Source organism: Saimiri boliviensis, chromosome 4 (genome assembly GCF_048565385.1).
Source record: "Saimiri boliviensis isolate mSaiBol1 chromosome 4, mSaiBol1.pri, whole genome shotgun sequence".
Taxonomy (NCBI): domain Eukaryota; kingdom Metazoa; phylum Chordata; class Mammalia; order Primates; family Cebidae; genus Saimiri; species Saimiri boliviensis.
Genome location: NC_133452.1, coordinates 97,680,199 through 97,821,107, shown reverse-complemented (window position 1 = coordinate 97,821,107; position 140,909 = coordinate 97,680,199). Strand labels below are relative to the sequence as shown.

At 48.4% G+C, this 140,909-nt stretch overlaps 5 protein-coding genes across 21 annotated transcripts; 1 reads left to right on the top strand and 4 right to left on the bottom strand.

Moving 5' to 3' along the window:
• Positions 1-43,704: 43,704 nt before the first annotated feature.
• On the bottom strand, positions 43,705-46,671 carry ZBTB9 (zinc finger and BTB domain containing 9). Of its 2 annotated transcripts, none has more exons than XM_010334036.3 (2): positions 46,395-46,671; positions 43,705-46,216 (listed from the first exon to the last, which is right to left on the bottom strand). In XM_010334036.3, the coding sequence occupies exon 2, from the start codon at positions 46,142-46,144 to the stop codon at positions 44,720-44,722; it is 1,425 nt and encodes a 474-aa protein (XP_010332338.1). In that variant the 5' UTR covers positions 46,145-46,216; positions 46,395-46,671; the 3' UTR covers positions 43,705-44,719. The 2 variants fall into 2 exon arrangements, with proteins under 2 accessions (XP_010332338.1, XP_010332339.1); XM_010334037.2 differs by having other exon boundaries at positions 46,616-46,671.
• Positions 46,672-47,535: 864 nt separating this feature from the next.
• On the bottom strand, positions 47,536-82,498 carry SYNGAP1 (synaptic Ras GTPase activating protein 1). 12 transcript variants are annotated; one of them, XR_005578412.2, is made up of 20 exons: positions 80,670-80,915; positions 77,333-77,454; positions 75,057-75,162; positions 68,689-68,780; positions 68,109-68,230; positions 65,651-65,804; positions 65,319-65,417; positions 62,820-63,443; positions 62,548-62,692; positions 62,172-62,316; positions 60,440-60,676; positions 60,073-60,274; positions 59,688-59,866; positions 58,978-59,019; positions 57,504-58,575; positions 56,843-57,016; positions 54,380-54,591; positions 53,175-53,265; positions 52,238-52,317; positions 49,375-49,459 (listed from the first exon to the last, which is right to left on the bottom strand). XR_005578412.2 is itself a non-coding variant. In XM_039465292.2 (19 exons), exons 1-19 carry the CDS (start codon positions 80,734-80,736, stop codon positions 49,313-49,315), a joined length of 4,032 nt encoding a protein of 1,343 aa, XP_039321226.1. In that variant the 5' UTR covers positions 80,737-80,937; the 3' UTR covers positions 47,536-49,312. The 12 variants fall into 12 exon arrangements, 11 of the variants coding, with proteins under 11 accessions (XP_039321226.1, XP_039321259.1, XP_074254014.1 ...); XM_039465292.2 differs by lacking the exon at positions 52,238-52,317 and having other exon boundaries at positions 47,536-49,459; positions 80,670-80,937; XM_039465325.2 differs by lacking the exon at positions 52,238-52,317 and having other exon boundaries at positions 49,371-49,459; positions 53,175-53,278; positions 80,670-80,916.
• A 303-nt stretch (positions 82,499-82,801) lies between these two features.
• CUTA (cutA divalent cation tolerance homolog) lies at positions 82,802-84,442 on the top strand. 2 transcript variants are annotated; one of them, XM_003923149.4, is made up of 6 exons: positions 82,802-82,913; positions 83,313-83,533; positions 83,692-83,751; positions 83,861-83,906; positions 84,029-84,078; positions 84,218-84,442. In XM_003923149.4, exons 1-6 carry the CDS (start codon positions 82,875-82,877, stop codon positions 84,342-84,344), a joined length of 543 nt encoding a protein of 180 aa, XP_003923198.3. In that variant the 5' UTR covers positions 82,802-82,874; the 3' UTR covers positions 84,345-84,442. The 2 variants fall into 2 exon arrangements, with proteins under 2 accessions (XP_003923198.3, XP_003923197.3); XM_003923148.4 differs by having other exon boundaries at positions 82,881-83,041.
• A 108-nt stretch (positions 84,443-84,550) lies between these two features.
• Positions 84,551-90,323, bottom strand: PHF1 (PHD finger protein 1). 4 transcript variants are annotated; one of them, XR_005578410.2, is made up of 15 exons: positions 89,783-90,322; positions 88,551-88,725; positions 88,387-88,468; positions 88,184-88,279; positions 87,672-87,772; positions 87,411-87,559; positions 87,128-87,223; positions 86,861-86,929; positions 86,606-86,729; positions 86,429-86,496; positions 86,145-86,249; positions 85,832-86,010; positions 85,647-85,741; positions 85,305-85,385; positions 84,551-85,182 (listed from the first exon to the last, which is right to left on the bottom strand). XR_005578410.2 is itself a non-coding variant. In XM_039465276.2 (15 exons), exons 2-15 carry the CDS (start codon positions 88,707-88,709, stop codon positions 84,894-84,896), a joined length of 1,701 nt encoding a protein of 566 aa, XP_039321210.1. In that variant the 5' UTR covers positions 88,710-88,725; positions 89,783-90,323; the 3' UTR covers positions 84,551-84,893. The 4 variants fall into 4 exon arrangements, 2 of the variants coding, with proteins under 2 accessions (XP_039321210.1, XP_010332329.2); XM_039465276.2 differs by having other exon boundaries at positions 85,305-85,382; positions 85,832-86,021; positions 89,783-90,323; XM_010334027.3 differs by having other exon boundaries at positions 85,832-86,021; positions 89,783-90,321.
• Positions 90,324-90,942: 619 nt separating this feature from the next.
• Positions 90,943-108,738, bottom strand: KIFC1 (kinesin family member C1). Its single transcript, XM_010334024.3, has 11 exons — positions 108,554-108,738; positions 102,819-102,956; positions 102,575-102,674; positions 97,439-97,492; positions 97,271-97,321; positions 96,677-97,071; positions 95,033-95,812; positions 94,165-94,455; positions 93,990-94,063; positions 93,778-93,853; positions 90,943-91,355 (listed from the first exon to the last, which is right to left on the bottom strand). Exons 1-11 carry the CDS (start codon positions 108,563-108,565, stop codon positions 91,311-91,313), a joined length of 2,016 nt encoding a protein of 671 aa, XP_010332326.1. The 5' UTR covers positions 108,566-108,738; the 3' UTR covers positions 90,943-91,310.
• Between the last annotated feature and the right edge of the window lie 32,171 nt (positions 108,739-140,909).

The following is a 140,909-nucleotide window of genomic DNA, read 5'->3' as shown; positions in this document are numbered from 1 at the left end:
TGTTGTTTATTGTCCATCACATGGAAGCCCTATCTAGAAAAAAAAAAGAATAGAAATAAACCATTCACCAAGGATACCAGCCTGTAATCCCAGTACTTTGAAAGGCCAAGGCAGAAGGATCACTTGAGCCTGGGAGTTTGAGACCAGTCTGGGCAATGTAGGAAGGCTTTGTTTTCTACACAAAATTTAAAAATTAGCTGGGTGTGTTGGTGTGTGCCTGTAGTTGCAGCTACTGGGAAGGTTGCGGTGGGAGGATCGCTTAAGCATGGGAGGTCAAGGTTGTGATGAGCCATGATTGTGTCACTGCACTGCAGCCCAGGTTACAGAGTGAGACCTTGCCTGTCTCTTAAAAAAGAAAAGAACTGGGCCGGGCGCGGTGGCTCAAGCCTGTAATCCCAGCACTTTGGGAGGCCGAGGCGGGTGGATCACGAGGTCAAGAGATCGAGACCATCCTGGTCAACATGGTGAAACCCCGTCTCCACTAAAGATACAAAACATTAGCTGGGCATGGTGGCACGTGCCTGTAATCCCAGCTACTCAGGAGGCTGAGGCAGGAGAATTGCCTGAACCCAGGAGGCGGAGGTTGCGGTGAGCTGAGATCGCGCCATTGCACTCCAGCCTGGGTAACAAGAGCAAAACTCCGTCTCAAAAAAAAAAAAAAAAAAAAAAAAAAGAAAAGAACTCACTGAGGACAGCGATGGATACTAGAAGATAAATCTGACAAAATTATCTAAAATGTAGCATAGAAAGATACAGAGATGAAAAGTGTGTGAAAGAGATGAAGAGGCATGTTGGATAGCATAAGATATTCCAATATATATCTGAAGAAGTTTGAGCAGGAGAGAATAGAAAGAGGACGAGTGAAGAAAATGCCTATTTACACACTGTTTCAGCTGTTTAGAAGCACCTAATGTGTGTCGCACTATTCTAGGCTCTTAGAAGAGATAAGGAGATAAGAAGAAGAGATCAGGGCTCATCATCTTCCAGAACTGACATTGGACAATAATTCTTAGTTTCAGGAAATGAGTCCCAAGATACACTAGATTCTCACCTGGGCACATAGAGAAACTGAAGGACTCAAAGATGGAGGTTGGGTTAAAAAAATGAGAAAGCAGGCCGGGCGCGGTGGCTCAAGCCTGTAATCCCAGCACTTTGGGAGGCTGAGGCGGGTGGATCACGAGGTCGAGAGATCGAGACCATCGTGGTCAACATGGTGAAACCCCGTCTCTACTAAAAATACAAAAAATTAGCTGGGCGTGGTGGCACGTGCCTGTAATCCCAGCCACTCAGGAGGCTGAGGCAGGAGAATTGCCTGAACCCAGGAGGCGGAGGTTGCGGTGAGCCGAGATCGCGCCATTGCACTCCAGCCTGGGTAACAAGAGCGAAACTCCGTCTCAAAAAAAAAAAAAAAAAAAAAATGAGAAAGCAAACATGTTTCCTAAAAAGCAACAATGCATGGACAGATGGCCACCTTCTCAACAGCTACTATAGAAATTAGAAGACAAGGGAATATGGTCTTCATGGTTCTTAGAGGAAGTATCCGGCCACATAGACCATAACCCCCAACTAATCCATCCTTTGACATGGGAGGTGACTTGAACTCATAACCAGTATACAGTCAGCTCTGGCTTAGATTTACCCAAATCCTTACAAACTTTTTAGACAACTGGAGAAATGTGAATATAGACTGTATTAGATAGTATAAGGAATTACTGTTATTTTTAGTAATATACCATAGTGGTTAAGTAGATGTCTTTAATTTCATAAGATAAGTACTCAAGACTACTAGGTGAAACGTCATGATTTGTATTTTCAGTGGAGATGGGGTTTCACCATGTTGGCCAGGCTGGTCTCAAACGCCTGACCTCAGGCGATCCATTCACCTTGGCCTCCCAAAGTGCTGGGATTACGGGCCAGCAATCCACTCACTTGGCCTCCCAAAGTGCTGGGGCTGGGTGCGGTGGCTCACACCTGTAATCTCAGCACTTTGGGAGGCCAAGGCAGGCAGATCACAAAATCAGGAGTTCGAGACCAGTCTGGCCAATATGGTGAAACACTGTCTCTAAAGAAATGTCATCATGTTACAGCATATTTGTGGTGTCAATTTTCTTCCTGGAAACCTTTGTGGTTGGTGGTGCCTTTGGAGCCTTTGCCTGGGTTCTTGTCCTGCTACCAGGTACACAGACAAGCAAAGGGTGAAGAAGATCAAGAGGAGCTTTATTTAGTGTTAGAACAGCTCAGAGGAGACCCACAGTGGGTAGCTCCTCTCTGTAGATACATTGCTCTGTTGAGTGCTCAGCTCTCAGCAAAGAAGGCCCTGGAGAGGGTAGCTACTTTCTGCCCATGGTCATCTGCTGCCCTCAGCAGAGAGGAGGCCTTGGAGAGAGTGGCTCCTCTCCACAGGCAGGTCTCAGATGTCTCCACAGGCCTCTGAAGGTAGCTTCTCTCTGCAGCTGATCATTCTGTTGTCTCTGTCCTCTGCCCTGCTCTGGCTGAGTCTAGGGCTTTTATGGCCCCTCAGCCTCCTGAGTAGCTGGGACTACAGGCACTTGCCACCATGCCTGGCTAATTTTTGTATTTTTAGTGGAGACGGGTTTCACCATGTTGGCCAGGCTAGTCTCAAACTTCTGACCTCAGGTGATTCACCCACCTTGGCCTCCCAAAGTGCTGAGATTACAGGCATGAGCCACCATTTCTGGCCCATCTGTTGTTTATTGTCCATCACGTGGAAGTCCTATCTAGGGGAAAAAAAAAAAAAAAAAAAAAAAGAAATAAACCATTTACCCAGGATACAATCTTAGCATAGAACTTAGTACAAGAATGCTCATGTACCAGGTGGATCAGCAGGTGTCTTCTGGCCCACCCCAGTGCCTCATGCCTGTAAACCCAGAACTTTAGGAAGCTGAGGGAGAATCACTTGAAGCCAGGAGTTTGAGGCCAGCCTGGGCAATACAGTGAGGCTCCATCTTTAAAAAAAAACCAGCCAGGTATGATGGCAGATGCCTGTAGTTCCAGCTATTAGGGAGGCTGAGGTGGGAGGATCTCTTGAGCCTGGGAGGCAGAGGTTGTAGTGAGCCAAGATGGCTCTGTTGCACTCTAGCCTGGGTAACAGGGCCAGACTCTGTCTCAAAAAAACGTATTTGATGTGAATATTGCATCATCTATGATATGATCAGCCAATAATGTTTGATATGAATCCAATGAAAACTTTGGATCTAATTTATAGTTAATAGAGAATATAGAAGAAAGAGGAATGTGCTAACCAATGCCACAAGGAAGCAGTTGGACCAGGAGGTGGGAAAGTCTCCAGGACAGCCAACCCTCTCTCTTCAGCCAATGAGCGCCATGAAAAAAAAGGACTGTAGAAGACTGAAAGAGACTGAAGGGCACACTAAATAAACTGGTAGTATGTGGTTCTGGACTGGATCTGAGCTGAAAAACCAAACACTATTGGGATAACCAGAACACTTTGAATATGGAATGGATATTAGATGATATTAAGAAATTATGTTGCGCCAGGCGTGGTGGCTCAAGCCTGTAATCCCAGCACTTTGGGAGGCCGAGGCAGGTGGATCACGAGGTCAAGAGATCGAGACCATCCTGGTCAACATAGTGAAACCCCGTCTCTACTAAAAATCCAAAAAAAAAAAAGAAAAGAAAATTAGCTGGGCATGGTGGCATGTGCCTGTAATCCCAGCTACTCAGGAGGCTGAGGCAGGAGAATTGCCTCAACCCAGGAGGCGGAGGTTGCGGTGAGCCGAGATCGCGCCATTGCACTCCAGCCTGGGTAACAAGAGCGAAACTCCGTCTTAAAAAAAAAAAAAAAAAGAAAGAAATTATGTTGCTAGATGTGTTTACTTTTAGTTGACTAAGAAAAAGTTATTTTTTAAATATAGACACAAATTATATTTAAGGTTGGAATATCAAAACGTCTAAAATTTTGGAATTTTTAAAATAAAAGCAAGTTAAAAAAATGTTTTAAATGCAAGTGAAATCAAGTTATTTTTATTCAAAGAAAAACTAAGAGTTTATCACCTACACAGCCTCAATGAAGGGTTTCTAAGAGATCCATTTCAAGATGAAGAAAACTGAACACTAAGATGCAGGAGAGAGGAGTCTATGAACAGATCAGTAAGAACTTGAGTACATTTAAACAGGAGATGACTCTACAAAGCAGTAATAATAATCCCATTAATTTGGGGCATGTAAGATAAGACACAGTAAAATGCTGGACATCAGATGGAAGGGAGGTGGTGGGTGTGGTAGCATTCAGAGGCCTTTGACTCTTCTGAAAGAAGGCACCAAAGTTAATCAACTTACACTCTCTCAAGTGTGCATATTAAATATCAAAGATATTTACTAACAGAATAGAAATAGAAAGTGTAACTTCAAACCAGTAAAGAGAAAAAAATAAAACATAATAATTGCAAAGTATTATCACGAGGTCAAGAGTTTGAGACCAGCCTGGCCAACATGGTGAAACCTTGTCTCTACTAAAAATACAAAAATTAGCTGGGCATGCTGGTGGGTACCTGTAATCCCAGCTACTTAGGAGGCTGAGGCAGGTGAATCGCTTAAACCTGGGCGGCAGAGGTTGCAGTGAGCCGAGATTGCGCTACTGCACTCCAGCCTGGGCAACAGAGTAAGATTCCATCCCAAAAAAGCAAAAAACAAATAAACAAAAAAGGGAAAGCATTATTAGAATGAAGAGGATCTCTACATGATCCTAGAAGATAGACTTCTTGAGGAAAATTTAACAATTCTAAGTTTTATATGTATGTACAAAGTAATAATCAATTACTATAAGAAGAAAAACTGACAGAATTATAGGGAAAAATCTATAATTCCCAATGATAGCAGGATGTTTTAACATATCTCTCAGTAATTTCTAGATCAACAAACAAATTTAATAAGAAATATTGGCATGCCATAAATTAGCAATCTAACATACATTAATTAGTTAATTCATATTCTTTTTTTCTTTCTTTTTTTTTTTTTTTGAGATGGAGTTTCGCTCTTGTTGCCCAGGCTGGAGTGCAATGGTGCGATCTCAGCTCACCACAACCTCCGCCTCCTGGGTTGAGGCAATTCTCCTGCCTCAGCCTCCTGAGTAGCTGGGATTACAGGCACACGCCACCATGCCCAGCTAACTTTTTGTATTTTTAATAGAGATGGGGTTTCACCATGTTGACCAGGATGGTCTCAATCTCTTGACCTCGTGATCCACCTGCCTCGGCCTCCCAAAGTGCTGGGATTACAGGCTTGAGCCACCGCGCCTGGCCGAGTTAATTCATATTCTTGTCAAGTACATATAAGACATTTATAAAAACAGCAAAAACTGATTACATACACAGGACATAAAATAAGTCTCTGTGTGTGTGTGTGTGTGTGTGTGTGTGTGTGTGTGTTTGTGTGTGTCTCTCTTGTTGCCCAAGTTGGCATGCAATGGTACAATCTCAGCTCACTGCAACCTCCGCCTCTCAGGTTCAAGTGATTCCTGCCACCTGGTTAATTTTGTATTTTTAATAGAGACAGAGTCTCGCCATGTTGGCCAGGCTGGTCTGGAACTCCTGACCTCAGGTGATCTACCCATCTCAACCTCCCAAAGTGCTGGGATTACAGGTGTAAACCACCACGCCTGGCTTTTTTTTTTTTTTTTTTTTTTTTGAGATGGAATTTCACTCCTGTTGCCCAGCCTGGAGTGCAATGGTGCTATCTCAGCTCACAGCAATATAATATATGCGTGGGAATATATATGCTAATATATATTAGCAGAATATATATTATGTAAGACTTTGCTAATATATATTAGCAAAGTCTTGCAATCCTTTTGGTGCCTAAGCTGTCTTCTCCTGGGTCATAGAGTACTCCTGTCCTGCTAGAGCATGCTAAGTCTTTGTGGGCCTGGTGGCCACAGGGTATGTCTATGGTGGGTCTAGCGGAGAATGAGCATCCCTTCAAGGTGTCTGCCTCAAGCAAGGCTGCCACATGGATTTCACACAGAAGAAAGGTAACATCCTCAGACACCAGAGGGCAACCTACTTCTGCTGGTCAGGGGACTCAGAATGACCCCCTGGTAATCTTGGATCTCAAGATTATCAGCTTCATTTGGATGTCTCAGTTCATTTGAGTTGTCTTTGTTTGAGGTGTCTTGATTGCAAGGTTCAGGATCCCATTCTTTCCTTATCAATGCCTTCACTTTCTTTTTTCTTTTTCTTTCTTTTTTTTTTTTTTTTTTTTTTTTTTTTTTTGAGACAGAGTTTCGCTCTTGTTACCCAGGCTGGAGTGCAATGGCGCGATCTCGGCTCACCGCAACCTCCGCCTCCTGGGTTCAGGCAATTCTCCTGCCTCAGCCTCCTGAGTAGCTGGGATTACAGGCATGCGCCACCATGCCCAGCTAATGTTTTGTATTTTTAGTAGAGATGGGGTTTCACCATGTTGACCAGGATGGTCTTGATCTCTTGACCTTGTGATCCACCTGCCTCGGCCTCCCAAAGTGCTGGGATTACAGGATTGAGCCACCACGCCCGGCCATCTTTTCTTTTTTTTTTTGAGATGGAGTTTTGCTCTTCTTACCCAGGCTGGAGTGCAATGGCGCAATCTTGGCTCACCACAATCTCCGTCTCCTGGGTTCAAGCAATTCTCCTGCCTCAGCCTCCTGAGTAGCTGGGACTACAGGTGTGCGCCACCATGTCCAGCTAATTTTTGTATTTTTAGTAGAGACGGGGTTTCACCATGTTGACCAGGATGGTCTCGATCTCTTGACCTCGTGATCCACCCGTCTCGGCCTCCCAAAGTGCTGGGATTATAAGCTTGAGCCACCACGCCCGGCCAATGCCTTCACTTTCACATTAAAAACTTGGCAAGACTGTGAACTCAACTGTCATTATAATTCAGCAACCTGCACAATTAAATTTTATTTTTGGTCTTCAGCAATGTCAGCTCTGGATCTACAAGAAATAAAAGGTTCTTTAAGAAAAAAAAGTTTTTTTTTTTTTTTAATAGAGGCAGGGTTTCACTATGTTGGTCAGGCTAGTCTAGAACTCCTGACCTCAGGCGATCCACCCACCTCTGCCTCCCAAAGTGCTGGGATTATAGGTGTGAGCCACAGTGCCAGGCCAAGAAATTTTTTTTTTAGAGACACGGTTTCGCTATGTTGCCCAAGCTGGTCTTAAACTCCTGGCCTCAAGCAATGCTCCTGCCTCGGCCTCCCGATTGCTGGGATTACAGTCATGTGTCACTGTTCCTGGCAAGATTCTTTTGAGGGGCATGATGGAAGCTTTCTGGTTCTCACTCCATGACTTGAACTGAAAGTTAACAGACCTGAGCTTGTCACTTTTTCTCTTATGAGCTCTCAAGTACACCGGAAAGAACTGTCCCACACTTTAGAGCTTATAGTCATTATTACTGTCATCATGGTGCAGGGTGGCAGCCATATGGGCTCCCGAGACATGTGCTTCCATTGGCACTCTATCAAAATCAACACAGATGATGACTTGACTAATTGTGATGCCATTGCATGCCTGTTTCTCATGGACAAGGAGGTTAGCACTGTGCTCAAGTCCAAGGACACAAACCATTGCCCAATTCTCACCTTCATCAGTCTATCTCCTGGGACCACTCCTGGGACTGATATTTTTATCAGTCTGTGTCCAATTAATAGAAACCATCCAGTAACTTAAAGAGAGTGGCTTCATATAAAGAATTATTAAATGATGACAGGATGGTAAGTATAAAGAAGTGGAGAAAGCTCTAAAGGGTACTGTGGAGTGGAGGGAGAACCAAGGCCCTGGTTCGGTTTTTTGGTTTTTTGTTTTTGTTTTTGCTTTGAAATGGAGTCTCAGTCACCCAGGCTGGAATGCAGTGGTGAGATCTCAGCTCACTGCAACCTCCACCTCTCGGGTTCAAGCGATCCTCCTGCCCCAGCCTCTTGAGTAGCTGGGATTACAGGCATGTGCCACCACGCCCGGCTAATTTCTGTATTTTTAATAGAGATGGGGTTTCACCATGTTGGCTGGTCTCAAATACGTGATCTCATGATCCACCAGCTTCGGGGATGATAGGCATGAGCCCCTGTGCCCGGACCCTGGTTGAGATTTTATTGGAGAAGCTGTGGCTACAGTCCACTGGATGGCAGAAAGGTCTGCTACATGCCCAGGCCAGAACTGGTCAAAGATCAGCAGGCAAGCAGGAAACAACCCCCAGGGTGCCACGGGAACGAGGCTGCATGGAGAGCTGGGCTGCTTGGAGCCCGTGGGTGTCCACATCAGGAGGGTTGCGAGGTGAGCTGAGGCCAGTGGACAGGCGTGCAGAGACTGTGAGGGCACCACTCTGACTGTGCGGTCTGGAGTGTGCTAATCTGCATTGGGAGCAGCAGGGTGGTCTCTGGGCCCACACTGGGGCCTCACGGTAGCTTATTTATGGTGTGCAGTTGAGGGGCTGCATTCTCATTCTCGAAGCACACAGCTTGAACAGAGCGGTCACAGATGATCCCCACCATCTACATACACTCGTTGCTGATAGGCCATGGAACAGGAGCAATAAAGCAGAATGCAGCATGCTGGAACTAGGAAGAGAAGCTCCCTTCCTTCTGCAGTGTCCCTCCTGTGCCCTCTGCTAAAAAAGCTCAACATCACGCTCCTTGCAAAGGAGAAATGCTTACATAGTCCAGTCTTTAACAGTGCTTTCGTAGGGCCAGGCAGAGTGGCTCGTACCTGTAGTCCCAGCTACTCAGGAGGCTGAGACAGGAGGATCACTTGCGTCCAGGAAGTAAAGACCAGCCTGGACAACATAGTGAAAACCCATCTCAAAAAAAAAAAAAATCCTGTCAAAGTGGCAGGCATTCGTGGCTGATTAGCTTCAACCTGTCATTTTCTTTGTTCAGCGTATCAATGGTACTTAACAGCAACCTAATAAGGTATAAGATATACAGATTAGAAGAGAAAAAGTAAAACTAACATTATTCATAGATGACACAGAAAATCCAAAAGAGTTCACAGAAACTGTTAGAATTAAGAAGTAATTTTAGCAGAATCTTTTGATCAATATTTTTTTATTTTTATGTTTCTGAGACAGAGTTTTGCTCTTGTCCCTCGGGCTGGAGTTCAGCGGTGTGATTTCAGCTGAGACCTCTGCCTCCCAGGTTCAAGTGATTCTCCTGTCTCAGCCTCCCAAGTGATTACAGGTGCTTACCACAACGTCTAGCTAATTTTTGTATTTTTAGTAGACACCAGGTTTGGGCGTGGTGGCGCACACCTGTAATCCCAGCACTCTGGAAGGCCAAAGCAGATCACCTGAGGTCAGGAGTTTGAGACCAGTATGGCCAACATGATAAAATCTTGTCTCTACTGAAAATACAAAAATTAGCCAGGTGTGGTGGCGGGTATCTGTAATCCCTGCTACTCGAGAGGTTGAGGCATGAGCATCGCTTGAACCCAGGAGGCAGAGGTTGCAGTAAGCAGAGATCGCACCACTGCACTCCAGCCTGGGTGACAGAGCAAGACTCTTAAAAAAAAAAAAAAAAAAAAAAAGACAGAGACAGAGTCTCGCCATGTTGGCCAGGCTGGCCTAAACTCCTGACCTCAGGTGATCCACCTGCCTCAGCCTCCCAAAGTGCTGGGATTACAGGTGTGAGCCACTATGCCTGGCCTCATCGATATTTTTTTAAAGTACATTTTTATATGCCAGTAACTGGTCAATTAGAAAATCAGATTTTTATATAACTCGATCAAGACAGTTGCAGGTGGGCAAAAAAGAAAGAAAAAAAATGAATAATTTTTTTTTTTTTTAATTTTAAAAAAGAAAATGAGACGGGGTTTCATCATGTTGGTCAGGCTGATCTCGAACTCCTGACTGGTCTCGAACTCCTGACCTCGTGATGCACCCACCTCGGCCTCCCGAAGTGCTGGGATTACAGGCCTGAGCCACTGCGCCCGGCCTAAGAAATGAGATTTTTTAAAAAAATACAGTCCAGGCACAGTGGCTCATGCTTGTAATCCCTGTGCTTTGAAAGCTGAAACAGGAGGCTTGCTTGAAGCCAGAAGTTTAAGACCAGCCTGTGCAATATAGTGAGATCTCATCTCTACAAAAAATTAATAAAATTAGCCAGGCATGATGGCACATGCCTGTGGTCCCAGCTACTTAGGAGGCTGGGGCAGGAGAATCACTTGAGCCCGGGAGTTTGAGGCTGCAGTGAGCTATGATTGTGCCTTTTCATTCCTGCCTGGGTGGTAGAGCAAGACGTCTCTTAAAAAGAAAAAGAAGGCCGGGCGCAGTGGCTCACGCCTGTAATCCCAGCACTTTGGGAGGCCGAGGCGGGTGGATCACGAGGTCAAGAGATCGAGACCATCCTGGTCAACATGGTGAAACGCCGTCTCTACTCAAAAAAAAAATACAAAAAATTAGCTGGGCATGTGGCGTGTGCCTGTAATCCCAGCTACTCAGGAGGCTGAGGCAGGAGAATTGCCTCAACCCAGGAGGCGGAGGTTGCGGTGAGCCGAGATCGCGCCATTGCACTCCAGCCTGGGTAACAAGAGCGAAACTCCGTCTCAAAAAAAAAAGAAAAAGAAAAAATTACAATTGCATCAAATATATATATAAAAAAATTTAACATAGTATCTAACCCAGGATGATATCTAACAAATGGTGTGCAAGATCTTCACAAAAAATCATTAACTGTGACACCAGTAAAAATGGTGGAGGGGGAGCCTCTGGAAGCCACCCCTCCCCAGAGACACACAAAAAACTATCAGGAATTGTTGGCATCAACCTTATCAAATTCACAGTCAAACGTTTACCGCAACCAAGCAAATGGGTAACCAGAAAAGCCACTGTAAGGGAAGGAGAGTATTGAGGTGGTTTTTTTGTTTTTTTGTTTTTGAGACAGAGTCTTACTCCGTCACCCAGGTTGGAGTGCAGCAGCACGATCTCAGCCTCCTGAGTAGCTGCGACTACAAGCATGCGCCACCACGCCCAGCTAAGTTTTTGTATTTTTAGTAGAGAGAGGGTTTCACTGTGTTAGCCAGGATGGTCTCGATCTCCTGACCTTGTGATCCGTCCATCTCAGCCTCCCAAAATGCTGGGATTCCAGGCGTAAGCCACCTCTCGGCCCCTTGAGGTGTTTTAACTGAGCCTTTCCCCACGCCCCTCCTTTACATGGAAGATGGCAGCTGGTGTTCCTGATAACTGCTTCCAGAGGGAGCAGAGTGGACTTTGTTCCCAAGAAATTGTGTTTATCTCTTTTCACCTGACTGGTTTCCCTGAAGGATTGATGTAAAAGGCTTCTCTTTGTTTTGCCTAATTCAGAAATCTATCAGGGTGGAGCAGCTGTGCAGAGGACATTCTTTGAAAACTGAAAGACAAATGAACTAGCTGCTGCCACCTGGGGCAAAACATAACACTGGGGCAAACAAGACATGCAGAAAGCCTGGGAGGAAAAGCTGCAGAGTGAGATTCTGGAGGAATAGAAGGTCTGGAAAATCCCCGCTGTATACTGAGGAACCTAGAAATCCACACACATGCCCAAGGCAGGATGCATGCCCAGAGAAGACCTGAGAAGAGCACAGGCATTCAGCTCCAGATGGTCTTTAGGTTCAGAACAAACAGAAAGCAAAGACTGAGAAAGAATTGCAAATGGCCAGGTTAGGCATTGAAAGAGTGCACCCAGCACAGAGCGAATCTTCTGCAAACACTTGGAGAGTATTGCTTTTCCTTTTTTTTTCAGATGGAGTTTCGCTCTGTCACCCAGGCTGGAGTGCAGTGGCGCAATCTTGGCTCACTGCAACCTCCGCCTCCCGGGTTCAAGTGATTCTCCTGCCTCAGCCTCCCAAGTAGCTGGGATTACAGGCGCCTGCCACCATGCCTGGCTACTTTTTTTTTTTTTTTTTTAGTAGAGGCAGGGTTTCACCATGTTGTCCAGGCTGGTCTCAAACTCCTGACATCAGGTGATTTGCACACCTCAGCCTCCCAAAGTGCTAGGATTACAGGTGTGAAAATAATAAAGGTGTTGGCAGGGCACAGTGGTTCATGCCTGTCATCTCAGCACTTTGGGAGGCCAAGGCAGGTGGATCACCTGAGGTCAGGCACTGGAGACCAGCCTGGGCAACGTGGTGAAACCCTGTCTCTACTAAAAACACAAAAATTAGCCAAGCGTTGTGACAAGTGCCTGTAATCCCAGCTATTTGGGAGGCTGAGGCAGGAGAATCACTTGAATCTGGGAGGTGGAGGTTGTAGTCAGCCAAAATTGCACTACTATGCTTTAGCCTGGGTAATACAGTGAGACTGTGTCTCAAATAGTAATTATTATAATAATAATAATTTTAAAAATACGAAATATAAAACATTAAAATACAAAAGTTAGCCAGGCATGGTGGCCGGTGCCTGTAATCTCAGCTACTCAGGAGGCTGAGGCAGGAAAACCACTTGAACCCAGGAGGCAGAGGTTGCAGTGAGCCTAGATCATACCACTGCACTCCAGCCTGGACAACAAGAGCAAAATTCCATCTCAAAAAATATATATATATATACACATACATATGCACACACACATATATATACACATATGTACATGTATGCGTGTGTGTGTGTGTGTGTGTGTGTAGTGTCTAGTTTTCTTTTAATATTTTTTCTGGATAGGGTCTCACTCTTGCCCAGCCTGGAGTGCAGTGATATGATCTCAGCTCACTATAACATCTCCTTCCCCGGCTCAAGCGATCCTCCACCTCAGTCTCCAGAGTAGCTGGGACTACAGGTGCGTGACACCACACCCAGCTAATTTTTGTATTTTTTGTAGAAATGAGAGACTGATGCAGGAGAATGACTTGAGTCTGGGAGTTGAAGGTTGCAGTGAGCCATGAACATGCCACTGCACTGTAACCTGGGTGACAGAGTGAGACCCTGTCTCAAAAAGATAGAAAGAAAGAGAGGAAGAGGGAGGGAGGGAAGGAAGGAAGGAAGGGAGGGAGAGAGAGAGAGGAAGGAAGGAAGAGGGAGGGAGGGAGGGAGGAAGGAAGGAAGGGAAAGAACAAAGCCTGGTGACTCGTGGGACACCATTATGCATATCAATTTGGGTATAATGAGAATGCAAGGAAGAGAAGAGGTTTCTGTCTTCTTTCTAGAAGCAGGCCGGGCGCGGTGGCTCAAGCCTGTAATCCCAGCACTTTGGGAGGCCAAGGCGGGTGGATCACAAGGTCAAGAGATCGAGACCATCCTGGTCAACATGGTGAAACCCTGTCTCTACTAAAAATACAAAAAAGTAGCTGGGCATGGTGGCACATGCCTGTAATCCAAGCTACTCAGGAGGCTGAGGCAGGAGAATTGCCTGAACCCAGGAGGCGGAGGTTGCGGTGAGCCGAGATTGCGCCATTGCACTCCAGCCTGGGTAACAAGAGCGAAACTCCGCCTCAAAAAAAAAAAAAAAAAAAAAAAAAATTTCTAGAAGCATAATGAATATTTGAAGAATTAATACTGAAAACCCCAAATTTTATAAAAGACATGGATCTAAACATCCAAGAGCTCAACAAACTCCTAAACTCAAAGAGATCCTCATTGAGACACATCATCGAACTGTTGAAAGCCGAAGATAAAGAGACAAACTTGAAAGCAGAGAAAGTGAATCATAATGTGCAAGGGATAATCATGAAGTATAACAGCCAGTTTCTCATTAGAAGCCACTAAGGCCAGAAGGCAGTGGGATGACATATTTAAAGAGCTAAAAGAAAAAAAGCTGTCAACCAAAAATTCTATTCCAGCCAAGCTATCCTTGAAGAATGTAGAACAAATTAAGACATTCCCAGAGAGACAAAAGCTGAGAGAGTTTATTGTCATTAGCCTGGCCACATAAAAAAAGTTACGGGGAATTCTTCAGGGCAAAAGGAAAGGACATTAGATAATCTACCTGCACAATTAATGAATTTTAACACTTATTTCACACCATAAATAAAAATTAACTAAAAATGGGTCAAAAACCTAAAAGTAAGAGCTAACACTATACAATTCTTAGAAGAAAACTTAGGAAGAATCTTCACGACCTCGGATTTGGCAATGTTTCTAAAATATGACACCAAAAGCACAAGCAACAAAAGAAAAAATAGATAAGTTGGACCTGATCAAAATTAAAAACTGCATTGAAAGACACTATAAAGAAAATGAAAAGATAAGATTTTCTCTCAGGCAGAGCCTGGGAGGCTTGTGGGACTATTAAGCACACCGACTTATGAGCCTGATGAGAATGCAAGGCAGAGAAGAGGTGGAAAGGGGCAATAGAATGGGAGAAAGTATTTTCATATTAAACATCTGATAAGGGTCTAGTGTTCAGAAGAACTCTCGGCTGGGCCTGGTGGCTCATGCCTGTAATCCCAGCATGCTGAGAGGCTGAGACAGGCGAATCACCTGAGGTTGGGCCTTTGCGACCACTCTGACCAACATGGAGAAACCCCACCTCTACTAAAAAACACAAAAATTGCCAGGCGTGGTGGTGCATACCTGTAATCCCAGCTACTCGGGAGGCTGAGGCTGGAGAATTGCTTGAACTTGGGAGATGGAGTTTGCAGTGAGCTGAGATCACACTGTTGCACTCCAGCCTAGGCAATAAAAGCAAAACTTCATCTCAACAACAGCAAAAAAGATTTCTCACAATTCAACAGCCAAAAGACAAACAACCAACCCAATTAAAACGTGGGCCAAAGTGCGTTGCTGGTGGGAATGGGATGTAAAACGATGCAGCTGCTGTGGATAGTATCATGGCAGTTTCTCAAAAAATTAAATGTAGAGCTGCCATATGGTTCAGTAATTCCACTCCTGGGTATATATCCAAAAGAATTGAAAGCAGGGCCTGGAATAGATATTTGTACACCAATGTTCACAGTGGCGATGTTCACAGAAGCCAAAAGGTGAAAAGAACTCAAATGTCATCTACAGATGAACAGATAAACAAAATGTGGCGTATACATACAATGGAATATTATTCATCCATAAAAACACATTCTACAACGTGTATGAACCTTGAAAACATTATGTTAAGTGAAAGAAGCCAATCACAACAGGCCATTGATTGTGTGATTCCATTTCTATGAAAAGTCCAGAATAGGCAAAGCCATAGAGACAGAAGCAGATTGCAGAAGCTGGATGCATTTGGGGGAAATGAAGGGTGACTGCTTAATGAGTACAGGGCTTCTGTTTGGGGTAATGAAAACATTCCGAAACTAGATAGTAGCGTCGGTTTCATAGCATTCTGAATGTATTTAACAGCAATACATCACTTTAAAATTGTTAAATGGTAAGTTTTGTTATATGATTTTACCGTAATTTATAACTACCCTTTTCTTCTTTTTTTTAGGACACAGGGTCCCGCTCTGTTGCCCAGGCTGTAGGGCAGTGGCACAATGATAGCTCACTGCTGCCTTGACCTCCTGGCCTCCAGCAATACTCCTGCCTCAGCCTCCTGAGTAGCTCGAACCATAGGCACCAGCCACTGTGCCTGGCTAATTTTTAAATTTTTTGTGAAGGCCAGGTGCTCGCATCTGTAATCCCAGCACTTTGGGAGGCCCAAGCGGACGGATCTCTTGAGGCCAGGAGTTCAAGACCAGCCTAGCCAACATGGTCAAACCCCGTCTCTACTAAAAATACAAAAATTAGCCGGGCATGGTGGCAGGCCCCAGTTACTCGGGAGGCTGAGGCAGGATAATCGCTTGAACCTGGGAGGCAGAGGTTATAGTGAGCCAAGATTGTGCCACTGCACTCCAGCCTGGGAGACAGAGCAAGACCTTATCTCAAGGTCTTTTTTTTTTTTTTTTTTTTTTGTAGAGACAGAGTCTATCTATGTTGTCTGGAGTGGTCTTGAACTCCTGGCCTCACGTGATCTTCCTGCCTCAGCCTCCCAAAGTGTTGAGATTACAGGTGTGAGCCACTGTGCCTGGCCACAAACTAATTACTAATGTGAATAATACTGGAGTGAACATGGGAGTGCAGATATTTTACAAGGTGGTGATTTCATCTCTGGGTATGTACCCAGAAGAGGGGGATTGCTAGGTCATAGGGTAGTTCTATTTTTAGCTTCTTTGGGAGGCTCCACGCTGTTCCCCATAATGGCGGTACCAATATGCATTCCCAGCAGCAGTGTGCCAGCTTCCCTTTTCTCCACATCCTCAGCAAGATTTATTATCTCCTGTCTTTCTGGTAATAACCATCCTTATGGGTACAAGGTGATAGATATCCCATAGTGGTTTTAATTTGCATTTCCCTTACGGATGAATGAATAAAGAAAATGTGTGTGTGGAGGGGTGTGATGTGTATGTGTGTATGTGTGACACAAATATATGTAATGAAATATTATTCAGCCTTTAAAAAGGAGATCCTGCCATTTACCACAACATGGATGGACCTGGAGGACATTATGCTAAGTGAAATAAGCCAGACAGAGAAAGAAAATATTGGCTGAGCTCACTTATATGTGGAACATTTTTATTTTATTACTTATTTATTTATTTATTTATTTTTTCTTTCTTTTTTTTTTTTTTTTTGAGAAGGAGTTTCGCTCTTGTTACCCAGGCTGGAGTGCAATGGTGCGATCTCGGCTCACCGCAACCTCCGTCTCCTGGGTTCAGGCAATTCTCCTGCCTCAGCCTCCCGAGTAGCTGGGATTGCAGGCACGCACCACCATGCCCAGTTAATTTTTTGTAATTTTAGTAGAGACGGGGTTTCATCATGTTGACCAGGATGGTCTCGATCTCTTGACCTTGTGATCCACCCGCCTCGGCCTCCCAAAGTGCTGGGATTACAGGCTTGAGCCACCGCGCCCGGCCTATTTATTTATTTTTGAGACAGAGTCTTCCTCTGTCACCCAGGCTGGAGTGCAGTGGTGTGATCTCAGCTCACTGCAAGCTCCGCCTCCCCGGTTCAAGCAATTCTCGTGCCTCAGCCTCCCAAGTAGCTGGGATCATAAGCACCCGCCACCACATCCAGCTAATTTTGTATCTTTAGTAGAGACGGGGTTTCACCATGTTGGTCAGGCTGGTCTCGAACTCCTGACTTCATGATCCACCCACCTTGGCCTCCCAAAGTCTTAGAATTAAAGGCATGAGCCACCGTACCCAGCATATGTGGAATATTTTTTAAAAGGGCTCAATTACACAGAGATAAAGAATGAGAGAGTGGTTTGGGAGAGGGCAGGAAGGTACAAGTCAGAGAAGACATAGCAGATGTGTAGGATAAACAAGTGTAGACATCTAATGTACAGCACGAAGACTAAAGTTCATAAAATTAATTATTACCAAGAATTTATTATTTGTTAAATAAATAGATCTGGGCTGCTCTTGTCACAAGAAAAAGTAACCATGAGAGGACAGATATGTTAACTTACTTCATTACTGTAATCATTTTACTATCCATATGTATCCCACAGCAACATGTTGTAAACCCGAAATACACACAATAAAATTTGTTTTTAAAAATAATTGCCGAGCTCAGTGGCTCACACCTGTAATCCCAGCACTTTGGGAGGCCAAGGCAGACAGATCATGAGGTCAAGAGATCAAGATTATCCTGGCCAACATGGTGAAACCCCGTCTCTACTAAAAATACAAAAATTAGCTGGGCATGGTGGTGCGCGCCTGTAGTCCCAGCTACTAAGGAGCCTGAAGCAGGAAAATCCCTTGAACCCGGGAGGCAGAGGTTGCAGTGAGCCGAGATCGCGCCACTGCACTCCAGCCTGGACGACAGAGCAAGACTCTGTCTCAAAATAATAATAACAATTGCTAAACATAAGTAAAGACTTAAATAAATGAAAGGCTATACCACATGAATGGGAAAATGCAATATTATAAAGATATCACTCCTAACATCTCTAAAAGTAAATGTAAACAAAAAAATAAATAAAATTGATTCCAAAATGTATATGGAATTGCAAAGAGCAAGGAACAGCAAACACAGCCTTGAAGTAAAAGAACAAAGTTGGAGGTCCCACCCCAGTAGATATCATAAAGCTGTAATACTTAAGACAGTGTGGCACGGGTGAAAGGCTAGACGGACTGACAGTGTGCATTTTCTCTCTCTGTTCCCCACTTCACAAAATGAAGCAATTAAAGTAGAACACGGAAGAAAGCAGGGAAACTGAAAACACTGAAGAATCACGATATTGGAAGAGATAAATTATATTAGGAGGTGAAAGCATAAAAGGTTATATGCTTGGCCATGCACATGATCCATCTCCTGTGAATACCTTATTTTCCGCATGAGAGAAAATAAAGACAAATTATTAAAATATTGTGGTTCTGGAGGGCTGCGCAACCATCACCACCGTGTAGCTAACTGTGTTCCTTTCAAAAAATGCATTGACTTAGAAGGAATAATGCTGGAAGGAGCTAAGCTGGAGGAAGTGGAGCGTTATAGATGGAATTTTGTTCCTTGTCCCTCTCAAATTTTTAGGTTAAAGCCCTCACCCTCGCTGGGCGAGGTGGCACGTGCCTGTAGTCCCTGCTATTCAAGAGGCTGAGGTGGGAGGATCGCTTGAGCCCAGGAGTGCTGGGCTGTATGTAGTGCACTATGCCGATTGGGTGTCCGCACTGTTCGACATCAATATGGTGACCTCCTGGGAGCGGGGGAGCACCAGGTTGCTTAAGGAGGGATGAACCAGTCGGCAACAGAGCAGGTCAAAACTCCCATGCTGATCAGTAGTGGGATCATGCCTGTGAATAGCCACTGCACTCCAGCCTGGGCAACATAGTGAGACTCCGTCTCTATAAAAACAAACAAAAAAAAGCCTTCACCCTCAATGTGACTGATTTTAGAGATAGAACCTTTAAAGAGGTGACTTGGGTTAAATGAGGACATAAGGATGAGACCCTAATGCAATAGATCCAGTAGCCTTATAAGAAAGAGTAAAAGATACCAGCGATGCAAATGCACTGAGAATAGGCCATGAGAAGACGCCGCGGAAAGCCAGTCATACAAGCCACAGAGAGAGACCTCAGGAGAAGCCAAACTTGCTGGGACCTCCATCCTGAACGTCCGGCGTCCAGGACTGTGGGAAAGTTAATCTCTGCTGTTTAAGACCCCCAGTCTGGGGCATTTTGTTATGACAGCCCCAGCAAACTATTACAAGGAGACACTAATACCTGACAAATCTTTAAAGGAAATTTTAATCATAAAGACAGAATGATTGCCGTTTGCTTCTAAGAGGTTATGATCATACTGACAGCAGAAAAATCCCATTCAAAAATTCATTCTGGCACAGTCTCGGGTTATCAGAAGCTGCATAACACAAACAAAAGGAATGCGACACTCGTCCATTCTGAGTTTCTTGTGATGCTTTGTCAATACTTTCAGAAGATGATTCACAATCACCCACTTCTGAAGACTCCATTTCCAAGAAAAGCAGACTGCCCCTCAGCTTCTTGGATCTGAAGATGGATGAACCAACCCCAGGCATTGACTGTTTGACTCACTCCTTCCAAAGCTCATTTTGTTCACTTTCATCTTCCACTAACAGCAGCAGGGACCGCAGCCACCATATCCACGTATCCCTTCTCATCTCCACACCTCACTCACTTCACTCTTCAGTAACAAACTTGCTTCATTTTATCATTGCTAATTATTCGCCTTCATTCTGTGTCTTTCACACATTATTTCACTGTTCGTTTACATTACAGTGCACATTTGTTGCAGTTAAAGGAAAACGTAATTTGTATCCTGTAATGTTATCACACAAATAAACTAACGAGTTAATTTAGTGCTAAACAATTAGGCTATTAGTGTTTTAAAGGCTTTAGATTAAGCAGAAAAATCATATATAACTGGTTGGGGTTTTTGGATGCGCTGGGAATACATAATCATTTATTTCCCATTTAAAATAATAACATCCAAACTCTCCAACATGTTTTTAGGAATGGATTAGAATCTCTGAGGGATGTCTGAACTCGGATACAAGGAACTAGAAAGGATGAAGTCATATAGTCACCATATTGATGTGTATTTTAGGTTAAATTCCACTAGAAGACAAATATGGTCAACCATTAGTGACGCTAAGCTTGACCCCGACCTGGATTAGGATGGTGACATTCCAACCACTCCACTTATAGTTAATGTTTTCCTTTTGGGACTAGAAGTAATCTACGTGGTGTTACTTTGGTCCTAAATGAGTATCTACAATAATCAATCATCTGTTGTTTTTGATGCCAAATGATAATCCTTGTCTGAATCACTAATTCATTGGACTTTGTGAAATTATATTTCTTTTATTTCATTCACATTTATTAACTAGATGTGTATACATCACTTAAGTTTGTTTTTTGTTTTTTGTTTTTTTTTTGAGACTGAGTTTCACTCTTATTGCCCAGGCTGGAGTGCAATGGCGCGATCTCGGCTCACCGCAACCTCTGCCTCCCGGGTTCAGGCAATTCTCCTGCCTCAGCCTCCTGAGTAGTTGGGATTACAGGCACGCACCACCATGCCCAGCTAATTTTTTGTATTTTTAGTAGAGACGGGGTTTCATCATGTTGACCAGGTTGGTCTCGATCCCTTGACCTCATGATCCACCCGCCTCGGCCTCCCAAAGTGCTCGGATTACAGGCTTGAGCCACCGTGCCCGGCCACATCACTTAAGTTTTAAAAAATTTTAAAAGGCAAGGCACAATGACTCACACCTGTAATCCCAGCATTTTGGAAGGCCAAGGCGGGTGGATCACTTGAGGCCAGGAGTTCAAGACCAGACTGGTCAACATGGTGAAACTTCATCTCTACTAAAAATACAAAAAAGATTAGCCAGGTGTGGTGGCGTATGTCTGTAATTCCAGCTACTCGGGAGACTGAGGCACAAGAATGACTTGAGCCTGGGAGGTGGAGGTTGCAACGAGCTGAGATCACAACAATGCACTCCAGCCTGGGTGACAGAGCAAGACTGTCTCAGAAAAAAAAAAAAGTAAAAAACATTTGAAAAACAGATATTAACTAGAATTCTGTGAAGGCTTTATTCATCAAGTAGGTCTATTTGATTATCCTAAAATAAACTTTTACTGAAAGAGCAAAATAAATGCTGTTGGGTTTTTTTTTTTGTTTTTTTTTTTCCTCTTTGAGACAGGATCTGGCTCCGTCACCCAGGCTGGAATGCAATGGGGCAATCTTGGCTCACTGCAGCCTCAACCTCCTGGGTTCAAGCAATCCTCCCACCTCAGCCTCCTGAGTAGCTGGGACCACAGGCATGCATTAACATGCCTAGTTAATTTTTGTATTTTTTAAAAAATAGAGATAGGGTTTAGCCATGTTGCCCAGTCTGGTCTCAAATTCCTGAGCTCAAGCAATCTGCCTGCCTTGGGCTCCCAAAGTGCCGTGATTACAGGCATGAGCCATTGCACCCAGTCTAAAATTTTAATATTTTTTTAATTATCAATTTTCAATAAGGAATTGTTTTAATAGTTGCCCCAAATGGTAATAAACGAGACTTCTTGACTTCTTCTCATTTTATAATTACAAACTAATGAATTTTCATCAATTCAGTATATTCAATCCAAAATAATCATTACGCTTTTATTGTCAGATTGCCAGAACTTCATCTAGTAGTGGCACCTTCATATGGACTCCTGAGTTCTTTTGACATGACATATCTTCTAAAGCTTTCGTGCTTCTAATTCCCTTTCTTTCTTTTTTTTTCTTTCTTTCTTTCTTTCTTTCTTTTCTTTTTTTTTTTTTTTTTTTGAGACAGAGTCTAGCTCTGTCATCCAGGCTGGAGTGCAGTGGCACAATCTCAGGTCATTACAACCTCCACTACCCAGGTTCAAGTCATTCTCCTGCCGCAGCCTCCTGAGTAGCTGGGGACTACAGGTGTGCACCACCACACCTGGCTAATTTTTTTGAATTTTTTTGTAGAGACGGGGTCTCAGCATGTTAGCCAGGCTGGTCTCAAACTCCTGACTTAAAGTGATCCGCCTGCCTCGGCTTCCGAGACTGCTGGGATTACAGGCATGAACCAGCGTGCTCGTCCCTGCTTTCATGTTTCTTAACATGAAAAGGAGTCCCAGGCTCACTTTGATAAGTGCCTGCCCTAGACCTGAAATCAGCAGTTTCCCAGTGAGCCGTATCTTGTTTTAATGTGGAATGTTGTTAGAGAACACAGCATGAACACTAGGAATGCTCATTTCTTCTGACCCATTTCAATGGACAGGACGAGAAAAAAAAATCATACACATATGTGTGTGTGTGTGTGTATATATATATATATATATATTTTTTTTTTAATATTTTTTGAGACAAGGTCTCACTCTGTCTCCTAGGCTGGAGTGTGGTGGGTTCACTGCAGGCTCAACCTCCTGGGTTCATTCCTCCTACCTCAGCCTTCCAAGTAGCTGGGGCTACAGGCACATACCACCATGCCTGGCTAATTAAATTTTGTATTTTTTTGTACAGGCAGTGCTTCGCCATGTTGCCCAGGCTGGTCTCAAACTCCTGGGCTCACGCAATCTGCCTTGCTTGGCCTCCAAAAATGCTAGGATTATAGGGGTGAGCCACATTGCCTGGCCAGAAAACATATCTTTTAAAAAAATGAGTTAATATTGATTTTTCAATTCAATTTTAACATTATTGTGTTTTCACTATGTTTCTTTGATTATATAATTGTATGTTTTCTCTTATATTAAAAATACTGGTTCCTGGCCAGGTGTGGTGACTCAGGCCTGTAATCCCAGCACTTTGGGAGGCCAAGGTGGGTGGATCACCTGAGGTCAGGAGTTTGAGACCAGCCTGGCCAATATGGTGAAACCTCGCCTCTACTAAAAATATAAAAATTAGCTAGGCATGGTGGCAGGCACCTGTAATTCCAGCTACTCAAGAGGCTGAGGCAGGAGAATTGCTTGAACCCGGGAGGTGGAGGTTGTAGTGAACTGAGATTGCACCACTGCATTCCATCCTGGGTGATAAGGAGACTCTGTCTCAAAAAAAAAAAAAAAAAAAAAAACGGTTTCTTTTTTTTTTAATTGCATTTTAGGTTTTCAGGTACATATGAAGAACATGCAAGATTGTTGCACAGGTACACACATGGCAGTGTGATTTGCTGCCTTCCTCCCCATCACCTATATCTGGCATTTCTCCCCAAGCTATCTCTCCCCAACTCCTCACCCCCCACTGTCCCTCCCCTATTTCCCCACAACAGACCCCAGTGTGTGATGCTTCCCTCCCTGTGTCCATGTGTTCTCATTGTTCAACACCCACCTATGAGTGAGAACATGCGGTGTTTGATTTTTTGTTCTTGTGTCAGTTTGCTGAGAATGATGATTTCCAGGTTCATCCATGTCCCTATAAAAGACACAAAGTCATCGTTTTTTATGACTGCATAGTATTCCACAGTGTATATGTGCCACATTTTCTCTGTCCAGTCTATCATCGATGGGCATTTGGGTTGGTTCCAGGTCTTTGCTATTATAAACAGTGCTGCAATGAACATTCGTGTGCATGTGTCCTTATAGTAGAACGAATTATGATCCTTTGGATATATACCCAGTAGTGGGATTGCTGGGTCAAATAGAATTTCTATTTCTAGGTCCTTGAGAAATTGCCACACTGTCTTCCACAATGGTCGAACTAATTTACACTCCCACCAACAGTGTGAAAGTGTTCCTATTTCTCCACATCCTCTCCAGCATCTGTTGTCTCCAGATTTTTTTTTTTTTTTTGAGACGGAGTTTCACTCTTGTTACCCAGGCTGGAGTGCAATGGCGCGATCTCGGCTCACTGCAATCTCTGACTCCTGGTTCAGGCAATTCTCCTGCCTCAGCCTCCTGAGTAGCTGGGATTACAGGAACACGCTACCATGCCCAGCTAATTTTTTGTATTTTTAGTAGAGATGGGGTTTCACCATGTCAACCAGGATGGTCTCGATCTCTTGACCTCGTGATCCACCCCCCCACCCGCCGGCCTCCCAAAGTGCTGGGATTACAGGTGTGAGCCACCGCGCCCGACCCGTCTCCAGATTTTTTAATGATTGCCATTCTAACTGGCATGAGGTGGTATCTCAATGTAGTTTTGATTTGCATTTCTCTAATGACCAGTGATGATGAGCATTTTTTCATATGCTTGTTGGCCTCCTGTATGTCTTCTTTTGTAAAGTGTCTGCTCATATCCTTCACCCACTTTTGAATGGGCTTGTTTGTTTTTTTCTTGTAAATCTGTTTTAGTTTTTTGTAGATTCTGGATATCAGACCTTTGTCAGATGGGTAGATTGCAACAAATTTTTTCCATTCTGTTGGTTGCCAATTCACTCTAATGACTGTTTCTTTTGCTGTGCAGAAGCTGTGGAGTTTGATTAGGTCCCACTTGTCTATTTCGGCTTTTGTTGCCAATGCTTTTGGTGTTTTGGTCATGAAGTCCTTGCCTACGCCTATGTCCTGAATGGTTTTGCCTAGATTTTCTTCTAGGGTTTTTATGGTGTTGGGTCTTATGTTTAAGTCTTTAATCCATCTGGAGTTAATTTTAGTGTAAGGTGTCAGGAAGGGGTCCAGTTTCTGCTTTCTGCACGTGGCTAGCCAGTTTTCCCAACACCATTTATTAAACAGGGAATCCTTTCCCCATTGCTTGTTTTTGTCAGGTTTGTCAAAGATCAGATGGTTGTAGATGTGTGGTGTTGCCTCCGAGATCTCTGGTCTGTTCCATTGGTCTATATCTCTGTTTTGGTACCAGTACCATGCTGTTTTAATTACTGTAGCCTTGTAGTATAGTTTGAAGTCTGGTAGTGTGATGCCTCCCTCTTTGTTCTTTTTGCTTAGAATTGACTTCACTCTACGGGCTCTCTTTTGGTTCCTCAGTTTGTTCTTGATTTGGCTCTCTTTAAATCTGTTATTGGTGTATAGGAATGCTTGTGATTTTTACACATTGATTTTGTATCCTGAGACTTTGCTGAAGTTGCTTATCAGTTTCAGGAGATTTTGGGCAGAGACGATGGGGTCTTCTAGATATACAATCATGTCATCTGCAAATAGAGAAAATTTGACTTCCTCCTTTCCTATTTGAATATTCTTTATTTCTTTTCCTTGCCTGATTGCTCTGTCTAGAACTTGCAATACTATATTGAATAGGAGTGGTGAGAGAGGGCATCCTTGTCGAGTGCCAGATTTCAAAGGGAATGCTTCCAGTTTTTGCCCATTCAGTATGGTATTGGCTGTTGGTTTGTCACAAATACCTTTTATTATTTTGAGATTCGTTCCATCAATACCTAGTTTATTGAGGGTTTTTAGCATAAAGGGCTGCTGAATTTTGTCAAAGGCCTTCTCTGCATCAGTTGAGATAATCACGTGGTTTTTGTCTTTGGTTCTGCTTATGTGGTGAGTTACGTTTATAGACTCGTGTATGTTGAACCGGCCGTGCATCCCCAGGATGAGGCCTACTTGATCATGGTGGATAAGCTTTTTGATGTGCTGTTGCTATCGGCTTGCCAGAATTTTATTGAAGATTTTTGCATCTATGTTCATCATGGATATTGGCCTGAGGTTTTCTTTTCTTGCTGAGTCTCTGCCGGATTTTGGTATCAGGATGATGTTGTTCTCATAAAATGATATGGGAAGGATTCCCTCTTTTTGGATTGTTTGGAATAGTTTCAGAAGGAATGGTATCAGCTCCTCTTTGTATATCTGGCAGAATTTGGCTGTGAATCCATCTGGACCTGGGCTTTTTTTGGGTGGTAGGCTATTAACTGCTGCCTCAACTTCTGCCCTTGTTATTGGTCTATTCAGGGTTTGGACTTCTTCCTGGTTTAGGCTTGGGAGGACGCAAGTGTCCAGAAATTTATCAATTTCTTCCAGGTTTACTAGTTTATGTGCGTAGAGTTGTTTGTAAAAATCTCTGATGATGGTTTGTATTTCTGTGGAATCTGTGGTGATATCCCCTTTATCGTTTTTGTTTGTTTGTTTTTTGAGATGGGAGTTTCGCTGTTGTTACCCAGACTGGAGTGCAATGGCACGATCTCGGCTCACCGCAACCTCCGCCTCCTGGGTTCAAGCAATTCTCCTGCCTCAGCCTCCCGAGTACCTGGGACTACAGGCGCACACCACCATGCCAAGCTAATTTTTTGCATTTTTAGTAGAGATAGGGTTTCACCTTGTTGATCAGGATGGTCTCGATCTCTTGACCTCGTGATCCACCTGCCTCGGCCTCCCAAAGTGCTGGGATTATAGGTGTGAGCCACAGCGCCTGGCCCCCTTTATCGTTTTTATTGCATCTATTTGATTATTCTTTTTTTTTTTTTTTTTTTTGAGACGGAGTTTCACTCTTGTTACCCAGGCTGGAGTGCAATGGCGCGATCTCGGCTCACCGCAACCTCCGCCTCCTGGGTTCAGGCAATTCTTCTGCCTCAGCCTCCTGAGTAGCTGGGATTACAGGCATGGGCCACCATGCCCAGCTAATTTTTTTGCACCTTTAGTAGAGACGGGGTTTCACCATGTTGACCAGGATGGTCTCGATCTCTTGACCTCGTGATCCACCCGCCTCGGCCTCCCAAAGTGCTGGGATTACAAGCTTGAGCCACCGCGCCCGGCCCTCTTTTTTTTTTATATATTAATCTGGCTAGTGGTCTCTTTTCTTGATCTTTTTGAAAAACCAGCTCCTGAATTTATTGATGTTTTGGAAGGGTTTTTTTGTGTCTCTATCTCCCTCAGTTCTGCTCTGATCTTAGTTATTTCTTGCCTTCTGCTAGGTTTTGAGTTTTTTTGATCTTGCTCCTCTAGCTCTTTCAATTTTGATGCTAAGGTGTCGATTGTAGATCTTTCCTTGCTTCTCATGTGGGCATTTATTGCTATAAATTTCCCTTTAGACACTGCTTTAAATGTGTCCCAGAGATTCTGGTACGTTGTGTCTTCCTTCTCGTTGGCAAAACCGGTTTCTTACATTATTAATATAACTATTTATGTCTGAGAAAATAATATATTTTAACATATTTTCAAAATTCCAGTACTGATAATACTATAAACATTACTTCTGAGAGTTTAAAATTTAGGAAACAATATATAAAGGTTTAAAGTTTAAAATTTTAGTCACAGCTTTTTTATTCTTAAAATGCATCCTATTAATGATGTAAAATCTCCCTCCCTCCCTCCCTCCCTCTTCTTTTCCTCCCTCCCCTTTATCCCCTCTCCACTTTTCCCCTCTCCCCCTCTGCCTCTCTCTCCCTCCCCCAGCACAAGGTCTTGCCCCATGACCCAGGCTGGAGTTCAGTGGTGCAATCATAGCTCACTGCAGCCTTGACCTCCTGGACTCAAAGCCTGGACTCAAGGGATCCTCTCACCTCCTGAGTAGCTGGGGGCCACAGTGGTGCATCATCATGACCAGCTAGGAGTGTGTGTGTGTGTGTGTGTGTGTGCGTGTGTGTGTGTGTGTGTGTGTGTGTGTGTGTGTGTGTGTGTTGAATTTGTTTGGTAGAGACTGCAGTCTCAGGATGTTGTCCAGGGTGGTCTTGAACTCTTGGCCTCTTTTATTTTGGGATTAGATAATGGCGTTACTACAAGCAGCAGTCTCAAAGCAAATAGAGTTGTTTGTCTTTACCTCCTCAACTCCTCTCCCATTTTTATTGTTTCTTGTTTATTCTAGCAGTGCTTCTTTTTACAAATATAGTATTAGACCTTTCTCATTTCTTCCCCACCTCCACCCTTTCTCATATAAAACATAGCATGCTATATACCCTGTTCTGCATTTTACTTTTTTCACTCAACAATATATATTGGAAATCTACATCAATATGTGGAGCCTCTGATTATTTTAAAGAGCTAAGTGAGCCGGGCGCGGTGGCTCAAGCCTGTAATCCCAGCACTTTGGGAGGCTGAGGCGGGTGGATCATGAGGTCAGGAGATCGAGACCATCCTGGTCAACACGGTGAAACCCCGTCTCTACTAAAAATACTAAAAATTAGCTGGGCATGGTGGCACGTGCCTGTAATCCCAGCTACTCAGGAGGCTGAGGCAGGAGAATTGCCTGAACCCAGGAGGCAGAGGTTGCGGTGAGCTGAGATCGTGCCATTGCACTCCAGCCTGGGTAACAAGAGCGAAACTCCGTCTCAAAAAAAAAAAAAAAAAAAAAAAAAGAGCTAAGTGAATAAGAATAGTTTTATTTATTAACTTGGACCAGAACTATGTGCTCATAATGTACAATTTTTGATGAGACATTCTTAAAGTATATAAATAGCTATTTCCAAATTTATCTGAGTCTTTCTTTACATTGACTATATATACAAATTTTAATTTACACACTTATCTAGAGCATGTATATGTGTGCATTTAACATTTTATTCAACCCATAACTATGATTTTTTATTATCTATAAATAACCAGTGCCATCAAAAGACAAGCCCACCCCCACCCCTTTTTTTAGTGATGGAATCTCACTATGTTGCCCAGTCTGGCTTTGAAATCCTAGACTGCAGGGATCATCCCACTTCAGCCCCCCAGGTAGCTGGGATTTACGGGTTTGCATCACCATGCCCAGGTATAGTCCTCTTTTTAAACTCTAGTACTACAATATCATCGCAACTAAACATTTTAAGAATAACTCCCTAATATCAAATGTTCAGTCAGTGGTTGAGTCTACAGCTGTCTCATAAATGTCATGTTAAAAAAAAATTTTAACACTGTATTCCAAGTGAGGTCCACACATTATGATTGGTTAATGTGTCTTTTATTTTTCTTTAGAGACAGCGTCTTGCTCTGTTACCCAGGCAGAGTGCAGTGGTGCTATCATAACTCACTGAGCCTCAAACTCCTGGGCTCAAGCCATCCTCTTGCTTCACCCTCCTAAAGTATTGGGATTACAGGAGTGAGCCACTGCCCAGGCCTCTTTTAAACTGTAGTTTCCAAACCATCTCTTTTTTTCCTTGCAATTTTTTTTTGGGGGTGTGTATGTGAAGAAACAGGTTGTGTGTCCTTTATAGTTTCTTACAGTCTTAATTTTGTTGATTGTACCACTTTGGTGTAATTTAATGTGTCTCCCTGCCCTCTGCATTATTTTCTGTAAATTGATAATTAGATCTTTTTCTCTTCAGTTTCTACAGAAATTTATTTATTTATTTACCTATTTCCATAGGTTTTTGGGGAACAAGTGGTATTTGGTTACATGAGTAAGTTCTTTAGTGGTGTTTCTGGTTTGTTCCTTTTTTTTTTTTTTTTTTTTTTGTGGCGGAGTTTCACTCTTGCTACCCAGGCTGGAGTGCAATGGCGCGATCTTGGCTCACCGCAACCTCCGCCTCCTGGGTTCAAGCAATTCTCCTGCCTCAGCCTCCTGAGTAGCTGGGATTACAGGCACGCGCTGCCATGCCCAGCTAATTTTTAGTATTTTTAGTAGAGACGGGGTTTCACCGTGTTGACCAGGATGGTCTCGATCTCTTGACCTCATGATCCACCCGCCTCGGCCTCCCAAAGTGCTGGGATTACAGGCTTGAGCCACCGCGCCCGGCTGTTTCTGTTTTTTAAGACAGGTTATTTCTCTGTTCCTCAGGCTGTAGTGCAGTGGCCTGATCACAACTCACTGCAGCCTCCACCTCCCGGGCTCAGGCGACCCTTTCACCCTAGTCTTCCAAGTAGCTGGAACTACAGGTGTGCACCACTATGCATGGCTAATTTTTATATTTTTTACAGAGATGGGTTTCTGCCATGTTGCCCAGCCCCGTCTTGAACTACTGGGCTCAAGCCGTATTCCTACCTCAGTGTCCCAAAATTCTGGGATTACAGGCGTGAGCCACTGTGCCCAACCTGTATTTTGTTTATCAAGAAATGATACTTGGCTGGTGCAGTAGCTCACCCCTGTAATCCCAGCACTTTGGAAGGCTGAGGTGGATGAATCACCTGAAGTCAGGAGTTCAAGACCAGCCTGGCCCATATGGTGAAACTCTGTCTCTACTAAAAATACAAAAATTAGCCAGGTGTGATGGGGGTGCCTATAATCCCAGATACTCGAGAGGCTGAGGCAGGAGAATTGCTTGAACCCAGGAGGCAGAGGTTGCAGTAAGCCAAGATCATACCACTGCACTCCAGCCTGGACAGAGCAAGACTCTGTCTCCAAAAAAAAAAAGGCAAGGCATAATGGTTCATGCCTGTAATCCCAGCACTTTGGGAGGCTGAGGCAGGTAGATCATTTGAGGTCAAGAGTCCGAGACTGGCCAGGTGCGGTGGCTCACACCTATAATCCCAGCTACTCGGGAGGCTGAGGCAGAAGAATTGCCTGAACCCAGGAGACAGAGGTTGCAGTGAGCTGAGATCGCGCCATTGCACTCTAGCCTGGGTAACAAGAGCGAAATTCCGTCTCGGAAAAAAAAAAAAAAAAGAGTTTGAGACCAGCCTGACCAACATGGAGGAACCCCAGTTCTACTACAAAATACAAAATTAGCCAGGCATGGTGGCATGAACCTGTAATCTCAGCTACTGGGGAGGCTGAAGCAAGAGAATTGCTTGAACTCAGGAGGCAGAGGTTGCAGTGAGCCGAGATCACTCCAGACTGAGGAACAAGAGTGAAACTCTGTCTCAAAAAAAAGAAAAAAGATACTATAGTTGTGCTAGCATAATATATATATATATAGACATCACAGGTTTTAGTAGTCATCACAATGTTCCCAATTCATAAGAAAGCAACAGTCAGAAAAATTAGGAAGTTTAAAAAAAAATCTAATCACAGCAGAATTTCTTCGTACACACAAAATTGAAATAAAACTGCAATCAGAGTAAGTTTCCACGTAGCTCATTTGTAGCCAAGCAAGGAAAGCCATTTACCAATAGTGAGTTAATTAAATCATGTGATGCTGAAATGTGTTGAGAGAAAATAAATTTGTTTAAGACTCTTAGTCATTCATCAAGAACAGCTGCTTGAAGAGTTGAGGACACTGGGGTAAACTTCAATAATCAACTAAAAAACAAGGCCAGTGATTAAATGTGATTTTCCTTTGGCTCTTGATTAGTGGACTCAGCTGTTATTTATTCAAGGCGTCAATGTGAAGTTTGGAGTGACGGAAGAATGAGCCACTGTCAGTAGTATGTTTGGAACAATTACATAGGATAACATTTTCAAAGTTGAGAAAACACTAATTCTGTACAACCTGAAGTGGAACCTACTAAGATGTGCTACAACTGATGGTGGTAAAGAAAAAGGTGTAGTGAAGCATATTCACAAAGCATATGAAAATGGAAGGTGTTTAAAGCCTGTTATTATTCACTGCGTTAACCATCAGTAGGTATCTTGTGAAGAATATTTGAATTTATCATGTGTTATTTAACCAGTATGTCAACAGTGAATTCATTTGCATTTTGTGGTCTTAACATTGTCAGTGCTTTGAACTGAATGTTCGTGTACCCCCAAACTTCACATACTAATCCCTAATCCCAATATGATGATATTTGGTGGTACAATCTTTGGGGGGTAATTAGGTCAAGAGGGTGAAGCCTTGTGAATGAGATTAGTATCATTAAAGAAAGGACAGGAGAGAGCTGCTTCTCTCTGCTCTCTGCCATGTGAAAATATGAGAAGATAGCCATCTGCATCTTGGGCTTTCCAGCCTCAGAACTGTGAAAAATGGGTGTTTCTTGTTTAAGCCACCAGTGTGCGAGAATTTGTTGTAGCAGATTGAACTAAAACGGTTTTTGTTAGAAATAGAAGTTGACTATCCTGACTTGTCCTACCATACAGCAGTTCATTGACTTAGTGGCGGTGAAGAGATATTGAGATTTTCTTGAGCCCAGGACTGAGATAGAAAATTTTCTGAACATGCCTTCAAACACATGTAATGGTTAAACTCTCTGTGTCAACTTGGAAAGGCTATGGTGCCCAGTTCTTTGTTCAAACACTAGTCTAGATATTGCTCTAAGGATATCTTGTAGATACAATTAACACTTATAATCAATTGACTTTAAGTAAAGGAGATTCCCCTTGATGATATGGTAGGACTCATCCAATTAGTCAAAAGCCTTAAGAGCAAAGACAGATTTCCTGGAAAAGAAAATATTTTGCCTCAAGACTGTAACATTGAAATCCTGAGTTTCCTTCCTGCTGACCTGCCCTACACATGTCAGACTTGCCAGTCCCCGCAATTGTGTGAGCCAATTCCTTAATATAGATCTTTTTTTTTTTTTTTTTTTTTTTTTTTTTTTGAGACAGTCTCGCTCTGTCACCAGGCTGGAGTGCAGTGGCATGATCTTGGCTCACTGTAAACTCCGCCTCCTGGGTTCCAGCGATTCTCCTGCCTCAGCCTCCTGCAAACTCTCCCTCCCAGGTTCCAGCGATTCTCCTGCCTCAGCCTCCCGAGTAGACAGGACTACAGGCATACACCACCATGCCCAGCTAATTTTTGTATTCTTAGTAGAGATGGGGTTTCACCATATATGGCCAGGATGATCTTGATGTCTTGACCTCATGATCCACCCACCTTGGCCTCCCAAAGTGCTGGGATTACAGGTGTGAGCCACAGCGCCCGTCCAAAATAAATCTTTTTCAAAAACCTTTATTTTAGGTTTAGGGGTACATGTGCAGGTTTGTTATATAGATAAACTGTGTGTCACCAGGGGTTTGGTGTACACATTATTTACTCACCCAGGACATAAGCATAGTACCTGATAGGTCTTTTTTTTTTTTTTTTTTTTTTTTTTGAGACGGAGTTTCGCTCTTGTTACCCAGGCTGGAGTGCAATGGCGCGATCTCGGCTCACCGCAACCTCCGCCTCCTGGGTTCAGGCAATTCTCCTGCCTCAGCCTCCTGAGTAGCTGGGATTACAGGCACGCGCCACCATGCCCAGCTAGTTTTTTGTATTTTTAGTAGAGACGGGGTTTCACCATGTTGACCAGGATGGTCTCGATCTCTCGACCTCGTGATCCACCCGCCTCGGCCTCCCAAAGTGCTGGGATTACAGGCTTGAGCCACCGCGCCCGGCTCTGATAGGTATTTTTTATGATCCTCTCCTTCTTCCCACCCTCCACATTCAAGTAGGCCTCAGTGTCTATTGTTCTCTTGGTGTATGTGTTCTCATTGTTTAGTTCCCACTTATAAGTGAGAACAAGTGGTATTTGGTTTTCTGTTCCTGTGTTACTTTGCTTAGGATAACAGCCTCCAAATCCATCCACGTTGCTGCATAGATCTTTTTTTTTTTTTTTTTCTTTTTTAGATGTCTCAGTCTTTTGCCTAGGCTGGAGTGCAGTGGCGCAATCTCGGCTCACTGCAACCTCCACCTCCCGGATTCAAGCAATTCTCATGCCTCAGCCTCCCAAGTAGCTGAGACTAGAGGCGCGCACAACCACACCCAGCTAAATTTTTGCACTTTAGTAGAGAAGGGGTTTCACTGTGTTGTCCAGGCTGGTTTCAAACTCCTGAGCTCAGACAATCTGCTCACCTCGGCCTCCCAAAGTCCTAGGATTACAAGTGTAAGCCACTGCCCCTGGCCTTGTGAATTTAATCTAAAATTATAAGGCAAAAAGGTGCTTACGGTGAAACTTATATTACAGTAAATTTGGTAAAGTTGTTTGACTCACAGGCAAGGTCAAGCTGCTTCATATATTTCCTGTGTCATCCAAAGCTAAAACAAGAACCAAAATCTCCATTCCCATACAAAATTTGTAGCAGATACATATTCTGAGCTCAAACTACAGTTCTTTTTTTTTTTTTTTTTTTTTTTTTTTTTTTTTTTTTTTTTTTGAGATGGAGTTTCGCTCTTGTTACCCAGGCTGGAGTGCAATGGTGCGATCTCGGCTCACCGCAACCTCTGCCTCCTGGGTTCAGGCAATTCTCCTGCCTCAGCCTCCTGAGTAGCTGGGATTACAGGCACGCGCTGCCATGCCCAGCTAATTTTTAGTATTTTTAGTAGAGATGGGGTTTCACCATGTTGACCAGGATGGTCTCGATCTCTTGACCTTGTGATCCACCCGCCTCGGCCTCCCAAAGTGCTGGGATTACAGGCTTGAGCCACCGCGCCCAGCTGTCAAACTACAGTTCTAACAGGTTTTTTGGTCCTCAGTGCAAATGCAAAGGAAACTTCCATATTTCCAGCAGGACTTGGGGACTCATGCCTATAATCCTAGCACTTTGGGAGGCCCAGGCAGGCAGATCACTTGAGTCCAGGAGCTTGAGACCAGCCTGGCCAATATGGTGAAATCCTGTCTCTACAAAAAATACAAAAATTAGCCAGGGGTGGTGGCACATGCCTGCAGTCCCAGCTACTTGGGAGGCTGAGGCAGGAGGATCACTTGAACCTGGGTGGTCGAGGCTGCAATCAGCCGAGATCACACTACTGCACTCCAGCCTCGATAACAAAGTGAGACCCTGTTTCAAAAGAAAAAATCTATATTTAATTTAACTGTGCAATTGAGGAGCTTCTACCTAACCCTCAATTGGAGGTGATTAAACTACAATGTAATGACATACTAAAAGGCAAGGATCAAGAAAAGCATATTGGCCGGACATGGTGGCTCAAGCCTGTAATCCCAGCACTTTGGGAGGCCGAGGCGGGTGGATCACGAGGTTGAGAGTTCGAGACCATCCTGTTCAATGTGGTGAAACCCCGTCTCTACTAAAAATACAAAAAAAAAAAAAAAAAAAAAAAAATTAGCTGGGCATGGTGGCGCGTGCCTGTAGTCCCAGCTACTCAGGAGGCTGAGGCAGGGGAATTGCTTGAACCCAGGAGGCGGAGGTTGCGGTGAGCCGAGATCGCGCCATTGCACTCCAGCCTGGGTAACAAGAGCGACACTCTGAAAAGAAAAGAAAAGAAAAGCATATGTATTAGTCTGTTTTCATGCTGCTGATAAAGACATCTGAGACTGAGAAGAAAAAAAGGTTTAATTGGACCTACAGCTCCATATGGCTGTGGAGGCCTTAGAATCACGGTAGGAAGTGAAAGGCACTTACTACATGGCAGTGGCAAGAGAAAATGAGGAAGAAGCAAAGAAGCCACAGCCCGAGCTGTACATTGTCCCCTTTCAGCCATGGCTGGAGCTGCTGGGACACAGGGCACCAAGTCCCTAGGCACGGGGGACGCTGGGCCCAGCCCACAAAACCACTTTTTCCTCCTGGGCCTCCAGGCTTGTGTTGGGAGGAGAAGCTGTGAAGGCGTCTGACATGGCCTAGAGACAGTTTCCCCATGGTCTTGGGGATTGACATTAAGCTCCTTGCTACTTTTGCAAATTTCTGCAGCCGGCTTGAATTTCTCCCCAGAAAATGGGTTTTTGTTTTCATCACATTGTCAGGCTGCAGATTTTCCTCACTTTTATGCTCTGCTTCCCTTATAGAACTGAATGCCCTTATTAGTACCCAAGTCACCTTTTGAATGCTTTGCTGCTTAGAAATTTCTTCCACTAGATACCCTAAATCATCTCTCTCAAGTTATTAAAGCTCCACACATCTCTAGGGCAGGGGCAAAATGCCACCAGTCTCTTTGCCAAAACATAACAGGAATCACCTTTGCTCCAGTTCCCAACAAGTTCCTCATCTCCATCTGAGACCCTCAGCCTGGATCCTGCTGTCCATATTGCTATCAGTATTTTGGACAAAGCCATTCATCAAGTCTCTAGGAAGTTTCAAACTTCCCCATATTTTCCTGTCTTCTTCTGAGCCCTCCAAACTGTTCCAACCTCCGCCTGTTACCCAGTTCCAAAGCTGCTTCCACATTTTTGGGTATCTTTTTAGCAGCACCCCACTCTACTGTTACCAATGTACTATATTAGTCTGTTTTCATGCTGCTGATAAAGACATACCCAAGACCAAGAAGAAAAAAAAGGTTTAATTGAACAGTTCCACATGGCTGGGGAGGCTTCAGAATCATGGCAGGAGGTGAAAGGCACTTCTCACATGGCGGTGGCAAGAGAAAATGAGGAAGAAGCAGAAGTGGAAACCCCTGAAACCCATCAGATCTCGTGAGACTGATTCACTGTCATGAGAATAGCATGGGAAAGACTGACCCCCAGGATTTCAATTACCTCCCCCTAGATCCCTCCCATAACACAGGAGAATTCTGGGAGATACAATTCAAGTTGAGATTTGAATGGGGACACAGCCAAACCATGTTGGCATATAATAAAATTACATAAATGCCTTCCAAGTAAAGAATATGCCCAATCAAAACCAGATGGTCTTGGATTGATATCAGTATTTGGCAATACCTACCTTTGTAAAGACATTTTCAAAGACGAAATATGTAAAAATCTCATTATAGATCAGCATTAATAGATCTGGGATTACAGGCGTGAGCCCCTGTGCCTGGCCATATTTTTAGTAGAGACCAGGTTTCACCACGTTGGCCAGGCTGGTCTCAAACTCCTGACCTCAACTTGTCTACCCACCTTGGTCTCCCAAAGTGCTGGGATTATAGGCGTGAGCCACTGCACCTGGCCTATATAAAACTCTTGATCTACTATCAAGTTCTTTTGTTCCCGTCTTCCACTTGTTAAATGACCTCTAATTCAATTGCTCAAGCCAAAATGCTACAGATCAGCCGGGCGCAGTGGCTTACACCTGTAATCCCAGCACTTTGGGAGGCTGAGGTGGGTGGATCACGAGGTCAGGAGTTCGAGACCAGTCTGACCAACATGGTGAACCCTTATCTCTACTAAAAATACAAAAATTAGCCAGGTGTGGTGGCATGCACCTGTAATCCCAGCTACTCAGGAGGATGAGGCAGTAGAATCGCTTGAACCCAGGAGGTAGAGGTTGCAGTGAGCTGAGATCGCATCACTGCACTCCAGCCTGGATGACAGAAAGAGACTTCATCTCAAAAAAATAAAATAAAAAATAATTTAAAAAACCCCAGGCCAGGCTCTCGCCTGTAATCTCAGTACTTTGGGAGGCCGAGGTGGGCAGATGACCTGAGGTCAGGAGTTCAAGACCAGCCTGGCCAACATGGTGAAACCCCGTCTTAAAAAAAAAAAAAAAAACCCAAAACGCTACAGATCTTCCTTGGTTTTATTTTAAATTACCCAAAATCTCTATATTAATCCATCAGAGTATCCTGTCAGTTCTGTCCCCAAATACAGTAGCTTTTTTTTTTTTTTTTTTTTTTTTGAGGCGGAGTTTTCGCTCTTGTTACCCAGGCTGGAGTGCAATGGCGCTATCTCGGCTCACCGCAACCTCCGCCTCCTGGGTTCAGGCAATTCTCCCGCCTCAGCCTCCTGAGTAGCTGGGATTACAGGCACGTGCCACCATGCCCAGCTAATTTTTTTTGTATTTTTAGTAGAGACGGGGTTTCACCATGTTGACCAGGATGGTCTCGATTTCTCGACCTCGTGATCCACCCGCCTCGGCCTCCCAAAGTGCTGGGATTACAGGCTTGAGCCACCGCGCCCGGCAATACAGTAGCTTTAATTCATCTAGTTCTCTGCCTGTCTGCTGCCTTGACCCAACTCTTGTCTGCACTACTGAAATGGTCTGATTGGTCTCCCCGCTTCCACTCTTGCCCCCTAATGATCCAATATTCACTCTAGCCAGAAGGAATCTCTCTAAAATGTTAAAAGATCACTACTCCCCTATTTAAAACTTTTTATTGCCTTCCCATTGCACTTCCAAATCCAAATTTTTCATCATGATGTGAAAGGCTCTATACGATCCAGCTGTATCCTACTTCTTCAACCACATCTTTTCCCTCTTTCCCTGTAGCTCTAGGTCCGCTGGTCTCCTTGTTAAGCACACCAATAGCTTTCTCTTTCGGCCTGTGCATCTGTAAAACACTTTAGTAAAACTTCTTTTCCCTTTTCTTTGCATGTCTGGGTTTTTATTTCCCCTTGGAATATTATATTAATGTATACAGTATGCCCTCCTTTTCTGTTACTCTCCTCCTTATCTAGTTTATTTCCTTTATGGCACCGGAATGTAAGCTTATGAGAACAGGCACTGCCCGGGTATAGTCAATAATCCCAGCACTTTGGGAGGCCAAGACAGGCAGATCGCCTGAGGAGCCCAGGAGTTCGAGACAAGCCTAGGGAGCATGGCAGGACCCTGTCTCAATTAAAAAATAATAAATACAGCTGAGCACAGTGGCTCATGCCTGTAATCCCAGCACTTTGGGAGGCCAAGGTGGGTGGATCACTTTGGGTCAGGAGTTCGAGACCAGCCTGGCCAACATGGTGAAACCCCGTCTCTACGAAAAATACAAAAATTAGCTGGGTGTAGTGGCACATGCCTGTAATCCCAGCTACTTGGGAGGCTGAGGCAGGAGAATCATCTGGGAGGCGGAGGTTGCAGTGAGCTGAGATGGCACCGTTGCATTCCAGCCTGGGCAACAGAGCATGACTCTGTCTCAAAATAATAATAATAATAAATAAATAAAAAGAATGGGGACTGATCATTGTGCCTAGAGCAGTGCCCACGCATAATGAGTAGGTAGCTGGCAAATATGGTTTTTTCTCAACTTTTTTTTTCTTTTTCTTTTTTATTATACTTTAAGTTCTGGGGTACATGTGCAGATCATGCAGGATTGTTACACAGGTATACACATGCCATGGTGGTTTGCTGTATTCATCCTCCTGTCATCTACATTAGGTATTTCTCCTAATGTTATCCCTCCTCAATCCTCCCATCCCCGTATCCCTCCCCTAGCTCCCCAACCCTCCAAGAGGCCCTGGTGTGTCATCTTCCTCTCCCTGTGTCCATGTGCTCTCTTTGTTCAACACCCACTTATGAATGAGAACATGTGTTTGGTTTTCTGTTCTTGGGTCAGTTTGCTGAGAATGATGTTTTCCAGCTTCATCCAAGTCCCTACAAAGGACATGAACTCATCCTTTTTTATGGCTGCATAGTATTCCATGGTGTCTATGTGCCACATTTTCTTTATCCAGTCCATCAGTGATGGGCTTTGGGGTTGGTTCCAAGTCTTTGCTATTGTAAACAGTGCTGCAATGAACATACGTATGTGTCTTTATAATAGAACAATTTATAATACTTTGGATATCAACTTTTCTTTTTTATTTTAATGGCTGCTCCATAGACAGAGCAGGGCTATCACATAGGCAAAACAGCCTCAACATTTATTTTAGATACAGGGGGTGCACGTACAGGTTTGTTACATGGGTATATTGCACTCAGGTAGTGAGTGGAGTACCCAGTAGATAGACTTTCAACTCATGCCCCACCCCTGCAAGTACTTATTGAATACAGGAAATTGAAATATATGGGAAATTAAAAGCATTAGAGCACATAGCAGAGGGCCTACCATGGCCTCACGGTCAAGAAGATTTCCACATGAAGTGATGTTTAAACAAATATCTGAAGAGCAGGAATTATTCCACTGAGAGACAGGGGAAACTATACTAGGTAGAGAGATGAGTGAGAGAAGCAGGAAAAGCAGAGGCCTGGGACCAGAACCTGGGACCAGATCACTTGGGCCTCATGAAAGAGCAAGAGGGTGCCATGAAAGCTTTAAGCTGGAGAGTGGTGAAACATTAATTTTTTGCTTTAGAAAGATTACTCTGGTCACAGTGCATAGGGTGAAATATGGAGGGAAGCAAGGCAGGAGACGAAGTAGTTAGGACGTTGCAGTGGCAGAAGAGAGGATAAGGAGTGCATCAATGTGAAATATTTAGGAGATCGCTTTGGCAGGACAAGTATGGGAAGTGAGCGAACTGCTGGCAAGGAACACTCTCAGGTTTTATGATGGTAGAACCATTACCAAACCTGGAAACAACAGAGGAGAACTGGTTAGAGTGGGTTAGAGTACTTTAGACATGTTGAGCTGGTTTAAATGTCTTGTCTCTTAAAGAGACATATGACTGGTTTAAATGTCTCTCAAAGAGATCATCGAGGGTTCAAGCCCCTATGATGGCTTCTACTCTTTTCTTTAGTGTCTGGTATACAGCAGGTACTAGTTGCTGAAAAAAGAAAGGAAAGAAGGAAGAACTCCAAGCTAGTGTGGGGGCCAGTAAAACTGGAGGTATAAAATTAAAGGTTGGCTGGGCATGGTGATTTGCACCTGTAATCCCAGCACTCTGGGAGGTCAAGGCAGGCGGATCACCTGAGGTAAGGAGTTCAAGACCAGCCTGGCAAATACGGTGAAACCCCATGCCTACTAAAAATACAAAAAATTAGCCGGGTATGGTGGCAGGCGCCTATAATCCCAGCTACTTGGGAGGCTGAGACAGGAGAATTGCTTGTACTCAGGAGGCAGAGGTTGCAGTGAGCCAAGATGGCGCTGCTGCACTCCAGCCTGGGCAACAGAGCAAGACTCTGTCTCAAAAACAAACTAAAAAATATATAAAAAATTAAAGGTCATCACTATTTAAATGGTTCAACTCAGAAGTCACCCAGGAATTTCAGCATGAGTTCTGCATGAGGAAAAGAAAATCACCCCGGGGTGTGTAAATTTGGAAGAGGGCATAAGGAGCCCTGAAGAGCTGTAGCATCTACGAGATAGGTAATGATAATGATAGCATGTAATCCTAAGTACTTGTGCCTCATTACCAATTTTGTTGAAAATATTTTGCCCCTTCACTAGACATTTTCCCATTTTAATCTAGAAATCTCCCTATTGTTAGGTAAGGATAGGACTTCTGCTGTGTGCTCTGATAGCTCTTATTTCCCCATATATTGCAATTTCCTTTATTATGAATGTGATCCCTCCCTGGGAGAACCGATCCCAGTAAAGGTGTGGGGAACTCATGACTAGTGGTTTCACTCATAACAGCGAACACTTACTGAGTGATTACTGTGTGCAAGGCACTATCCTAAGTATTTTACATGTATTAATTAATTCTCACTACCCTATGAGCATGGTTAAATGTAATGAGGAATTACAGAGACAAAGAGGGTAGAGATAAAGGAGACAGGTGATAATTAAAAGAGCAAAAGCTCTGGAAATGGGGCTATCCTTTGACAATAGATGGAACATCTCTACCACTGCATCTTCTGAAGGACAGAAGCAAAGTGGTAACAGGTGTGTTTCGTTTGGGGTTTTTGTTTTTGTTTTTTGAGATGGAACCCAGGCTGGAGCGCAGTGGTGTGATCTCGGCTCACTGCAACCTCTGCCTCCTGGGTCCAAACGGTTCTCTTGTTTCAGCCTCCCGAGTAGCTGGGATTACAGGTGCCCACCACCACACCCAGCTAGTTTTTGGTATCTTTAGTAGAGATGCGGTGTCACTACGCTGGCCATGCTGGTCTCAAACTCCTGACCTCATGATCCACCTCCCTTGGCCTCCCAAAGTGCTGGGGTTATAGGCATGAGCCACCACGCCCTGGCTAAGTGTGTTTGTTTAAACCAAAATCTTTAATTTTGGTACTCGTTTTCTGTATAATACCTAAAAACAAAAAAGAAAAACTCTAAACAAGCTATTCTTTTTTTCTTTTTTGACCTTTCAGTGTTATCCAGAGGATATTTTAATTGGTTTGATACAAGTAATGACAAAGTGTCATGGGATTACAAAGGAAGGAAACAATTCTGCCTCAAGTCCAGCAGGCGGAGGTGGAAGTTGGGCAGCTTCAGCATATCTTGAACACCCACTAAGTAGCAAGTATACCTGATGCTTTGGGATCCCAAAATGTGTAACATATGGAGATTGTCTGGTGTGCCTCACTATCGCTGTGGGCTCGCCAGAACGTGTTCTCCGTTCTTCTGTCCTAGGACTTCAATTGCCTTTGAGGATTCCATGCCAACTTTGTTCCCATCTTAATGGAATATACGATCAAGGCGCTCTGGCCAGAGGGTGGTCATGAGGCTTAGAGTTCTCTCCCTGGGAAATTTTATCTTGAAATGAGCGACACAAGAAACAAGAATGGGTCATCATTCCAAACTGTATGCCTTGGAGTTCCTGCTCCATGGACCCCCGATGCTGACCCTGGTCTTATCCTTCTGATGGCTGGTCCTTTGGCCCTTCTTTCCATTCCAGGAGCCATCCCACATCCTTCCATAAATTCCTATTCTGGTAAGGTTAGCCAGAGCCAGCTTCCAGTGCTTGCAACTAAAGGATCCTGGCCAATGGATATAGCCACCCATAGAATGTGTGTATGGATGGGATTCTAGCATATCAAAGATGGGTTGACCCCTCCTCATCCCCTTTCCCAGTATGTTCACTGTCTTTTTTTTTTTCTTTTTGTTCATTGTCTTTATCATGGGGATGGGATCATAGCATGGCTCTTTTGAGACACTGACAAATCCCAGCTAGAATTTACCTTCTCAGCCACAAAATCACATTTTTCAGTCCCTTCTGAGTGCCAGACCTAATAACTTTCAGAAACAAACTTTGGGGAAAGCTATCACCCCTAGCCCTCTACTTCTCACTTCCACTCACTACCATCTCCACGTCAATTCAGCCACCCATACCCATGAGCACACTGTGGCACATCGAAATTGTTTGTGAAACCTCTCCTGACCTAGAAAAGGAAGTCTTTAATTAGCTTTCTTTGTGCCACTCAAGTGGTTTGTACTGCCCACTATCATTATCGTATCACATTGTAACGGCTTGTCTATCTTTGGTAATAGCTGTGAATCTTTTAAGGGCAGTGTATTAATCAGAGTCTAGCACAGTGCTTTGCACTTAATGTTTGTAGACCAACCAATCAAACATACAGTATACAGGAAGTTGGGAGATACTATAAAAATCACGTGAACCAGCCAGGCACAGTGGCTCATACCTGTAATCCCAGCACTTTGGGTGGCTGAGGCAGAAGCATCACTTGAGCTCACGAGTTTGAGACCAGCCTGGGCAACACAGTGAGACCTTGTCTCTAAATAGTAATGAGCCAGGTGCAGTGGCTCACGCCTGTAGTCACAGCACTTTGGGCCAACGCGGGTGGATCACCTAAGGTCAGGAGTTTGAGACCATCCTGGCCAATGTGGTAAAACCCTGTCTCTATTAAAGACCTGGAACCAACCCAAATGCCCAACGATGATAGACTGGATAGGGAAAATGTGATACATATACACCATGGAATATTACGCAGCCATCAAAAACGATGAGTTCACGTCCTTTGTAGGGACATGGATGAACCTGGAAACCATCATTCTCAGCAAACTGACACAAGAGCAGAAAATCAAACACCACATATTCTCACTCATAGGTGGGTGTTGAACAATGAGAACACATGGACACAGGGAGGGGAGCACTACACATTGGGGTCCGTTGGGGGGAAATGGGGGAGGGATGGGGGGGTGGGGAGGTGTGAAGAGATAGCATGGGGAGAAATGACAGATACAGGTGATGGAACGGAAGGCAGCAAACCACACTGCCATGTGTATACCTATGCAACAATCTTGCATGTTCTTCACATGTACCCCAAAACCTAAAACGCAATTAAAAAAAAAAACAACAACACACACACACACACAAAGACTAGCTGGGCAGGATGGTGAGTGCCTGTAATCCCAGCTACTTGGGAGGCTGAGGCAGGAGAACTGCTTGAACCTGGGAGGCAGAGGTTGCAGTGAGCCAAGATCGTACCACTGGACTCCAGCCTGGGTGACAGAGCAAGACTCCATCTCAAAAAAATAAACCAAACAAAGTAATAATAAAAAGATAATGTGAACCAACCTATTTTAAAAAGGCAAACAGAACCAGTTAGGTGGTCCACACCATCCTACCAAAAAAAAGTACTAGTTCGGATTTTAAAAGGTAAGGCAACTTACACAAGGTTATTCAGCAGCAGGTCAGGGCCTAATTCCAGGACAGTGTTCTTGGCACCAGTGTGAAACCATCCCACTCTTCCTCCATCAACATAACCTAGCCACGTAAGGAACACACGCAAGACTCTGCAGCTCCATTCTCACATTCTGTCCCATACAAATTACTCAATCCAGTCCACGGTCAGTTTAGGTTTCGGGGCGCAGTTTATTCAAAAGCTTTAACTGCAAGTTCCACCCCCCATTCCAATATCTAACCCCTCCAACTCTCAATGAAGGGGCTGTCTATCATATGCGGGTGAGATGGGAAAGGAAGGGGTATGGTCTTACTATACAAGTTACTCTCCAGCCTTCAGCTTGTGCTGTCTGAAACCTGAGTCCCTCTGACCAAGGTAACTTGTTCAGAAAGCAGTGGTGCCACCCTGAGAGCACTTTAGGACCGTGCCATCTCCTGAGTTCACTAGTCACATTTCAGTCACTGTGACAAATACGAGTTATCAGTGGTGGTCAAAGGTAGACCAGAGGCACAGGCTGAGGGAATACCCTCTATTAAAGAAGGTTCTAGGAATGAAACATGGAATGCTCAACTTGTTGAAGTGCTCAACTACTACATTAAAAAAGTGGTGGGAAGGTGTCTACTGTTAAGAAAGCACAGTACAATGTGAGGGGCTCCTCGAAAGTTACAATTTTAAAAGTACACAAAAGGAACTCTGCTTAAATCATTCCAGCAATAAGGGGAAAAAAGCTTAGAGCTTAGCCTCTGAATTACTCAAGCTCTGAATCAAATGTATCTCTAGGTGAAGACCAACTCCTTTAATTCCTCATGGAGACTGAATAAAACACTTACCATTGTCTTTTGCCCTAACTCTTCTTTCACTAAATAATTGAAAATCTGGTTTCCTTAATGGACATCACCACTACAAAAAGGTCCACTAAGGGCAAGTGATCGACTTAAGTATGAATGGCCTATAAACCAATTTCCTGCAGGGTTCCCTAACCAAAACCCAGGGCGAGATGGGAAATTTGAGTTTCCACATCTGCCGGGCTGAAAGGCCCATATCTAAGAACAACAAGGGCCATAATATATCTGTTCTCTTGGCTTGATTACAAGATCCATGACTGGTGTGCCATGGTAGTGAGGGATACGTATCCATCGGCAGCAGTGGTTATCTTGTCCTAGAAGCTAGTGTATAGCCTCGGCAGTCACTTGTAAGTCCAGTGGGCAGTGGCCCAACCCTGGCCCTTGCACAGGTCTCGGTGGCGGAGAAAACAGGCATGGACTCGGAACCGACGGCCACAGTGGGGACACGCATGCAAGGCTCCAGCATGGGTCTTCATGTGCTCTGTCAGATGGTGCTTCAGCTTGAAGCGCTTGTTGCAGATGCCACAGCCAAAAGGCCGAAGGCTGAAGGTCAGCATGATGTGCCGGTCACGCTTTGGCTTCACCGCAAACCGCTTCCCACACAGGCAACCAAAGCGTTTTCCATCGGCAGGGGGTGTCCCCCCTAGCTTCACAGGCCCATGCACGGCCTGGCCTGCTCCCCCAGGTCCTCCGCCCCCTGATAGGATTTCATTCCCATGAAGATCCACTGGTTTCCAGGATGGCCCCCCTCCCCCAGATGTTGGCCCTGCCCCCGAAGGCAACAAGAACCCTAGCTCCCCATTCCCTTCAGTGTCCCCTCCAGAAAACACTTTGGTCTCTTCCTTTGCTCCTCCAGGCTGAGTTCCACCTCCTGATACCTCCTCCTTAGGCTCGAAGGGTTCCTGCTTAATGTAGCAGATTTTGGGGGGTAGTGCAGGAGGAGGGGCAGGAAGCTCAAGTGATGCGCTCTCACCCTCTGGAAGCTTGCGAGGAGTCGCAGTCATGGGCAGTGGGTGGGGTCCATGAGGACGGGGAAAAACCCCTGATACTCTCTGGGGCTGAGGAGTCTGAGTGAGCGTGGCTGACCCCTGGTCCTCCTCCTCATCTTCTTCCTCCTCCTCCTCTTCTTCTTCCACCTGAATTTGCAGCACTTCTCCCAGTTCACTTCCCTCCCCTCCCACAGGGCTCTCAGTGGAAGCAGGGCTTTCAGTGGAAGCAGAGGACTGCACTGGGGTCTGGAAAGGGGAAGAGCGAATGCACCAGCCTCCTGTAGAGGACGTAGTGGAAAGAAGTGCGTGGTAGGAGGTTGCTCCACGGGCTGAAATTCCACCACCTGAAGTTTCTAATTCTCTAAGAATCTCTGAGCACTGATCTACTACTTGCCACATTTGAAGGCCACTGGCCACAAGGAGATGAGCAGGGAGAGCATCCAGTGGCAGGCGGAGACGCCCTGAATAAATGAGCTGGAGTAGCCCCTCGAAGGCATCGGCTTCAATGACACTCGGCAGAGTGAGACGAGGCGCATCCCCCAGAAGCAGCTTGTCATGGAAGTAAGGAGAAGCAGCAGCCAACACTGCTTTGTGAGCTCTAAGTTCCCGGCCCTGCACCAGGAGGGACACATCACAGAACTTTCCCTCTAGCCTGTGGCGGTTCAGAGATTCGAGCAGCGAAGAGCTATGCTGTGGGAACTCGATCTGGATTGTCCGTGGGGCTGGGTTGCAGATCGGGGAGGTGGGTACGGGGGGCAAGGGCGTCGGGGTTTCCATGGCCTCCTGGAAGGCGAGAAGGATTGGGAAGAGGAGAGGGGGCCTGGGGGTGGACTCCACGCGGGATGAAGGCTGTAGAGGAAAGAGTCAGAGGTCACAGAAGCCCTTGATAGGGGGAGCCGCATCTCCTCAAACAACCCCCTCCCCCCACCAGCAATCATTGGAAACTTCTCAGTCAGTGGCGGTTTCTGCAAATCAGTCCCGCACACCAAGAAAGCAAAACCAACCACAACAGCAACAAAACACCAACCGGGGTTTTAACTTCCAGCCCCTGGGAAAGATGAGAAGGAGGTCCTTCAGCCACGAGCCTGCCCACCCAGAACAGCTCCGGCCCTGCCGCTCCGTTCCGCCTCACAGTGCTCACAGAGGCTGGCTCCCGGGAAGCCGCGGTCACCGGACACCGCGAGTCTCGGCCCTGGTGCCCTTCCCGCCGACACGCCCCCGCCGTTACACACGCGGCGCTGCACTCACAGGTACCGTGCGGCTACAGCGCCATCCCAGGCCGGAAGCCACGGCCTCCCTGCCGGACGCCGACGCCGAGTGCGGCAGGCGGAGCTAGGGCCGTAGCCAATCGGGGAATAGCAGCCTAGAAGCCCCGTGTCAATTGGCTTCCGCAGGCGAGGAGGGCGGTGCTGGGAGGAGGCCGCTGGCCCAGAGCGCCGGCGCGACGGCTGTCCGGTGTAGCTGCGGAAGTCCTCGCAGCGGCGGAGGACCGAGAGCCGGGGCCCGGGGGAGGACATCCCGGTTGGAGGGGGCGGGCCGCCAGCCGCCTCCGGAAAGCTGCGTTTCCCGGCGATAAGTGTAACGCCCGCCCCCGGTAGGTCCTGAGAGGAGCGAGATTAGTTGAGCACTTAACCGTGTGGGCCCGGCAACTGCCCACATCACCTTGGTCCTCCCACCGGCCCTGAGAGGCTGGGGGTTGCCGTCCTCAGTTTCCAGGCGAGAGAAACCGACTGAAAACGTCACTCACCTAATAGTAGTGGACTGGGACTGGAACCCGGATTTGCTGAGGAACCAGGTTCTTTATTCCGCACTGGAGCATTTTAACCAGCTATTAAAGAAACCTAATTTCTAGGTAATTTTTGAAAGAGATAAATGTGGATATATACATGAACTCTTTTATAAGATAACGCCGCCGTTCTTGGCCTCGGACTAAGTGAAGCAGTGGCGAGGGGAGAGTTAGACTGGAGAAGTTTGGCCAGTGCAAAACTCCTGCTCTAAAATATAAAAAACTTCGTTGGGAGGGGGGAGTGACATTCTATGAGGAGAGTGTGGCATCAGGTGGGGATATACAGTTTTTCTCCCAGGCTGTCCGCTTCCTTTCAGAAAGCAGATCTTACCACCCTAAAGGTCTGTCTCGAAAGCCCTGCCTCAGAAAGTCAGCACAGCGATAAAAGAACAATCTCCGTTTATTAAACATGTTTTTTCTGTTTCACCACACACTCCAGAAAAAAAGGAAATGGGGCTGGGAGTGGAGAAAAGGGGACAGTGAGGGAGGATAGATAAGGCTGGGAAGGGGGATGGGGAGGGAGAACGAGAAAACAAAATAAAACAGGTAGGAAGAGCATCTCCCTACCCTTAAGGTGGTGGGTGGGGAGGGAAGCAGAGGGGCGGGGGGGGAGGGGGCCAGGAAGCTCTGTACAGAAGGGTTGCCCCCAGCCCACACACACACACCCCGGATATGTACAGTACAAACCCCAGATAATTACAACAGCCAAAGAAGAGAGAAGGAAGGTTGGGGAGGGTCCAGGGGTAGGGCCTGAGATGGGGAAAGGGCACAGGGATAAAATTTCACATATTTACAAGTTTTATATAAGTATAAATTTGGCCCCGGCTGGGTGTATGTGTAGGAGGATGGGACTGAAGGGGAACTGTCCATACAAAAGAAAGAGGGGTAGAGTCTAGGAGAGTCTCAATACCAAACGCAAAAAGGGATGAAGGGGGCAAGGCTGGGTAGGGGACAGCAGTCAGGGAAGAGGGGGTGCCAAGGAGGGGCCTCTCCCCTCCCATGGCCTACCCACCCCAAACCCCATCCATCCTACCTCCCCTATCCCGCCAGAGAACTATGTACAGAGAAACACCGAAAAATTGTGGAGCTGGCGGGAGGGAGGGAGGTGGAAGGAGATTGGGAGGGGGAGGATGAGAGGGAAGCCCAGCCCTGTCCTACCTCCCCCAGGGGACAGAGTCATGGAAGGGGGCCCCCCAACACCCCTCCTCCAACACAGGTCCCCCCACCCCGGGGGAGAGAGACATGGCTTTTCCTAGAGTAAGTTCCCCCCTCCCCCTGGGAGTAGAGACCAAGAAGAGAGAAGGGAGGGGCAGGGGGGACTGTGTGTCAGAGTAGGGCAGATCAACTAGCCTGTCCTCCCAACATACACGCCCTCCTAAACCCTGACCCCTCACCCTAACCTCAATTCCACCCCACCCAACACACTGGGGGAGGGGGGGGCATAAGCCCCCTCACCCCGCTCTGGGACCAGCCAAGAGCAGATCAGGTGTGGGGAGAAGGGGAGACAACTCCCATTCTCCCCTTGCCGCCCCCTCCCTGCCCCGGTGGCCCCCTCCACCCCATCTGGGTTCTGGGTGGGGAGGGAGTAAATTTGAGTGGTAGGAGGAGAAGGAGTTTGTGCGTGCTGAGCCCCCCCAGACGCTCCTGAGAAATCAAGGGGTAATAGGGCCCCCTCACCTGGGGTCCCCTCCCCATAACAAGGGGGGCAGGGGAGGCCAAAATGGGGCGGTGGAGGGGAGTTAGATTGTCAGCTCTGGTTACTGCTAAAAAAATCACCCTGAAGTTGAAAGTTTGGAGGTGCCACACCCCCAGGGTGGGGGTGAGGGTCTGTCCCCCAGTGCTCAGGGGAACGATGAGGCAGAGGATGGGGATAGCACCCCGGAGTGAAGGGGTCTTTGTGGGGTAGGCGGTGTCCTGGGGCAAGGGTCCCTGGGGGTCAGGGCAGCACCCCAATGGGAAGGAAAAGGGGGGCAGCTGAGGGTCCCCGCTCTCCCTCCTGGAAATGGTGCAGTAGGGGGGTGGGCGATCAGTGTGCCTCCCAAAGAGGCATTCAGGGAGGCAATCCCGCTGTTCCTCGGTGATGTCCAGTCCTGGTGGTTGGTGCTGTTACAGGGTGGGGTGCACAGGAAAGGAAGAGAAGGTCTGTGATGCTGGGTGGGCTAGTGGTCTGCGGTGTTTCGGAACTCGCCGTTCTCCGTAATCTGCAGCCGGGGTGGGGGGGGCGGGGCTGGGGGGGCCAGGCCGTTCCACGGTGGGGCCAGCGTCACACGCGGGTTTGTTGGACCCAAGGGGGGAAGCTGCCTCTCCTGCAAGACACCAAAGAGGAGAGCGCGGACTTATTGAGACGCTTCAAGGGGGCCTGAATGCCAGTCCCCTAGCAGTGGCCTCCCCTATAGCCAGCCCACTCCACAAGCCATGGAACACCCCTTCCTCCCAGGACAGTCCCCACCATCCTCCTATTTTGTTTCTCACCTGCAGTAGAAGTTAACGTCGTCTGGGATCAGAGAGAAGAGAATCTCACTCCTAGACTCCTAACAGAGGCCTTTAAGCCTTTAACCCAGAATGTCACACCAGGAAACCAGATGAAAGCAGCAAGTTCCAACCGCACCCCCAGCCTAACCCTTCTCTGGCTTCACCTATGTATATTCCCTGCCCAACCCACCCTCCCCGTCTTGAAACCCCCTCCCACCCACCCCCAATCCGAGGTGGGAACTTTGTGTTGACGAATAAGGGGAGGCAGTACAGCAAAACCTCATTAATCCAAACCCCTGTGGATTTGGAATTTCTTCATAATTTGAATAAAAACTGGGCTTGAGTTTTCCTTTATCTGTGAAGAAAGGGTGTGCTAAGCAAATTAGTGGTGGAAATGTGTCTGTAGGAGGGGATATTTAACCTATACCAGAAAACAGACTTTTGAATCCTATCTATTCATTAATACATGCTCCCTAAGGAGTGGAAAAAGCCTTGTTCATCGAGTTCTACTTCCTGTATATAGTGTGAAGACATGCATTTCACTCAGTAGACACTGTCACTCAGTTTTGTCACTTATTCAGAGTGGCCATCTTCTCAAAAATAACATTCCAAATTAGAGAGAGATTTAACCGTACTGGGGGGAAAGAAGGGATTCAGGGAAGTGATTTGTAAAGGGCAAAATCTTGTGGGAGGGCTGCACTTGTCACAATTATGGCGAAAATGACTAGGAGCTTCTGCAGAGACACAGCATGCCCCAATCTCTGCATCCCTGGGAAGCAGAAACCGGCTTTATTCTTTTCCACCCCCATCCTCCTTTCAGTCCTTCTCCTTGGGCTCCCAATTAGAGGGTGAAGGGTACCAGACCCAACTCCTACCCCTGGTCCTACTCTAATCACCTCCTATAGCTCCTGGACCAACTCCTGGTTCCTGCCCTTAGCTCTACCTTCTATTCCTCTGCTGGGAGAAAAGAAAGCCATCTACACTTCTGGTTGCTCACTTGGCTTTTTAAAATTCGGGCTCAAAAGTAATTTTTAATTAATGGCTGAGTTGCAGAGGGACCAATACCTAATACAAGTGGTTTAGAACAAATGTCCAAATTACTTCCGAGGCCACACAGCATTTAGGCTTGGCAGTATAGCTATGTCTGATCTTATCTCCAAAGGATAAAAACACCTTCCAAGTAACAGCTTCCAGATAAGCTCTCCCTTCCATCCCAAGATCAAGTTGCTAACTTCTCGGGTCACCCAAACCCCAGCCTTGGGTATGAGATATCCAGCGAAACTGCCTTCTTAGCTTGCTGGGTATCTCACGTACTTTCTGCAAGTCAGTGAGAGGAAATCTGAGTAGGGCAGGGGAGCAGGGAAGGAACCCCCAGATTCCATTCCCTCTGTCTGTCTCCTAGGGACAGCACATAGGCATGCCCCAGACACCCCCATGGACCCAAATTTAGAAAGTGGATAAATTAGGGTGCCATTATTCATTACTAAAGAATTCACTGCAGGAGTCCTTTAAATGGCAAAGTCCCCTGGTGTCTTTCAGCATCTGTTTACAGATCACCAGCTACTTTGACAGAGAGGCTGGGCAGGCAGAGAGTTAAAATTACAGTGTAAGGAGCCACTGCCCACTGCAGCTCAATCCCAAAGAAAATCACATCTCAGAAATGATGTCTAGAGCTGACAGGTTCTCATTTACTGGCTTTTTAGGTAGGGTTATGTGTCCGGCAACGCTACTTGGTGGCAGGAAAGGGGGAGTGAGTGGCATCAGCAACCTGGGGATGTGAGCTCTGAGAGTAGGTTCTTTACCTTGCTGTTCCTGGCACCTCTGCCTGGGAAACAAAAGGCTTTCTGAGCCCACGATCTGATCTAGGAGGATGTCTCTCCCCACTTCTAAACTCCCAGGCCACATGGGCAAGTCCATGTCCTAACATCTGCCTGAGGTTCCTTTCTTGCTCCTTCTTGTTCCACCCACCCTGCCTAATGTCAGGACATCTCAACAGCATTTCTTCCAGGGTATCCCCAGTCTCCCTACGTTCACTACCCACTCCTAATTCTCACCCAAGGGGGGCTAATGTGAGCTCCAGATGCCTTCTGCCTCACAGATATAAGGAGGGAGAGAGAGAATCAGGTGAGGAGTGGAAAGGAGGGCAGAGAACCAAGGTTAGGGAAGGAACCGGGAAACCCAACCTACCTGTTGCAGTCAGCACGGTGCCTATAGCCAGGGTCCTCCAACCCATCGTCACCTCCACCCCCTTAAGAGACCCACCCCTAGCCCCTAAGCACGCTCTGGTGAAATGGGGGGTGACAGACATACACTGGAGAGGCAGAGGAAGAGGAGGGCTTAGAGTCAGGAGGGGGTGGGTTTTGCAGGGAAGTGGGTGTGATCTGTGAATGTGCTGGGCCCATCTAGGATAAAACTCTTGGTGTTGCTAAGGTACTGTTGGGCAGTGCTGGGAAGCAGCAGCGAGTGCTCTCTTTGGGTGGTGTCTTGGGAGATGGATCTGTGCAGGAGGTGTCGGAGGGCTGGAGTCTGTGGAGGTTCTCTGGGTGTGGAGGGCAGCAGTGAGAGGGGAACAGCTCCGGAGGTGTTGGAGGGGAGCGGGCTTCACGACCAACCTGCAGTGGTCCGGAGTCACCTCCCCCTGTGTCCTCCGCCCGTGGCCAAAGCGGAACCAGGAGAGTTACCTGATGAGGAGCTGCAGGGGGAGAGAGTGGGGTCATGGGGTCAGGAGCCTTGGTGGGGGATGGCAGGTAGGGGGAGCCTAGCAGTCAGAGCAGAGGAAAGAGGAGTATGGGTAGGAAAATGAGCAGAATTTTGGGAAGCAAGGGGTAAGGGTGCAGAAGGGAGGTCCTAGAAGCTGGCCTGTGAGAAGAGAGGCTGGGCAGCGGGCAGCTGGGAAAAGTGTGAGGTCGAGTGGGAGGGAGGCTAAAGGGAGGCTGGACTTAAATACTGAGGGAAAAGGGTGGTTGCAGGATGGGAGGCCTGCAAGATCTGAAGAGTCAGTAAGAGGAAGCTATGCAGGAGCTGCCAGGAGTCAGGAAAATTGGGGAACCAAGAGAACAGAGGTGATGGGGTCCCCAGATTTTCAGGGTAACTGCCAGGGCCTGGGGAAACTACAGATCATACTGTCCTGTGCTCTATTCTAGAAAATGGCAGCTTCTAGCCCTCTGGCCCAAAAGCTCAGAGGAAGCTCAACAACGTGCCTTGAACAGGAGTGGGCAAAGAAGGGGCAGGGATTCCCCGAACTAGGTGGAGTCTAGGGGCAGAAAGACCAAGGTTCTGGTAGAGAAGGTCCTGAGACACAGACAGGAGTGGGAAGACTGGATGGGAAGGGACAGGAGTTGGGCTGACGCTGCTAGGAGTGACAAAGGCACAGACGATGGGATGAAGATGTGGTCACTGGGGGGCTGCCAGGAGCAGCCAGTGGACAAACAGTAGACTAGGAGAGACAGATGGTGATGGGGCTGGGTGGCTGGTGTAGTGAGTGCACGAAAGACAGTGGGATGGATGGGGATGGGACACGGAGAAGATAAATGACATTGTAATTTCCACCTGAGCGTCGAGCAGCCTCTTCTTGGGTTCCGGCAGCGGCTCAGCCATGGCGGGGTGGTCCCGGCGCAGCTCCTCCTCCACCAGCATCAGCCTGAAGGGACGGGCTTCAGTGGGGTTAGTGGCGGGCACAGGCTCGGAGCCTGCCCACAGAACCGCATAGCTCTCTGGAAAAGCCTCAGGCATCCTTATCCCTTAGAATCAGAGTCTCTCTATTGCCGTGACACAAGACTTCCTGTTGCACAGGATCATGCTCTCCACCTTCCTCTCAGGGACTCTTACACCTCTCTGCTAAGACAGCTTTCTGTGCCTCAAAGACTTCTACCATCCAGATACCTCCAGGGTTCCATCATCCCAATCAGGACAGTGATTGTGGCTATGGACCTGGCGTCTGCATCCCCCATGTCACCTCTGTGGCTATGGACCTGGCGTCTGCATCCCCCATGTCACCTCTGTGGCTATGGACCTGGCATCTGCATCCCCCATGTCACCTCACTGTGAAGATCCTCAAGGTGATTTATCATAAAGGTTATCAATTAGAGCAGTGGTTTTCAAAAAATATTTCAAGAAGCCCTTTTCTTCTAATTAAATCTTACATAAAATACATTTAGAATGGATCAGAATGGAGATGGCTCTGGTTGGACTGGGGTCCAGGGTCCCACCCCTCCACCACTCTGAAGATAATTGACCTCTTTGCTGAGGATACCCTCTTTGGAGCCCAGGGCTTGTTGGAGCCGCTGAAACATATACAGACTAAAAGACCCGTTCTAATAGAACACCTTTTCAAGGCTAGAGAGGGTCTGCCCAGGAAGGGGGTGGTGAGGGGCTACTCTAGCTAGGGAGCCCTGTTTAGGTTTGGGGTGAACGTCATAGGTTAGGTTGAGAATAACTAGTGAGGAGTCCTGGCCTAGGCTGAATGCAGATGCAGTGATGGTTGGACAGGAACAGGTACATTTTCCAAGGGCCTTTGAAGCTACTCTATCAGAAGAGAGGTCAGGATTTAGTAAAGGGATATTTAATGCACTAAGCAGGTTGGGGTTTCTCTCCATCTGGTGATGAGTGAGTGGGTGGCATCCTGGGGAGGAGAGTAGTGGGCTCTCCTGGTGGGCTCCTGAGTTTGGGGGTGGGAGTCAGAGAAGTAGTTTGCCCACTTGCTCTCTCCAGCCTCGGGCTCTCCCTCACAACCCCCTCCCCAGGCCGCCCCTCACCTGCCAATGATGCTCTTGATCTGCGAATCCTTCTCTGCCTGCTGCTGCCTAAGCCTCTTCTCACTCTGCTCCAGTCGGGCCTGATACTGCATCAGGATTTTGCTGGTCTGTTCTTCCTGGGACAGCAGCCTCCGCTCATACTCTTCCAGCTTCCGGTTGGACATGTGCAGCCGCTCCTTCAGTGAGTGAATCTCCTCCTCGTACTCCTTCACCTGCCCGCCGGGCACAGGACCCCGCACTGTGAGGGGCGCCCCACCTCAAGCCCATCACCCAGCCTCCATCCCTGCCTGCCAAGCACAGCCACTGCATGGGGAGGGACATCCAGCTGCCTTCCCCAACCCCTTCCCTGCCTGTGGACCATACCCACACACCTGCTTTTAAGACCCTTCCATGGTGCTGAGGCTCCCTCAAAACGGAACAAGGTCATAGATTCCCACACCCTGAGGTCTATGTATGGCCCCTAATGAAGACCCACACATAAACCTAGACAGACTTACAAGCACACCTTGAGTAACTGTGCTCAGAAATTAAAAATAGGGTGATTCTTCAGCCCTAAGCCAGGCCCTAGAACACATGCTGGAGACATAGGGAGAAAAGGCATTTGATGGGGGAAGGCGGGTGCTGTTTTCCATGTGACCCTCTCCTTGGCTCTGTAGGGGGTTTACAAGTGAATTCCAGGCTGAGAATCTAGGAATTCCAGAGCTGGAATTGCTCAGAAGAGTCATTTTATCTGCCCTATTGGCTCTAGACTCTACAGCTGTGCTGCCTAATATGGGAGCCACCAGCCCACATGTAGCTATTTAAAATTTAGGCTAGGCATGGTGGCTCAACACCTGTAATCCCAGCACTTTGGGAGGCTGAGGCAGGTGGATCACTTGAGTTCACAAGTTCTAGACCAGCTTGGGCAACATGGCAAAACCCCGTCTCTACAAAAAAAAAAAAAAAAAAAAAAAAAAAAAGAAAAGAAAAGAAAAGAAAAATTAGTCGGGCATGGTAGCACGAGCCTGTAGTCCTAGTTACTCAGGGGGCTGAGGTGGGAGCATGGCTTGAGCCCGGGAGGTGGCGGTTTCAGTGAGCCAAGTTTGCACCACTGCACTCCAGCCTGGGTGACAGAGCAAGACCCTGTCTCAAAAAGAAAAATTTAATAGAGCTAAAAATTCAGTTTCTGGGCCAGGCGCACTGGCTCACACCTGTAATCCTAGCACTTTGGGAGGCCGAGGCGGGCAGGTCACCTGAGGTCAAGAGTTTAGGACCAACCTGACCAACATGGAGAAACCCTGTCTTTACTAAAAAAAATTGGCCGGGCATGATGGCTCATGCCTATAATTCCAGCTACTCAGGAGGCTGAGTCAGGAGGATCACTTGAACTGGGGAGGTTGCTGTGAGCCAAGATCACGCCATTGCACGCCGGCCTGGGCAACAAGAGCGAAACTGTCTCAAAAATAAAAATAAATTCAGTTCCTGAATCACAACTAGCCACATGTGAACAGTGTAAATTATAGAACATTTCATCACTGCAGAAAGTTATACTGGATAGTGCTAGTCTACAGCCTTTCTCAATAAGGTTTCCTCATCTGCAGCACAGAACAGAAAAATATTCAAAAGACTATTTCCTCATTCTCTGAAGAGGATACATACACATATCACCAACTGTTCTATATGCAGAGGAGAGAGATGAATTCACTGCCTACGACAGCTGCCTTGGGGCTAATATTAGGGTTTAATGCTCATTAAATGTGTTGGTCAAGCCCATCTGAGTCACTCCCAACATTTCCTATGCTCAAAGACCACTTCTCTGTGTTAGTGTCATAGGTTCTTTATATGTGACCTAATCCTGCAGCCACCCTCTTCCTCGGGCCCTAGGAGCAGCAGCTTCCCCAAGTAACTTTCTGCTAAGTTATCTGTGTGTGCCCCAAAGCTCTCACTGCCCTTTGCCCTCAGCTTCCACCAAGCGAGAGTCTGGATGGCCTTTTCACACATAACCAATATATACCGCTTTACCACATGCATCCCCTGCCTACTGACTCTCTGTCACCTGAGCCCATGGGACAGCGACTGGGTAGGCCAGACATCACTTGTATAACTGCAACCTCCTCCACCCCCACCCAATTTATTAGCTCCTACTGCCAGTAAAGTAACATTTCCTTTCCTAAGCAGTCACAGGAGCCAGGGCTTATGTTCCTCCTGGGGAAGAACATGGAGGTAAGCCTAAAATAGATGATCCCCAGATAGTCTGTGATATATATAACCTACAAAATAGAGTTGAAAGTGACTTTTAGCAACTGACTATGTGTACCTGGTCTCCCCAGATGGATTGAAGGCTACTCAAGAGGTGATCCTGTCTTTGCCTTTTCTTTCCACCATAACCACCTAACCCTGGAGGTTTCCCTTAAAAGCAACTAGAGATGTCCCCTGAAAGTAAAAGGAAAAACTGGGGCTTGGAGCTGGTAGAGCCCACCGTACCCTATCCAGCCGGCTCTCGTCCATCGATTTTGAGTATTCCTTGAGCTTGTACTCTTCCCGCTCGATGTGGGCACTCTCGATGTCAGCTGACAGGTGAGGCATATTAGAGACCCAGGCCACTGTCCGCTCAGAGGCTGGCATTGTGGGGTTCAATGTGGATGGTGTCTGAGAATGCTGGGACAAGGCATGGTGAGGGCGAACAGAGAAAGGAAAGGTGGGGAAAAGCAGGGTGCATTTAGAGGGCAATGACACAGCCAAAGGAGATGACAGTCCCAGTCCTATTGCCCTGCTGTAGCCTTCATCACCTCTGAATGCCAGAGATGTGAGTTGAACGCCAGAGAACTTCTCCTGTCAACTGTTGATTCAGGATCTGATTTTCATGCCTCCAAGTCCCCAACTGGCCCTATTCCAGTCATCCCCACTCTACTTATGGATTAATCCCCTCTGGAATGAGAGTGCTAAGAGGGTTCAGTGCCATATCCTTAGTGCCTGGCACAGCACATGGCACCTAGCAGGTCTTCTATACACATTTGCTAAATAGCCAAAAGGAGGCATGAAGATTGTAATTTCAGGCCACAGACTCTGTTCCACACCCACCCTTCCCATCTCCTTCTTCCCTCCCTGTTGTGACCCAGCCCGCCTTCCTCCTGACTTCACCTACCTGCTTGGTGATGGAGGGCTTAAGCCCCCCACCCCCTCCGCCACCGCTGCCCCCGCTGCCCCCAATGCTGCCCTCCTTGCTGAGGCTCTGTTGCCGTGGACGGGCGGGGCCATAACTTGGCTCTGGGGACTGCAATAGATTCCCGCTGGATGGCCGGGGTTTCTGGGCTGCGCTGACTGTCAACTGCTGAGACTTGCCCCTCTGCAATGGAGGTGGCTGGCCCCCGCCACCCCCACTGCTGCCCCCACCACTCCCACCTCCGGGCCCTGAGGGAGCTGGCCTCTGGGGACCGATGGTGATCTGGGGAGGGGACAGCATGTGCTGCAGGTTGTCCTGGAGTGAAAGCTGCCGACGGGTGAAGTCAGTGCCAGAGGGTCCAAACTCATCACTGTAGCTGTGGCTATGAAGGATGGAGGCAGCAGGGGGCTTGGGGACCCCGGAAGAGAGGTCCTCACTCTTGCTATAGCCATGGAATGGGGCAAAGGTGTCCCCAGGGGGCTCTCCACCTCGGTGGTGGTGATGGTGGTGGTGGTGGTGATGGGAGGAAGGTGGGCCATGGCCACCGCCCCCTCCATGGCCGCCCGGGGGCCCTGGCCCATCAGCAGCCATGTGGAAGAGAGGGTTCTGGAAGGAGAGGGGGATTCGCAGTTGCTGGGCAGGGACACCGTCCGTGGTGACACCCATCTGGCTGAGGCGCATGCCGGCTGCCGTGATGGATGAGCCACTCCCCTGGGAGAGGCGTCCGGCAGGCGCAGGCCGTAGCCCCAAGGCTGCTGTCAGCGAGGCCTGGCTTGAATGCAGCAGGTCCCCTACGGCTGCCAGGTTCGAAACACTGCTGCTGTTGAGGCGGCCACCAGGCCCATCGCCCTGTAAGTCCAGCATGGACACACTCTTGTTTACACTCAGCATCTTCTGCTCTGGCTCTGTGATGTCCGAGCTGCTCGTGCAGTATGCTGGTGAGGAACGGGCCAGGGGTGGACGGCTTACATAGAACAGGTCTTTACCCCCACCAGGCGGTGGTGGGGGTGGCTTTTCCTTGGTTGGGGAGGGGAGGCGAGCCATGTCCATAGAGCTGTCAGAAGGGAAAGGGGCACACAAACAGAAGGTAAGGTCGGGGCTCCTAGCAGTTGAGCCTTGCTGTGGTCTGGCACAGGCCTGGGGGTGAAAAGTGGGACCCACAGGGAAGGGCTGAGAGCTAGTGGTGGCAGCCCTGAAAAAGGCAAGCAGGGAGGATGGGAGGGGACAGGTGGGAAAAGGGAAAGGACAGGGCCCCTCCAGGAAGGGGGTAAGTCCTAGAGGAGGGGAGATGGGGGCAGTAAGAGAAGGGACGGGGCAAGGCGGGGCAGATATGGAGGAGATGAGGTCCATGGAGGAGGAGAGGAGGGGAGAGGAGTAGGGTGAAGGCCAGTGGATCGGGAGAGGGAGCAGACAGGAGAGGAGAAGAGGGCGGGGCGGGGGGGAGAGAGCCCCTCACCTGTTGAGGCCTCGAGCCATGAAGGACTGAAGGTCGATGGAGCTGGAGAGAGATGGAAAGAGGGGCGAGCACAGACAGAGAAGGAGAGAGATGTGGACAAATGGCAGGAGGGGCGGGAATAGTGGGATGGGTATGGTGTCATGGAGGAAGACACAGGCAGAGGAACAAGCAGGGCCCGCATCAAAATAATGAGCAGCAGCTGAGGCACGGGCACCACCCATCGGAATGGAGACTGGGACTCTGGAGCAGGCTGCAGGCCCTGCTAGGCTTCCACTGCCACTGCTCTAAGTGCTGGATCATGGGGAGGTCTGTGGAGTTCTGGTTGGGGGCTGGGGGAAGTGCTTATTCACTAGCTATTATTGAGATAGTTGAATATTTTGACACATGGCTGACATGACGTCCTGGGGACAAGCATGGGCAGGCAGAGGGACAGCAAATCAGAGCTTGCAGCAGCAATGCTCTAGGCTTACAACTAAGACTTGAGTTGGTGGAGCCTCAGCCCTGTTCCTAGAGCTCCACATCTCTCGCTCCCTCAGGCTGTAAAGGGCTCTCAGCCTATCACTGACTGTACCTGTATCCTTACCAGTCTTCCCTGAGAGCTTGGTGCTTTCTTTCAAGCCCTAAAGAGATGCATGTGGGGCCCAATGAGGAGTATCCAGGACAGGAAAGGGGGTCTCAGGGCATGGGCCTGGGGGTCCCAGGGTGCTCACCTATTAAGGTCCCGCATCATGTAGCCCTGCATCTCAGCCGATGGCCCCCGAAGTACCACAGGCTGAGGCCGGGGCCGCTCACTCTGGCGGCTTGGCTGCCTTTGGATGTTGGGGTTCCTCAGAGCTGTGCTGATGTCATTGAGGAGCCGGGGCAGTGGACCCAGCTTCAGGAGGGCTTCCTGGAAAGGCGAGGCTGTTACATGGGGGCTCAGTGTCCAGCTCTTAAGAGAGCCTCTCAGGGTGCAAGTGGAGGGGGTCTGAGTTGGGGTAGTAGTGGTGGCACCTCGGGGAACAAGGGGAGAAAAAAATCTTCAAGGGGTAGTTTCTCAGGCTCTAGGAACCTCTGAAGCCATCTTGGGATAGGGCAAAGAGGGGATCTGCTGACCTTGCTGAGCTGGGGCAGCACCTCCCAGAGCAGGGCATGCAGTGTGGAGAGCTCTCGGCCCAAGTCGATATAACCCTCAAAGCTACTGCTGTTGGTCAACGTGTCCAGGTTGGAGATCTCATACAAGAACTGCTGCATGGAACCCCATTCCAGCTCTAGAAACTCATTCATGAAGCCCAGAAAGTCCTCCTTTGAGGTAAACCTAGCCAATAATCCAGACGATTAAGGTCACACACACACACCCCCACACGCACAGACAGGTTTCATGCATCCACATCCCAGGATCTCTGGGGACTCAGGAGAACCTTCCTGCCCACCCCCCAGCCCTGCCACACCCTGCCTTGCCCCCTCCTGAAGCTTCCCTCACTTGGAAAAGTTGGCCAGGTTCTGGATGACCTTGGCAATGAGGGTGAGGGTTCGTGAGGTCTGCTCATCTGGGTACTCCTGCATGAGCCCAAAGAGACTGGGCGACATAATCGCTGGGCAGAGGAAGCGCAGGAAGAGTGAGGCGCTGATGAGCCTGTCTGCGATGTCCTCCCGGCCTCGCTCTGCGCAGCGCAGCCGCCATGAAGCAAACACCTCCTTCAGCTCCCTCGGGAACACGCTGGGGGGAAGGGGCAGGGAGACAGAGAGAGAGAGAGAGAAAGAGAGAGACCGGGACTGAGCCCCAGAGACCCTCAGCTTCCAGGGAACATGCTGAGGGGGGTGGTAGGAGGTGAGGGTGTGGAAACAGAGGTGAGAGAGACAGGGAGGGAGGGACCACAGGAGCAAGATGGGAGGCTGCTTGAAGAAAGGGGCCATGGCAGAGGGAACAGACAGATTAGGGAGAGAGAAATGGAGGGGGAGAGAAGGTGAGGGGAGAGACACGTGGGAGAGAGATGGAGGGGTGTGGGAGAGAGACAAGGAGAGGAGGAGAAGAAAAACAGACACCAGGAAGAGACAGAGATGGGAGAGAGATGGAGGGTCACTTGAGGTACAGGGAGCTCGGACCCCCCAACTCTTCTGGATTCCAGGGAAATGGGGATGGAAGTGCCCCAGGCATGATCCCCAGTCCCTGGAATGGCTCAGAGCTCACTCCCCCCACCTCCCAGTTCCACTTCAATGTCCCACTGACACCTTAAACTTGACTGGTGTAAAGCAGAGCTCACCATCGCCCCCACACCTCCAACTGGCTCCTCCTCCTGACTTCCCTGGTTGTCAATGAGGCCACCGGTCTCCCCACCACCAGCCTCATGGCCTCGAGTCATCCGTGACTCCCTGCAGACATGCTCCCTCCTTTCCATAAGCTGACAATTCCTACTGATCCTTTCCTCAGAGGGTCCTTCCAGCAGTTCCTTCCTAACTTCTCTTGTCACTCTTCTGTTTCAGGATCTGATTTTCATGCCTCTGAGCCCCCAGCTGACCCTACTTCAGTCACCGCCACCACATATACCCAACTCTACTTATGGATTAATCTTCTAAATCGCAATACTTCCTGAAACCTTTAATGGCATCCAGTGGCCTACCAATGACCTCAGACTCCTTAACTTGAGGCCTTCCAGTTTCTAAAATTAATCTTCCTGCCCAGACACCTCTCCCACCACTCCCCATCACGAGCCACATGCTTCACTAAACCTGATGTAATTGCGACTAACCTACCGTAATGTCCCCTGAAAGCTCCTGGACCTTTTCACCATCACACATGTGCCTTTCTCACAGCCTTCTGAAATGTCTTTCTTGCCAACCATGTCCATATATCAAAACATAAGCCAGTCTTCAAAGCCTATCCGAGGGGGCACCTCTTCCCTGCTTATCTCAATTAAAGCTCTGCCTTCTCTCTGACCTTATATCGCATAGAGGTGGGGGAACCCTCACTCAGCACTTACACACCATTATGGCTCTATGGCTTTTATTTCTCTAGTTTGTCCCCACTCATTCTTGTGGAGGCCCTCTGAGGGCAGAGACCAGGCCTCTCTCACCTCTGTTTGCTCTATAGCATCTAGAACAATGCTTTGCCCATAAATGGTGCTCAGTCCTCTTTAAGGATGGACAGATAGATGAACAGATGAACACATAATTCCCCCGACCCTGGCCCCCCAGCCCAGCGTTCCCAGTCTCACCAGTGGGAGTTGACCACCTTGCACAGGGCCAACTCACAGCACATCCGCAGGTTGGCCTGGTGCTCTGCCAGACTGGACGCTGTGCACTTGATGGGGTCCACCTCGCAGTTTTCCTCGGACTCATACAGAGCACGAATGAACTCTCCTGGGGGTGGGGGCACAAGAGGATGTGGTCACACTTTCCAAGGGCAGGGAAGGGGGTGGCCAGGATTGGGGAAATTTCAGTATCAGGTGTTAGAGGCTGGAGTCTTAGGACTCTGGGTTAGAAAGTATCAAGCTGTGGAAGGGTGGACTTGGGGTCTGGGGTACCCAGGTTCGGGGCTGGGGTGAACATCTGGTAGGTTTGGGAAGAAGAGGGCCTGACTGTGGGCCATACCAATGGCATCCTTGAGGTATTTCTGACCAATCAGTCTCATATACTCTTCTATGGCTTTAGTGGCGAGCGTGTTCTCGCGGAATATGAGGTGCTCCCGTTCCATGAACCGGTCTACCTCAGACATGGCCATGTCTGAAAGGAAGTCCTGAGGCGCAGGAAAATCCAAGTGTCAGCCTCTGTGCAAGCCAATCTCGGGAATCTGCCATATCCTCGCCAACCCCCATGCAAGTGCCCATTCCCAGGTCACCTTTCCCTGAAAGTACAACACTCACCTTGGCCTTGCCTGTACTCTGCAGGATGTGAACCAGTGCACTGGCAACCTCCTCCTTGCCTTTGACATTCAGGGCGGGCTCCAAGACTGCACATAGCATCCGATAATGGTTGGTGACATACTCTGCAAACTCTTTATATAGCTCCATGGGCAGGATGCTCATTGTCTGATAACGTGCTTTCAGCCGAACAGCCGGGCAACCTCCTTTGCCCTTGCCCCCTGAGCCACCCCCCGAGCCCCCTCCCCCTCCCGAGCCCATACCCCCAGATCCCCCACTGCCTGTTGGCAGGGTTACAGGGTACCACTGCTCTGTGAAGTGGCGCCCAGCCAGGGTGGCCACCGGCACAGTCACCAGGCCGACATAGCCCGCCTTGTCCTTCTTGCGCTTTTTGTCTGAGTCACGGTACAGATGCAGCCGCAGGGCACGGACAGCCGGCAGGTTGTTAAACTCGAAGTGCTCTCCCCAGAAGACGGTGTCCCCTGAGGCAGAGCGGGGCTTGGAGGTGGTTCGTGCATACAGCATGTCATCCAGGCAGAGCTCGCAGTAGTACCGCTTCTTGGGGGGCAGCTCCCGGGCCTCTATGATCCACAGCTTTAGCACATTGTCTACCCGGCGGCTGTTGTCCTGGCATAGTGGGGTAGGCACGATGGTAAAGAGTAAAGGGACAGAGAGACACCAAAAGAGGAGAGACAGTAAGAAAGTGGGACAGCAATCATAAGGTGAGACAGTGTACTGGGTTGAATGGTATCCCACCAAAACTCATGCCTACCCTGAACCTGTGAGTGAATGTGACCTTATTTGAAAACAGGATCCCTACAAATATAATGAAATTAAGAAGAGGCCGGGCACGGTGGCTCACGCCTGTAGTACCAACACTCTGGGAGGCCAAGGCAGGTGGATCACTTGACGTCAGGAGTTCAAGACCAGGCTGGCCAACATAGTGAAACCCTGTCTCTACTAAAAACACAAAAAATTAGCTGGGCATGGTGGTGGGCATGTGTAATCCCAGCTACTCGGGAGGCTGAGGCAGGAGAATCACTTGAACCTGGAAGGTGGAGGCTGCAGTGAGCTGAGCTCACACCATTGCAGTCCAGCCTGGGCAAGCCCAGGAATGCCAAAGAATGCTGGCAACCTCCAGAAGCTAGGAAGGGGCAAAGAAGGATTCCCCACTATCGCATCAAAGGGAGCATGGCCCTGCTGATACCTTGCTTTTGGACTTCCAGCCTCCTGAACTCTGAGAGAATAAATTTCTGTTGTTTTACATGACACAGTTTGTAGCATTTGTTATAGCAGCCCCAGGAAACTACTCTAGAAGCTAGTTCATACACTAGACAACAGAATCAGTATTGGAAAAATTTTAAAAGCTGGAATAACAAGCCAAAATTATTAATGTAGAATTTAAGAGAGCTGAAAAGTCCTGAAGAGACTATCAGAAATTGTGAAAAGAGAACTGCATATAGAATGGATAAAGCTTGGCTGGGTGTGATGGCTCACGCCTGTAATCCCAGCACTTTGGGAAGCCGAGGCAGGCAGATAACCTGAGGTCGAGAGACTGAGACCAGCCTGGCCAACATGGTGAAATCCCATCTCTACTGAAAATACAAAAATTAGTTGGGTATGATGGTGCATGCCTGTAATCCCAGCTACTAGGAAGGCTGAGGCACAAGGATTGCTTGAACCTGGGATGCAGAGGTTGCAGTGAGCCAAGATCACATCACTGCACTCCAGCTTGGGTGACAAAGGGAAACTCTGTCTCAAAAAAAAAGAATGGGCAAGGCTTGACAGTTGATATAAGGACCTGGAGCGATACAATTGACCCCAATGGTAAGGCTCAGGTGATATTGCAGTGTGTTGAAAAGGAACATGATGTTTGTATTCTGCATGGGTGAGATCACGTCAGCATCTTGAGTTGAGTTCTTTAAGGACATCGAGACACAAGAGTTCACCCAGAGGAGGGTGACTAGGACTGTAAGCTTGCTAGAAACTGGGATACAGAAAATTGCCAACAGAACTGGGAGCATGAAGTTTTGGGAAGAAGACAGACTCATAGAATTTATGTGCCAAAGGGACCTTAGAGATCACTTAATCCAACCCATTGCCACCAGTTCCCTCTGTCTTAGAGAGGAAACCAAGGTACAGAGACTTGGCTAAGTATATTTTATGTGTCCTGCAGAAATGTGCAAGTGGGGTGTTGGTGAAGCATTCCTGCCTGCAGGGAAGCTAGACTAAAGGATTTCCAGAGCCCCATCAACTCTGTGAGTCTACAACTTCTATGGCAGGGAAAGGGATTGTAAGGTAGGGCAGCAGTAAGAAAGAGACAAGAAATGGGGGACTCAGAATAATGGGGGTCTCCCCCTCTTTGTCCAGGTCCCCTATATCTCAATCCTCTCCTTCCCCAAGCCTCTCCTCCTTTAACTCACTTTCCTCCCTAGGCCCCAGCTTCCCGTGTTAGCTCAACCTGTGCCCTGCACAGGCCGTGTCCCCTTTACTTCCGGATACCTTGTTGGGCTTTACTGCCCGCTGCAGATTCTCAATCCATTTGTCTCTTTCGGCTGCAGATCGACAGGCAAAGCATTTTGTTCCTGATGAAGTTGTTACCTAGAAAGGAGTGTGGAGCTGAGGGAGGGCTACCGAGTGGAGGAGACTCTACTACCTTCTCTTCCACCCTGGCCTATCCTCCTTTCTTGCAACCCCAGAAGTTTCTGTTTCCTTGATGTCCTCGTCTGTGCCACTTTCTCTAGACCTCTGTGCCCCCACCTTCCATCACCCCTGTGCCCCCACCTTCCATCACCCCTGTGCCTTGGCCCTTCCCAGCCCACTAGACCCAGTACCTCAAAACAGAACTCCTGGCCCAGGATGGAGCTGTGCACTGGCTTGATAATGGAATCTTCATCCAAGTTGAGCTCCAACGCCTCAGCTGCACTGCTAGGACTCAGCAAGGACTCATGAGAGTGCGACTCCTTAAAGCTTTGCATCAGCCGGGCCCTAGCAGGCGGGAGGTTTTGGGGGAGAGGATCAGGGCCCCCCACTCTTCTTTTTTTTTTTTTGAGACACAGTCTTGCTCTGTCACTCAGGCTGGAGCGCAGTCTCGGCTCACTACAACTTCTGCCTCCTGGACTCAAGCGATTCTCCTGCCTCAGCACACCCAGCTAATTTTATATTTTATTTAATTTTATTTATTTTATTATTTTATTTTATTTTTAGTTGAGATGGGATTTCACCACGTTGGCCAGGCCAGTCTCAAACTCCTGACCTTAAGTGATTCAGCCTCCCAAAGTGCTGGGATTACAGGCATGAGCCACTGCACAAGGCCATCCTACTCTTAGACACACAGGGACCCTGCATCGTTAGTCTATTGTCTGTTCTAGGACGGAGACCTGGAGAGAAGGCCCCCTGAACACCCTTTCCAAACACACAGAAAGAAACCCCGCCTATCTCAGCAAGGTCCTGAGGGATATGAGAGAAATCGGAATCCTTGAAGGAACTCCCCTGCTCCAGCTGGGCCTGGTGGCTCCTGTCTGTAATTCCAACACTTTCAAAGGCAAGGTGGGAGGATCACTTGAGCCCAGGAGTTCGAGACCAGTCTGGGCAATATAGTGAGACCCTATCTATTTTTAAAAAGGAAAAAAAGAAACTCCCACCATCTCACACCTAAGAGGTTTCGAGGACAGGGGACGCCTAGAAATATCTCAACCCAGAAATGGACCACGGCAGAAAAGGGAAAAAAAGGAGAGAACAAAGTGGGCCTGGGACACTTCTAGGTAGTAACTCAGGGTAACCCCAGAAAGCAGAGCCTCAGTATAAAAGAAAAAATGGAAGCAAAGAAGTGAAGGCACAGAGAAGAGATTTGTTTAGCCTGGGGCTGGCACACAGCTAGTGCCTAATAAACATTTAATGATTTAAAGAATGAACGAACACAGCATAAGAGGACAAGTTTTAGCAGAACCGGGGGAAAGAGTGAGGGGAAAAGCGTAAGAAATAGGAGAAAGCCGTGGGCACAAAAGAGCTGAATGAGGGTAAAACAGAATACAGGGACTAGGAGGAAGAGGAGGTAGGGGGAGACAAAGGTATGTGCGGCAAGACGGAGGACAGGAGAAGAGGAGAGCCAACTGAGAGATGACCAGGGGAACAGGGTGGGGGCAAAGAGGAGATGGAATGCCAAAACATCACCGCAGGAGGGCAGAAAATAAAGGGGGCTAGGGGCACAGAATAATGAGGGGTAGGATAGCAAGCGGTATGGAGATGGGCAGGGGATGAAGAGTAGAGAGCAGTGGGAAAGCGGGAGGGGAGTTCGGGTGTGGGAGCCTCCAAGAAGTTATTTATAGCAGCCCCGTCATCGCAGGCTCTGGCTGCCGTCAGCGCGACGCTCCCCCGGCCCCCGGCCCCCCACCCCCGCGGCCAGGAATACCATGCCCTCACCCCCTGCCGGCCCCAAATCCAGCTCTGGCAACATGGGAAGGGGGCAGGGAAAGGTGTGACTCACTTTATCCCAACCTCCCTACCTGCCCAATCCTGGGGGTGGCCAGACATGGGGGAAAGGGAGGGCATGGTTCTCCCTGGGGAGTAAATGGGTAAGGGGGAAACCCCGAGAGGAACCCCAAATGGCAGGCAACAAAGGCAAACAGTGGAGGTCTCTCCTTCAGCCTGGCCTCAGGGACAGTGCCCTCTGGACTTATCTGAGTGCTGCTTCTTCATGCCTCAGTCCATGGATTGCTCCCCATTCTGTCACCCTGCACACCTGTCCCAGCCTCCTCTTCTCTGCCATGCTCTATACTGTCCCTTCCCTCACCCACTGATGAGGTCCTTGAGCCCTAACCATCATCCGTTCATTCAGCCACCTCCAGCCCCACTCCAACCTGCTGCCCCTGTATTTCCTGCCCTTCCCTCACACCCTTCCACCTAGAGCCTATGGCTCACTCTCCTACCAATCCCTTCCCTGCATTCCTTAAACGTTCCTCCAGGGTCAGCCTCCTCCTGTACAGTTCCTTTGATCCTGGGCTAGAGCCCATCCTTCTTGGCCTGAGGAGTCCCTGTGGAGTCCCTCCTTGGCTTCACCTTCATTCGCTTTCCAGCCTCTCTTTGTATCTTCTCTCTGCCACCCTACCCCTCTCCTGCTGCTCACAGATCCCTATTCTCATTCTTCTCTGTTCTGTCCCCTGCCCCATGACATCCCCTAACCAACTTGAGTTGAATCCTTCAAGCTTGGCACACAGATAAGCCCTCCCTCCCCATCTCACAAAGAGACGCTGTATTACATCGATCTCATCCCACATGCTCCCGCCCCTGTACCGGTCATGGTCAGCACTTCGGAAGCGAGGCAGGATCTGGCGAAAGCTGCTGGTCCGGTCAAGTTTGGGTTGTGACTTCGTTCGTTTGATGGAGCTTTTTAATCGTCGGCTCAGGAAGCCTTGCTGGGGGGGAAATGGGGATGGGGTAGGTTGGGCAGGGTCAGTTCTACCTACTCATCCCTCAGCTGGTAGAGAGCCCCTGGATGAAAGTGGGATGAGGAAAAGGAAAGTCTCCAGAGGCGAGGAAAAGGGGATAGGAGCCCTAATACTAGTTTGTCTTCCTTGCTCCCACGGGTACAGTGCAAGCACACACAAACACACACACATTCACACACAGCTTGGAGAAGGTAGGAGGGCTGGTCTGAGAAGCAGCGGGGCAGAGCCAAGAAGGGGAAACCAAAGAGGTGGGGAGACACACACACACACACACACTCACACACACACACACACTCACTCACTCTCTTTTTCTCACTCTGACTCCCTCTCTCCCCCTCCTGCCCTCTTTCTCAGACTCCTAGGGCCCCAGTTGGGGCTGGAGGGGAGGGGGCCCAGCTGAGCCACATGTGGCAGGTACCACTCACCGAGGGCCGGAAGGGCGCAGCGGGGGCGCCCTCCATGCTGTACTGCTTCCCCCCTGGGACACTCTTCCTCCTCGAGCGACCCAAGTGGTATTCTGGAGGGGAGGAAAGGTCCAGAAGGGAAGTTAGGGAAGAGGCCAGGAGGGAAGCTGTTAACCCAGGTTCCCACCCCTGACCCCAGTGCATGCCCCCACCTCCCTCTGCCCCTCAGCTCCGGCCTCACCTACCCCCCGGAAAGCAGCAGGAAGAGCAGCGACGGCGGAGAGGCTGGCAGCGGGAAGGAGGGGGCAAGGAACCTGAGCAGGAGCCCCTTGAGGGGGATGGGGTGGGAGGCCTTAGGCCCATGACTGGGGCTAGCAGTTCAGCAGGGGGGCATAGCTGAGAGGGTCAATACAACCCCAGTAATGAAGGACACCAAAGATCCAAAGAGGCTAGGTCCCTGGGGCCCACCCACTCCAGAAGGGGCTAGCTGGGGACACAGATGGGTTAAAGGTCATTGCCCATAGACAGGCTTTCCTCTTTCCCCGGCTGGGCACATCTTCCACTTGCCCCCCACCTCCTGGAACCCCTGTCTGTCTGGAGGGCCAGGGCTGCCTCCCATGACCCCCTCCCTGGACTGGAGGGGGAGGTCTTGGAAGAGATCTGTGAGGAGTAGCAGGGGAAGAAGCCGGGGGGTGGGGGGGGACAGAAAATCCAAGGAAGGGGCAGGTTGGGGGGAGGGGAGAAAGAGCTGGTTCCACGTGCACTGCAGTGGCAGGGGCTCAGAAGGGAGGGGGGAGGGGAAAAGCAAAGAATGCAGGGGAGTGGGCAGGGAGCAGGAAGGATGGGCAGTGAGGGGTTCTGGGGACTCCCAAGTAAGGATAGGGAGAGGAGGAGGAGGGGAGGTGAATGCGGATGCAGCTCAGCCTGCCAAGAGCCTAGAGGGATGGCAAGCTCTGAAAAAGGAAGCTGAGGCTCGGCTGCAAGGGAATTTAGAGGGGCCGAGGGGCTGGAAGAGAATGTAAGTGGGGGGATGCCAAGCTCCGGCTCCAGCTCCAGAATGGCTGCCCAGGCCTGGGCTCCCCCCTCAGCCCCACAGTCACCACTGCAGCCAATGGGGGGGCAGGTGCTGCATCAGGGGCGGGGCCACCATCTCCACGGCAACAAGAAGCTACAGGCTGGAAGGAGGGGGGTGGACCGGAAGAGCTGCCTGTTAACCCTCTAGGTTCCAGAACAGAACAAGGGAGGGCCACAATTAATTTTCACTGTCTGCTTCCGGAATTGCAAATTCCCTGCAAACTGCCCTAGAATCAGTCCCCAGCTTCCCTTTACCTGTAAAACCCAGGTGTTAGGAGGTTTGTATACAAAAATGTGGACCCCATGACAAGAGAACCCTATCACTCCCTCGGGAATAGGTGTATAGTACAGAAACATACACTGAGCTGTGGAAGTATGTGTATATGAGACCCACAATACAAAAAACAAGTGGGGATCTATGTGCTTTTGAGACATAGAGACCATTGTGAGCATGGGCATAGCACGGATCCACATTCTGAGACCCCGAGGCCCACACACCCCACAGGATACAAGCTTCGACATATGTGAGCACTGCAACAAGGGAGTACATACTTGAACCCAGTTGCCCACATGAGGGCTGTTGGTGTGGATTTTGTGGCCCAAGTCTCTTGGGCAATCATGTGGACAGCACACTACAGAAATGGACCTATAACCCTAAGACACACATGGCCCCATGCAGGGGAATTCCGGTTTAACCCCTGAAATACATGCTTGAGTACACCATGATCCCGACCACAGAAAGGTATCCTCATATCTCAGAAGCACAAACATCATCCTTTCATTCATGTGAAAAGTACAACCATATCCACTCTGTTTCGGGACAACCCCCTTTCCTCCCCCAGCCCTCCTCCCTCTAACACAGGCATCTGAGATTGCCACCAGAGTAAAGAAAAACCAGGAGCAAATGTGTTAATTATCCTTCTGTTACACACTAAGCAATGCATCCAACGGTTCAAGATATCTCTTCCCTAGTAACGTTTTTCTGCATTTCTCAGGTATGGCTGCCTCACTCTCATTTCAGGGAACCGAGCTCAGCCATGATTTTTACGTGCAAGCTCATCTAATAAAGGCATAAAGTCTAACTTTAAATGCATTGAAATTCTGCTTTGGAACTAAAGCATTAACAGAAGAACAAATTTGCTCATTGGCTTGCTTGGTTCTTGGAAGTAATGTAACCTTACACATATTACCAAGAACTAAGATCCATGAACTCACTCATAAGTCACAGGTACACAGAGGCCACTTACACATATGCTTATTAAAGACTTTTGTTGCCGCAGGAAAAGAATAGCAGAAGCACACAGAAAAGGGGGGCAGAGTGACAGAAACCCAGAACATCCTGTTATTAGTGCTGCATGCAGTGACATGTACAGAGAAAACAACACATACCTGTGTACACACACACAGCAACCCTGAAAAGCATACACTGTGATTCTGGGTCTCCATGTCCCATGCCTGCATGATGTATACACGCATGCACACACATAACAGCCACCTACACAAACCCGTAACACAGGCATTGTGCATACACCCACACATGTACACACCCTGTGTACACACACAATGGCACTCACACACACGCAGCAAGGGTTTGGTCTTCTGCCCCTCCAACATCTCTAATCTTGCCATCACCCACAGAATCTCCCCCTGCCCGCCAATTCCCCAAATCCCTAACCTTCCCTTTGGCCTTTCTTCCTCTACACACCCAGCTGGCAGCTCTCAAGGGAAACCAGGGGAGGGAGGTTGCCAGAGAAGGGTGAAGAACAGGTTTGGACACAGAGCAGAGAAATGGGAGACGGAGCTCTGTGCTGGGAATAGGAACCTCTCATGACGGTCCCTGCCATGACAGGCCTCACTGTGAGCCAGGTTGTATGCCTGAGTGGCCTCCCTGCCAAGCCTGCTCCTACAGGGCCTACAAGAATCCAGTGCCTTCTCCCATCTTTCTCCCTTTCTTCTTTCAGAGATCACTTTATCAGAAGGCCTGACTCTCTCCTCCCCACTGCCTCCCCAGTTCCCAGGCCCCTTCTTCTCCCACCATTTCCATCCAGTTCCCCATCTTACGCTCTTATCACCCTGTTCTCTCTTCTAAGTCTGGCTCGGCTCTCTCCCACATTCCCATTCTCCAGCTATTCTTCCTGGCCTGCTTTCTGCTCTCTTCTTCAAGCCTCTCTCATTCCTTCTTTCCAATCTCCTCCCTACTTTTCCTCTTTACCCCATTTCTTCCCTTTCTGAGCTTTTCTGTCCCTACTTCCTGACCAAGCAGGGCTCACACCTGCCCAGCCCATAGGTGTTTCATACACAGTAGGATTCCAAGGAACACATTCACACACTTACTCCCCCCAACACACTACCCACATCCAGACACGCCCTGGACACCCAGGCTGGGATTGGCACAGATACTCAGGCCAGTGCTGGAACACACATGCAAAGACACACACCTGCCACCAGGAACACAGAAAATCCTGCTCATAGTGCCACACATTGCCACACACAGAAGGCGGACAGGAGGTGAGCCCCAGCCAGGGATATGCATGCTCAGGGTCAGAGGTGACATGGACCAGCATGGCCGCAAACTGCCCCACAAGCCCGTGGCTGGCCCAACAGCCCCCTAGGCAGGAAGCAGGCAGAGTCAGGATAAGACAGGACACACCTGCACAAGGCTGGCTGCACATGTGTGCACGAGGAACCGGGCCCCCGTGTGCACATGGCACCGACACACAGGAGACACGAGCATGAGCACGAACACACACGCGGGCACACGGGCTGCCCCTTCCACCAGTGGCTCCAAGATCCCACATACATCGGCCGCCCCCGCGTGCCCGAGACCCTGCCCGCACGAGGCCAGTCCCCGACCCCCCCCCCCCGACCTCCGCTGCCCCCCTCCAGTTACCATAACTCCCCCCACTCGGAAGATGCAGCGAGAACATGCGGAGGGAGCAGCTGCCGCCGCCGCCGCCGCCACCGCGGCTTCCCCACCCCCCTCCCCGCGCCCACGCACACGCGCGCCCCCGCCCCATGCGCGCGGCGGCCCCCCCACCACGCGCGCTCCTAGTCCACCCGGCCCCGCCCTTACCTCGCACCGCCCCCCCGGGGGGGGGGTCGGGGGTGTCCCCGGTGGGGGAGGGGCCCCGCCCCTGCGCGGGGGAAGGGCGGGGTGCGGAGGGAGAGGGGGCGGTACGGCCCGGCTCGCGCCGCCCGGCGCGGTGGGGGCGGCGGCGGGGCCCGGGACGGCCGGGACGGCCGCGCGGTGACAGCCGCGGGAACGGCTCCCTCCGCCGCCGCTCCCGCCGCTGCCGCCGTTGCCCGGGCCCCGCCGCCGTTGCTAGGCGACCGCTGCTGCCGTGGCCGCCTCTGTCACGAGCCCCGTCGCCCGGAGACAGCGCGAGAGAGACGGGGGAGGGGGGCAAGGGGACCCCCAAAACAAACCAGGCCACCTACCATCCCCTCCTGAGCAGGGCCCCCCCCCCACACACACACAAAACCGCGGAGAGAACGAGGGTTCGCGGCTCCACCCAGCAGAGGAGGAGCCCTGGATTCCAATGCCCCTCAAAGGTCCGGCGACCTCTCCCGGGCTGGAGAGTCCACAGCCTCAGCAAACATCTTTGCAGAGCCAAGTCCTCAAGGTCCCAACGACCCCTATGTCCACTGCACATCCTCCATGCCCTTTACACATTCCATGTCTCCCTGAAGACCCTAAACGTTCACCATCTATCAACTTTCACTAAGCCCTTCCCCCAAATACATGTGCCCCTAGACCCCCTCCCAGCCCGTACGGAACCCCAATACAGCAACTTCCACATGCCACCTCAACTCCAAACACACTTGACGTCCCCACTCAAAACACACGGGAGACCCCCGCCAAAGACCCCTAGACCCTGAGGACTCAGGATAAGGAGAAAGATGGGGAGTAAGTGGGCAGATCTGCCAACCACAGGACATGAGAAACATGCTCTGTGAGCATGTGACCATTCTGGCCTGGAAACGCAGGTATACACACGTGCACACAAACACACACATCTTCCCCAGACATGAACATGACATACACACATACACATAATACACACAGATGTGACAGACATCACACACATTCTCTGTATACACTCCACCACCACCTGGCTTTGCCTCACAGAGATGTGCTACCCACACACCCCCATGGTATGGGGTTTCCATGACAATGACACACATCCCTGGCCACCCACCCACCCCCACCCAAGGTCCCCAAACCTGCCCACAAGGCTAGTATGGCCTGGACCTATCAGAAGGCTGGAAGGAGCCAAAGGATGGGGACAGGTCACTGGCTCTCTAAGGGAAAGAAACTGGTAGCCTGAATTCTTAAGGGAGGGGGGCTGGTGGAGAAAAGGGGTCACCTGGGGGATTGGAGGAATGGGGAACCTGGATCGCTGGGTCCTGGAAGGGAAATGTAGTGGAAAGGGGCAGTGACGAGGGGGTTTCCGGGGGCTGAGGGCGTCTCTCTGCACCTTGGCTGCAGATCTCTGTTCTCTGCCTTCATCTCCCCTCACTGTTCCCATGGAAACCTTTTAAGCGAACTTCTCAGGAAGACAAAAATCTTTTTTTAAATGACTAAAGAGGGGGTTGGGGGGGCAGAAAGGGAGAGGGAGGGGAAGAGACAGATGGAGAGAGGGAGAGAGTTGGAGAGACAGACCGAGCAGATAGCTCTACAGACAGAAAGGAGATGAGATGGGAGTCTGATGGACTTTCACCAGGAGCAGAGGGGAGGGACGGGGTAATTAAGAGGCGTACAGAAAGTAAGAGAAATCAGGGAGGAAAGAAAAAGGGGGTGATACAAGTGCAGAAAACAGAAGCAGTTGATAAGAAGAGAAAAAAGGGGGCAAGAAAAGGGGACCTCAAAGCCTGAAGGTCCGGAGGAAGCATCAGGAGCGGAGGGGTGGGGCAGAGGTCTGTGGGGAGGGCAGGAACTAGGTCACTCTCTCCGACATCCCGGACCACGGGCAGGGAGGGGCAGGGGCAGGAACACGCGGACTGGAAGCGAAAGATCTAAGGAGACTATTTTTACAAGCACCAGGAAAATAGTCAAACTTCGCTGCTGGAGAGGAGAAAGGGAGCGAATCCGAGCGAGGACCCACAGGGCTTCTCACCCACAGCCCCAGTCGCGCTCCACCTTCCAAAGGAGGGCGCCGTCTCCCCTCGGGAAACGAGAGTTTGTCTCCGCCTCCTCCCGCCTCCGGCCAGCTCCCGCAGCTCCCCGACGCCCCCGCCCCACCCCCCGGTCCGGTCCACCTTCAGCCCTCTCCCCGCTCCTGTCCGGGGCACGAGAGCCTGTTCGGCCGCCGTACCATGCTCGCCGTGGGGCCGCCCCTCCACTGGCACGGAGACTGTGCGTCTCAGCAGTTTGTTGCGACTGGACTCGCTCCTCCGGTCCCGGATCAGTAGGGGGTGTATCTAGGGGAGGTGGGGGTGTGTCAGACCTCCCTGGCCCACGCCGCCCCTCCCCTCCCTCTACCCCCTCTCCGCCCCCTCCCAGGAAGGGCGGACCTCCCTTCCCCAAGCCTGCCTACCTTCTGCCCCGGCCCACCACTCTTGGTGAGTGGATCTCTCCCTTCTGTGCCCCAGCCTCTCTCTCTCTCTCATTCCTTCCCGTCCCACCCTCTTTTCTCCCTCCATATATCTTGAAACACCTTCCCGAGAATTCTCCCAAGCCCTACGCAGCTCTCCTGCAACTCCTCAGAAGTTAGCTACTTCCTGAATCCAGGTTTCCCTTGACCTTCAGTTCCTCCATTCTCCCTGCTTTCCTCCCAACCTCCCACCTCCCTTACCCCCTTCTCTCCCTCCGAGCCTGTCACGGGGGTAGCAGAAGCTGCATTTATAATCAGGATCCACAGCTTGTCTCCCTCCCACGGCCCGGCTTGCGGCCAGACTGGGACCCAACCTCCCCTCCCCCCAGAGGGCCTGGTCACCTTCCCCCACCTTTCATCTCCTTCCATCACCCGGTCCAACATCTCTCAGTTCCCTTCTTCCCCTTCAAAGCCATCACCTTTCCCTAAGCTTCACACCCCACTCCCCCGTCCACCTCCATCCCTACCAACATACATCTCCACCCCTCCGGTCTCTTCCATCTCTACCAGGAGCCACAGGAACAGACCCCTCACTATCCCCAGCCGCAGTTCCACAACCCATCCAATTCCAACTCCCTGTGTCTGTTCAGGCTGCTCCTTTTCCCAATTCTGTCTACTCCCCTCCCACACACATGCCCTTCCTACTCCAGACTGGCCATTCCTGTTGCCCCTCAGCTTGCTGGCCACTGGTCCCTTCAATCTGTCCGTAACTCAGTCATTCCTTCATTACCCCATCCACTGTCTTCCCTCTTCATCCCTGTAATTTCCCACTCTTGGTTCCAGTTTCCCCTATTTCTCCTACAGACTCCAAACCCCTCAAATGTCTCCCAGTGGTGTCCAAAACTTAGACTCCCCAAGCCACCTCTCCTTTCAAAGTCACCATATCCTCTCCTTAACACCTCTGCTTTACTCTGTGGCTTGGAAGCTGTCTACCCAGCCGTCTCTCCACACTCTCACTGCCTCGACAGGTCCCTTGACACTCTAGTTAGCCCTCACTCAAATTCTAACCCTTCCTCACCACACCATTCCCAACAGCTTTCAGGGCCCATCTCTCACCACATTTGGCTTCCCAGGCTACCCTACCATTTTGTAAAACTTGTCCCCCAAATCACGGCCATTCCCTGACTCACACCTGTGGGCCACCCTTCCAGTTTGCATCCTTTATTTCCTCTGACGGACATTTCTGCTGACCCAGCTCCCAAATGAGAACCCACGCTCCTCTGGCTCTCAGATCTCCATACCTGGCCACCACCTCCCATAAGAGGCCTCTGTCCATTTCATCTCCTTTACTCTGGCTAGTTAGTCCCTGCCCCTACTCCACTCCTACTCCTTTAGATAACTCCACATACTCCCAGTTCTGCTCCCTTATATTCCTTCCTGATATCTAACCAGTGCCTTGCAGAAGCCCTCTCAGTGTCTCTTGAAACCTTGATCTGAGTCACCCTCCCAGTCTTCACCCCCATCATGCCAAGATCCGCTGTCCTCTGTCTTCTCTCCCAGTACCCTCCAGCTACCTAAAACCTCCTCTATCTCCTGCCTTTTCTCTGGGTCCTGCAATTTCTCCTCCCTGCACTTTGCCCCCAGATGGAGAAAGAACTGAGAGACTTGCTTAGTGGGCAAAGTGGAGAGGGGTCCTGAGGATTGCTTTGGTGGGGAGGGCTTTCCCTTTCTTCACCCCTTCTCCAAACCCTTCAGTTCCCCTTCCCCATTCTAACCTATCCTATAATATGAACAGTGTGGAAACAGGAGCTCTCCACCCCCCAAATCTTCAGAACCACATCTCCTCCCCAACACAGCTCATGACACTCAAAGACCCCCTGGCCACGGTGAGAGAATGACTACCCCTCTTGTCACATTCCAACCCAAGTCTCAATGGCTACCCTCCTGTCATTTGCAAATGATTCTCGTCTGCCTTCCTTGTGTCTCTCTCCCCTTCACTAATGAGGACTCTCCCCATTCTCCCACATGCCCTTTCCCAACCTTCCCACCCCACTCACCTCGTCCTCATCCAGCATGAGCAGCTGGTTCCCCGAGATGATGCAGAACCGAGGGTTCCAACCAGGACGATCATACGGAGAATGTACGTATTGGGTTCGGTGCATAGAGGGTCCCCGTACATCTGGGGGACAGAGACACACAGAAACAGTAAGGGAGACTGCATTTGGAAGCAGAGGCCTAAAATGGCAAGAAGAGAGTCTACAAAGCGAGAAGGGGACCCCACCGGCCTTGAGGAGATCACAGTTGAAAGTGAAGCACCTGGCAACTCTAAAGGAACACAAGACAAGTGTTTATACATGGGGGAAAAGAGAGGATCACATCACACAAGGCTCTGGAGACTTGGGGAAAGAAATGCATAGGTTCAGGGATGGGAATTATATGACAGAGAAGGTACATGTTTTGGAGCAGAGAAAGATGAAAGCTCTCCATCTACTTCAGAAAAATAACGTGGAGGTGCTGCAGAATTGGCAGGAGAAAAACAGAGAGGTTGGTGTCAGATGTCTGGGTAAAGGAAAGCATCCAAATAGCTGCAGAAGACAAGGACTTGGAGGTGGCACCAACCCTCTGTAAAAGAGTATGAGGAAAGCCACACAGCTGTGGGAAAGAAGGATGCGTGTGTGTGTGTGTGTGTGTGTGTGTAGGAACATTGGGATCATGAGATTCTGAGGGCTAAATATCTAGAAAAGAGAAGAAGTGGGGGAGCTTACCTGTTTACAGAGTCAGAGACTTGAGAGGGCCTCCCCTCCCACCACTCCTTCCTTCTCTGTGCCCTCCTCCCCTAGTTCAACCCTGTCCATCCTTTGGGGAAAGTTCTGGTTCTTCTGGTGGTAAAGAGAAGATGGCTTTTGGCGGCATCTGGCTGTGAAGGGGCCAGGGCAGAAGGTGGGAAATATGCCTTTGTTTGGACAAGTAGAGACCAAATTGATCTCTTCCCCCGATTCAGCGCCCAGAGAGTCAACACTGCCCCCACCACTGCATCCCACCTAGTCTCAACGGACAGGATGGAAGCCCCTCCACAGGTTAGGGGCCTTCCCAAGGCACAGTGAGGAGCCTGAGGAAGAAAGGGGTCAGGGAAAAGAATGGAATATCCAGGCCTGGTGGCACAGAGGGGCCTCCAAAGATGACAGGTGGAGATGGGAACAAAACTTTCAGAAGAGAGAATAGTAGACCAAGTGTCACCCATGGTTGAGATGACCCCAGGGTCCTCCTTCCCCAGCCTTGCTGTTCTTTACCATGCCCCTCTCCCTGCAAACTGCCTCTCCTTTAAACCCCAATGCCACACAGGCCCTATTGAAGTAAGACAGATGTCACATTGGTAACATCAAAGAGACAGAAATTAGGCTTAAGGTATCAGAGAGATTTTAGAGGGAAAAAAAATCAAACTCTCACCTTTATGGGATAACTAACCATGATTATATTGCAGGAGAACTGGTCTTTGAGCTTTATTCCAACAGAATGCCCTAAGTAGGAGAGTTTCGAAAATTCAGCCCTTTTCTGTCTATAAATATGTCTCTCAAATTTACGCAACCTCCTGATCACAGTGAGCAATGAACCCTCAGAATGTCCACCATCTAGAAATCACAATACTTTGAAACTCTGTCTCATCTCAGAGACTAACTAATGTTCAGAGATCACCGATACCTAGCCTCAGACTGCAGACATTGTAGACAACATGCCCACCACACTTAGACACTTGGTACACCCAGAGGAGAAATCTGTCAATACACATCAGCAATTTGGGAAAGGACTGGTTCAGGCTGCAGCCAAAGGAGGCAGGCAGGTTAGACTTCAGAGGACATCTTTCTCCTGGGAGTGGGGAACTTAGCTTAGGAACAACTCTAGAAACACACACACACACACACACACACACACACACACACACACACACATCCACACACACAAATACTGTCTGGACTTGGTAAACAATGATTCTGGGAGGCAGATATAAGAGGCTGAGGAACATGGCTAAGAGGGAAATTTTACTAGGATGAGAAATCCCGCAAGGGCTGAGATGGGGAACCCTTATTCTAACCATCAAAACCTGTGTATTTGTACCCCAAATCTCCAACACTCCAATAAATAGAGGTGACAAGAAAAGAATGGTAATAAGAGTTGAGATATTAAGGGAAAGTGGGTAGGCACAGACTTGTGTTGACAAGGAGTGGGGAAGGAATGCAGAATGGCCTGGGGGACATATAATAGGAATAGATATAAAAGAAAAAAAGGCAGAAATGATGGTAAATGCCTAGGGGCAAGGGAACACACCTGAAGGGCTCCATCGGACATGTGTCAGAGCAAATAAGGCAGACCTAATGGGGGGCTATGACAAGGGGTCAAGACAGACTAGTAGAGAAGCGACAGAGATATAAGGGCACTACCACATAGAAAAGAGAGAGAGAAAGGCAATGGACACCAGAGAGGGGACTGATATAGGGGAAGGACAGAAGGGGGACTCATATAAGGAACGGACACCATATGGGGGGAAAGATATAGGTGATGGACAGCAGAGGAGGGAGGGGGAATGGAAATAAGGATTGGAGGGGTGGGGGAAGGGGGTAAAAGTGATGAAGTGAAGACAGCATTAAGACCCCAGAGGTTACATTTCACTGGTCAAGAGGCTTTATGAGGGCCAGAGTGTGGGGCAGATTCCTAACCTGTCCCCTACTCCCATCACTTAATCTTACCTGTATTGCCTCCCCCAACAAGCACACATAATTTGGCCCTCCCCCTGCCCTGGTCTCCCCTCCCCCATCCCATTCCATCTCTCTCCTCTCTTCCCTCCATCTGGACCCTCCATCCCCCCCCCCCACCACTGCCTCCCTCTCTCTCCATCTGGCCCCTTCTCTCCCTCCATCCTCCTTTTTCCACCCCTTACCATACTCTGAGTCCCCCACCAAATTCTCCCCCATCTTCTTGGCTTCTCTTTTCACCCCTGTGTTTTCATTTCTCCCTCCTAGCCCCTCTCCCAAGACTCTGTCCCTCTATTTCCTGGATGTTTTCCTCATCACTCAGCTCCCACCCCCAAATTATTTCTGCAGCTTCTTCCCCAACCCAATCCTTCTACCTTCCCACCCCTTTCTGGCGCTTTCTTTCCCCTTCATCATTTTCCCTTCAGCCCCCTTTCAAGGCCCATTTCCTGGCCCCTCCGTCTCTTATCTACCCCTATCCCTCTGGCCTCCAATCCCTCCTTCCCGGTTGCTCCCACCCCTGCCTTCCCGGTCCTCCCCTCTCCCTCCATTTCAGCCGCTCCCCTCCCTTGGCCCCGACTCTCCCCCGCCCCCTGCCCCTCCCCCTGTTGCCCCCCATATGGCCCTCCCCCTCCCCCCGCCACCGTACCTCTGAAGGGGGCATAGGACATCGCGGGGATGCTCCCCCGATGGATGGAGGCGCGAGACCTGCTCATCAGGCCTGGGGGGAGGGGGCGGGGGGACGGGGGAGAAAGAAGAGAGAAAGAGGGGGAGAAAGAGGGGGAGAAGGAGGAGGAGGTGGAGGAGGAGGAGGAGGAGAGAGGAGGAGAGAGGAGCAGAGAGAAGCAGAGAGGAGGAGAGAGGAGGAGGAGGAGGAGAATAAGAGCCAACGGCAGCAGCGGCAGCCGAGAGAGAGGGGGGGCGGGGGAGCGAGCGAGAGCGAAGAGAGCAGGAGGAGGAGGAGGAGGGAGAGACTCTGCAGCCCCCACCCCTACTCGAGGAGGCCCAGATTGTGAGAGAGAGAGACCCTTAACTCAAAAACACACCAGAGAGAGCCGGAGGTCCTAAAGATACAGACCCCAGACCCTGAGAAGGAGCGACCCTAGACCCACAGAGAAAGATACTTCACCACCCCCCACCGTGGGTTAATTTGAGACACAGGCCCAAAATCTAGAGGAAAAGAGGCTCCTGATTTGAAGAAAAAAACGACCCCAGATCCCCCAGAGAGAGGAGCCAAATATCAAAATCTCAGAATCCAGTCTCAAAAGGGTTCTCCATATCCACAGACATCTTAGACTCCAGACCCTGAGATGATGATTTCAGGGACCAAGACCTGCGACCTCATCAGAAAAAGATGAAGCCCAGATTCAGAAAGAGCCACATCTAAAATTAGAGCTTAGAGAACTCAGACCTAGAGAGAGACCCCAGACTCAGATCTCGGAGACTGAGAACTCAGAGACAGAGACACTCCAGACTTAAGGGGGAGACAGAGAGAGACACTCAGCTGGTCAGGAGCTGGACAATTCAGAGACCCAAAATCCATGGAGAAGACTCAGAGAGTGCGACCATAGACCCTGAAACATAGAAACCCCCAAAACAAAAAAAGGAAACTCAGTCCTAAGAAATATCTCCGCACGAACACTGAAAGACTCCACTGAAGAAGAATCCAACTCAGAGACAAACTCCAAACTCAAAGACAGAGATCTCAGGGATCCTCCCCTCCCCTCTTCCCTGCCCTGGAACCTCGGAGAGGTAGAACCCTGACGTCAGCCTGGGAAACACCGAGGCATCCCCACCACCAGACCAATGACCTCAGACCTTGAAGGGAGGGGGAATACTGGGTAGGGGCAGTGGCCAGAGCTTTTTTCTCTGCTGCCTCCTCCCACCTCTCTGCCTCTCATTGGCCCCTCTCTCCATTTTTGGGTCACAGGATGCGCTTGGGCCCCAGGGAAGTTATGTAGGGCAGGTCCTGGCTCCTTGGGGGATGGGTTGGGGAAAGGAGACCCAAGGCTGTGAGGTGGACCAATCCTGGGGAGTGGAATAAGCAGGGAAGAGGGGACAGAAGGACCATCATCACTATCCCCATCCTGCAGCCCTCGTTCTCCTCCCCTCGATTCAGCAGTCTGTCTCAAGCTTTGGGTTTTCAATTAAGATGGCTAGGCCCCATTTTCACCATCCTCTACCCCACGCACAGGGTGTCGCTCTGTTCTTTTCAAATGCATCTTTCCTCACCTAGCCATTGTCTTGCTCTGCCCGTGCCTCCCTAATCACGCCCCCTACCCAGGGACAGCGGGCTTCTCAGATCACCGTGGTTCATTCCCAAACCCAAGCATATCTCTGTCCCAAACTAAAAGGGCAGGGGGCGCTCTCTTCACCCCAGAGGTTGGGATGAAGGGTCCTTCTCAGACCCTCCCACTCCTTGAGGCCTGGGACACAGCGCAGGGGAGGTCACTAGGCACATTGTCGGGTTTAAGGATCATTCCCCACTCCACAGCTTGACGCATCGACTCTGCGGGGTCTCCGGCCCCCCTTTCCTGGGCCAGCTCTCGCTTCACGTGACCTGCGGGGCTGGCCTGCGACTGGCCGCTTCGCGTCACTCACTGAGTGCCGCCGCCAGAGAGGCCCGGCCCCCTCACGTGACAGTGGAACGCCGCAGCGGCTCTCCTCCGCCAGCAAGTGGCAATTTCGGGTTCACACGGAAACGGGCGTGCCATTTCCGCGCACGTCCGCAGATCCGGCGGTCGATTGGTCAAGTCTCGCATCGCTCCTCCCTCGCCAGGAGGCGGGCAAACCGCGCCACGTGAGGGCCGGGATTGGCTGGCTCTGGAGGCGCGGGTGGTCCGGCTCCTGTCACATGGGCGCGCTGTTTTCTTATCACGTGGCTGCCACCCAGGTAAGAAGAGGCCGCTCTTCCTGGGGTTGTTTCTCCATGTGACGTGTGGCCTTTGAGATCGACTCTCCTCCACCAGCGTAGGCCGCATGAGTGGGGGGCGGGCTCCCGCGGTCCTGCTCGGCGGAGTGGTGAGTGACCGGCCCGGCCCCGCCCCGCCCCTTCCGGCCCTCGAGGCCTCGACCCTACCTGCACCCCAAATCCCAGAGGTTGGCTCCCTGAGGTGTGAATGAGAACTGAGCCTTTGCCTTACTTTTCCAAGTTTCTATCTCACCTTCAGGGGCATTCTTCGGGGTGCATTAGAGGGAATGCAGAGAGCCTGAGTATCTAAGCGAAGGCTTCCCCGGGTGTAATTTCCTGGGCTGTTAGTGAGGAGAGACCGAATTCGCCCCTTGCTCTCAGGCCTCTCTGCTCCTGTCTTTGGTTTGGATGCCGGTGCTGCTGCCTGTGGCCTCCCGCCTTCTTTTATTACCCCGAGCCCTGCTGACCATGGCCTCTGGAAACCCTCCAACCCAGCCCTCGCCGGCCTCGGGCTCCGGCTCCGGCTCCGGCTACGTTCCGGGATCGGTCTCTGCAGCCTTTGTCACTTGCCCCAACGAGAAGGTCGCCAAGGAGATCGCCAGGTAGGGACCTCGATGTGCAGCGAGAAACGATGATTACGAAGGGAGAGTTGGGGGTGGGGCAGAAGAGTACCTCTTTCTGCTCTCTCCAGCTCTGGAAGCCTGTCTCTGGGCTTTGGGGTCGTGGGGGCACACTGAATGGGACTGTCTCTTCACCCTAGGGCCGTGGTGGAGAAGCACCTAGCAGCCTGCGTCAACCTCATCCCTCAGATTACATCCATGTGAGTCATAGAAGTTGGGGGAATTAACCTAACCATAGGAGCTGACTGGGAACCTCTTTTCTGGGAAAAATTCTTTGCTCCCCACAACTCTCCCTCTCGGACCTTTCAGCTATGAGTGGAAAGGGAAGATCGAGGAAGACAGTGAGGTGCTGATGGTGAGAAACATTTCCCCTACCCAACAAAACTTGCCCAATCCCTGACCCCTTAGGCCCTTATCCCTCTTCTGAGAAACTCAATCCCACTCCTTGATTCACCCATGTTTATCTTTGTACCTTAGATGATTAAAACCCAAAGTTCTTTGGTCCCGGCTTTGACAGAGTTTGTTCGGTAAGAACTTTCGAGATGGATGGGGTGAGGGTGTGTACTGTGAGGTGTGACTTGCTGGGCAGTGGCTTGTGCCTGAGGGGGTGGTTTCCTTTGGGTAAATCTTTGAGTAATCCCCTACCCCCACCCATCTATCTTGCAGTTCTGTGCACCCTTACGAAGTGGCTGAGGTGATTGCATTGCCTGTGGAACAGGGGAACTTTCCGTACCTGCAGTGGGTGCACCAGGTCACAGAGTCAGTTTCTGACTCTAGCACAGTCCTGCCATGATGAACCCTGTTCTGCCATGATCCCCCATGATACTTCAATGTCTTCTGACTTCCAGGTGATGACTCGGCCCCCAATAAATCCTGTCTTGGTTCTCTCTGCCTTTTGCCTGTTTTTTCCTTGTCATGTATGCAAATTTGTTGGGAGAGAGTAAGTGCTTTTAGTCCCTGTATTCTCTACATCTTTCAGAATGACTCAGAGCTGCTAGATTTGTTTATTTCTCTTTATTTCAATCATACAGAGTCCGGGTTCCCTTATCATCCTCCCTCCTCAGTCTCTGCCCCCAGGGGTTAAATAATTTTAAAAAATATTTAAAAAGCTGTAACAAAATAACATCAAAGGAAATGGGAAGAAAGATGGGGGGGTCAGGAATCATGAAGGAGGGTAGAGAAGAGAGCCTCTTCCCCACCCCCCACTCTTGGATTCCAGCCTGGGCAGCAGGGAGAACTACCCCCTGTCTCTCCAGGTACATCCCAGCTGTAGGTGAGGTCAGAGGTCAGGGTATGAAAGTGCCGGTGTATGTGAATGGGGAGGTGGGCAGAGGCAGGCTGTTCAGAAGATGCCGCCTCCCCCCCACTCAACCAGGTACTGCACAGAGCCATCAGGTCGTACTCTCCGAGCAAGGACCCGAACAGGGTCCCCTCGGGACAGGTAGCCAACCCCACCTCGGACTCCTCCCCCAGTCCCAGGAGACAAACTACGGCACAGAGGAGAAGAGGGTGCTGAGCGTCTAGGAAGACCTGGGGATGGGGATGAGACTGAGGACGATGAGGCAGTCATCGAGTGGGGGGCACTTTTAGGGATGTCTGTGGGGAAACCAATGTGAAGTTCCAGGGGTGACCTAAGGAGAGAAGGCAATTGTAAGAAAATGTGAAATCAGAGAAACAAAGAGTTAGAGACTAAGGGCCTTGAGCACATAGAGGGGAAGAGGAGCATCACTGGTAATAGAGGACAGCATCTCACCTGTCTGGGGGTTCACCGTCCCCAGAGGTCCCGGCGGTGCTGGCAGAGGGGTGGAAGGAAGCAAACATCCGGATGGGGCTGCTGGGGTTGGAGGGGGGAAAGTCAGGACCTGACGCAGGGGAACAGGACCTTCTCCCTCTGGGAAGTACAGAGCTCAAACACTACCCTCAAGGGACTCCCTTCCCCAGAATACTGGCTACCAGACACTAGTTCTAGAAGTTGGTCTAGGACAAGAAGTGGGTACCCAAGGGGGAAGAGGGAAAAGAATTTTGGGTGAGAAAGTCCAGAAGGTGTGAATAATTGGGAGTGTATTTTCAGGGGCAGGGGCAGAGGAACACTGACCTGGGCAGGCAGCGGGCATCTGTGGGCCGGAAGTTGTAGCCGCTGCTGCCCTGGTAACTCTGGTTAGGGCTGGGGGGTGGCGGAGACACTGAGGCCTAGAAGAGGGGGCAAAGGACTGAGAGATAATCCTTGACTCCTTCCCACACCCCACCGTTTGCTCCACAGGGTTCCCCCTTCCCCTGTACCTGCAGTGCCCTCTGCAGATGAGCCCGCTCCCTCTGCTCCCGGGGTTCGGGCTGATTGCGCACTGCTGAGGGTGGCCCCAGCTCCTCCACTTTCCCCTTCTGCCTCCTCCTCAGGGGCTCTGGCTCCGGCCTCCGGCGCTTCCCCAGGGGACGTGAGACCCCTCCCCCAGGGCCCTGCCCTGAAGGGAAGCTGTAAGAGGCCTCCTTATCCCCCCAGCCCCCTCCCGGACACCCCAAAGACCTCCCCATCTCTATACATATATCCCCAGACTAACACCCTGAGAATTTCCCCCATCCCCCCTGGACCAGTGACCTGGTGAGTGCTCCATCTCCAGTAGGGGGCTCCACAGGGGGAGGCATCCGAGCATGGAGACCAAACAAACATTTCCTCTTCTTAATCTCTCTCCCTGAAATGAAACTGAGGCAAGAAGATAAATGATATAGAGTCATTGCTGTAAAAAAGGTTCCCCCTTACACCATTCCTTAATCTTTCTCAGTCACAGTCTTCCAGATGGGTTACAAGCCCCTCCCCATCCAGGCTTCCAATCTCCCTCTCTTTCCAAGCCTCACCCTTGCCTCCTCTTCCCTCCAACTCACCGGTCCTTGTGGCTGTTGAGAGCAGAGAGGAGCTTGGAAGAACGTTCTCCTTTGGGGGTGTCTGAAAGCTGGCAGAAAGGAAAGAAAATGGGGCCAAGGGAGCAGTGATTTCTTCTCTTCCCCTTTCCAATACATCTTCCTGTCCCATCCCAACTCCCAAAAGTCACTACCCCTTACCTCCCCCAGGAGCAAACTGTCCCAATTTTCAGAAGTGAAAGGGAGGATCTCACGGTCAAAATCAAAGTATTTCTTCTTACAGCAAACGCTGAGGTGATAGAGGACAAGATGGGCCACATCCACCCTGGAGAAACAAGTTTTCAAGACCACAGAGGCATTTTAAGAGCCAGAGGAGTCCTGAGGTGGGAGGTTGGGCCACATAGAGTGAAATACTGGGGGTGCAGTTACACTGAGGTCACGACCAATCCAGCTCACCAGCGAAGCTGTAGTCTCCGGACTTTCTCAGGGCCCCCACGACACACACAGCATTCAAATTCATAGAACCTGGACGTGGGCAAGAGGGAGCACACACACCTTACACAGAAAAACTAGGCCATCTCCTGAAGGACTCACAAGCAAGGATGGGGTGAACAGGTGAGGTAACCCTGCAGAGGCTGGGAAGAGACTGGAGTGGAGAAGGGCGTGGGGGAACTGAGGGTGGAGCACAAAGACAGGGCATCACTGCCTCCTGCAGAGTCTCACCTGTCCCCATAGAGGAGGGGCTTGCTCAGACACTGGGTGCAGGCCTCATGGAACCACTGCAAGCAGCTCCGGCACTGCAGCATTTTCAGGTTCCACCTAAGGGGCAACAGAAGACTTCGGGCCTCTCAACTCACTGCAGCCATCCCTATATCTGCCCCAAACCCTGCTTATCACTTACCTCCCATCCCCCAGAGTGCTACCCTCACTCTGTTCTTTCTCCTTCATTTCCTGGGGTCCACCACCACATCATTCATTGCACAGTCCACACCCCCTCATTACTCACTCCCCAGGGCCACCACAGTAACAGTAGCTCTGCTGTCGGTTGCTCAGATGTCCAGCATCCCAGTCCAGCCCCTTCAGTCCATATGGCAGAGAGAGCTTCATACCCAGCATGGCCCGAGCATAGGGGCCCTTCTTCAGGGCACCACCCCTCTGCAGAGACAGAGTAGGTGGGTGGCCTCAGGGGGGTGGCGAGAGGAAAGGCTTGTGAAAGGCTGTGGATGGGAGGCTCCCACAGGAAGGGGTAACAGGGAGGTGACTTTACCTTGGTGGCGATTGCAAAGACACATTGGCGGCACACCCAGGATGTGCCCTCCCCTTCTCCAGGGGCTGGAGCCCTGGGAACATGGCAGTCCTGGTGATAAGCTGAAGAATGATAATAATAGACCACTTATTGCATACCTGTGTGTGCTTGGTATTGGGACTGGAATAATCTTTACCCATCTCATTTAATCCTTGACTATGGTCTGGATGAGGAAATGGATTTTCCTTATTTTACAAGTCAGGGAACTGAGGCTCCTAGAGATTTAGGGACTTGCTCAATCAAGGTCATATGGTTAGAAAAGGGTGCACTTAAAACATCCTCTACCTGCAAAGATTACACCACCCCTTTCCATGGCTGCTTCTCCCTGGGCTTAAAGGGGATGAGAACTAAGACAGGGCTAAGCAGCCTGGCCAGAACAGTGGCTTGGGGACTAAGGCCAGGACAGGTGACAACATAGGGACTGTGCTGGAGGGAAGAGCAAGCTGGACCATTCAGGTGACCTGCCCTCTTACCATGGCGACACTTCTCACAGCTGACCAGCCGGTTCCCAGGGACCACAGTCTCAGAGCGACAGACACAACAGAGGAGCTCCTCCCCAGGGAGGGCAGCTGTGAGAGAACATAGTGTCAGGGGCCTGCCCTTAAGTCTCTTTCTTCTACCGTAAGCCAGGTTTCTTTTCTATGGGATGTGCAATCTCAGGTCTCTAGAGTCTTACCAGGGCTAATGTCTTTCCATAGAACCAGAAACTGTGAATCATCCTCAAACTGGACCAGACACACCTCCCTAGCACTGTCCACCTGGAATGAGTGAGCATAGAGGATGAAATGGGAACCAGATTTAGATAAGGGGAATAGGCAGGTCAGAGGTAGAAGATCTTACCTTTTTGATGGTGCCCAAGTATAGCAGCCCATCAGTCCATCTGGCCAACACATCTTGACCCTCCCAAAGTCGAGGTCTGGGGCCAGAGGTGGGAGCAGGGGAAGCTGGGTCCCAAAGTGAGGAGGCACCAGAACGGCTCAGCCGGGGGGGCTGCGCCATTGCATCCTGGGGGGGGCTAGCCGGAAAAGAAATGGGGAAGAGGTTATGAATGCTGAGAAAACTTCCCCATTTTCTTTCTTTTTTTCCCCCCCGCCGAGATGGAGTCTTGCTCCGTTGCCAGGCGTGCAGTGGCGTGAGATGGAGTCTTCCTCTGTCGCCCAGGAGTGCAGTAGTGTGATCTCGACTCACTGCAACCTCTACCTCAGTTCAAGCAATTCTCCTGCCTCAGCCTCCCGAGTAGGTGGGATTACAAGCTCACACTACCATGCCTGGCTAATTTTTGTATTTTTAGTAGACATGGGGTTTCACCATGTTGGCCAGGCTGGTCTCGAACTCCTGACCTCGTGATCCACCCACCTCGGCCTTCCAAAGTGCTGGGATTAAAGGCATGAGCCCCCGCACCCAGCCAGCTTCCCCATTTTCTTTGCCTATTTTGCCGTCAAGAATGAAGGATCTGTGCCCCCAACTCCAAATCCTGAGACGCCTGGATAGGAAACCACTGGGCACCCATCACCAGCTTCTTGAGTACTCTTCCAACTCTAGTGACTGGCTCTACTCTCCATAACTACCCTCCCCCGCGACCCAAACCTGGTTCTCTAGTTTCCCAGCTTCCAGAGCTCTCCTGGGATATTATATCCTGGCCTTGAAATTTTAGGAGAAATTACGGTTGCAGAAGCAAATGCTACCACTCAGTTTAGAGGTATCATAATTAGGGTGCCCTGTTGCCCAGAAATGTGTTTTGGGACCTTTTCTGGAGATGTTTTCCAGGGCAGAAACGGCAGTGTCCCCAGGCCTGCGTGTCTCATTAAGAACAATCATCTTGGTGCCAGGTTATGTCAGGTCACCCTCAAATTCGGGGCTCCCTGCCCTCGGGTTAGACAACTTCTCGGAGTGCCCCGGGAGGGGGGCGTGTCCGAGTCCCGGTCTCTACTCCCCAGGACTGCAAGTCCGAGAAGGGACTTGCGTCGGCCCAACCCGGACCCCGCGGCCAAGGCGACGAGGCTCTCCCGCCCGCGCCCCGCGCCGACCCCCGGCTCCCTGCCCCCCACCGGCGCCTCCTGCCGCCTCCTTACCGGTGACAGCTGGGGCCGCCGGGAGCCGGGCAGGGGCAGACGTAGGAGACCTAGGCGAGTCCCCCGCGCGGAGAGGGCACGTCCGGGCGTCGGGGGGCGTGCAGGCGGAGGCCGGGGGGTCCCCAGGCCCAGCCCCTCCGTCCCGGCGGCTCTGGGGCGTATGACGCAGCAGCCAAAGCAGCGGCAGCGGCAGGAGGAGGAGGCGGCGGGGGGGAAGGAGGGGAGGGACGGACCGGTTGGGGGGGAGGGTGGTGGGAGGGGAGGACTGAGGGGAAGGAGGAGCCGGAGGGGGGGGCGGGCACCACCTCACCCCACCTCCCTCACCTCCAACAGGCCTGGAGGGCGCCGAGCAAGAGGCTGGCCCTCCGCGGTTTGGGGAGCGAAGAGTCGGACCCGGTAGAAGAGGGAATCCCCTCAGCCCCTTCCTCAGACCTGAGATTCGCCCTTGGGGCAGGAGGGAATCCCCCCTCCCGGCAGCCCGCCTCCGGACTGGTCCCCCGCCCCATGCCACATCCGTTAGCTGCCCCACCCCCCATGGTCACTCCGAGTCCCGCCCCCCGGCCCCAGTTCACGGCCCCGCCCTCCATTCACCCCTCGCGTCGCCCCCACCACGCCCTCCTCCCTCGCGCGCCCCGCCCTCCACTCGCCGTTAGCCCCAGCCCCGCCCTCCCCGTGGCTAGTCGCGCCCCACCCGCCGCCCTTTTGCGCACGCGTGTCCCCTCCTGCGCGCGGCACCTGGGAGGACTGAGCCCCTCCTTCACGGGCGGCGGCCGTCGACCGTTGGCGCGAGGAAGTCGGCGGTCGTGCGCGCCGCTTCCCGGGCACGTCCCGCCCCGTACTTCCAGGGCGGGCGCAAAGACTAAGGGAGCTAGGACCCGAGGCGGTGACGCCACCGAGAGCCAGCCAATGGGCAGCGGGCGGGCAGAGCACCAGCGGTTCGAACGGAAAGGCAGGGAAAGGGCGGGAGGAAAGAGCCAGCAGTTTGGGAGCGCGCGCCGGCCCCGCCTCGGGACTCCGGGGTCCGGTCCCCAATCTGCGGACACCCACCAAAGGCCCGTTCCCTCCCTGGGGCTGGGGTGGCCAACGGAAGGGTGAAACTTAATCTATATTAACTAGTTACGATGGAAGGGGCGTGGTAACTAGAGGGCACACCTCCCTGATGTGAGGGACAGGGGCGGGGGCATTAGCAGAGGGGAAGATGATCTAGACCAGGGTCCAGAACCGGTGACAGGTGAAGGGAGAAAAGCCCAAGCCTTCAGCCCCCGCTCCCGCCTCCCACACAATCTTGGCAGAAGGGACAGATCACAGGTCTCACCCTTATAGATATGAAAGTATCTGCCTTCTTGGGCAAATGCTAATTAAAACCTTTATTTTAAAAAAAGGTATTATTCTTTATTTGATAGCCCTGGGACATGGCGCCCTCCACCCAATAAAGCACCCTTCAGCAACCCTCCCACCCCTCACCCAACACACACACACACACACACACACACACACACACCCCAACACACAAGATCTGGATCCGTCTTCACTTCCTGTTGGCTTGGGCAGTACCAATAACACACTGGTTCACCTGGGTGTAGGGGGTGAGACAGGATTAAAAAGTTTGCAAAATAACCAAAAGAACAGTTTTCTCAAGATCTCCTCCCATCCTCCAATGCTAGGGCTGCCCTCAGGAATACTGAAATAAGGCCTCCAAAGGCTGGTTCAGACTGGTTCCAGTTAGGGTTGCTTCTCCTTTCCACACTAGGTTTGGAGGAGGTGAGAAGGCCTGAGAGAGGTGGAAGCCCCACAATAAAATACAGGAGCAGAGAGGAGGCTTTCATTTCCAGCAATACTCTGTACTAGAGACCTCCAATCTCTCCCACTGTAAAACACTGAAACTGAGATAAAATAGTAATAGCAACTAGCACCCATTTAGGAACTAGCACTCCTTAGAAAATGGATCAGTTGAAGTCTGGGGGGAGGAAATGTACAAGTTCCTGCAAAAAGACTACTAGGATTGTGTCTAAAGGGCACTGGCGCCAACCTGGAGGAGGTTCCTAATGGCCAAATATGGGGCAATTTGAACATCAGAAAGAATGGCTGTGGCCGGGCTCAGTGGCTAACACCTGTAATCCCAACACTTCTGGAGGCTACAGTGAGCTTTGACTGAGCCACTGAATTCCAGCCTGGGAAACACAGCAAGACCCTGTCTCAAAAAAAAAAGGTAACGCTCAGATAGACATTCATTGGCCACCTTTGGAAGCTGTTAGGGTATCAACTCAATACTGAAAATCAATAAATAATCCAGCATTTATCTGTTTTTCCTCTATGAACTCAGTTTCAGAGAAACCAAGTAGATGGCAAGGCAAATTTCTTCATAAAAGAATCGTGACTAACCAACGCAGAACCGAGAAGACTGAAAATCATCATTTAAAAACTCCTTAATGAAATAATGGATCTAGGTATGGTTACTCCTGGATAAAATCACTAGGTAAAAAAGTCAATAGGGAGGTTTTGAGTGGATGGATCAGGCTGGCAACACCCAAATATGATAAATAAGTCAAAGTATGGGGGAAAGAGGAAGCAACCAGCCACGTCCAGACAAGCATATTCTACAGGACAAATGACCTTCAACAAACAAATGACATAATAATGGCAGCATGGGATAGGGTTGCTACAGATTAAAAGGAACTTGAGACATTTGAACCAAGTGGGTGGCCCTTGCCTGGACCCTGATTTGAACAAATCTATTATGTATAAAAGACACTTGAGACAGTTGGGTGAAATTTAACATGAACTGGTTATTAGAGGATATTAACGTTCATGTGGGATGTTACATTGGTATAACATTACTAAAAAGAACATCACCATCCTCTAAAACTGAACTTACAAGATAAGGAAGCCTTCATCAAAGTAGAATACCAGATCAGGGTACAGGTGCTGGCTACTCCATGGCAACAATCAATGCTGATTGGGAGGAAGCCCAAGCACTGCAGAAGGACAGACCTGATCAGACCTCAAAGCCAGAGCCTATCAAAGGGCTAAATGCTCAGGAGGAGGGTGAGCCAGAGAAAAAAATTACCCATAGGGGCAGACAATAAGGAAACTTTCTGACTTGCTTAGCAATAGCAGAAGGGCCACTGGCTGACCCTCATGGGGTTTGGAGTCTGGATTCACACTATTTGAAACAGTCTGAAAAAATTCTAAGTCTTTGATCCAGTTATCTCATTTCAAGGTCTATTTCCCTAAATGGTTACATGTAACTGAAAAAATACAAAATGATGTATATACAGAGTCAGTTAATACGGCCTTGTTTGTAACTAAAAAAGGGTGGAAACAATCCAAGTGTCCAGTAGAGGGAACTGGTGGACAAATTTTGGTGCAACTACATAGTGGAGTCCTAGGCAGACCTAAAAATAATGATCACTGTGTGGTGATGGGGAGGAATCTTGGGGATTTTTGTGTTGTTTTTTTGAGACAAGGTTTTGCTCTGTCACCCAGGCTGAAGTGCAGTGGTAGGATCACAGCTCACTGCAGCCTCCACCTCCCAGGCTCAGGTGATCCTCCCATCTCAGCCTCCTGAGTAGCTGGATCTACAGGTGTGAGCCACTACACCCAGCTAATTTTCATATTTTTTGTAGAAACAAGAGTCTCACTATATTGCCCAGGCTGATCTGAAACTCCTGGGCTCAAGCAATCCTCCTGCCTCAGCCTCCCAAAGTGTTGGGATTACAGGCATGAGCTACTGCACCCAACCAGTTTAGACCTTTTAGTTGCCTTTTTTTTTCAATCGGCTTTCTTAGGTTAGTTTAGTCCTCTGTTTTTTTAAAAACTTAAAAAGCTAATAATTAAAAATGGAACCAGGTGAACAGTGCCCTAGATGCCTGCGAATCTAAAACCTTTCTGGACAATGTGCTCCCTGGCCTAGAAGACAGATGGGTTTGAATGGAGAAGCCCACAACCACCCACAGGTACTGACAAGGCCTGGGAATGACTGGTGGTAGTCGCACCTTGGAGGCAAAGCGTAGAGAGTTGAGGGACTCGGAGACGTTCTCTTCCAGTGGAGAAATGTTCACAAACATGAGCCTATGAAAAAAAGAGTATGCCCAACCCCAGCATTAGGGGCCAGCAGAGCCTGGACAGGTCCCCACTGTTCCCTCTTTCTACCCCTCACCCCCATACAGGTCCTACCTGACCCCTTCCATCTGTCCCTTTCACTCACATCTTAGCACTGCCACCCAGAGAGTTCTGCAGCAGGTAGGTCAGTTTGCTGTTCCGGTAAGGCACGTGGGACTCCTAGATGGTTGAGGTGGGGGCAGATGTTTAGGAAGGAGCAGGCTTCTACATAGCCAACCCAACTGGCCCCCAAGTCCCGTATCTCCAATTCCCATTCCCACCTTGTTGCTCAGGGCCATGATAACCAGCCCCAGCGTGGACAGGCTGCTGTTAATAGCCTGTGTTTCCCGAAGGCGTTCCCGCTCCCCGGGGCCGAAGGCTAACCCGGGGTCAAGTCGCTCACTCCCGGCCAGATCCACAAGACTGAGTGGGGCCCCACACTGCAGGCCTCGGCTGGAATGCTCTCCAGTTATCTGTAGCTGGAATACGCTGTGGCTGCGTGATGACCGTTCATTCTGGGCTGTGCGGGCCACAGCCCGATTCTGGCGCGCCAGATGGAGCAGAGCCTCCACCTGGGGATGGGAACGGAAGGGACAAAAAGGCAGGCAGAAGTCAGTACATAGTAATGTATATGGCAGTGAGTAAGAGCCCATCCCCACTCTCTTGAAGCTTTCTAGCCTGTCAAGAAACAAAGATGCATAGTATGTCTAAAAATGGCAAGGAGTAAAATCATGGAAGAGGGAGCATATAAAGGCAGGAGGGGGAGCCAGGTTTTGACAGGATAGCCAAGGATGGCCTCACTGTCATATCTCCAGGAAAGGAGCATCCAGGCAAAGACCCTGAGATGGGGAGCATGACTAGCTGGCTGAGGAACAGCCAGGAACAGCATGGCTAGGATGAACTGAGCAAGCAGACGAGACCCAAGGTGCAGTGACCCTCTCCGCTTCGGCAGATGCATCACTTCCTCTCCACTGCCCAGTTACGGCAGATCTGCCTACAGCCCACAAGCCAAAACTGGATGTGGTAACCCAGCCTCAACTTGAACTTCATCCTTCAATTCTCTCCTGCTCCTTTCTCCCTCTACCTCTATCTCGTGGCGCCCTGCCCACTCCTCCCCATTCCCCAGTTCCTGTGCCCATGGGTCCTTACTTCTTTCTCACAGGAGACAGGGACATATCGAGCATTAGTGACAGTGAGGTCCTCGCTCCCTGGCCTTGCATGGCGAATCTCACACTCGCCCCCTTGACCCTTCCGGGTCCCAGTGGCCAGCAGGTCCCGGACAGTCTCATTGTAGATCTCTACGTAGCTTGCTACAAAGCTGTAGGTCCAGCCCTGGCCACTCAGCTCCTGGGCCACAGAGAAGAGGTGCCGCAGGGCCCGAGGGATCAGCCCCTCCAACTGGGGGTCTCCCCCAGGCCCACCCTCCATTGTGAAGGTCTTGCCACTGCCTGTCTGGCCATAGGCAAAGATGCATACTGGATAGCCATCCAGGGCTGACTGGACAAGCATGGCAATCTCTTCAAATACTTCATCCTGTCGACTTCCTGGGGGGAATACCCGGTCAAAGGAAAAATCATGGCGGGTCGGGGGGACTGGTGCCCCACTCAGGGTGCCACGCCGCTCGTCAGACCGGGAGAGGCTAAGGCGGGTTGGAGGATCAGAGGGCCCACCAGGGCCAGAGGGGAACAGGAGGAGCCCAGGGGGTGGAGTGGGCTCCCCAGGAAGGACAGGGCGGACCCGGCAGAATACACGGATGTTGCCCTTGAGTTCCTGAAGCTGGTTGTGCAGTCGCCGGCGCTCCATTTCTAGCCCATGAAGACGTTCTTCCCGCTCAGTCAGTAAGGCTGCCTGGGCTGCAGTCTCCTGCCGCAGAGATGTCACCTCTGCTTGGCTGCTTGACAGAGCTGCTTCTGATGTCCGCAGCCTCCTCTGCCCAGAACAGAACACAACATACACAAGAGGGTGAGATGCAAGCAAGAATAAGAACAAACTGTGGCTAAGACGGGGTGTATCAAGGGGTGGAGGTGAGAGGCCTGCTCACAAGGACCTCAAAGTCTGGTAAAGAAAGAAAAATGAGAAAATAAGGAATCACGGTACTAAGATAGGGAGTGCTATGGGTGTGCCCAAGCCCAAAGAGAAGCACAAGGAAGGTGATATCTGGGCTGATACCCAGAAGTACAGGAGTGAACCAAGGAAGGATGCAGTATACAAAGAACATTCCAGAAAGAGGGACGCACATATGCAGAATGCCCGGAATGAAAGTTAAGTCATTTAAGAGACTGTAAATCTAGTTGGTACTCACCAGGAAGGAATCAAATTGGACATGAGAGACGGGAGAGTACCACAGGAATTTGCAATCAGAATGGGGACCCAAAGAAAGAGGGATGGAGGATTAAGGAAAACACAGATCATGGCCAGGCACGGTGGCTCACGCCTGTAATCCCAGCACTTTGGGAAGCCGAGGCGGGTGGATTGCTTGAGGTCAGGAGATTGAGACCAGCCTGGCCAACATGATGAAACCCCGTCTCTTTAAAAAAAAAAAAGAAAACACAGATCTAAGTGGAAGCTTTGCAAACAGTCAAGGGTAGGAAGAAGCATAGCAGAAAGACAGTCAGGAGTGGGCTGGCGTGGAGACAGGTGGAAGACAGGTATCTTCAGCAGCACCTATACTGCTAAATATAGGTGCTTAGGAGTTCTGAGCCCAAACAGACTTGAGGGGTACCCGGAAGGGAGGGAAGGCATGACCCCTGCCAGGAAAAAGGGGCCGGCATTTGGTGAAAATCTGGCCCTTACCTCCTTCTCCTCTAGTTGGGATGTCAGTTCCCTCCGTTCCTCCTGCAATTCCAGCTGTTTTTTCTGAAGCTCTCGCACCAAGCCATCCTGCGTGCTTAGCTGCTCTTCCAGTTCCACGATACGAGCACGCAGCTTCTTCAGCTCCTGTTGGCCCTGCTCAGCCTGGGCCTGCACCGTGGCTAAATGCCCCTCCAGCGTCCTGCGCTCTGTCCCCAGGGCCTTGGTCTGCTCTTGGGCATCTCTGAGCTGTTCCTGAAGCTGCTGGTTCTCTTGATTCAATGTCTGAGTCCTCTCACGGTAGCATTTTAGTTCTGCATTTACGTCACATAACTGACCCTTTAAGTCCCAGGCTGGACGTTTCCTGGGTTTCTTCCCTCCTACCATGGGAGGAACAGCTGATGGTAAGATAAGCACAGAAAGGACAAAGGTCAGTGAAGTCTAGGCTCTCTATCCCTCCTCCCTTCTAGCCTTTATGGGAGCCACACCTGATGCTACATCTCCTTCCCTAAGAGACCAAATGGATTTTTCTGGACACTTACCACTTTCTCTTCCCTATCCCAAGCCTCTCACCCAATGGTTATGTTTGTCACCTACTGCCAGGCTTCTCGACAGGAACAGCAGGAACTGGCTTCTGGTTCTTCAACACTAGAGAATTGAGAAGGTGACTTAGGAATTACAGGACCAGTGTCTCTCTGCCTCCATCATTCTCCCTTTAGACATATCCCAAATCCCTTCCCAGACCCAGCTCTTGAGCACAATTACCTGTGGCAATAGTTGTGGAACACCGGGGTCCTATCTTCTTGGAAACTTTTTGAGCTGCCCAGGAGATGGGAGAGAACAAAGGCACAATGATCATTTTCAAGATGGCTTGTAAATGGCTAGGATGGGGGCAGGAGAAGTGCTTTTCTCAGAATTAGAAATAAGATCACTTCCTTCCCTTATCCCTTAAGTCTGGCCGGCTCCTAGTACCTCCTGTAGGACCAGAAGTTATAGTCACCCCCTTAGTATCCCTCTAAGGATACCAAAATCCAAGGATGCCCAATTCCCTTACATAAAATGGCATATGGTAATATATATATAGTTTATGCACACCTTCCCATATACTTTATTATTGATTGATTGAGACAGAGTTTCACTTGTTGCCCAGGCTGGAGTGCAATGGCAAGATCTCAGCTCATGGCAACCTCCGCCTCCTGAATTCAAGCTATTCTCCTGCCTCAGCCTCCTGAGTAGCTGGGATTACAGGCACGCACCACCATGTCCAACTAATTTTATATTTTTAGTAGAGACAGGGTTTCACCATGTTCATCAGGCTGATCTCAAACTTCTGACCTCAGGTGATCTGCCTGCCTTGGCCTCCATATTCTTTTTTATTTTTTATTTTAAATTACTGTTATTTTTAACTAACGATCTCATTACTGGTGCCTTCCATATTCTATTCTATTCTTTTTTTTTTTTTTAGAGACAGGGTTTCACCGTGTTGGACAGGCTGGTCTCAAACTCCTGACCTCTGGTGAGCCACCTGCCTCAGCCTCCCAAGTGCTGGGGCTACAGGCGTGAACCACCATGCCTGGTTTTGTTTTTTTTTTTTTGAGATGGAGTTTTGCTCTTGTTGCCCAGGCTGGAGTGCAATGGTGTGATCTCGGCTCACTGCAACCCCTGTCTCCAGGTTTCAAGCGACTCTTCTGCCTCAGCCTCCTGAGTAGCTGGGATTACAGGCATGTGCCACCATGCCCGGCTAAATTTTTTTTGTATTTTTAGTAGAGAGGTTTTCAGCATGTTGGCCAGGCTGATCTCGAACTCCTGACCTCAGGTGATCCCCCCACCTAGACTCCCAAAGTGCTGGAATTACAGGTGTGAGCCACTGCACCCAGCCACATATACTTTAAATCATCTTTAGATTACTTGTAATGTATAATACAATGTAAATGCTATGTTAATACATTCATGTGCCCATAATGACAGTTCGGTCTATAACAGACTCCATATACAACAGTAGTCCTGTAACATTATAATGGACCTAAAAATTCCTATTGCCTAGTGACATTATAGCCATGTAATGTCATAGCATTCCTCACCTGTTTGTGGTGATTCTGGTATAAACAAACCTAACACCCTACCAGTTGTATAAAAGTATAGCACAAGCTGGGCACGGTGGTGCACACTGGTAATCCCAGCATTTTGGGAGCCCAAGGTAGGCGGATCACGAGAACAGGAGTTAGATACCAGCCTGTCCAATATGATGAACCCCATTTCTACTAAAAAATACAAAATATAGCCGGGTGTGGTGGCACATGCCTGTTGTCCCACCTACTTGGGAGGCCGAAGCAGAAGAATCGCTTGAACCTGGGAGGCGGAGGTTGCAGTGAGCTGAGACTGTGCCACTGCATTTCAGCCTGGGCGACAGAGTGAGACTGTCTCAAAAAATATATACACACACACACACACAATTACATATAGTACATAATACTTGATAATAATAAATGACTGTTATTAGTTTATATATTTACTGTATTGTACTTTTTTTTTGAGAGAGATCCACTGTGTCTCCCAGGCTGGAATGCAATAGCATGATCTCGGCTCACTGCAATCTCTGACTCCCGGGTTCAAGCGATTCTCCTGCCTCAGTTTCCTAAGTAGGTGCGACTACAGGCGCCCATCACCATGCCTAGCCAATTTTTGTATTTTAGTAGAGACAGGGTTACATTATGTTGGCCAGGCTGGTCTTAAACTCCTGACCTCATGATCTGCCTGCCTCAGCCTCCCAAAGTGCTGGGATTATAGGCGTGAGCTACCGTGCCCAGCTGAATTGTACTTTTTATTGTTATTTTAGCGTATACTCCTTCTATTTACAAAAGCAGTTAACTATAAAACAGCCTCAGGCACGTCATTCAAAACATTCCAAAAGAAGGCATTGTTATCACAGGAATTCACAGCTCCATGTGTGTTACTGCCCCTGAAGATCTTCCAGTGAGACAAGATGTGGATGTGAAAGCCAGTGCTGTTGATGATCCTGAACCTGTATTGGCCTAGGCTAACGTGTGTATTTCTTTGTTTCTAACAAAAAGTTTAAAAAGCAAGATAATATAAAGAAATTTTGAAATTCAAGCTTATTTCTTGGAAAAAGTACAAATAAATACAATTTTAAATTAAAAAAAAATTATTTTCAACCCAGGAGTCACAGATTCATATTGCCCTGAATATATGCTCCCCACCTAAAAAAAAAAAATTTTTTAATAGAAAAAAAGCTTGAGGAACGAGGATATAAAGAAACAAAATACTTTTGTACAGCTATACAATGTGTTTTAAGCTGTTATTACAAGAGCCAAAAAGTTAAAAAAGATTAAAATGTTGTTATCAGCCTTGGCAAACAGGAAAAACAATGTAAGTTTATAAAATAAAAAAGTTATAGTAAACTAAGGTTAATGTATTATAAAAGAAATATTTTTTATAAATTTGGTGTAGCCTAGGCCGGATGCGGTGGCTCAAGCCTGTAATCCCAGCACTTTGGGAGGCCGAGGCGGGTGGATCACAAGGTCAAGAGATCGAGACCGGCCGGGCGCGGTGGCTCAAGCCTGTAATCCCAGCACTTTGGGAGGCCGAGGCGGGTGGATCACGAGGTCAAGAGATCGAGACCATCCTGGTCAACATGGTGAAACCCCGTCTCTACTAAAAATACTAAAAATTAGCTGGGCATGGTGGCGTGTGCCTGTAATCCCAGCTACTCAGGAGGCTGAGGCAGGAGAATTGCCTGAACCCAGGAGGCGGAGGTTGCGGTGAGCCGAGATCGCGCCATTGCACTCCAGCCTGGGCAACAAGAGCGAAACTCCGTCTCAAAAAAAAAAAAAAAAAAAAAAAAAAAGGCCGGGCGCAGTGGCTCACGCCTGTAATCCCAGCACTTTGGGAGGCCAAGGCGGGTGGATCACGAGGTCAAGAGATCGAGACCATCCCGGTCAACATGGTGAAACCCCGTCTCTACTAAAAATAGAAAAATTAGCTGGGCATGGTAGCACGTGCCTGTAGTCCCAGCTACTAGGGAGGCTGAGGCAGGAGAATTGCCTGAACCCAGGAGGCGGAGGTTGCGGTGAGCCGAGATTGCGCCATTGCACTCCAGCCTGGGTAACAAGAGCGAAACTCCGTCTCAAAAAAAAAAAAAAAATAATAATAATAATAATAATAAGAGATCGAGACCATCCTGGTCAACTTGGTGAAACCCCGTCTCTACTAAAAATACAAAAAATTAGCTGGGCATGGTGGCACGTGCCTGTAATCCCAGCTACTCAGGAGGCTGAGGCAGGAGAATTGCCTGAACCCAGGAGGCGGAGGTTGCAGTGAGCCGAGATCGCGCCATTGCACTCCAGCCTGGGTAACAAGAGCGAAACTCCGTCTCAAAAAAAAAAAAATTTGGTGTAGCCTAAGTGTACCGTGTTGATAAAGTCTACAGCAGTGTGCAGTGATGTCCTAGGCCTTCACATTCACTCACCACTCACTCACTGACTCACCCAGGGCAACTTCTATCTTGGCATGCTCCATTTAATGGTTAGTACCCTGTATAGGTATGTCATTTTTTTTAATCATTTATATTGTATTTTAACTGTACCTTTTCTATTTATATACACAAATGGTTACCACTGTTATAGTTATCTACTGCACACCGACATGCCACACAGGCTTTTAGCCCAGGAGCAATAGGCTATACCAGATAGCCTAGGTGCACAGCAGGCTAGATCATCTAGGTTTCAGTAAGTAAACTCTATGTTTGTACAATGATGCATTTCTGATCATGTATCCCTAACGCTAAGTAACACATGACTGTAATTGTTATACTTTATTTTTTGGCTTTTTTCTTTTCATTGAATATTTTCTCTTTACTTTTTTTTTTTTTTTTTTGAGACAAAGTCACGCTCTGCCACCAGAGCTGGCACAATGTTGGTTCACTGCAACCTCCACTTGCCAAATTCTAAGCAATTCTCCTGTCTCAGCCTCCCCAGTAGCCGGGATTACAGGCATGGGCCACTACACCTGACTAATTTTGTATTTTTAGTAGAGACAGGGTTTCACCATGTTGGCCAAGCTAGTCTGGAATTCTGGACCTCAGGCAATCCACCCACCTCGGCCTCCCAAAGTGCTGAGATTACAGGCATGAGCCACTGCGCCCACTCTCCTTGCGTATTTTCAACCCATGGCTGGTTGAATCTGCAGAATCAGAGCCCACAGATACAGAGGGCCAACTGTACTCCATATGCCAAAAGGCAAGCTGGACCAAGACAAGTAAAAGCAGATCCATGTCTAAAGTATGCCACCATTTGTGTAAAAAAGGTGAGGGAGCATATCCTTATTTGCTTGAATACCAATAGAATTTCCCTGGAAGGACATTTAGTTGTCCTGGGTAGCAGAATTGGGTGGCTGAAGGACAAAAATAAAAAGCAAACTTCACTATACAACAACCTTTGTGCCTTTGGAATTTTGAACCAAGTGAAATGTTATTACCTACTCAAAATAGGCTGGGCATGGTAGCTCACGCCTGTAATCCCAGCACTTTGGGAGGCTGAGGCGGGCAGATCACCTGAGGTCAGGAGTTTGAGACCAGCCTGGCCAACATGGTGAAACCCCATCTCTACCAAAAATACAAAAATTAGCCGGGTGGGATGGCAGGCGCCTGTAATCCCAGCTACTCAGGAGGCTGAGGTAGGAGAATCCCTTGAACCTGGGAGACGGAGGTTGCAGTGAGCCGAGATTGTGCCACTGCACTCCTGCCTGGGTGACACAGCGAGACTGTGTCTCAATTTTTCCCAGAAAAAAACACAAAATAGACTAAAATTGAAAGAAAAACAATTAAGTGAGTTGAAGAGCACTGGACTTCTATGCCCTTGGAGTCTATCCATCCCGAAAACCCACCTGTGGTCTGGCCTTGTGTCTGTGGCACTGCAGTGAGGGGTGGTACTCTTGGGCGGGATGTGGTAATTTTGGTCGTTGCACCCAGGACTCGTGTCCGTTTCTGGGGAAAGATAAAGACAAGATCTATAATCACCCTTGCTAATGGTTTATACTCTCTCTCTCCTTTCTCTCTCTCTCTCTCTCTCACACACACACACACACACACATACACACACGCACGCACAGCTCTCCACGATCAGCTCACCTTCTCAGGCTCCAGGCCATCTTCCATCTGGTCAGGCCTCCTCTTGAGTCGGCTTCCTGAGAGAGGCAGCCGGGAAGGGGCCTTAATCAGGGGTCTCTTCAGTTCTGTGTTCCCCTTTAGTTCCAACAGGGGGGACCTCTGTTGGGAAAAGAGACACTTAAGACAATACCCAGGAGCCCAAATGTCCCAAGAACTTCCCATCTTGGCCCCTGAGCTTCGATTATCAAAATTACCAACATCAAGCAGTAAGTACCACTTGTGCCAAAAGCTGAATTATGTGCCAGACAGACAACATGAGCAGAAGTGGGGCCATAACCTAAAAGTGGGAACACCCTCTAGGGGAAAAGCTGGACTTGACTAACTTTAAAGGTAGGACTCAAACAAGCAGAGAGGAATGGACACTTTTTTTAGAAGGCGAAAACTCAAACATGTACGTAGTATGGCTAGGAAACCAATTGGCCCTTTTGGCTGAAGCTGAGAATTACAAATAAGGGAAGAGAGTGGAAGATATGTGAGGGCCAAAGACTGCTTGGGAGAAGCAGAAAACATTTACTGGGCACTGTTTGAAGTGTTTTACCTGGGCTGGGTGCAGTGGCTCACACCTGTAATCCCAGCACTCTGAAAGGCCGAGGAAGGCGGATCACAAGGTCAGGAGTTCGAGACCAGCCTGGCCAACATGGTGACACCCGTTTCTACTAAAAATACAAAAATTAGCCCGGCATGGTGGCGCACGCCTGTAATCCCAGCTACTCAGGAGGCTGAGGCAGGAGAATCGCTTGAACCCAGGAGGTAGAGGTTGCGGTGAGCCGAGACGGCGTCACTGCACTCTAGCCTGGGTGACAGAGCGAGACTCCATCTCAAAAAAAAAACAAAACAAAAAACAAAAAAACTCATCTGTTTTGTTAATAACTATATAACCAGAGGGCCTAGTACAATGTCTGTTTCATTAGTTTTTGAAGGAATGAAATTAAATGTCCATCCGTAGGGCAATACTTAAACTGTGATATATCCATACCATTGGCTTCTATACAAATAAAAAGGGGAAAAAAAGAAGTGGTATTTTTCCTGCCACCTATAGACATGTGCACAAAGAATGCTTATTTTAATTTAGCGTAATCAAATATAGTATAGAAACCAAATCTTTCTGTAAATATTGCAAAGTCAAACACTAATTTTTAAAAATAACCTGTGCCCTTTCTCCTCTCTACACTACCATAGTGGATCTGCTACATACCTACCTCCTTGGAATTTATGTCAGTTCAGAAAATGTGTTTAAAGGTTTGTTTATTCAGGACAACTCCAAAGATCACACTATATATATTTTTTCCCGTCTATTCATATAAAGTGAGACATGCTGCCCTACAACTTTTCACAATGAGAAACATAAGCACTTAACCTTCTATAAGAACAGATATTCGGCCGGGCCCGGTTGCTCACGCCTATAATCCCAACACTCTGGGACGCCAAGGTGGGCGGGTCATGATGTCAGGAGTTTGAGACCAATCTGGACAACATGGTGAAACCCCAACACTACCAAAAATACAAAAGTTAGCCAGGCATGGTGGCGTGTGCCTGTAATCCCAGCTACTCAGGAGGCTGAGGCAGGAGAATCGCTTGAACTCGGGAGGTGGAGGTTGCGGCGAGCTGAGATCACGCCATTGCACTCCAGCCTGGGAGACAGAGCAAGACTCCATCTCATAAAGAAAAAAAACAATAACAGATATTCATGCGACCCTTCCTACATCCACCTCACCGCAAGATCAGAGATGGATATCCCTGCTCCTAAGGCAACCATTTCGCACATGCATCACATCCTAGCCGGTCTCACCTAATCCTCCCAATTGCAGGAACGTCCCCCCAGCGATCCTCCCTTCTCACCTCTTTGTACTCTACCGCATCACTCCAACTGGCATACAACGAACTCTATTATTTCTTCAAACCTAAAAGAATCTGAACTCTGCTTTTCCTAACAGGTATTATCCTTTTTCCTTGCTGCCCATAGCAGCAAAACTCTAAAGTATTATCTACAGTGTATTCCCTGTGGCCAATTTCTCTCCTAAACCCATTGCAATCAGGGTTTCATTCCTACCATTCCATCGAAATTGCTATCCTCAAGATCACCAGTAACTCCATGTTGCTAAGTCACTTCTTCATCTTCATGTTTCTTGACCCATCAAACAACATTTGATACAAATGATGACTCCCTCTTCCTTAACAGGCTTTCTTCATTTAGCTTCCAGTAGTCCACCCTTTCTTACATCACTAATAGGTCCTCCTCATCTCTCCAGACTTTAACAGCATTCTCTGTCTATACTTGCTATCCACTCCCATGGCTTTAAATACCACTGATATGCTGACAGTTTCCAAATTATATGTCCAGCTCAGACCTCGATCCTGCACCTATACTGAACTGCATCCTCAATATCTCTATTTAAGGCTGGGCATGGCCGGGCGCGGTGGCTCAAGCCTGTAATCCCAGGACTTTGGGAGGCCGAGGTGGGTGGATCACGAGGTCAAGAGATCGAGACCATCCTGGTCAACATGGTGAAACCCCGTCTCTACTAAAAATACAAAAAATTAGCTGGGCATGGTGGCGTGTGCCTGTAATCCCAGCTACTCAGGAGGCTGAGGCAGGAGAATTGCCTGAACCCAGGAGGCGGAGGTTGCGGTGAGCCGAGATCGCGCCATTGCACTCCAGCCTGGGTAACAAGAGTGAAACTCCATCTAAAAAAAAAAAAAAAAAAAAAAAAATGGCTGGGCATGGAGGCTCATGCCTGTAATCCCAGCACTTTGGGAGGCCGAGGTGGGCAGATCACTTGAGGTCAGGAATTCAAGACCAGCCTGGTCGACATGGCAAAATCTTGTCTCTACTAAAAATACAAAAAATAGCTGGGCGTGGTGGCTCATGCCTATAATCCCAGCTACTTGGGAGACTGGGGCGGGAGAACCACCTGAACCTGGGAGGTAGAATCGCAGTGAGCCAAGATGGCACCACTGCACTCCAGGCTGGGCAACAGAGTGAGAGACTCCATCTCAAAAAACCATCTCCATTTGGAAGTCTAATAACTGACCTCTGATGCCCAATCCTGCTTTGAACTTGCTCCTCTTGCAGATTTCTCTATCTCAGTTGATATAACTCCATCTTTCAGTTGTTCAAGCCAAAAACCAAGAGTCTTCTCTTTCTCCTACATACTACATCTAATCTGTCAGCAAAGCATGGCTGATTATACCTTCAAAATATATCCAGAATGCAACCACTTTTTACTATTTCTTCCACTGCGACCACCCTGACCTAAGAAACCATCCTGTGGCACATAGATTATCATAAACCAATGGTTCTCAACTGGGGATGATTTTATTCCCCAGGTGACATTTGACAATGTCTAAAAACTTTTTTTTTCTTTTTTTCTGGAGACAGGGTCTCGCTTTGTCACCCAGGCTGGAATTCAGTCCTGTACACTGTCAGATGCCTAGAAGCATCCCTACCCTATACCCACTCGATGCCAGTAGCAAACCCTACCTCCCTAGTCATCACAATAAAAAATGTTGGCCGGGCACGGTGGCTCACGCCTGTAATCCCAACACTTTGGAAGGCTGAGGCGGGTGGATCACAAGGTCAGGAGTTCAAGACCATCCTGGCTAACATAGTGAAACCCTGTCTCTACTAAAAGTACACAAAATTAGCCAGGCATGGTGGCACATGCTTGTGGTCCCAGCTACTTGGGAGGCTGAGGCAAGAGAATCTCTAGAATTCAAGATGCAGAGATTGCAGTGAGCAAAACTGCACCACTGCACTCCAGCATGGATGACAGAGCAAGACTCCATCTCAAAAAAAAAAAAAAAAAAAAAAAAAAAAAAAAAAAAAGTCAACATGGTGGCACACACCCACAGTCCAGTTACTCAGGAAGCTGAGGCAGGAGAATCACTTGAACCCAGGAGGTGGAGCTTGCAATGAGCCGAGTTTGTGCCACTGCATTCCAGCCTGGGTGATGGAGCAAGACTCCAAGTCAAACAAACAAAAAATGTTGCAGGGCACAGTGACTCATGCCTGTAATCCCAGCACTTTGGGAGACCAAGGCAGGCAAACTGCTTGAGCCCAGGAGTTCCAAACCAGCCTGAGCAACGTGGCAAAACTCTGTCTCTACAAAAAATTAGCCAGGCATAGTGGCAGGTGCCTGCAGTCCTAGCTACTTGGGAGGCTGAGATGGGAGGATCACTTGAGCCCAGCAAGTTAAGACTGCAGCAAGCCATGACCATGCCACTACACTCAAGCCTGGGCAACAGAGCAAGAGAACCCATCTCAAAAAAAAAAAAGAAAAAAAAAAAAAAAGGAAGAGTGCTATGACTGCAAAAATCTGTTGGACCTGACAAATCTTACCTCTCTTTGCTTAAAATCATCCAATGATTCCCCATCTCAAATGGATTAAAAGTCCTCACAATGACCCCCTACAAGGACAAACTGTGATCAGCAACCCCACTACCTGTCTTCCCTTCCCACAACTTTTCCCCTTGCTCACTTCATTCCAGCCACACTTCCCTCCTTACAACTCTTTAGGTACTCTTTGCTGCAGCAGATTCCCTCTGATGAAATGTTCTTCCCTCACCATCTACTTGTCTATCTCCCTCACTTCCTTCAAGTCTTTATTCAACTCATCTTTTCAATGGGGCTTACTGAGACCACCCTATTTAATACTCTATCCTGGTCAGTGGGCCTCTCCCCCTCCCTTAACCTTGAATTTCTCCTTTTCTCCAGAGCACTTATTGCCTTCTAACAGTTACATAATTCATTCATTTATTGTCTGTATCCCCATAGAATGGTAGCTCCATGATGGCAGCAATTTGTCCCTTGTTCACTGCTGTATCCTAAGTGCCTACAACAGCCTGGCGTGTAATAGGTGCTCAGTAAATACTTGATGAATAGATTTGTGAAGGCTTTTACTACTTCTCACTGTCACATCATACTACTCTGCTCTCTGCCAGAAAGAATCTCTCTTAAGGTTGAATCCTAACTTTAGGGAAACCTGAACATGAAATATAAATAAACAAAGGATCCAGGCAGGAGATCTTTCCTGGCACCAGGGGTCAGTACACTCCAGCTGTCACACACATTCATCTTCCTTCACTAGAGAGAGGAAGCTGCAGATGGTTGTGGGGTGCAGCAGGGCACCATTTAAGAGAAAAAAACTGAATCAATCAGTTTCATTGGGCAGGAATCCACAAAATTTGGGAAAGGAGAGGGAGAATGAGGAGTCTTTTGGCCCAGATTACCCTACTCTTCTCCCTTCCCTACACTCCAAAGCAGCAGTGACGAGGAGAGGCGATAACACAAAAAGACATCAGCAGGGATGTGCCCTCAGACACCATGTCCCCAAAGGAAGATGTCATATCAGAACTCTTCCTTCTTACACACTGCAATCACATCCTGAGTAGGAATATAAAGAGGTGGAAACGTGTCAGCCTGATAATTCGAAATGGGAAATTTTGGAGACATGAAAGGGAGGGGCTCCCGAGACTTGAAGCTGGGGGAGGACAGACAGATGTCCCTTCCAACCTCCCCGGGTGCTCGCTGCAGTCTCCTGCCTCCGCCCCGTTCCACTTGTGCAGGGGCGCACGGACCTTCGCTCTCCCGGCAGGCAGGACAAAGGCCGGCCGGGAACCGGGGGCGCAACAGCATTGGAGCGCCCAGCCGTCGTCCCTATCCCCAGGGCGGGACACCTAAGCCTGCCCCTGCTTACCTGAGGATCCATGTCCACCTCCGTCCCACACACGCCGGGGGAACGCAATGGAAGAAGGCTGAATACTGGGGACCCTGGGACTCGCGTTCTCTCGCCCGCTCGCGAATACGGTAAAGAACTCGCGTGGCCTCGCGGGCGACTAGTCCCGCGCCACACCCGCCACTTTTGAATTCCAACGGCCGCCACCCACTCTCACCGCGCTCTGCACGCAGGGACCAATCGTCGCTGTCACCAAGGCCGAGGGCCAATCGCAGCGCCCTCCGCCTCCCGAGGCCACACCCTGCACGACAGATGCCTTCGGGTTTCTGTTTCGCAGGCGCCGTAGAGATACGCGGATTAATTCCACTTCCGGTTCCACTGAAGCCTCTCACCCCTCCCCTACTTTAGCAACAACAGTGCTGGACTTCCGCTCGGCTCCTCGCCGCGGCTCGCTACGTCAGAAAATGCGTGGACGTCGCTGCTCGAACGCAGCGGGCCGGACGTAACTGGTGGCAGCCAGAGGAGGAGGGGCGGAGACGCTGGAGGAAAGAAATCACGCCTGCGCAAACAAGGACCCGTGCCGGGAGAGAGGCGGGACGAACGCCACCTGGTGACGCCAGTGGGGAGCGCACTCGTTTTGCTCGACTGCGTCGACGTGATTGCGGCTCCAGCGCGGCCTCTCCTGGTCCGGGCTGACTCTGACCGGAAGTGGCTCCTGGCGCCCTCACGTGGTCGTGAGTGGCCTGGTCTGTTCACTCCGTGGTAATGTTGCCATTTGTCATTAAATTTAGGGACTTTGAGTCCAGTTTAGCGCTCCATTGAAGGCTGACAGTGGGGATTCAAAACTCAGGAAAGGATTTTTCTTTACAGTCGTCTTCTCTCACTGGACCTACTTACCTGGTGCTGTAACTGGTGCTGGGTTTAGGGCCTTTGGAGTCTCCAGCCCAGGGAAGGTTTACTGTTTCCATTTTGGAGTGTTTTACGTTTTTCCGATGATGCATGTTAGGTTCCCCCAAAGATGACAGCACTGTTGTCAAGCCATTGTGAACTCTGTAACCCGCACGTACGCCTCCAGATGGCTACCTGGAGCCTGAAAGTCTGAAACAATAAGACAACAAAGAAGGACAACAGGTTCCTGTTCCAGCCGACGGATCAACCCACTGAGTCAACAACAACCAACCCTGACCTGTAACTTTCTGCTCATTGCCCTGGCCTATAAAGCCTGTTCTATCCTCACCTCCACGCTGAGTCCTTTTTCAGACTCAGCCCATCACATTCAGGTGAATAAACAGACTTGGTCACACAAAGTCTGTTTGCGTTGCTTCTTCAATGGGGTGCACGCTTAACAATACACCCCTGTATTATCTCATCGCAAAAATTCACTGAGCTCTTAACATTGTGCCGCATTCTTTGCACAGATGGATAGAGACAGGTTCAGAACGGTTAAATAATAATTAAAAGGTCACACTGCTGGTTGGAATGGATCTAGATTCCATTGGCTTCAAAATCCAAGCTATTTCTGTTAACATATATTGCCTCTAACAATCTCAGTGACAAGAACTGTAGGGCTGAGGGCCCCACAGGGTCGTGGGGTGTCCCTTATGCTGTGCTGAGGTGCAGGATCTGAAAAATAGATAGGACACGGAAGTACAAGGAAAATGCAGCTGGGCTGGGGGGCCACGCCACCTATGAGTGGAGTCAGGTGAGGTCCCGAATGTCCAGAAGCTGAGTATTTATTGTGTATAGGTTAGGGGGCAGGGCAGTGAGTGAAGTCATCTTTAAGGATAGTGATAGGGAGGGTCCTGAGCAGTAAAACAAGGGGTCTACCCCCATTAGGTCATCGAGGCATGGAGGTGGGTGTCATACCTCTATCTATCTAAGAAGATTTATGGGGGGATGCTTTAAGTGACACAGTAGTGACAGAGCTGTCAGGGTCTACCGCCACCCACTGGCAGCTTCCAATGAGTTCTATAGGAAGATGCTTTTCAAGCAGCACAGTAACAAGAGCTGATAAAGTTCACAGTCACCAAGGTGGATGGCCGTTCTGAGGGCAGCCTTCCACAAGAACTGGAGCAAGGTCCTACAACTCCTTTATCAGGAGGAGCGGCTCTCGCCCCAAGCCTGCCACACAGCGGGTATCTTTACGATACTGAACGCTGCCGCCTGGGCCATGGATCCTTGTCCTGATATAACTGTTTTCCCTTAAATCATGCTCTGCACTGTGTCTGCTCTAGGCATTCCTGATTATAAGCTGCTTATTCCCTAATTCATGCTCTGTACTTTGTCTACTTAGGCACTCCTCCAATTATGAACTAAGATATTATTTTATATATATATATGTAGGGAAATATTCTTTAGGCATTCATACTATGAACTCATATATGATTATATATAGAGGATTATATAAAGGGAAATAACTGAGGAGTAACACTATAAACTGAGGTATTCTTCAGGCCTTAATCGTGCCAGGGTTCTGCTTAGCTCTTTCTTTGGTGCCTATATGGGGAGTTACCCACAAAGAGCAGCAACCCCTTACGTGTGAAAAAGGTGCTAGTTTGCAAAGTCGTTCTACCACTCATCTGCGAGTCCATCCAGTCCTGGAGGTAGTCAGGACAGGGTTTTATTTATGAAACTGAAAAGCAGAGGCCTAAAGTGTCTGTTCAGGGGGTTTGGTGTACAGTTGGAAATTGGCAGGTCTGGCACCCACGCTATCATCTTCTATCCGTTGCTTTAACTTGGCTTCAAACAAGCTTGTAGAGAGGAGCAGATTGTGAGGAGACACTGTCTGAAACCCATGTTGCCACCCCCCCACCCTTTGATATCCTGAGAAAACTCCAAAAATCAGGTGCTTGAAGAGAACACAGTAAAAAGAAAAGTAAAGAAAGAAAGTGGGGAAAACCAACAATGGAAGGGAAAAGGGGAGAACTGAGAAGAGACACCTGAGAAGAAACACATAGCAAAGATATTTATCAATTTTTTTTTTTTGAGGCGGAGTTTCGCTCTTGTTACCCAGGCTGCAGTGCAATGGTGCGATCTCGGCTCACCACAACCTCCGCCTCCTGGGTTCAAGCAATTCTCCTGCCTCAGCCTCCTGAGTAGCTGGGATTACAGGCACGTGCTACCATGCCCAGCTAATTTTTTGTATTTTTAGTAGAGACGGGGTTTCACCATGTTGACCAGGATGGTCTCGATCTCTCGACCTCGTGATCCACCCGCCTCAGCCTCCCAAAGTGCTGGGATTACAGGCTTGAGCCACCGCGCCCGGTCTCAATTTTTTTTTTTAAATGTTACACTAAGCAAAATATAGACCCATTAGCAGATTAAAGAGGGGAAATTGATTCGTCTTAATTGATGCAGTAAGTCTACTCAAAATATTCAATACCCATTGATTTTTTTAAAACTCCATAAGCTGATAAAGGACATCTTCAAAAATTTCACAAAACACATCACCATAATGGTAAAATGTTGAAAGCCTTCCTTTCAGGATGGAGAACAAGGCAAGGATGCCTGCCCTCAATAATCCTCCTCAATACAATAATGGAAGTCATAGCCAGTCCAATAAGCAACAAATATGTAAGGATTACAAAGAAATAATAATGTTAATATTTGCAGATGAAATTATTGCATGCGTAGCAATGCTAAGATAAAATTCAGATAGAATTGATAAATGAGTTTAGCAAGGTCGATGGGTAAAAATATCAATAGAGGGAAAAAATCAATTTACAAGATCAATTGCATTTCCATCTTCAGCAATACCAATTAGAAAGTGTAACTTTTAATGGTTACCTGAATATTTACATGTGTAAAAATTAAGCTCAGGCGGGTGCAGTGGCTCACGCTCGTAATCCCAGCACTTTAGGAGGCTGAGACGAGTGGATCACCTGAGGTCAGGAGTTGGAGACCAGCCTGGCCAACATGGTGAAACCTGGACTCTACTATAAATACAAAAAATTAGCCAGGCATGGGAGCAGGCACCTGTAATCCCAGCTACTTGGGAGGCTGAGGCAGGAGAATTGAGCCTGGGAGGCAGGGGTTGCAGTGAGCCAAGATCCTGCCTGCACTCCAGTCTTGGCAACAAGAAACTCCCTCTGAAAAAACAAAAACAACAACAACAAAAAACCACCTCTTCCCGCCATCTTGGCTCCGGTGACTGGGAACAGGACTTCTAAAAGGAACTGTGTCTGCAGCTATGTCTGTGGTTCAAGGCCATTTTTCCAGCTGTAAGTGGGGGTCTCTGGAACCAAAGGGAGCACACAGCTCTTCTTAAAATTAAAGGTGTTTATAGATGAAACAGTTCTATTTGGGCAAGAGATACGGTTATGTATACAAAGCAAAGAACAACACAGTGACTCCTGGCGGCAAGCGGAGCAAAACCAGAGTAATCTGAGGAAAGACAACTCGGGCCCACGGAGACAGTGGCATGGTTGTGCCAAATTCCGAAGCAATCTTCCTGCTAAGGCTATTGAACAGAGAATCCGAGTGATACGCTACCCCTCAAGGATTTAAACTAATGAAAATAAATGTGGATTTGGGCTCTTAAAAAAAAATTTAGCTTGATTTGTGTACTTCATCTTATATCTCAGTAAAAATGTTAAGGAAAATATACATTTGCAATAGCAACAAAAACATAAACTACTTAGGAATATATTTAACGTACTGTGAGAGACACTTAAAGAAAAAAATGAATAAATTTAACAGTAGATGTACATGCTTCACCACGCCCGGCTACTGGAAGATATTAAAGAAAATCTAGGCCAGGTTTGACGGCTCACGCCTGTAATCCCAGCACTTTGGGAGGCCAAGGTGGGCAGATCACGAGGTCAAGAGATCGAGACCATTCTGATGAACATGGTGAAACCCTGTCTCTACTAAAAATACAAAAATTAGCTGGGCGTGGTGGCGTCCCTGTAGTCCCAGCTACTGGGGAGGCTGAGACAGGAGAATTGCTTAAATTCAGGAGGTAGAGGTTGCAGTGAGTGGAGATCGAGCCACTGCACTCTGTACTCCAGCCTGGCCACAGACCAAGACTCCGTCTAAAAAATAAAAAATTTAAAAAAATTTTTTAAAGGCTGGGCACAGTGGCTCATGCCTGTAATCCCAGCACTTTGGGAGGTTGAGGCAGGCAGATCACAAGGTCAGAATTTTGAAACTAGTCTGGCCAATATGGTGGAACCCTGTCTCTTTTTTGTAAAAATACAAAAAGTAGCCGGGCGTGGTGGCACACGCCTGTAATCCCAGCTTCTCAGGAGGCTGAGGCAGGAGAATCGCTTGAACCCAGGAGGTGGAGGTGGTAGTGAGCCAAGATCACGCCACTACACTCCAGCCTGGGAGACAGAGCGAGACTCCGTCTAAAAAAAAAAAAAAAAAAAAAAAAAAAAAAAAAAAAAAATTTAAATAAGTGGAAATATATACGATATACTTGGAGAGAAAGTCTTGATGTTATAAAGGTGTCAGTTCTCTCCAAGGCCTTGATGTTGCGCTAAGGGAGGGAGTCATTAGAGTCCCCAATGCCTGATCCTGCCAAAGTCTCTCCCATTTCCTCATCTCAGGAGATGGTTAAGCGGCATCACCTTTGACAGTTCCTTCCCAACCCTCCTAGAGATCTCTTTGCATGCTGCGGAGGATTTCTCATGCTGGAAATCATGTTCTTGGACCCCACGTCCCCTTCCTCCTCCTGCTTCTCTTCTTGGCTTCTCTGATAACTCCTTCTCTTCTACCCAGCTCTTTGCAGGCCTATCCACAGATGGCAAGGTGGACCATGAAGTGACCTTGATTACATCTGAAAGATGTCAACCTTTGTATCTCCATCCTACCCCAAGTATTTCCGGTGTCCACTCTCCCAGGTGTATGGCTTGGGCCCTGACCCTTGCAGGTATTTTTCTGCATCTGCTACCTCCTCCCAGAAGGTTGATTCCCCACTGCCTTGACCCCTGGACCACTTGGTTTTAGAGTAGGAAAGCCCTATCCCGTTTGGCCATAGGAGTCACAAGGACTTGCACACTTCTGCTCCCAGCTTGACTTACTCTTCCTTAATGGGCCAGATTATCCCTCCGTGAGTCCCTTTTATGGCCCCATCCTAAAATTCACAAGAAAAACCATTTGCACACTGAAGCCTTTCTTAGCTTGTAGACCTTTTTTTTTTTTAAATTATTTTAAAGGAAATTCCATAATTTCACTGGAAAATACACACATATGTTCATATATTCACAGTATCATTTTGTTTAGAGATCTCCCTCACTCACATTGGAGTACAGTGGTTATTCACAGGTGTCATCGTAGCTCACTGTAGCCTCAAATTCCTGTGCTCAAGTGATCCTCCTACCTCAGCCTCCACTACAGGCACATGCCACCATGTTAGGCTCACAATATTATTATTATACCAGCAAAATGGACAATAATTGGCCAGGCCCAGTGGCTCACGCCTGTAATCCCAGCACTTTGGGAGACTGAGATGGGAGGATCACCTGAGATCAGAAGTTCGAGACTAGCCTTGCCAACGTGGTGAAACCCTATCTCTGCTAAAAACACAAAAAAATTAACCGAGCATGGTGGTGTGCATCTATAATCTCAGCTACTCAGGCTGAGGCAAAAGAATAGCTTGAACCCGGGAGGTGGAGGTTTAAGTGAGCCAAGAGCCTGCCATTGTACTCCAGCCTGGGTGAAAGAGTGAAACTCCAGCTCTTTTTCTAAATTTTTTTTTTTTTTTTTTTTTTTTTTGAGACGGAGTGTTTCACTCTTGTTGCCCAGGCTGGAGTGCAATGGCGCGATCTCGGCTCACCGCAACCTCCGCCTCCTGGGTTCAGGCAATTCTCCTGCCTCAGCCTCCTGAGTAGCTGGGATTACAGGCACGTGCCACCATGCCCAGCTAATGTTTTGTATTTTTAGTAGAGACGGGGTTTCACCATGTTGACCAGGATGGTCTCGATCTCTTGACCTCGTGATCCACCCGCCTCGGCCTCCCAAAGTGCTGGGATTACAGGCTTGAGCCACCGCGCCCGGCCCTAAATTTTTTTATTATTATTGTTTTATATTCACCTGGTGCAAGTGGGCTAAGGCCAAAAAGGGTGTTAGCCAAAACTCCGTCTCAAAGAAAAAAAGGCAATAATTCCTTGATATCACCTAATAATCAGTCTGTGTTCAATTTTCTCTAATTATCTCTAAACTGTCTTTGTGGTTAATTTTATTTTATTATTTTATTTTTTGAGATGGAGTCTCTGTCACCCAGACTGAAGTGCAGTGGTGTGATCTTGGCTGACTGCAACCTCTGTCTTCTGGGTTCAAGCAATTCTCCTGCCTCAGCCTCCCACGTAGCTGGGATTATAGGCGTGCACAACCGTGCCTGGCAACTTTTTGGCTTTTTTTTAGTGGAGAGGGGGGGTTCCCCATGTTGGCCAGGCTGGTCTCAAACTCCTGACCTCAAGTGATCCACCTACCTCGGCCTCCCAAAGAGCTGGGATTACAGGCATGAGCCAATGAACCTGGCCTGCAGTTGATTTTATAATCAGGATCTGAACAAGATGCACAGATTACATTTAGTTAGTTGGTCTTTTCCATCTCTCTGTGCCAGTGCCAGCTCTTCAACTTTTCTTTTAATGAAGGGATGGGGTCTAACTGTATTGGCCAGGCTCGTCTCGAATTCCTGGCCTCAAGCGACCCTCCTGCCTCAGCCTCCCTAAGTGCTAGGTTTACAGGTGTGAGTCACTGTGCCTAACTTTTGTATTTTTTATTTCGAGAGATAGGGACCAGCTCTGTTGCCCAGGCTGGAGTGCTGTGGCACAGTCAAGGCTCACTGTTACCTCAAACTCCTGGGCTCAAGGGATCCTTCCACTACAGCCTCCTGAGTAGCCCAGATTACAGGCAGATGTCACTATACTTGGCAATTTTAAAAATTGTTTTTGGCTGGGCGCGGTGGCTCAAGCCTGTAATCCCAGCACTTTGGGAGGCCGAGGCGGGTGGATCACGAGGTCAAGAGATCGAGACCATCCTGGTCAACAAGGTGAAACCCCGTCTCTACTAAAAATACAAAAAATTAGCTGGGCATGGTGACGTGTGCCTATAATCCCAGCTACTCGGGAGGCTGAGGCAGGAGAATTGCCTGAACCCAGGAGGCGGAGGTTGCGGTGAGCCGAGATCGCGCCATTGCACTCCAGCCTGGGTAACAAGAGCGAAACTCCGTCTCGGGAAAAAAAAAAAAAAAAAAAAAAATTGTTTTTGTAGAGACGAGGTCTCACTATATTGCCCAGGATGGTCTCAAACTACCGGGCTTAAGGGATCCTCCCTCCTCACTCTCCCAAAGTGCTCAGATTACAGCAATAAGCCACCTCGCTCAGGCCCCTGCTCCCCACTTTGAAAATCCCCTCTGTTCGTTTAAAAAATAAAGTTTATTGTGTCACATTCTGGATTCGATTTATTGTGATTTTGCAGTGTCATTTAATGCAGTCCCCTCTCTTTTGGACTTTGAAACGCATCTTCTCGGGAGGTACATGTGGTTGTCCCACACTTTGTTGCCCAGGCTGCAGGGCAGTGGTGTGATTTTGGCTCACTGCAACTTCCACCTCCCTGGTTCAGACAAGTCTTCTGCCTCAGCCTCCCAAGTAGCTGGGATTGCAGGTGTGTGGCACCACACTTGGCTAATTTTTGTATTTTTAGTAGAGACAGGTTTCACCATATTGGCCAGGCTGGTCTTGAACTCCTGACCTCAAGATCTACCTGCCTCGGCCTCCCAAAGTCCTGGGATTACAGGTCTGAACCACTGCACCTGGCTTTTTTTTTTTTTTCTTTTTTTGAGTCCACTCTAAATTATTTTCCTTCCTTAAATTAGTACCTTTTTGGCTGTGCACAGTGGCTCACGACTGTAATCCCAGCACTTTGGGAGGCCGAGGCAGGTGGATCGCCTGAGGTCAGAAGTTTGATACTAGCCTGGCAAAACCCCATCTCTGCCAAAAATACCAAAATTCGCCAGGTGAGGTGGTGTATGCTTGTAGTTCCAGCTATTGAGACACGAGAATTGCTTGAACCCAGGAGGCAGAGGGGTTGCAGTAAGCCAAGACCATGTCACTGCCCTCCAGCCTCAGCAACAGAATGAGACTCAGTCTCAAAAAATAAATAAATAAATAAGCAACAACAATCAATCAATTGGTACCTTTTTACTATAGAAAATTTATTTATATTTAAACTTTTATTTTATTTATTCTTTTTTTTTTTTTTGAGAGGGAGTTTTGCTCTTGTTGCCCAGGCTGGAGTGCAATGGCGCGATCTCGGCTCACCACAACCTCCGCCTCCTGGTTCAAGCAATTCTCCTGCTTCAGCCTCCCGAGCAGCTGGGATTACAGGCATATGCCACCACGCCCAGCTAATTGTGTATTTTTAGTAGAGACAGGGTTTCTCCATGTTGGTCAGGCTGGTCTCAAACTCCCAAACTCAGGTGATCCACCCGCCTCAGCTTCCCAAAGTGCTGGGATTACAATTGTAAGTCACTGCACCCGGCCTGTTCATGTATTTTCTTTTGCTTTTTTTTTTTTTTTTGGAGACAGAGTCTTGCTCAGTTGCCCAGGCTGGAGTGCAGTAACACTATCTTGGCTCACTACAACCTCTGCCTCCCCAGCTCAAGTGATTCTCCTATCTCAGTCTCCCAAATAGCTGGGATTACAGGCATGAGCCACTGTGCCTGGCTAAATTTTGTAGTTTTAGTAGAGATGGGGTTTTACCATGCCTGTAATCCCATGTTGGCCAGGCTGGTCTCAAACTCCTGACCTCAGGTAATTCGCCCCCCTCAGCTTCCCAAAGTGCTGGGATTACAGGTGCAAGCCTCTGAACCTGGCTTAAGTTTTATTTTAGAATCGAGGGCTACATGTGCAGGTTTGTTATCCGGGTTCATTGCATGATGCTGAGGTTTGGGGTACAAAGGATTCCCTTACCCAGGTGCTGAGCATGGCTTTTCAACTCTTTCCCCCACCCCCATTCACCCTCTAGTAGTCCCCAGTGTCTGTTGTTGCCATCTTTATGTCCCTGAGTGCCCAGTGTTTAGCTCCACTTATAAGTGAGAACATGCAGTATTTGGCTTTCTATCCCTGAGTTAATTCACTTTTCTGTTTATGTTAATTTGCTTAGGATAATGGCCTCCAGCTGCATGTACAAAATTTAGAGGAAAAGCACTCCTCATTCTGCTGGGCAGAGATACCCTTGTTAGTATTTTGGTGTATTACCTTCCAGCTTTTCTTCTATCCATACACTGCAGAGTTGAAATCCCAAAGACAGAGCTGGGCTTGGTAGTTCATACCTATAATCCCAGAGCTTTGGGAGCCTGAGACAGGAGGATCACTTGAGGCCAGGAGTTTGAGACCAGACTGAGCAACATAGGGAGACACTGTTTCTACAATATTTTTTTCTTTTAATTAGACGGGTGTGGTGGCATGCGCCTGTAGTCGTAGGTGCTCAGGATGCTGAGGCAGGAAGATCCCTTGAGCTTGGCAGTTAGAGATTAAGTGAGCTCTTTTCTTTTCTTTTCTTTTCTTTTTAAAGATGGGGTTTCACCATGATGACCAGGCTGGTCTTGAACTCTGGACCTCAGGTGATCCACCCACCTCGGCCTCCCAAAGTGCTAGGATTACAGGCATAAACCACTGCGCCCAGCCACAGTGAGCTACTATCACACCACTGTACTCCAGCGTAGGCAACAGAGTGAGACCCTGTCTCCAAAAAAAGAAAAAAATAATAATAAAAGAGAAATTCCAAAGACAGAAACAAACATACAGAGAAACAAACATACAGAGAAACAAACAAAAAAATCTATGAAAACACATCTAAAAGGCCAGGCAGTCCAGGCGAGGTGGCTCACGCCTGTAATCCCAGCACTTTGGGAGACTGAGGCAGGTGGATCACTTGAGGTCAGGAGCTTAAGACCAGCCTGGTCAATATGGTGGAACCTTGTCTCTACTAAAAATACAAAAAAGTAGCCAGGCATGGTGACATGCACCTGTAATCTCAGCTACCAGGAGGCTGAGGAAGGAGAATTACTTGAACCAGGGAGGCAGAGGTTGCAATGAGCCAAGATTGTGCTACTGCGCTCCAGCCTGGGAGACAGAATGAAAGCCTGTCTCAAAAAAAAAAAAAAAAAAAAAAAGCCAGACATTGTGGCTCACACCTATAATCCCAGCACTTTGGGGAGGCCGAAGCAGGCAGATCACCTGAGGTCAGGAGTCAGAGACCGGCCTGGGCAACATGGAGAAACCCCACCTCTACTAAGAATACAAAATTAGCCAGGCACAGTGGCTCATGCCTGTAATCCCAGCTACTTGGGAGACTGAGGCAGGAGAATTGCTTGAACCCGGGAGGCGGAGGTTGTGGTGAGCCAAGATAACGCCATTGCACTCCAGCCTGGGCAACAAGAGTGAAACTCCATCTCAAAAAACAAACAAACAAATAAACAAAACAAACTGCATTATACACTTTAAAAGGGTAATTTTTATTTCTCAATGAAATTATTAAAAATCACTTTAATAGGACATTCTGTTATCAAGTTCCATTGTTAAACATTTCTGAAGTGCTCACTCTGTGCTGCTGTGCACTGTGCAAGGCTTTTGGGCTACGCTAATGAAGGAGACCATCTCTTTCCTCCTAGATCTTCCAGTTTCAGAGTGGCAGAGAAACAGACAATAAAATACTATTATGTCATATAATAGAAGGCAGACAGATGCTGTTAGTACATCGTTCTCAACAGTGAGGAACTGAAGAAAGATTTCCTTAGGAAGTTCTCATCTCACTGTAAACACCAAGATAATTAAGAGTGAAGGGCTGGGCACAGCAGCTTAAGCCTGTAATCCCAGCACTTTGGGAGGCCAAGGCAGGTGGATCACGAAGTCAGGAGTTCGAGACCAGCCTGGCCAACACGGTGAAACTTCATCTCTCCTAAAAATACAAAAATTAGCCGGACATGGTGGTGGGCGCCTGTAATGCTAGCTACTCGGGAGGCTGAGACAGGAGAATTGCTTGAGCCGGGGAGGCAGAGATTGTAGTGAGCCAAGATCGTGCTACTACACTTCAGCCTGGGTAACAGAATGAGACTCCTGGGAAAAAAAAAATGGTGAAGAGCAAAAGCAGCTTCTATCTTGACAGGCAACATGGGTGCAGGCCAGGAGCAGAGATCCCCAAAGGGTGGTCGAGCTCTGTGAGTTTAAAAGGAGCTGCCACCCAGAGATGGCTGATTTGCCTCAGGTTGTTCTCCCTTTATCTCAGAGCTTGGTTTGATGATACAGCCAAGGCATAGAGAGAGACCAGTCCTGTGAGTAGAGAGACCCCCCTCTTCTCCGACAGACAGTTACTGGAAAGAGGAAGAGTAGGCTTTGTGATTTATTCTGGCAAAGAAGGCCTCCAGTTCTTCCAGAGTGTTCCCTACCCTGCAGTGACTCCCTGGTACTTGTTTACAGACTAGAGAAAGGGACACAGAGGAGTCTTTAGGGCCCCCACACGCCCAACTTCTAGAAGCATAGCAGAGGAGGAGTCCTGCTCCAGGCCACTTGTCCCAAGTCCACAAGTGACAATAATGGGGGTCTCTCCAGGCACCAGAATTTGAGCAGCCCATGGCAGAAGAACATCACCACTACTAGGCTGACAGGCATCATAACGCTTTTGTCTCTCAAGGAAAGAAGTATTTAGGGTGGGGGAAATCCCCCACATTTCCTCACCTGAGTAGGCAGTGGAGACCAAGATGGCATGATGACCAGGAAATTCAAGTGTGCTGGGGCAGGAGGGACTACTTTGACATTTTGAATCGCATGAATATAATACATAATAAATTAAATAAAATTCAAAGACAATGAGAAGGATGAAATATGTTTCCCCTATCAAACTGGTACTCCCATACATTACTGCTGAGAGTATAAACTGGTACTTCCTTCCTGGAAGTTCAGGTACCAACAACTTTTTTTTTTTTGAGATGTAGTTTTGCTCTGTCACCCAGGCTAGCGTACAATGGTGTGATCTCGGCTCACCACAACCTTCACCTCTGGTTTCAAGGGATTCTTCTGCCTCAGCCTCCCAAGAAGCTGGGATTACAGGCACGTGTCACCATGCCTGGTTAATTTTTTTGTGTTTTTAGTAGAGATAGAGTCTCACCATGTTGGTCAGGCTGGTCTTGAACTCCTGACCTCAAGTAATCCACCGGCCTCGACCTCCCAAAGTGCTGCAATTACGGGTGTGAGCCACCACGCCTGGCTGAGTACCAACAACTTTTAATGTAGCATTCCGTATTAGTCAGGATAGTCCAGAAAAAACCAATAGGATATATATATAGTGATGTGTTGCTTAGTGATGGGGATACAGTCTGAGAAATTCATTGTTAGGGGATTTCACCATAGTGGGAACATCATAGAGTGTACTTACACAAACCTAGGTGGTACGGCCTAGTACACACAGAGACTATATGGTACAGCCTGTTGCTGCTGGGCTGCACACATGTACAGCATGTTACTATCCTGAAACTGTAGGCAATTCTAACACAATGCTAAGTATCTGTGAATCTAAACACAGAAAAGATACAGCAAAAATATGATATTATTGGTCAGGCGTGGTGGCTCACGCCTGTAATCCAAGCACTTTGGAGGCCAAGGCGGGCGAATCAACTGAGGTCAGGAGTTCAAGACCAGCCTGACCAACATGGTGAAAGCCCGTCTTTTAAAAAATATATATATATATGGTATTATTTGGCTAGGCACGGTGGCTCACACCTGTAATCCCAGCATTTTGAGAGGCCGTGGCAGGCAGATCACCTGAGGTCAGATGTTCCAGACCAGCCTTGCCAATATGGTGAAACCCTGTCTCTACTAAAAATACAAAAATTGCCAAGTGTGGTGGCTAATGCCTGTAATCCCAGCTCTTTGGGAAGCTGAGGCAAGAGAATCACCTGAGGTTAGGAGTTCAAGGCCAGCCTGGCCAGCATGGTGAAACCCCGTCTCTTCTAAAAATAAAAAAATTAGCTGGGCATGGTGGCATGCAACTGTAATATCAGCTACTCCAGCTACCGGAGGCCGAGGCAGGAGAATTGCTTGAGCCTGGGAGGTGGAGGTGCAGTGAGCCCAGATCATGTCATTGCACTCCAGCCTGGGTGACGGGAGCAAGGCTCCATCTCAAAATAAATAAATAAATAAATAGGAAAATTAGCCGGGTGTGGTGACATGCACCTGTAATCCCAGCTACTCGGGAGGCTGAGGCAGGAGAATTGCTTGAATCCAGGAGGCAGAGGTTGTAGTGAGCCAAGATCATACCACTGCACTACTCCATCCAGGGTAATGGAGTAAGACTCCACTTCAAAAAAAAAAAAAAGATATAATCTTATGGAACAACCATGGTTTACATGGTCCATCATTAACCAAAATGTCATTTTGTGGCACATGACTATACGGCTTTACTGATATATAGATATATGAGACAGGACTTAGTAGGGGAATTGGCTCACACAATTATGGAAGCTGAAAAGTCCCACTTTCTGCCAGATGGAGACCCTGGGATGCCAGTAATCTGGCTTAGTTCAAGTCTAAAAGCCTCAGAATTGGGGAGCATGGGAGCTCATGCCTGTAATCTCAGCACTTTGGGAGGCTGAGGCAGGAGGATTGCTTGAGTCTAGGAGTTTGAGACCCACCTGGGCAACATGTCAAAACCCTGTCTCTATAAAATAAAGTTAAAAAATGAAATCCTCAGAACCAAGGAAGCCAATGCTATAATTCTCAGTCCAAGGCCAAAGGCCTGAGAACAGAGGGATGGGAGGGGAACTGGTGTAATTTCTGGAGTCTCAAGGCCAGAGAGCCTGGAGTCCTGATGTCCAAGGGCAGAGGAGAAGACTATGTCCCAGCTCCAAGAGATAAAAATTTTAAAAAAACCTTTCCTCTGTCTCTTTGTTCTATCCAGGCCTTCAGCTGATTGGATTATACATGCCAACACTTAGAGTAGATCTCCCCCACTCAATCCACCCACTCACACACCAATTTCCTCTGGAAGCACCCTCACAGACATACCCAGAACTAATGCTTAACCAGTTCTGTAGGTATTCCTTAATCCAGTCAAGGTGACACCTAAAATGAACCACCACACATTCCAAGTTAAGAATTTAATCAGCCAAAGAGAAAAGAGAAAAAGAAAAAAGAAAAAAGAAAAAAAAAAAAGAATTTAATCAGCCAGACATGGTGGCTCATGCCTGTAATCCTATGGGAGGGTGAGGGGGGAGGATGTTTGAACCTAGGAATTCAAGACCAGCATGGGCAACATAGTGAGACCCCATCTGTACAAAAAAATTAATAAATAAGGAATTTAATCTAAGGAAGTAAGCAGAAGTGTGCATTAAATTAATAAAAGTAAAATGTCAAAAACAATGAAATTTCCACCAGTGAATGACTGTGATTGTTAAATGGAAGATGACAAAGCTGTATTACACACGAAAATTATATATACACACATATATACATATATAATACATTCATATATATATCAGCGTATCTGCTGTTGATTCAACCATGAGCCATAACTGACATGGCTCTGGTCCTGCCCTCAGGGAGCTTACAGTCAAATCAACAGACAGACATTAGGCTGGGTGCAGTGGCTCCCACCTCTAATCCCAGCACTTTGGGGGGCCGAACCCGGTGGATTACTTAAGGTCAGGAGTTTGAGACCAGATTGACCAACAACATGGTGAAACCCCATCTCTACTAAAATAACAAAAAAAAAAGTTAGCCAGGCATGGTGGTGGGTTCCTATAATCCCAGCTACTTGGGAGGCTAAGGCAGGAGAATAGCTTAAACTCAGGGGAGGCCGGGCGCGGTGGCTCAAGCCTGTAATCCCAGCACTTTGGGAGGCCGAGGCGGGTGGATCACAAGGTCAAGAGATCGAGACCATCCTGGTCAACATGGTGAAACCCCGTCTCTACTAACAATACAAAAAAATTAGCTGGGCATGGTGGCGCGTGCCTGTAATCCCAGCTACTCAGGAGGCTGAGGCGGGAGAATTGCCTGAACCCAGGAGGCGGAGGTTGCGGTGAGCCGAGATCGCGCCGTTGCACTCCAGCCTGGGTAACAAGAGTGAAACTCTGTCTCAAAAAAAAAAAAAAAAAAAAAAAAAACTCAAGGGAGGCAGAGGTTGCAGTGAACTGAGATTGCACCACTGCACCCCAGCCTGGCAACAAGAGCAAAACTCCATCTAAAAAAAAAAAAAAAAAAACAGGCCGGTGGCTCACGCCTGTAATCCCAGCACTTTGGGAGGCCCAAGCAGCGGATCACCTGAGGTTGGGAGTTCGAGACCAGCTTGACCAACAGGCTGGAGAAACGCTGTCTTTACTAAAAATACAAAATTAGCCGGACATGGTGACCCATGCCTGTAATCCCAGCTACTTGGGAGGCTGAGGCAGGAATTGCTTGAACCTGGGAGCCTGCAGTGAGCCGAGATTGCGCCATTGCACTCCAGCCTGAGCAACAGAGCAAAACTTTGTCTCAAAAAAAAAAGAGCGAGAGAGAGAGAGAGAGAGACAGAGAGAGAGAAAGAAAAAAGAAAGAAAGAAAGAAAGAAAAAGAAGGAAAGAAGGAAAGAAAGAAAGGAAGGAAGGAAAGAAGGAAGAAAGCGAGCTTTGAAGCCTCTACAGTAATAGAAGTGGCATAAAAATTATTTAAAAATGTAAAAGAGTGTAATTAAGCCAGCCCGGGCCCAGTGGCTCACGCCTGTAATCCCAGCACTTTGGGAGGCCGAGGTGGGCAGATCACCTGAGGTCAGCCTGACCAACATGGAGAAACTCCATCTCTACTAAAAACACAAAATTAGCCAGGCGTGTTGGCACATGCCTGTAATCCCAGCTGCTTGGGAGGCTGATGCAGGAGAATCACTTGAATTTGGGAGGCAGAGGTTTCAGTGAGCTGAGATCGTACCATTGAACTCCAACCTGGGCAACAAGAGAGAAACTCCGTTTAAAAAAAAAAGAGAGAGTGTAACTAAGCCTTGATTCAAATACGTTACAAGTAGTTGCAATGACACTTAGCAGGAAACATTACAGGATGAGAACTTTGTTGGCATGAGGCCTTTCAGGGAAGGATAGATGAGATGGTACGGGCATAGGTAAAAGTACATATGTACATAGGTATGGGTACATAGGTACTAATACAGATATTGGTACAGGTACAGATACAGATACAGTTATAGTCGTGGTAGACTCCAAATCACAATGAACCAACATTGGGCCAAAGGCAAAAAAGCTCTTTAAGATTACTTTTACGTACGTTCAGTCTCTAGTAAAGGTAACTACCACTCCATTATTATTTTTATTTTTCTTATTTATTAATTTTTTTTTGAGACAGAGTCTTGCTTTGTCACCCAGGCTGGAGTGCAATGGTACGATCCTGGCTCACTGCAACCTCCGCCTCCTGGGTTCAAGAGATTCTCCTGCCTCAGCCTCCAGAGTAGCTGGGATTACAGGCATCTGCCACCACGCTTGGCTAATTTTGGTATATTTAGTGCAAACGGGGTTTCTCCATGTTGGCCAGGCTGTTCTCGAACTCCTGACCTTGTGATCTGCCCACCTTGGCCTCCCAAAGTGCTGGGATTACAGGTGTGAACCACCACACCCAGCCTACCATTCCATTTTTAAAACTGAGATAAAGTCAGGTAGCCTTTGTGGTAAGCTACTTCTTTTTTAAAATAATATTTTTTTGGCTGTGAACCGAATAATAATAATAATAATAATATTTTAATTTAAAAATTTTTTTTATTTATTTTTTTAAAGATGGGGTTTCACCATGTTGGTCAGGCTGGTCTTGAACTCCCAACCTCAGGTGATCCACCCGCCTTGGCTTCCAAAGTGCTTGGATTACAGGCGTGAGCCACCACGCCCAGCAATTTTTTTTTGCTTTTAAGACAGGGTCTCACTCTATCACCCAGGCTGGAGTGCAGTGCCGTGATCTGGGCTACTGCATCCTCCACCTTCAAGGTTCAAATGACTCTCTGACTCAGTTTCCCAAGTAGCTGGGATTACAAGCATGCACCACCATGCCGGCTAATTTTTGTATCTTAGTAGAGACGGGGTTTTGCCATGTTGGCTAAGCTGGTTTTGAACTCCTGTTCTCAAGTGACCTGCCTGCTTCAGCCTCCCAAAGTGCTGAGACTCCTATATTCCCATGCAGGTGTGAGCCAGCACGCCAGGCCAATATTTTAAAACTTTTAATAAAATAGGCCAGGCGCGGTGGCTCACACCTGTAATCCCAGCACTTTGGGAGGCTGAGGCGGGTGGATCACGAGGTCAAGAGATCGAGACCATCCTGGTCAACATGGTGAAACCCTGTCTCTACTAAAAATACAAAAATTAGCTGGGCATGGTGGCGCACGCCTGTAGTCCCAGCTACTAGGGAGGCTGAGGCAGGAGAATTGCTTGAACCCAGGAGGCGGAGGTTGCGGTGAGCCGAGATCGCGCCATTGCACTCCAGCCTGGGTAACAAGAGTGAAACTCCATCTCAAAATAAAATGAAATAAAATAAAATAAAAAATAAAAGAGATGGGATCTCACCATGTTGCCCAGGCTGGTCTCAAACTCCTGGGCTCAGGTAATTCTCCCACCTCAGCCTCCCAAAGTGCTGGGATTATACATGTGAGCCACTATGCCTGGCAGTAATAGGCTACTACTATTCTGAAAACTGTAACCTGAAACTTAAGGCTTTGATTATTTGTTATAGGAAACTACATTTGTCAGAATGTTATAGCAAATTGTGTTTGTTTACTTCGTCAACTATATTTGCTATATTTGTTGTTAAAGTTATATTTGTACACAGCCTACGTTGGTAAGCTCCTGGTTGTGACCTCACTGATTTTGTTATAATCATATCTGTATATTTGCCAAGATAGAGTCCAAATGCAGAATTTTCCTCCTTATGGGTTGTAAACACAAAACTGTTACTTGTCTTACTCTGTTTGTGCTGCAGTAACGAAATACCTGAGACTGAGTAATTTATAAACAACAGAAACGTGTTTCTCACAGATCTGGAGGGCTGGGAATCAAAAGATCACGGTGCTGGCAGGTACAGTGTCAGCTGAGGGACCTGGTTTCTTCTTCCGCACGGAACCTTGCTGCTGCACACTCCAGAGGAGATGAATGCCATGTCCTCGCATGGTGGAAGGCAGGACCAAAAAGGGCCGAAGCTAGTTCCCTCCAGCCCTTTTATTTATTTATTTATTTAATATTTTAAAAATTCTAGTCACAATAATTCAACCCTCCAGCCCTTTTATAAGGCACTAATTCATTCATGAGAGTGGAGCCCTCAGGACTTCCCAGATAACCACACCTCCTAATACCGCCAAAGTTGAGATTAAATTTGAACGTATGGGCCGGGGGCGGTGGCTCAAGCCTGTAACCCCAGCACTTTGGGAGGCTGAGGTGGGTGGATCACGAAGTCAAGAGATCGAGACCAACCTGGTCAACATGGTGAAACCCCGTCTCTCCTAAAAATACAAAAAATTAGCTGGGCATGGTGGCGCGTGCCTGTAATCCCAGCTACTCAGGAGGCTGAGGCAGGAGAATTGCTTGAACCCAGGAGGTGGAGATTGCGGTGAGCCGAGATCGCGCCATTGCACTCTAGCCTGGGTAACAAGAGCGAAACTCCGTCTCAAAAAAAAATTTGAACGTACGAATTTTGGTGGACATTCAGATCAAGCTGTATTATAGCATATTTGCTTTCAAAAACACATAATGACATTTTTGTGTGTGTGTTTGTTTTTAGCCCCCTGGCTGGAGTGCAGTGGCACAATGTCAGCTCACTACAGACTCCACATGGAAAGTTCAAGTGATTCTCCTGCTTCAGCCCCCCAAATAGCTGGGACTACAGGCACGCACTTTATTCCCAGCTAATTTTTATATTTTCTGTAGAGAAAGGCTTTTGCTATGTTGGCCAGGCTGGTCTTGAACTCCTGACCTTAGTGATCTACCCACCTCAGCCTCCCAAAGTTCTGGGATTACAGGCATGACCCATGGTTCCGGTGGCTGGGGTCTCTTTTGCCATCTCACCTTTCCCCTCCTTCTCCCCTGAATCATTCAAATATCCAGCTAAAGGCAGAGATAGAAATAGGAGGGGAAGCAAGTTGGGCTGAGAATGGTTGTGTAACATCAGGTCTGAGGGCACTTTCAGAGACCAGGCATCGCCTATATTTCGTCTTAAACCGCTACACAAGGGTGATTTCTAACCATGTGCCAATATCACATAATGTCACAACTACACATGGAACTCAATGAAGGTCCTGGAGAGTCTCTTATAATAGAAATTTTCATATCTAGACTTGGAAATAACTGGTCATTTAAATGAGCTAGAGGTGGGGTTAAATTAAATAATCGTGCTTTTCTGGATTTTATCATTTCTTTGATGAGAAATGGAAGATGTTAAATAAAAATGGAAGTCTAGGCCGGGTGCAGTGGCTCACACCTGTAATCCTAGCCCTTTGGAAGATGGGTGGATCACCTGAGGCCAGGAGTTCAAGACCAGCCTGGCCAACATGGTGAAACCCTGTCTCTACTAAAAATACAAAAATTAGCTGGGTGTGGTGGCAGGCACCTGTACTTCCAGCTACTTGGGAGGCTGAGGCAGGAGAATCGCTTGAACCAGAAGGCAAAGGTTGCAGTGAGCCAAGATCATGCCATTGTACTCCAGCCTGGGCAACAGAGAGAAACTGTTTTTTATTTTTTTATTTTTTTTTATTTTTATTTTTATTTTTTTGTTTTTTTGTTTTTTTTTTGAGACGGAGTTTTGCTCTTGTTACCCAGGCTGGAGTGCAATGGCTCGATCTCGGCTCACCGCAACCTCCGCCTCCTGGGTTCAGGCAATTCTCCTGCCTCAGCCTCCTGAGTGGCTGGGATTACAGGCACGTGCCACCATGCCCAGCTAATTTTTTGTATTTTTAGTTGAGACGGGGTTTCACTATGTTGACCGGGATGGTCTCGATCTCTTGACCTCGTGATCCACCCGCCTCAGCCTCCCAAAGTGCTGGGATTACAGGCTTGAGCCACCGCGCCCGGCTGAAACTGTTTTTTAAAAAAAGGAAATCTTGGCCGGGTGTGGTGGCTCACGCCTGTAATCCAAGCACTTTGGAGGCTAAGGCGGGTGGATCACCTGAGGTTGGGAGTTCAAGACCATCCTGACCAATATGGTGAAACCCTGTCTTAAAAAAAAAAAAAAAAAAAAAAAAAGGAAATCTAGACTGGGCATAGTGGCTCACACCTGTAATCCCACTTTGAGAGGCGAAAGCAGATGATGGATTGCTTGAGCCCCGGAGTTTAAGACCAGCCTGGGCAACATGGGGAAACCCTGTCTGTACAAAAAAAAATACAAAAAATTAGCCAGGCATGGTGGCACATAGCTGTAGTCCTAGCTACTCGGGAGGCTGAGGTGGGAGGATCACCTGAGCCTGGGAGGTCGAGGCTGCAGTGAATAATGATCACACCACTGTACTTCAGCCTGGGTGACAGAGTGAGACCCTGTCTCAAAAAAAAAAAAAAAAAAAAAAAAAAAGAAGGGGCTGGGGGAGTCGTCTGTGCACACACATTCTCCTTCTTTCACATCCCTGCCTTTGGACATGAAGACCTCCCTCTGGAGTCTCCACTCCCAGCTGCCAGGGAGACATCACTCAGCACCACCACATCCTCCATCTGCGGGGACAGGACTCCTAGGGGATGGCCACTCCTTGTGGAAGGCCTATTACCCTTCTGAAAATGAATGTTAAAGATCCAGGGAAGATACGCCCTCTAGAGGAGGTCTAGGGAAACATCTTCCTTTCACTGATCACAGCTCCTTAAGAAAAATTAGTCACAAAAGGAAAAAAAAAAAGTTACTATACTTCATAATGTCTTGGTTCATTTTTACACAAGCTGCAAATTCAATGTAAGAAACAGTTAGGCCAGGCGCGATGGCTCACACCTGTTATCCCAGCACTTTGGGAGACTGAGGCGGGTGGATCACAAGGTCAGGAGATCGAGACCACCCTGGCCAACATGGTGAAACCCCCTCTCTACTAAAAATACAAAAATTAGCTGGGCGTGGTGGTGTGCGCCTGCCTGTAGTCCCAGCTACTTGGGAAGCTGAGGCAGGGAAATCCCTTGAACCAGGGAGTCAGAGGTTGCAGTGAGCTGAGATTGCGCCACTGCACTCCAGCCTGAAGTCAGAACGAGACTCCGTCTCAGAAAAAAAGAAAGAAAGAAAGAAAGAAACATGTATTGTGTGCCAACGATCTGGAGCCAGAGGCCCTGTGAAGGAGCCACACCATGCTGCTTGCTGGGAATAGAGTAGTGAACACAACAGATGTTGATGCTCCATTTCTCAAAGTTCCTGCCCGGTGAGGAGTACAGATGAGCAGAGAGGCAACAACAAAAACTAAAAGAGATCATGCATGTGAAGTTCTTACCACGGTCTGTACAATTGTCTGCATCCCTAAGCAGCAGCAGCAGCAGCAGCAGGGCACCCCAGGCCAGAACCAGGCCCATCAAGTGTGCAGAACTGAGACGGGCACAGCATGGAACAGTTTGGGGAGCTGAGTCTGTGAGATCGGTAGGAGGGGGGCAGACCACGAAGGCCTGGGGATAGGATCAGGAGTCTCCTACAGATCTGTCAGCTGGTTTCTCTACTTCCAGGATGGGGAAGGGTGAGGCTTTACAGGGACAAAGTCTGTGCTGGAGTAAAACACTCCTCGTCTTGTGCATCGTGCGCTTTGCCACTGTCTGCTGTAGAGAGCCCCACAGGGCAAGGCTTCCTGCTGGGCCACCTCAAGTGCTACGGGCCTGCCCAGGGTGTCCTGCCCATAGAGGGTGCTGTGGCTCACGCACTCAACCTCAGCCCAGCCTCTCACAGCTGAGCATAATACTGACACTGAGCCTTTGATAGAGGCTGTTAGCTTCCCCCCAGTATTGTTTATCCAGTCTTTTCTTCTTAATCAACCCTCAATTTATTTATTTATTTATATATTTTGAGACTGAGTGGAGTCTCACTCTGTCACCCAGGCTAGAGTGCAGTGGCAAGATCTCGGCTCACTGAATCCTCCGCCTCCCAGGTTCAAGCGATTCTCCTGCCTCAGCCTCCTGAGTAGCTGGGATTACAGGTGCGCGCTACTGCGCCCGGCTAATTTTTGTATTTTTAGTAGAGACAGGGTTTCACCATGTTGGCCAGTCCAGTCTTAAACTCCTGACCTCAGGTGATCCGCCTGCCTCGGTCTTCCAAAGTGCTATAATCCCTTACAGGCATGAGCCACAGCACTCGGCCATAAATCCTAAATTTTTTGGCGAGACACATGGCCACCAAAAAAGATCTCAATTACCAGCTCCCTTGAGACTAGGTATGGCAGTGGATGGTGCTCTGGCCAATAGAGCACAAATGGAGGTCGTGTCCACCTTTCAGGGACAGCCCTAAAGGGAGGAGTGTGCCCTTCCCCATCAAACCATGCCATTTGATGAGGATAGAAGAACCACAAGCTTAGCGGGGCGCAGTGGCTCTGATTCAATTCAGATACTAGCTACCTGGCAATCATGTTGGAATCCACAGGTGAAGGGCTGAGTCCCAAAAGACTGCCCCCCACTTTAGATGGCAATTTCAAGACTAAGGCTGTGATCTGTGCTTCTGACAAACCTGCTATAAATTAGGGTTCCCACAACCCCCTCCTTGGCTCCATAATTTGCTAGGATGGCTACCAGAACTCTGGGAAACATGTTTATCTCTTGATTATAAAGCATATTATAAAGGATATAGATGAATGGCTAGATTTTAAAAATGCATAGGGCGAGCTTTAGGGAGGAAGAGGCTTGGCACTTCCATGGCCCATCTGGACACTAACCTCCCAGCACCTCCAGGTGTCAATACCCTGCCAGCCCATCAACCAGCCCATCAATTCTTTTTGTTTGTTTTTTGAGAGGCAGTTGTGCTGTCGCCCAGGCAGGAGTGCAATGGCAAGATCTCAGCTCACTACAACCTCCGCCTCTTGGGTTCAAAGGATTCTCCAGCCTTAGCCTCCTGAGTAGCTAAGATCACAGGCAGCCGCCACCATGCCTGGCTAATTTTTGTAATTTATAGTAGACACAGTGTTTTCCCATGTTGACCAGGCTGATCTCAAACCTCCGACCTCAAGTGATTTGCCAACCTCGGCAAAGTGCTGGGATTATAGGCGTGAACCACCGTGCCCCGCCCCCATCAATTCTTGTTCAACAGTTTTCATAGGGTGGGCATGGTGGCTCATACCTGTAATCCCAGCACATTGGGAGGCCGAGGAGGGCAGATCACCTGAGGTCAGGAGTTCGAGACCATCTTGGCCAATATGGCAAAACCCCGTCTCTAGTAAAAATGCAAAAATTAGCTGGGTGTGTCTGTGAGTGCCTGTAATCCCAGCTACTTGGGAGCCTGAGGCAGGAGAATCCCTTGAACCCAGGAGGCAGAGGTGCAAGTGAGCCAAGATTGCACCACTGCACACTAGCTGGGTGAGAGTGTTCTGTCTCAAAATAAATAAATAAATAAAATATTTAAAAAGGAGTTTTTGTAAAGCTTAATCTTCAAACACCACCTCCCTTTTCTGAAAGTTGGTGGGTGAGGCTGAAAATTCCTAATCTACTCCTCTTGGTCTTTCTGGTAAACAACCCCATCCTGAGGCTACTTAGGGGCCTCACCCTAACTTATCTCATTAGCATAAACTCAGGTGTGATCCAAAAGAGCTTATTATGAATAATAATAGACACTCCTGGCCTGGCACTGTGGCCCAACACTTTGGGAAACTGAGGCAGGAGGATCACTTGAGTCCAGGAGCTTGAGACCAGTCTGAGCAACAAAATGATTTGTCTGCCTCTATTCAAGAAAAAAAAAGTTAAAAAATTAAACAACAAAGACATTCCTATCACTCTGGAAATTCCAAGTTTTAGGAGTTCTGTAACAGGAATGAAAACAAAGATCAAATATATTTCACATTATACCATACCAACACTAATAATTTGCCCTCTTTTTGTAAGTAACACAGTTCATGTGTGGAGAGTCATGCCTGTAATCCCAGCACATGGGGAGCTGACATGGGAGGATCACCTGATGTCAGGAGTTCCAGATCAGCCTGGCCAACATGGCAAAACACTGTCTTTACTAAAAACACAAAAATTAGCGGGTGGCGGGCGCCTGTAATCCCAGCTACATGGGAGGCTGAGGCAGAATTGCTTGAACCCAGGAGGGGAGGTTGTAGTGAGCTTGAGACATAGCAGGCATGAGGTCAGTGGCAAGGTCGTCTGGCACCGCTGATCAGGCCTGGAGGTTAAAGATTAACCCTCCCCGCCCCTCCACCCCGCCCTTAACCAAACTCCTATCTATAGATGGCAGCCATAATATGGAGAAAACGCCCTCCATTGTTCTCAATGAATCTTCCTCAAACCCCACCTGGTCACATACCCCACACCTACTTCATCAATCATGACCTTGTCACATGTACTTTCTAGAACCATAAACCCTTAAAAGAGCTGGGATTTTCTTTGTTGAAGATCTCAGTTCCTGAGACTCAAGTCTGCCAATGCTCCCAGCTGAATAAAATCCCCTTCCTTCTTTAAATCTGGTGTCCGGGAGGTTTCATCTGCGGCTTGTCCTGCTACAAACTGAGATCATGGCACTGCACTCCAGCCTGGGTGACAGACCAAGATTCTATCTCAAAAATAAAAAAAAAGAAAAGAAATGGGCTGGGCACCGTGTTCGAGAGTTCGAGACCATCCTGGCTAACATGGTGAAACTCTGTCTCTACTAAAAATACAAAATTAGCCTGGCGTGGTGGCATGCGCCTGTAATCCTAGCTACTCAGGAGGCTGAGGCATGAGAATCACTTGAACCTGGGAGGCAGAGGTTGCAGTGAGCTGAGATCTCGTCACTGCACTCCAGCAACAGAGCAAGACTCCATCTTGGGGGGAAAAAAAGGGAAATTACAGTACTCAGACTTCACACTCTGGAAACAGAATCATCACAGAGAAGAATCATAAGAGTATGTTTTAAAAATAACCTGGGGCTGGGTGTGGTGGCTCACACCTGTAATCCCAGCACTTTGGGAGGCCTAGGCGGGCAGATCAGTAGAGGTCAGGAGTTCAGGATCTACCTGGCCAACACGGCAAAACCCCACCTGTGCTAAAAATACAAATATTAACTAGACATGGTGGTGGACGCCTGTAATCTCATCTGCTCCAGGCCTGGGTGACAGAGCAAGGCTCCGTAACAAAAAAAACAGAACAAAACAAAGCAAACTGGTGGATGGTTTTCAATAAATGACTAGTAAATACGGTATGTCAACATCCATACAGATTGTACAAATACTGGGCCTTTTCCTTGGACCTGATTAGTGCTGACAAAATTTATTTTTTTTGAATACATGGTACAACTGCAGGGTTTAAAGTGTGAAAGAAGCAAAAGTGTATATATATATGTGACGATCTCTCTGCTACTTCATCCCTCACCCACGTATTTCCCTCCCTTGGAGGTAACGAATGTTATCAATGTCTTCCAAACTTTATTTATTTATTTATGGATTATTATTGTTATTATTATTATTTTGAGACAGAGTCTTCCTCAGGTGCCCAAGCTGGAGTGCAGTGGTGAGATCTTGGCTCACTGCAGCCTTTGCCTCCTGGGTTCAAGTGATTCTCCTGCCTCAGCCCCTCAAGTAGCTGGGATTACAGGCACACACCACCACGCCCAGCTAATTTTTGCAGTTTTAGTGGAAATGGAGATTCAGCATGTTGGCCAGGCTGGTCTCAAACTCCTGATCTCAGATGATCCCCCTTGCCTTAGCCTCCCAAAGTGATGGGATTACAGGCGTGAGCCACAGTGCCAGGCCTGTTTTATTTTATTTACTTATTTCTTTATTTATTTATTTTGAGACAGTGTCTTGCTCTGTCACCCAGGCCAAAATGCAGTGGCATGATCTCAATTCACTGCAACCTCCACCTCCTTGGTTCAAGTGATTCTCCTGCCTCAGCCTCCAGTGTAGCTGGATTACAGGCACCTGCCACCATGCCCAGTTAATTTTTTATTTTATTTTTAATTTTTTAATTTTTTTTTTAGTTCTTTGCCCGCCTGGCTCAACGGCTGGCCAGGCATCAGCAGGCACGCAGGGCGCCACGAATCCAGCCATGCCTGGGCCAGACTCCAGGTCTTCTACAGGGCAAGAAGCCCAGTTAATTTTTGTATTTTTAGTAGAGATTGGGTTTCACCATGTTGGTCAAGCTGGTCTTGAACTCCTGACCTCAGGTGATCCACCTGCCTTGGCCTCCCAAAGTGCTGGGATTACAGGTGTGAGCCACCGTGCCTGGCCTATTATTTTTAAATTGACAGATAAATTTTATGTATTTATCATGTACAACATGATGGTTTGCTTTTGATTTGGTTATTTATTTATTTATTTATTTATTTTTGAGACAAATTCTAGCTCTGTCACCCAGACCAGAGTGCAGTGGTGGCATGATCTTGGCTCACTGCAACTTCGACTTCCTAGGTGCAAACGATTCTCATGCCTCAACCTCCAGAGTAGCTGGGACTACAAGCATGCACCATTATATCTAGCTAATGTTTGTATATTTTGATAGAGACAGGGTTTCTCCATGTTGGCCAGGCTGATCCTAAACTCCTGGCCTCAAGTGATCTGCCCATGTTGGCCACCCAAAGTGCTGGGATTACAGGCATGAGCCACCGTGGCTGGTCTGTTTTTTTATTTTTATTTTTATTATTTTTTGGGGACAGTTTTAATGTGTCGCCCAGGCTAGAGTGCACTGCCACGGTCACGGCTCACTGCAGTCTCCAGCATCTGGGCTTCAGCGATCCTCCCACCTCAGCCCATAGCTAGGACTACAGGCTCCAGCCACCACACCCAGCTACTTTTTTGTATTTTTTTTTGTAGAGATATGGTCTGCCTATGTTGCCCAAGCCGGTTTCAAACTCTTGGGGGTCAAGCAATGCTCTTGCCTTGGCCTACCAAAGCACTGGGATTTCAGCTATGAGCCTCTGTACCCAGCCTAATTCTTAGTTTCTATAGTTATTACATGATATTTTGAAGCATATGTAAGGTTGGAATGACTAAATCTAGCTAATTAACATATGCATTACCTCACATAACTACTATTTTTGTGCTGAGAACACAACAGTCAATCTCTTAGCATTTTTCATGAATACAATACATTGTTTTTTGTTTTGTTTTGTTGAGACGGAGTCTTGCTGTGATGCCCAGACTGGAGTGCAATGGTGTGATCTCAGCTCACTGCAACCTTCACCTTCCGGGTTCATGCAATTCTCCTGCCCCAGACTCCCAGGTAGCTGGGACTACAGGTGCACGCCACCATGCGCAGCTAATTTTTACGTTTTTAGTAGAGATAGGGTTTCACAATATTGGCCAGGCTGGTCTCGAACTCCTGACTTCAGGTGATCTGCCTGCCTTGGCATCCCAAAGTGCTAGGATTACAGGTGTGAGCTTCAGCACCTGGCCTACAATACATTGTTATTAACTGTAGTCATCATGCTGTACCAAACTAAATAGGAAGGTATTCTATGTATTCTACAACTTGCTCTCTTTTTCTAATGAACTTCATATTTTTGCGTCTTATATTTTGATTTTTTTCTTTATGAAATATGTAGACCCAGTTAGCTCATTCTATGTTATAGAACAGTGCTGTCCAATAGAACTTTCTGCAACGATGGAAATTTTCTATATCAGCATTGTCTAATATGGTACCCACTAATCACATGTGACTACTGAGCACTTGAAATGTGGCTAATGTGATTGAGGACCTTAATTTTTTTTTTTTTTTTTAGACGGAGTTTCACTCTTGTTACCCAGACTGGAGTGCAATGGCGTGATCTCGGCTCACTGAAACCTCCATCTCCTGGGTTCAAGCAATTCTCCTGCCTCAGCCTTCTGAGTAGCTGGGACTACAGGCGTGCGCCACCATGCCCAGCTAATTTTTGTATTTTTAGTAGAGACAGGGTTTCACCATGTTGACCAGGATGGTCTCGATCTCTTGATCTCGTGATCTACCCGTCTCGGCCTCCCAAAGTGCTGGGATTACAGGCGTGAGCCACCCCACCTGGCCGAGGACCTTAATTAATTAATTTATTTATTTATTTAAGACGAAGTTTTGCTGGAGTGTGGTGGTGCGATCTCAGCTCACTGCAACCTCCACCTCCCAGGTTCAAGCAGTTGTCCTGCCTCAGCCTCCCAAGTAGCTGGGACTACAGGTAAATGCCACCACATGCAGCTAATTTTCATATTTTTAGTAGAGATGGAGTTTCACTATGTTGGCCAGATGATCTCAATCTCTCTCTTTTTTTTTTTTTAAGATGGGGTTTCGCCGGGCACAGTGGCTCAAGCCTGTAATCCCAGCACTTTGGGAGGCCGAGGCAGGCAGATCACAAGGTCAAGAGATCGAGACCATCCTGGTCAACATGGTGAAATCCCGTCTCTACTAAGAATACAAAAAATTAGCTGGGCATGGTGGTGCATGCCTGTAGTCCCAGCTACTCAGGAGGCTGAGGCAGGAGAATTGCCTGAACCCAGGAGGCGGAGGTTGTGGTGAGCTGAGATCATGCCATTGCACTCCAGCCTTGGTAACAAGAGCGAAACTCTGTCTCAAAAAAAAAAAAAAAGATGGGGTTTCACCATGATGGCCAGGCTGGTCTTGAACTCCTGACCTCAGGTGATCCACCCACCTCGGCCTCCCAAAGTGCTCGGATTACAGGCGTGAGCCACTGTGCCCAGCCTTGATCTCAATCTCTTGACCTGCTGATCTGCCTGCCTCAGCCTCCCAAAGTGCCAGGATTACCAGTGTGAGCCACCACGCCCGGCCAAGGAACTAAATTTAAATTTTTTAAATGTGAAACATAGACATAATTTTAATTAATTATTTAAATTGAAGTTTAAATAGCCACATGTGGCTCATGGTTACCATGTTGGATAATGCAGTTCTGTAATAGTCAATTATATAAATATATCACAAATAATGTATACATTCTTCTGATTAGGGATTTTAAAGTATTTCCAATTACGTTATATACTGCTATATAAAACAATGCTGCAATGAACATACTTGTGCATGCCTTCTTGAGTAAATGTGGGAGAGACTGAGTATCAGCTTATAAGTAGAATTGTACTATCAACTCTACTAAATAGTGCCAAATGGTCTCCACAGTGTCTTTTCCGGTTTATACTTCTATCCATCAGAAGTCCCTGTTGCCCTAGAGATTCACCAACATCTGTTATTACCAGACCTGTCTTTGCTAATTTGATGAATGTCACCTCGTTATTTTGTTTAAAATTTTATTTATTTATTTTTTCACCTCATCATTATTTTAATTTGCTTTTTTTTCAAGCCCAAAATGCCAGTATTAGTTTGCGTTTTTTATTTTCTCTTTGAGGAATTTCTTTACTACATTAAATTTTTTTTTTTCTCTTGGGTTGGTTGTTTTTTTCACATCAATTTGTGGAAGTTTTTTGTAAATTCTAGATAGTAATTCTTTCTTGACTATATACCTATATATGATGTAGCTGTTATGGCGTGGCTTTTATTATTAATTTAATGTTTGCAAAACAAGTATATTCACATATATTTCAAAAGGTACAAAAAAGTAACCAGATTTTATTTTATTTTATTTTATTTTATTTTTGAGACGGAGTTTCGCTCTTGTTACCCAGGCTGGAGTGCAAAGGCGCGATCTCGGCTCACCACAACCTCCGCCTCCTGGGTTCAGGCAATTCTCCTGCCTCAGCCTCCGGAGTAGCTGGGATTACAGGCACGCGCCACCATGCCCAGCTAGTTTTTTTGTATTTTTAGTAGAGACGGGGTTTCACCATGTTGACCAGGATGGTCTCGATCTCTCGACCTCGTGATCCACCCACCTCGGCCTCCCAAAGTGCTGGGATTACAGGCTTGAGCCACTGTGCCCGGCCCCAGATTTTATTTTATTTTATTTTAAATAGAGTTGTTCCGTCACCCAGGCTGGAGTGCAGTGACACGATCTCAACTCACTGCAACCTCTGCCTCCCGGGTTCAAGCAATTCTTTTACCTCAGCATCTCAAGCAGCTGAGATTACAGGCACTGTTGGAAGTAGATGCTCAGTGCCACAAAGAAAAGTTAGCACTGGACAAAGGATCTCTTAGCAATGAAATTTTTGCTTCCTGGACTGCAGGAAGGGTACCCTTGCTAGCCATCATGCCAGGAGAGTACACAGAACAAAGGAAAACACACAAATTTACTTCTTATGCATTTGGGGTTGTCCTTATTGCTGTGTCTGATTTCCATTGGCTGGAATCAGACCTCACAATCTAAACTAAAACCTGATTGGCTAACAACTTAAAACTTTTCTGAACAGGTAAAAGCAATGGAGAGCTGGGACATGCCTGTCAGCAAATCCAGCACAGATATTTTGGTTAAAATATAAGGACATAGAATGTACTACGTGCCTGTAAGCACAGCATGTCTAACAGCTACACAAGATAGGGCTTAACAAAGAATTATTAGCACACTTATGATTTATTCTTTAACAAGAAAGGAAACTTTAGAAAGGTGCCTACTTTCCACGGCTCCCACCACCATGCCTGGCTAGTTTTTTCGTATTTTTAGTAGAGATGGGGTTTCACCATGTCAGCCAGTCTGGTTTCAAACCCTGACCTCAAGTAATCTGCCTGCCTTGGCCTCCCAAAGTACTAGGCATGAGCCACCACGCCCGGCCAGATAATCAGGATTTTTTAAAGAGTTAAACACAGACTTGCCATATGAACAAAGATTCTCTCCTGACCAAATGCAGGCCAGGCTCTTCTGAGCCCTTTCTCAGCTAGGCCTCAACCTTGGATGATAAAGACTTTCTTTCTTTCTTTCTTTTTTTAACGAAGTCTTGTTCTGTCACCCAGGCTGGAGTACAGTGTCTCGATCTTGCCTGACTGCAACCTCCGCCTCCTGCATTCAGGCAATTCAACTGCTTCAGCCTCCTGAGTAGCTGGGACTACAAGTGTCCACCATCGCTCTTGGCTCATTTTTGTATTTTTAGTAGAGACGGGGTTTCACTATGTTGGCCAGGCTGGTCTCAAATTCCTGACTTCAGGTGATCTGCCCACCTCAAGCTCCCAAAGTGCTGGGATTACAGGAGTGAGCCACTGCGCCTGCCTGAACCCAGGAGGCGGAGGTTGCAGTGAGCCGAGATCGCACCATTGCACTCCAGCCTAGGTAACAAAAGCGAAACTCCATCTCAAAAAAAAAGAATTTACTGTTTGTTCCAGTCAACACCTGAAGGTAGGGCCCGTTTCCCAGCTGCTGTGAGAATGTAGGAGACTAATGATAAGCCCCAGCTAACAAGCCCAAGTGGGCTTAACACAGACCAACCCCCTTCCCACTTTTTGTAA

Coding starts and splice junctions, on each gene's coding strand:
- ZBTB9 (XM_010334036.3), bottom strand. CDS start 46,144: ATGGAAACCCCGACGCCCTTGCCCCCCGTACCCACCTCCCCGATCTGC.
- SYNGAP1 (XM_039465305.2), bottom strand. CDS start 80,736: ATGAGCAGGTCTCGCGCCTCCATCCATCGGGGGAGCATCCCCGCGATG. Junction 65,805..68,108: donor CGAAGTGCTGACCATGACCG/GTACAGGGGCGG, acceptor CCCGCCTGCTAG/GGCCCGGCTGATGCAAAGCT. Junction 62,317..62,547: donor ATACCTCAAGGATGCCATTG/GTATGGCCCACA, acceptor CCCCACCCCCAG/GAGAGTTCATTCGTGCTCTG.
- CUTA (XM_003923148.4), top strand. CDS start 83,000: ATGAGTGGGGGGCGGGCTCCCGCGGTCCTGCTCGGCGGAGTG. Junction 83,534..83,691: donor GTCGCCAAGGAGATCGCCAG/GTAGGGACCTCG, acceptor TCTTCACCCTAG/GGCCGTGGTGGAGAAGCACC. Junction 84,079..84,217: donor GCTTTGACAGAGTTTGTTCG/GTAAGAACTTTC, acceptor TCTATCTTGCAG/TTCTGTGCACCCTTACGAAG.
- PHF1 (XM_010334027.3), bottom strand. CDS start 88,709: ATGGCGCAGCCCCCCCGGCTGAGCCGTTCTGGTGCCTCCTCACTTTGG. Junction 86,730..86,860: donor CGGAGACTACAGCTTCGCTG/GTGAGCTGGATT, acceptor TTGTTTCTCCAG/GGTGGATGTGGCCCATCTTG. Junction 86,250..86,428: donor CTCAACAGCCACAAGGACCG/GTGAGTTGGAGG, acceptor TTCTTGCCTCAG/TTTCATTTCAGGGAGAGAGA.
- KIFC1 (XM_010334024.3), bottom strand. Junction 95,813..96,676: donor CCCAACTAGAGGAGAAGGAG/GTAAGGGCCAGA, acceptor TGTTCTGGGCAG/AGGAGGCTGCGGACATCAGA. Junction 94,064..94,164: donor TCATGGCCCTGAGCAACAAG/GTGGGAATGGGA, acceptor TCAACCATCTAG/GAGTCCCACGTGCCTTACCG.